General features: G+C 33.5%; 8 protein-coding genes and 1 long non-coding RNA gene across 10 annotated transcripts; 3 read left to right on the top strand and 6 right to left on the bottom strand.

Annotated features, from left to right (window-relative positions):
- Positions 1–39,713: 39,713 nt before the first annotated feature.
- LOC125423082 (uncharacterized) lies at positions 39,714–40,448 on the bottom strand. The gene is made up of 4 exons (XR_007241699.1): positions 40,378–40,448; positions 40,181–40,281; positions 40,019–40,079; positions 39,714–39,909 (listed from the first exon to the last, which is right to left on the bottom strand). It is a non-coding gene; the product is annotated as an uncharacterized LOC125423082 (long non-coding RNA).
- A 4,223-nt stretch (positions 40,449–44,671) lies between these two features.
- On the bottom strand, positions 44,672–45,870 carry LOC107408122 (NDR1/HIN1-like protein 13). Its single transcript, XM_016015488.4, has one exon. It carries the CDS (start codon positions 45,673–45,675, stop codon positions 44,914–44,916), a length of 762 nt encoding a protein of 253 aa, XP_015870974.3. The 5' UTR covers positions 45,676–45,870; the 3' UTR covers positions 44,672–44,913.
- Positions 45,871–51,400: 5,530 nt separating this feature from the next.
- LOC107409180 (receptor-like serine/threonine-protein kinase ALE2) lies at positions 51,401–57,777 on the top strand. Its single transcript, XM_048464011.2, has 11 exons — positions 51,401–52,089; positions 53,286–53,375; positions 53,698–53,820; positions 53,923–54,111; positions 54,208–54,303; positions 54,404–54,511; positions 54,607–54,975; positions 55,328–55,612; positions 55,771–56,163; positions 56,260–56,503; positions 56,610–57,777. Exons 1-11 carry the CDS (start codon positions 52,014–52,016, stop codon positions 57,298–57,300), a joined length of 2,664 nt encoding a protein of 887 aa, XP_048319968.2. The 5' UTR covers positions 51,401–52,013; the 3' UTR covers positions 57,301–57,777.
- A 463-nt stretch (positions 57,778–58,240) lies between these two features.
- Positions 58,241–63,316, bottom strand: LOC125419040 (protein HOTHEAD). The gene is made up of 6 exons (XM_048464020.2): positions 62,962–63,316; positions 61,753–62,131; positions 59,828–60,138; positions 59,304–59,689; positions 58,584–59,152; positions 58,241–58,487 (listed from the first exon to the last, which is right to left on the bottom strand). Exons 1-6 carry the CDS (start codon positions 63,035–63,037, stop codon positions 58,433–58,435), a joined length of 1,776 nt encoding a protein of 591 aa, XP_048319977.1. The 5' UTR covers positions 63,038–63,316; the 3' UTR covers positions 58,241–58,432.
- A 4,203-nt stretch (positions 63,317–67,519) lies between these two features.
- On the bottom strand, positions 67,520–77,312 carry LOC107408282 (protein ROOT HAIR DEFECTIVE 3). Its single transcript, XM_048475787.2, has 23 exons — positions 77,073–77,312; positions 76,130–76,279; positions 75,785–75,851; positions 75,601–75,703; positions 74,718–74,788; positions 74,475–74,538; positions 74,320–74,385; positions 74,127–74,174; positions 73,985–74,047; positions 73,798–73,854; positions 73,392–73,550; positions 73,233–73,301; positions 73,027–73,118; positions 72,284–72,362; positions 71,737–71,902; positions 71,267–71,391; positions 70,749–71,011; positions 70,539–70,635; positions 70,272–70,436; positions 69,814–69,918; positions 69,135–69,229; positions 68,936–69,032; positions 67,520–68,331 (listed from the first exon to the last, which is right to left on the bottom strand). Exons 1-23 carry the CDS (start codon positions 77,074–77,076, stop codon positions 68,095–68,097), a joined length of 2,442 nt encoding a protein of 813 aa, XP_048331744.2. The 5' UTR covers positions 77,077–77,312; the 3' UTR covers positions 67,520–68,094.
- A 4,244-nt stretch (positions 77,313–81,556) lies between these two features.
- LOC107408962 (WD-40 repeat-containing protein MSI4) lies at positions 81,557–86,718 on the top strand. Of its 2 annotated transcripts, XM_048465707.2 has the most exons (15): positions 81,557–82,045; positions 82,515–82,578; positions 83,133–83,219; positions 83,360–83,422; positions 83,583–83,648; positions 83,796–83,870; positions 84,141–84,216; positions 84,322–84,547; positions 84,700–84,781; positions 84,993–85,066; positions 85,213–85,324; positions 85,449–85,523; positions 86,083–86,153; positions 86,249–86,348; positions 86,461–86,718. In XM_048465707.2, exons 1-15 carry the CDS (start codon positions 81,918–81,920, stop codon positions 86,551–86,553), a joined length of 1,392 nt encoding a protein of 463 aa, XP_048321664.1. In that variant the 5' UTR covers positions 81,557–81,917; the 3' UTR covers positions 86,554–86,718. The 2 variants fall into 2 exon arrangements, with proteins under 2 accessions (XP_048321664.1, XP_048321666.1); XM_048465709.2 differs by lacking the exons at positions 81,557–82,045; positions 82,515–82,578 and adding an exon at positions 82,637–82,988.
- Positions 86,719–87,333: 615 nt separating this feature from the next.
- LOC107403939 (transmembrane 9 superfamily member 7) lies at positions 87,334–92,123 on the top strand. The gene is made up of 7 exons (XM_048465700.2): positions 87,334–87,600; positions 88,880–89,044; positions 89,164–89,273; positions 89,466–89,574; positions 89,672–89,784; positions 90,373–90,523; positions 90,634–92,123. Exons 1-7 carry the CDS (start codon positions 87,466–87,468, stop codon positions 91,789–91,791), a joined length of 1,941 nt encoding a protein of 646 aa, XP_048321657.2. The 5' UTR covers positions 87,334–87,465; the 3' UTR covers positions 91,792–92,123.
- A 300-nt stretch (positions 92,124–92,423) lies between these two features.
- LOC107403948 (uncharacterized) lies at positions 92,424–96,412 on the bottom strand. Its single transcript, XM_016010877.4, has 6 exons — positions 95,416–96,412; positions 94,220–94,272; positions 93,722–93,809; positions 93,529–93,627; positions 92,973–93,106; positions 92,424–92,892 (listed from the first exon to the last, which is right to left on the bottom strand). Exons 1-6 carry the CDS (start codon positions 96,049–96,051, stop codon positions 92,856–92,858), a joined length of 1,047 nt encoding a protein of 348 aa, XP_015866363.3. The 5' UTR covers positions 96,052–96,412; the 3' UTR covers positions 92,424–92,855.
- A 1,562-nt stretch (positions 96,413–97,974) lies between these two features.
- Positions 97,975–104,229, bottom strand: LOC107403993 (beta-galactosidase 1). The gene is made up of 19 exons (XM_016010930.4): positions 103,729–104,229; positions 103,360–103,455; positions 103,144–103,256; positions 102,961–103,027; positions 102,756–102,848; positions 102,494–102,637; positions 101,975–102,063; positions 101,788–101,893; positions 101,612–101,699; positions 101,238–101,356; positions 100,976–101,140; positions 100,484–100,662; positions 100,262–100,371; positions 99,855–99,964; positions 99,618–99,728; positions 99,409–99,519; positions 99,102–99,307; positions 98,682–99,018; positions 97,975–98,553 (listed from the first exon to the last, which is right to left on the bottom strand). The coding sequence occupies exons 1-19, from the start codon at positions 103,903–103,905 to the stop codon at positions 98,443–98,445; spliced, it is 2,532 nt and encodes an 843-aa protein (XP_015866416.3). The 5' UTR covers positions 103,906–104,229; the 3' UTR covers positions 97,975–98,442.
- Positions 104,230–114,392: the final 10,163 nt, after the last annotated feature.

Genomic DNA, 114,392 nt, shown 5'->3' on the forward strand with positions numbered 1-114,392 from the left:
CGAAATAATATTACTATATTCTCTTCTATTTTTTTTTCCCCGTATTATATAATAATAAACATGGCACGCAATAAGATCCATATATAACTAACCATTTTTAAAAATTTTGCATTTACAAATTTTAATTGCATCATGTGTTTAAAATATAAACCACGAGTTAACATATAACTAACAATATTCTCTATGTTGAGATGAATATTGTTACATATATATAAACATTATATTGTATATACATTCTGGACTAATCAATGACGCGTTTGATTATGTAATTGTTTGTTTAATTCAAAGGTAAATTTTCAGTACTATGATTTGGAAACAACTTTCGCCAAGTAATTTGATAACTTGCTCATCAAGTAATCTCAGTTTATGTGTACATAAGAGGTTTCAGCACAATTACTAGGCAAAACACCAGCAAAGGATTATTCGTAATTGCATATTTACAATACAGACGTGGTGATCAATTGGACCTTTGATTAATTAACATCTCTTTTTTTTTTTATTGACCTCTTCAACACAGCCGCATCCCTTTTCGGAAGACGATTGAGTCTCCCCGTCTTTTGTTCCGTTCTTAAGTCCCTGAATTTATGAAGTCTCGTTTTTGTAGTATACCAATTCATTAACATACCACCAAGCCATTTTTTATTAACATAATGACACCGAGCCTTTATTGCAGCCCGTGCTACTGAATCCACTGCTTTATTTTTGGTACCAACAATTAAGAATTGTTTTCCCAAGGGGAGGGGGTTTTCTCCGGGGCTCGGGAGATGGAATAGCTAGGGCCCTGCAAGTTTTTAATTCAAAACCCCTTACCTCAGGTCTTTTTACGTAGTAGGGGGGGTGTCCAAACCCCTGTTCTTGTTATTTTAGTTCAGTGTAAAATATAAAATAAAAATCAAACAAAAAAAAAATTTAAACAACTTAAAAAAAAAAACTGAAACTAGATTACTTTTCGAGTCAAATCAATTCAGATTTTTCCCAATCTTGGATTATTTATTTGTTGCACAAAAAAAACTTTTTGAATTCCTCATAGAAAGAGATTTTGCTAACGAAAAAGCTTTCAATGTTGCCGAATATCCCTTCCTTTTCGAGATGAAATTCTCATATACGGTTCTTGGGGGGGGTCCGCTTTGTTTACCTATCCCAATAAAATCTATGATTGGTTTGAAGAACGTCTTGAGAAAGATTGTTATAATCCCCTCTTTTCTACAAGGATCATCTAGAAAGCGGGCCATTTGGAATGCATTCAGACCGACCACCATTAACTACTTCATTTATGAATTTCATAGTAATAGAAATACATGTCCTATCGAGCCAGAATTTGTAACTTCTTATCCTCTTGCCTAGTAGGCAAAGATTTCCCTCCGTGGAAAGGATGATTCATTTGGATCGAAATGAGAGTCCAACTACATTGCATTGCCAGAATCCATGTTGCATATTTGAAAGAGGTTGACCCCCTTGCTTCTCTCATGTTACAATCCTCTTCCCGTTGAACCCCCTTTCTCCTCAGTCCACAAAGACAAAATGTAGGACTGGTGCCAATAGTTCATCATGGAAGAAAGGACTCACTGAGCCGATGTTTTTATTCGGACATCTTGTTTGGGTTACTGGGTTTATGTTCTTAATTTTCTAGAGTGGATATTAACGAGAAGAATGGAAGTGATTGACACAGGAGCTCCTCTAAGTGTTCCAGTCGATGGAGCGACGCTAGGACGAATTTTCAACGTGCTTGGAGAGCCCGTTAATAATTTAGGTCCGGCAGATACTCGCACAACATCTCCTATTCATAGATCTGCGCCTGCCTTTATACAGTTAGATACAAGAATTGAAAACCCTTATGGAAACCTTAATATTCTTGCGGAATTTATAGCCGGACAATTAAAAAATAGAGTTTCATTTCCCAAAGCAATAAAAAAAGCTATTGAATTAACTGAGTAGGCGGGTACAAAAGGAATTCAAGTATAGTTTTTTTCCAGTGCAATAAAGTTACATAGTGTCTATTTTTCGTTGATAGAGGGGTATTTCCATGGGTTTGCCTTGGTATCGTGTTCATACCGTCGTATTGAATGATCCCCTATCGATTAGCATTACACAGAAGAAATCAATTATAGACACTAATATAATTAGATCTGCTCTTTATAGACAAACTTGGGATTTGCGATCCGTACAAAAAAAAGAACCTCCTGCCTAATTGTAACACCCCGTCCCAAAGTACAACGGAAGTTTTCCAACTTTGACCGAGGGTGATCGTTGACCGTTGACTTTGACTGTTGACCGTTAACCAAAAGTGGGTCAAAAGTTGACTTTTTGACTCGGATGGAATTCTAGGTTGACTGAGGTACCGTTACGAAGTACACATTGGCACGAGTTCGTAGACTAGTAGCACATTAAAAATGGAGCTACGGTTTGAAAGTTATGAGCAAAACAAGTTGGGGTCCAAATTGTCCAAGAGTGCCGAAGTTGACTTTTTATTCATGCAAAGTTGAGCTTTGACTCATGCATGGTTGTGAAGTACTAGTCGATACGAGTCCGTAGACTAGCGGCACGTCCAATTTGGACATATGGTTTGAAAGTTATGGACCTGTAGAGTTTTTCAAATATTATATTATTTTAATATTATTTTTTAAACGTGTAACGATGTGCCACGTGTGACTTAATAAATGTGACCATGTATCACCATGTTGAGATGCCACATGTCAACCATGTTTAATAGCATATTATTTTATTGTTATTTTATATAATAATATTATTTTTAATATTAATTAATTATTTAATTTAATTTTCTTTTTATTTTCTTTCTCTTTCTTTTTCTTTTCTTTTTTCTTTTTTTTCTTTTCCCCCACGTGGGAAAAAAGGGCCACAAGCCCGTTCTTCTTCTTCTTCTTTCTTCTTCTTCTTCCTCCTTCTTCTTCCTTTCCTTTCCTTCCTCCTCTCGGGCCATCGCCGTTTCTTCGTTTCCGGCCACCACCTTGCTACACGCGCCGGCCAGTGATGAGCGGAGGGAGGAGGCTAGCTAGGCCGTAAAATTTCACAGTCACCGGACGCCGGATGCGCCCAAATCGGGCCGGAGAAGCCGCCGGCCGGAAATTTTCTCTCTCCTTTTTTCTTGGGTTTTCCGACCAGCCCAGTCCAAATTACCACCCCTCTCCCCCTATTTTGGATCCTCTGAGTTCAAATATGGCCTCCAATTTTCAAAATTCGAAGCGGTTTGCGAGGTACGAGGAGATCAAAACCGGCCGAAGATTTCCGGCCACCACCGGCGGAATTGGGGTCAATGGAGACCGGTAATGCGATCCTCGTTCCACAAGCTTCGATTCGGTATATTATTCGACAATTTTGGTTAACGTTTGTGTTTAACCCCCCGGGTACCGGGTATTATTTATCCGAATAAAATATTAATTTATTTGACTGTGTGTGAATTGTGGAATCGATCCTATGGTGGATCGTGGTTTAATTGCGTGCTTAAGGTGAGTGACCCACCTTCAAATTAATTTCGAAAATTAAATTTGTGAATATTTTGTGTGAATTGAATATTTGAAAATTATATTCTATGTGTCAAATATTTAATTGATTTATTGTGGAAATTATTGGTGGATTTATTTTGATTAAAGAGAATATGCATTATATAAATTTATGCCATGTGAAAATTATTTTATGGTATTGGGAATTGTGGAATTCAATTATATATGAAATTCTTGTGGTTTTAACATTATTTTGGGCATGATTTGATTTTCAAATATTTCAAGGAAAATATTTGTTTATGTTGGTGACTTCAATTTTGATAAGTATGCCCATGGAATATTATGTGATTTAATTTATTATATTTCAAAAATATTTATGCTATTGGAAAAATTTGAATATTTAAATTGGTGGATTTGGGAGTTGGTGGATTTGAAAATCATGGAATTTATGATGTTGATTATAAAGAAATTATGGAGAATTTCCGGGTTTAATTGGATGGAAATTAACCCGATATATTTATGGAAAATTTGAAATTTTGAGATGTATTGATTTATGATTTTTAGATGCACCATACACGTACTGGTGTTCTGTTTATATGTGATATGGTTAATGTGCACATGGATGTGATTAGGGCGCAGGTGAGTGTGAGTAGCACGTAGGTGATTTTGTGGGGTTGTCCTGTATTTGCCATCGGATGAGGGTAGGCTGCCCCTCCATGGCCGGGACACCTGTTTGCAGCGGCGCGGTGGGACGCCACGCGATCGTATGCCGGTTTCTCTCTATAATCTCCTGTCTGGCGGTACCCTGGGACCCTGGGTACTGTTGGCGCCACTGGTATATAGTGGGTGCATCAAGTGATTTTCAGAACTGGAATTTTAAAATAAATATTTTGAAATTGTATTGGAATTAAGAATATAATTAATACTGTTTTTATTATTTATTTGGATGGGGATTCTAGATTGATTTATTTTTCCCTTTACATAATTATTCAATAAATTAAATTCCTTTAAATTATAAATTTTGGATGCTTGACTTATTATATTGTATTTGATATTTATTTGAATGAATTGATGTCTTGGTTTTCGGGGATTACGAATAAAGGGTTTTGTGAAAATGTTTTAAAAGGAGAACTTTTCCAACCGAGAGAATGGTAAGGGTTTTGAGAGAAATTATTATTTCTAATTAATTATTATTTATCTATTTAATTATCGTGGTATTATAATTGTACAGTAGATAGGGTCACTTACTGAGATGATTAACATTTCATATTTTTAAATTCCGTTCCCCTAGGTCCAGGTTGGGTGACGTCGATCATCCGGGGCGAGCCCGACATCTCAGTTCATTGCCGAAAGTCCAAGGAGCATCTCCTTTCCTTTTTCCTCTCCATCCTGTATTACTTCCTTGTCGGTCATTGTATTAATTTCATATTTATTTGTATAATGCTCTGTATACTGTACTGGACACTTGTGTATTAATTATGCATTAGACTACTGTTGTTTATTTGAAGTGCTGTAAATTTGTGGAATCAACTTGTAGTATTGTGGAAGGAATAAGGGGATGTTTATAGAAGTGTGTTTTCAGTGTAGGAAATTTTTGGTTAGTCCTACCCTTAGGGGAGGTGCTGCTGGATTTTCCGTTGGAAAGTTCGGTGGTATTTCCCTGGGATCAGGACTTGTCTAGGGTTCCAGGGAGGAATTCTGGACGGGTCCTGACACTAATTCACTAATTTTGGGAAGATATTGAACTTTTGTATTTGAAAAATGTTTTAGGGGGATCTCTGAAGTAGATGGTGGTTGATAGAGTAATCCTTGATTATAATTTCCCGTATGAGTACTGCGTCCAAGCATACGTTTCATGCTTGTTTGAGTAATAGCAATGAGATTCCCTAGTATCATGCTAAGAATAGCTAGGATTTCCAGAAAAAGATGCCAGTTCTTTTCTATTATATTCGCATTTTCTATTATATTAGTATTAGTTAGTGATCTTGGCTCAGTGAGTCCTTTCTTCCATGATGAACTGTTGGCACCAATCCTACATTTTGTCGTTCGAGCTTTTCCTGGGAGTATGGCATAGGTTACTTCAGCGCCGTAGCGCCTGGTACTCGAACATTGGCTCGGGGCATTTTCTCTACCTCTTCTTACCCTGAAAAAGCAGGGGCACCTTGCATCCTTGAACCGATAACCATCTTTCGGCTAACCTAGCCTCCTCCGTCCCTCGGGACCAACAAGGGGTAGTACAAGTTAGAGGAGGAGGGGGGGTCGGAAAATATCAACGCATTCGGAAAATATAGATGCATGATCCAGCATGCCCCTTTGTAAAGTAAAAAAACCACCCTCGAGAGGCTCATTACTTTCAATTGAGATAATGAAAAATCCATCAGACTTCTCAATAAGCTCATCAATAGTTAGGTAGCAGTGGATGAATCTTTGCTTTGATCAAGGAGCAAAGATGACTTCTAATGAAACAACAGTAGATCATCAAATGCCTTTAATTTTTCTAAAAGAGAAACAAACCAAAAGTCATAGGAAAGCATGTCCCACCTCCCCACGTAAATTAATGTGTAACATCTTTTAAGCATTATGTTTGGAGTTGGAGGCTTAATTGTCTATAATAAATATAAAAACAAAACTTCATCAATTTCATATTGGTTATCCCACATGAAAACAGTGATAAAATACCCAAAATATAACAGAGGAGATAGAATATATACACCAGCTTGGAGATTACAGAGTATCCAATGAAAAGATATATCCTTAAACTACCTGGCATAGATGTGTGTATTCACAAACACTTATGCATAACATTCAATTGCTTAATATAAGCAACAAATTCTGCGATGTTGTTATAGCATCCATCTTCATCTACAGTCTGTGAAGGAGGTATCTTTTTATTTATTTAAAGTAGACTAATCTTGCTTTCTATAGCGGCTTTATGTTCCTCACGCTGTCTCGATGAGAAACAAAGTCAAAAAAATCGTTACAAAGCAGGCTCAAAATTTTTTGTCCCAAAAAAAAAAAGAAAGGAAAATGAAAAAAAATGAAAAAATGAAAAAAAAAAAAAAAAAAAGGACTTAAAATTGGAATAAACAAATTGTTAAACTCACAAAGCAAAGCAGTTCAAAAGGCATGGCTTTTTCCACCACCAAGATCAATATTCTGAGTTGGCCACCGACTTTTAATTTTCTGTTACCATGCTCTATGTGATACACTAATAATCAATTTAAAGCCAACATAGTGAACATGTTATGTTAGAGAGTTAGAGAAAAATGAATACTGTACTCCGGCCAGGGGGAAGAACCCACTCAGTTTGCTTAGAAACATAACGTTCACGTAGAATTTGAAACCAAGTCAAGAAAATGAGACATAAATCACATCATGGACAAAATAAACTAAAACAGTTCTCAACAATAATACAAATTTAATAGGCATTGAATGTTGAAGGATGAAATCTATGCTAAGAAGAAAAGGAAAAATGCATTTACCTGACTGCCATATAGGATTTGCTTATATTTTCAATTCTAAATGGTAGCCTTAAAAATTTTGTCGCTTGTTCCTTCAAAAAACCAAAAAATAAAAAATAAAAAAATTATTTGGCCAAAAATTGAAAAGAATTAACGAAAATAATAATAATAAATAAATAAATAAAATAGAATTAACATACTTAAATAAACAAAGCATGGGACAATCGATCTGGAGACGTGGGGAATAAACCCGAGGTAGAGTCTCAACAGTTAAATCAACAGGACCATGATGTCTGCCAGACCAACGTGGTGTATCATCATGTTTATCGATCCCAGCTAGCACATCTTCTATATCATCATCATCATCACCATCATCAACAGTTGTCTCATCAACCGAAGGTGTGTCAGAAGCACAACAGACGAAAGACTTAATAAATCCTCCGAAATTGGCTCAATAGTCGCCATCTTAGATTGTCACCAACATCATTCAACCCATTCAGCCTCTCATATCTGTTCCCACAATTCACACTGTTTATTTAAGCAAAAAAAATAAAAAATAAAAAAGAATAATCACACTATTCAAAACAAATAAATTTGGTATGGCCCAGATTAACCGATCATATGGTTGCAATTACAGAATTGAAAACATTCCCTTAACACAAAGATCATTCCCCAAATAGCTCAAAATAAAATATAAAATATTTTAAAATTTTAAGTTTTGGCCACTGCACATATAACTACGATACAGGCATCCCAGATTTATCAATTATACATATCATTGTTACATTTACATGGAACAGGACAGAGAGAAAAAGACAAAAATAAAATATAAATAAATAAATAAAAACTTAATCTATTACGAATTTTAGGGGGTGACGAGCAGCGGAGGTAAGACAGTTTATATATTTTTAAACACTTCATGTATCAAGATAAAAATATCATATATATATATATATATAACATGAAAAAAAAAAAAAAAAAAAAAAAAAGAAGTTGCATTCAGAGTAAAAAGAGCACGCAAAGACAAAAGTTACACTTTGAATAGAATTGGAATTTGGAATAGAATTCTATTCATATTCTAATTCCCAATTCCACCTGCTTGTGTCAACTCTAATTAAATAATTATTTTAAACTTAATTTGAGTAGTTCTTTTTTCGCTATAAGACAGGCTATAAACACTCCACTAAAACCTAATTTACTAAAATACCCCTCCTTTGTCACCTTTTTCTTTGATTATTTTATTATTTGTTTTCGAATGAAAAGTTTTACTCCTATGATTTTGGAAACAATTTTCACCAAGTACATTTCACGTAAACGAATCTTCTGAATATTTTGTCTTTTCAATATCTATGCTAAACAAGATTATACTATATCCCAAATTTGGAAATATGTTTTGTAAAACATGTTTTTAATTGGATTTTAAAAACCGTAATAATACTATTTGGACTTTTGGACAGCAAGAAAATTTTTATAAATCAGTCTCTTATTTACAAACTGATATAAATCATGTCTCCTCATTATTTAGGCAGCAAGCAATTGAGAAAACAGAGGTCTTTTGAAGAACAGAAAATATATAATCATGCCCTACAAGCTTTTAATGTCCTTCGCAAGCAAATAACCCACACAATATTAGTATTGTGCAAGCACCAAGCAAGCAACAAAATGAAGCAAGTAATCACAATCGTTAACAAAGGGTCAGTAAACAAGACAACAACACAATTGAATGGAAATGCATTCGTTTTATTCGATCTCGATGAAGAGAACAGCAAAGAGGTTTACAAGCATGCTATTAAGAGTTCTCACCTATGCGAGTGGTCTCGCCCAACAACTCGCCGACTAGCCACCCCCCTCTAAAGAGCTTATTTAGCCATTTTAATCCTGGCAAGAATATACATGAAAATATGCAAGGAATCATAATGGTACTATTCCCTACAAAACAAACTATGATCCAAGCAAGTGACTATGGGCTTGACTAATGGCCCTGGATAAACTTGGCTTGGCGATTACAACCGAAATACCAAGGAACGAGTGACTCTCACATCCTCCCCCACCTATTCTGTCAACGTCCTTGATAACTCAGCTGCTTTGAACTCTTCAATCATCTGCTTGAAAGGTGCCAGGTTGATCTCTTTCTCCCAGCTAGTCTCTTCGTCTCCTAGTCCCTTCCACTTGATGAGATACTCCTGTACTAGTTGTCGGTGGACATGTCTGATTCTCTCGGCTAGGATCTCCTCCGCTTCCTTCGCGATCTTTGGCTGCTTGATGTTGACGTCAGCTCTGGCTGGCTTGTTGCGTGTTGGATCTTCTTCATCTGGATGGTACGGCTTGAGGTTGCTCACGTGAAACACAGGGTGCACCTTCATCCACTCTGGGGTTACTACTTTATATGAGGCTTTCCCAACCTTGGCAATGATTGGCATCGGCCCTTCATACTTCCTCATCAATCTTGGGTCTCTGTCTCGAAGCCAATGGAATTGTTCTCGTGTAAGTTTCACCATCACCATGCCTCCCACGTTGAATTCTAAAGGTCTTCGCTCTTTGTATGCCTATTTCTTCATTCGGTTGGCCGCCTTCTCCAAGTAAGCTTTAGCTATCTCCATGTTGCTCTTCCATTATTTGGTGAAGTTGAAGGCCTTCGGGTTTTTGCCGTCATATTCATCGACAGTATGTGCTAGCAAGGGTTTCTGGCCATTGACTATCTCGAACGGACATTTGTTCGTGGGAGAACCCTTTTGCGCATTGAAGCAGAAGTAGGCTACGTCGAGGAGCTGCGTCCAATTTTTCTGGTTGCCACTGACGAAGGATAGGTATTCTTCTAGCATGCCATTGAATCTCTCAATTTGTCCATATGTTTGTGGATGATAGCTAGAAGAGATGTTAAGCTGCGACCCGAGAAGCTTAAATAATTCTGTCCAGAAGGACCCTGTGAACTTCGTATCTCGATCACTGACAATATATTGGGGCACTCCCCAGTATTTTACCACAAATTTGAAGAATAGGCAGGCAGTCTCCTCGGCCGTGCAGTATTTAGAGGTCGGAATGAAAATCACATATTTTGAGAATCTATCCACCACCACCAAAATATTTGTTAGGTTCCCGATCTTAGGAAGGTTGGTGATGAAGTCAAGTGATACGCTCTCCCAAGGGCGAGTAGGTACGAGGAGTGGTTCTAATAACCCCGGTGGTTTCTGTCTCTGCACCTTGTCCTATTAGCATACGAGACAAGTTCGGGTGTAGTCCATTATGTCATCGCGCATTTGCGGCCAGTAGTAACCTTGTTTGATTAGTGCATACACCCTTTACCATCCTGGGTGTCCCGACCATAAGGTGTCATGACACTCACATAGCATCATCTTCCTCAGGTCTCCAGCTTCGAAACGAACAATCTATTCCCTTTCGTTCACAACAGGCCATCTTCCTCCTAAAATTGGCGGGTTTTCCCTTCCTTGTAGAGTTTTAAAATGTTTTGTGCACATGAATCCCCCCTAGGTGTCGCTTTATGAGATCTCACATTAATGTATTTATCATGCTAGCAGCCATAGTTGCTAACATCTTTAATGCTGTAACTCCATCTTACGACTCAGGGCATCTGCCACCTGATTTTTGGTTCCCGCCTTGTGCTCAATATGAAGGTCGAATTCAGCAATGAGCTCGTGCCAACGTGCTTGCTTTGGGGTTAGCTTTGGTTGCTTGAGAAAGTGACTGACTGTCAGGACCCGTCCAGAATTCCTTCCCCGGAACCCTAGACAGCCCTGATCCCAGGGAAACCCTACCGAACTCTCCAACGGAAAATCCGACAGAGCCTCCCCTAAGGGATTTACTTACCACAACTACCTGCACTGAAAACACACTTCTAAAAATATCCCCTTATTCCTCCCATAATACTACAAATTGATTCCACAAATTGCAGCACTTCAAAATAAATACAGTAATCCAGTGCATAATAAATACAACAAGAATGAAAGAAATATTACAACTGCAATAAAAGAAAAACAGGGTACAGTACGAACTAAAACAGCGAGGAAGATCAAGTCCGCTCCGAGTGAACGCCGACAACCTGGTACCTAGAGGAACGGAATTTAAGAGTGTGAGATGCTAATCATCTCAGTGAGCGACCCTACTACTATACAATATAATACCACGGTAATAGGTATATCAATAATAATTATTTGGAAAATAATAATTTCTCTCAAAACCCTTACAATTCTCTCAGTTGGAAAGGTTCCCCTTTTTAAAACATTGTCACAAAACCCTTATTCATATTCCCCGAAAACCAAGACATCAAATAATTAAATATCGGAAGCAGTAATAATTAATTTTATTTTTCCAATACAATTTCCAAACATTTTATTTTTAAAACACAGTTCTGAAAATCATTTGATGCACCCACTATATACCAGTGGCGCCAACAGTACCCAGCGTCCCAAGGTACCGCCAGACAGGAGGTTATAGAAAGAAACCAGCATACGGTCGCGTGGCGTCCCACTGCGCCGCTGCTAACCTGGTGTCCCGGCCAAAGGGGGGTGGCCGCCCTCTCCAATGGCATCCACAGGACACCCTCATAATATCAACCGCGCGCTACTCACACCCACCTGCGCGCTAATCACATCACCTGCGCGCTAATCACACCCACCTGCGCGCTAATCACAACCGTGTGCACACTAACCATATCACATGTACCATATCACATAATCAGAACACCAGTACGTGCACGGTGCATCTAAAAATCATAAAATCCATAAATTTAAATCATAAAACAAATTTCACATTTTTCATAAGCATAGCGGGCATAATCCATCCGCTTGAACCGGGAAATTCTCCACAATTTCTTTATAATCAATGCCATAAATTCCATGATTTTCAAATCCACCAACTTCCAAATCCATCAATTTAAATATCCAAATTTTTCCAAGCATAAATAATTCTTGAAATATCATAGTCAAATCTCATAATATTCCATGGGCATATTTTATAAAAATTGAAATCAGCAACATAACCAAATATTTTCTTTGAAATATTTGAAAATCAAATCGTGCCCAATTTACCATTAAAACCACACCAATTTCAAAATCCTCAAAACCATAAAATAATTCCACACGGCATAAATTTGTAGAATTCGCATTTTCTTAAATCCAATAAATTCATAAATAATTCTACAATAAATCCAATAAATATTTGGCACATAGAAATTAAATTCCAAATATTTAATTCACACATAATATATTCATCAATTAAATTCCCCAAAATTAATTTGAAGGTGGGTCACTCACCTGGAGCACGCAATTAACCCATGATCCACTACGGGATCAATTCTACGACTCACCGGTGCTCCTAGAACAAAATTCACAGACAGTCAAATAAATTAATATTTTATTCGGGTAAATAATATCCGGTACCCGGGGGGTCAAAACACAAACGATATCTAGAATTTACGAGTTATATACCGAATCGAAGCTCGAGTGATGCTAATCACAGATCCGGTCTTAATTTTCGATAATCGTACCCGACGGGGTCGGAATTTTATCGGGAAGCTTTTTGGGTTTCGGCTCCGCAATTCTCCCAAACCGTCGCGAATTGGTGGAAACGGAAGTCGGATTTGGGTTCAGGAGGTCGAACACTGCGGACTGGAGCTGGCTGAAATTTTCGGGTACTCGCCGGAACAGTAATTTCCGGCGGGCCGCCACGCCACCGGCAACCGTCGCCGGAACAGTATTTTCCGGCGGTGGCCGTTTGCTGTGAAACTTTGCAGATTTGTAGATCGTGAGGAGAGCAATCCAACGGGACCGACGGTGAGCAAAACGGAGGTCGGACGGCGGAGAAATCACCGTTTGAAGATTTTCGACCCCTCGCCGGAAAACGCTCCGATCCCGGCGCGTCGGTGGTCCGATGGCCGTGATTTTTGGTGGGTAGGCCGGACTTGAGGAGAGGATGCTGGGTGTATGGCGCGTGTACTGTATATCGGCCGGAATAGTGCCGATTCGCGGTGGAGGGGGAAAAATCGCCGCCAAACTTCGGACGTCCGATCCGGGCGCGTCCGGCGGCCGTTCGCCGTGAAATTTGGAGGTTTTGCCGGAAATGAGGTGGGCAATCTGGCTGGCCGGCGCGTGTACAGTAACTAGGCCGGAAAAACGTGAAAATGACCGGCGGCCGGCGGGTCCTCTCTCTCTCTTTCTCTCTCCTCTCTCTCTTTCTCTCTCTTCTCTCTCTTTCTCTCTCTTCCCCGAGAGTTTTTCAAAATTAAAACCCTGCGTGACACTGTTCATGCCACGTGGACCACTCAGAAGCTGACACGTGGCATTTCACTCTTCACGACCCAAAAACATTAAAATAATACGGTATCCGGTAAACTTCAAACGTCCATAACTTTTTAACCACAAGTCCGATTTAAGCGTGCCGCTAGTCTATGAACTCGTATCGACGAGTACTTTACAACCATACAAGAGTAAACTCACAATTACATTACAAGAAAAAGTCAACTCCCGGCACCTTTTAGACAGTTTACACTTCAACTTGTTTTGCCCATAACTTTCAAACCGTAGCTCCGTTTTCGACGTGCTACTAGTCTACGAACTCAGGGCGTCATGAACTTCGCCACGGTACCCTAGTCAACTCAAAATTCTCACCGAGTCAAAAAGTCAACTTTTGACCCCCTTCGGTCAACGGTCAACGGTCAACCTCGGTCAACGTGCACGGATTCCGGTGCGATTTGGGACGGGGTGTTACACTGACTGTCGAGTTATCAGTCTTTCACCACGAATCTCAACCCTAATAGATAGTGTCTCCACGTCTTTAAGTAGTGAATTACCGCAAGCATATCCTTTTCTTAAGCAGTGTAGTTCCTCTCTGCCCTCGACAGCTTTCTGCTTTTATAAGCAATAGGGTGGTCATCCTGGAGTAAGACTCCACCTAGCACAAAGTCAGATGCATCAGTTTGCACTTTAAAGGGTTTTGAGACATCCGAAAGTGCTAAAACTGGGTCACTCATCATAGCTTCCTTTAGTTCCTCAAATGCAACTTGGCACTCTTCACCCCATTCCCATGGCACATCCTTCTTTAGCAATTCCGTTAAGCGTGTTGTCTTTTTGGAGTAACCTTTCACGAATCGACGATAGTAGTTTGCCAACCCTAGGAAAGATCTGAGCTCTTTAACGTTTGCCAGAGTTTTCCATTCCTGGATTGCCTTCACCTTTTCCACATCCATGCGGATTCTTCCTTCCTCAACTATATGGCCCAAAAATTTGATCCGTCTTCAGGCGAAAGCACACTTCTCCCTTTTCACAAACAATTGGTTTTCCCGGAGACTATGGAACACCAACCGAATATGTTTGATGTGTTCTTCAAGAGAGAAACTACAGATTACAATGTCATCCAGGTAAACTACCACAAATTTGTCAAAAAAATCTCGGAATACTTGGTTCATAGGCATGCAAAATGTCGCTGGCGCATTGGTCATACCAAATGGCATGACTAAGAATTCAAAAGACCCGTATCGCGTGACACAGGTAGTCTTTTCTTCATCACCTTCGGCAATCCTCACCTAGTAGTACCCCGATCTTAAGTCCAATTTGGTGAAGAATTTGGCGCCGCTAAGTTGGTCGAACAAATCTTCTATCAGTGGAATTGAATATTTGTTGCGCACAGTGACTTTGTTCAATGCTTGATAGTCCACACATAGGCGTAGACTTCCATCTTGCTTCTTCTGAAATTACACCGGGGCATCATATGGCACTTTTGATGGTCTAATGAACCCTGCTTCCAAGAGCTCTGTCAATTGCTTCCTTAGTTCAGTCAGCTCCGGGGGAGCCATTCGGTATGGCGCCTTTGCAGGGAGTTTTACTCCAGAGGTCAGCTCAATGTTGTGGTCGACATCACGTCGAGGTCGTAAGTTCCTTGGTAAGCTATCCGGCATCACATCCTCAAAGGATTTCAAAGCTTCTATCACGACGGGATGGGTTGGTTCATCATCCCCTCCTTTTTTGGTTACTATCAAAGCCACATAAGATGGCTCTCTACGCCTTAGCCCCTTCTTGAACTGGAGGGCTGATAAGAGCTTGGAATCACTTAGTTGCTTCCTTCGTGCTGAGATTACTCCACTTTGCTCTCCCATCATCAATAAGTTGTTAGTAGCAGAAATGGGGATTGCCTTCTTCTCCACCAGGAAGTCCATACCCAGAATAACGTCAAAATAATCCATTTGGACCACAATCAAGTCCACATAATCCTCCCAAGTTCCCAATTTGAGAGGTACCTACTTTGCCAAACCCATTGTGGGCAAGGCTTTGGAATTCACAGCCTTCATCTATCCTGCATCCTTGTGCAGGTGTAAGCCTAATCTTCGGGCTTCGTCTTCCAAGCAAAAGTTATGGGTGGCCCCTGTATCCACCATCACACTCTTCGCGGTTTTCCCATTGATTATTGCATCTACAAACATGAGACTTTTCTCATTGGTTTTCTTTGCCGGAGCCGCTTGTCTATTGAGGGCGTTTAGGAATCTTAGTGCCCACACCTGAGCACTATCTTCCCTTTCTTTGGTCTCTTCTTCTTGCTTTTCCCCCAGTTCTTGTGAACGAATAAAAGCTTGTAGGGCATTGAGGGTTGTTCTATGAGGACATTCCGCCACTCTGTGTGGGCCATTACATAGGAAACATGTCATCGGCCTGGGTTTGGTCTCGAATGCATTGAATGTCCGAGGAGGAGGGTCTTTTGTGCTCAGAACGTTTCTATTGTCACCTCCTCCAGTCTTTGGGACATAGATAGGTTTAAGGAACCTATTATTGTTGGCACCCGGAGGTAACGGTTGCGGTCTTCGATTGCTGGGGCTTTCTATGGAGTAATCCATTAGGCGCTCTGCGGCCCCCAGCACTGAAGCTAGATCTTGCACTCTTTGTCTTTGTAGTTCCGTCCTGGCCCAAGGTTTCAACCCTTCCAGGAAGTAGAAGAGCTTATCCTTCTCGGACATATCGCAAATATCAAGCATGAGTGCTGAGAATGCTTTCATGTAATCTCTCACATTGCCGATTTGCCTCAGTTCTCCCAAATGCCTCCAGGCTATGTAGTCCATATTCTCGAGAAGGAATTGGTTCTTGAGTTCCTTCTGTAGTTGATCCCACGTGTCGATAACACATCTATTGTTCTTAATGTCCTCATATTTTGATCGCCACCACAATTTTGCATCATTCATTAGGTACATGGTGGCCATGGTCACCTTTATCTCCTCCGAGTCTGGTCTTATCGCTCGAAAGTATTGTTCCATATCAAATAGAAAATTTTCGAGCTCCTTGGCATCGCCCATAGTCCACTCCCATCGGGGTAGCCCATTGATTTTCGACTGCTCACATGGTGAGGGCCAACTTAGTATTTATTCGCCCCATTTCTATCTTTAATGCTTCCACGGTGACTCGAAAGTCCTCTATCAATTCATTCACCGTAGACATTAGGCTGTCTATGGCCTCTTCCACTACTCCATCTAGCTCGTCTGCAATGGAGCTGGAAGGGCCAGTATTCTCGAGTGCACTCACTTGACTGGCTATGTCATCGATTGTCTCCATCTTTTCAAAGACCTCCTACCAGTTGTGGCCTTTGATATGTGCATCTACAACTCCAGCAAGCTCCCCGAGCTGCTGGTCGATGATATCGAACCGCATTTTGTTTGTCAGCTTTGGCATCTTGTGCGAATGACTCTGAACCTTGCTCTAATACCAACTGTCATGGTCCCACCATTCTAGGTACGCAACGGGGCCGTGCGGTGCTTACTTGCCCCTCGCGGGTAGTAAGCCAACCGTTAATGTCCCTCGCAAGCAAATAACCCACACGATATTAGTATTGTGCAAGCACCAAGCAAGCAACAAAATAAAGCATGTAATCACAATCGTTAGCAAAGGATCAGCAAACAAGACAACAACACAATTGAATGAAAATGCGTTCGTTTTATTCGATCTCGATGGAAAGAACAGCAGAGAAGTTTACAAGCATACTATTAAGAGTTCTCACCTAATACCAACTGTCACAGTCCCACCATTCTAGGTGCGCAACGGGGCCGTGCGGTGCTTACTCGCCCCTCACGGGTAGTAAGCCAACCGTTAATGTCCCTCGCAAGCAAATAACTCACACGATATTAGTATTGTGCAAGCACCAAGCAAGCAACAAAATAAAGCATGTAATTACAATCGTTAGCAAAGGATCAGCAAACAAGACAACAACACAATCGAATGAAAATGCATTCGTTTTATTCAATCTCGATGGAAAGAACAGCAGAGAAGTTTACAAGCATATTGTTAAGAGTTCTCACCTATGCCAGTGGTCTAGCCCAACAACTCGCCGACTAGCCACTCCCCTCTAAAGATCTTATTTAGCCATTTTAATCCTAGCAGGAATATACATGAAAATGTGCGAGGAATCATAATGGTACTATTCCCTACAAAACAAACTATGATCCAAGCAAGTGACCATGGGCTTGACTAATGGTCCTGGATAAACTTGACTTGGTGATTACAACCAAAATACCAAGGGACGAGTGACTCTCACACATTACCATATCATAGGCCCATCTTCTTTTAATTGATAATGTAAAGCACTCCCCCAAAAGGAATTGTGCTTTTGACACTTCCAACCCTACTTCGGTATATCAAAATCAACATCACACTTGACACTATAATTGTGAATTTTGATGATTTTGACCATTTTCTTAAAGTTAACATTCATTTTCTAATATACTATAAATTCATGAGTCGCCACATGTTCTTCTTTTTCAAAAACTTAGAAAATAATATTATTATATTATTTTTTATTTTTTCATATTAAAAAATAATAGACATGGCATGCAATACGATTCAACTAACCATGTTAAAAAATTTTGCATTTACAAACTTTAATTTACATCATGTGTTTGAAATATAAACCACGAGTTGACATATAATAACATATATCGTCTATCTGGAGATGAATATTGTTACATATATATATATACACACATTAAATTATACTTTTTAGACTACTCAATAACTCGTTTGATTTTCACTAATTATATATATACAATGCTAACCATATTGTTGGGAGGTTCTTCAAATTATATAATCAAGGTTAATTTAACAAATTAACAACTGAAAAATGATCACCAACTTGAAGGGGGAAAAACGATTAAAGAATCTTATAGAAAAATGTTTATCGTTTCCCAATTATACAATAAATTAAACAAAAGTTGGATATATATATATATATATATATATAGGACAATTTTTAAGTACAAACATCCAATTTTAATAAAATATAAATGTTACTTTAGATGATAGATTTTAAATAAATTTTTAAAAAGTTATTATCTAAAATGTTATTATTAATGATAATTTTTTTAAAAATTATTGGCTAAAATCATATATACAGTTTAATAAAATACGGACAAACGAACTGCATACACACATATATATATATATATATATATATTATGCCTTTTCAACAAAAAAGGAAGTCAATTGCACTGCAAAAGTGATGTCCACATGTTTTCATATATAGCTCATAGACTGCTCCATGATATGCCTCTATTCTCTGCCAAAGCAGAGAAGAAAAAAAGTGCTTTCCATGTTTTATAAAGCACGCCAAAACAATATTTTTGCACTACTAAACGCCTTTTTGGGTCTACTTCAAAGTTCAAACACTACCACAATAATTGAAGTCGTCCACAAAGTACGCACCCACAAAAATGTTGTACAAAAATTACACGCAACCATATCATAATTTTGTAAAAGCTTCCCAGAATATTTGTATCACAGTTTGATTGGGAATGAAATTTGGTGACCACACACTAAAAACCACTACTTGCAAATTAAAAAATTCTAACTTAAAAGGAAATAAAATATATAATTGACATATTTAATTAATTAATGATATATATTTATTAATTTATCAAATTTTATTAAATATTTTAGTTTTTAAATAGTATTAGTTTTGTGATTATATTTTAAAAATTTATTATAGTCTTACTTAGTTAAATAAACAAAAATGGCCTTGTTAAAAAAATGTAAAATAAAAGTTTTTTTATTATATTAAAATATTTATTTTACCTTAGTTAAATATATAAAATAAATATAAATTTAATAATTAAATTGAATATATTATATACCATTTAAAAAATACATGTGAAATAAAAAATTGAAAAAAGTCTTTTGTATTAAAATTGATCAAATTGCAATATAGTAATAAGATGTAAAATTAACGAGTAACATTTGATGTAAATTGTATCCAAAACCAGGTTTGGTTTTGGAAGGGTTGAAAGACACTGTTAAATAATAATATATTTATATATTATTTTATTTCTCATTTCTTGTCACACGGGGTTTCACCTGCTTCGTCACCGATCAGTTTTATCTTCTACATCTTGTGGATATTTCACAAAACCGTCTTCATTTTTTCATATATATATATATATATATATATATATATCTACACATTATTATATAGTTTGGCATTAGTTTGAAAAAATAAAAATAAAAATTCAACCTGTAAACAGAATTTGTCATTGTTTGATTGTTGATAAATGCGCTTGCATTGTTTTCATTCTTATTTTTCTTGGGTTGCAAAAATTGAATTAGCAGTTTTATTTTTCTTGTTTCACTGTTCCCAAACCAGTTAATTTCTCAGTTTTAAATAATTTAAACTTAAATCGACGTATACAGAATGCAGAATAATTTTAAGAAGAAAATTTTGCCAATTTCATTTGAAGGTCTTCACTGACTTCCACCGCTGCTAGCAACTGCAAGTTGGAAATATTTGTGTATATAATTTAATCGCTAATAATGCATATGCGTTGCGTATGTGCACTACCATATCATAGGCCGATCTTTTTAATTGACAATGCAAAGCAGTACTCCCTGCCAAAAAAAAAAAATTAAATAATAATAATAATAATAAATAAATAATAAAAATAAAAAATTATGCTTTTGGCTCTTCGTATATCAAAACCAACATCAAACTCTAACACTGTAATTACTACACAAGATCTGTCACCAAAATTAATTTTAATAATTTGGACCATTTCTTAAGGTTTACCATTCATTTTTAATACACTATAAATTGTGTTTTTTTTCCCCTTTTCAAAAACTTACGAAATGATATTATTATATTCTCTTCTAATTTTTTTTTTCGTATTATAAAATAATAGACATGGCATGCATTAAGATCCATAACTAACCATATTTAAAAATTTTGCATTTACAAATTTTAATTGCATCATGTGTTTAAAATATCAACACGAGTTAATATATAACTAAAAATATTCTCTATGTTGAGATGAATATTGTTACATATATATATAAGCATTATATTATATATACTTTCTGGACTAATTAATGATGCGTTTGATTATTTCATTTTTTGTTTAATTCAAAAGTAAATTTTCAGTACCATGATTTGGAACAATTTTCATCAAGTAGTTGGATACCTTGCTCATCAAGTAATCTCAATTTACGTGTATATAGAGGTTCAGGACAATTACTAGGGAAAACTCCGGAAAAGCCATCAGCCTTCTCAAATAGCTCATCAACAGGTAAGGTAGCAGTGGATGAATCTTTGCTTTGATCAAGGAGCAAGGATGAATTCTAATAAAACTACACTAGATCATCAAATGCCTTTAATTTTTCTAAAAGTAAAACATACCAAAAGTTCATAGGAAAGCATGTCCAATCTTGCTAGGTAAATTAAAGTTTAAAATCTTTTAAACATTCACTACTAGAATAGAGCTGATACACGATACAAGTACTGTATCGCACTAAATAAACAGGGATGCATTCGACGGAGTCGTCAAATATCCTGTCACTAAATATGTAAGACAACGGGCGACGTATCATAACAGTCGCCTATTAATATTTTTAGCGACGCACATTTAATTTTTAGCGACGCATACAACAATGAACTTATAGCGGCGCATAAAATAGCGACTCTTTGAAATATTGTCACTAAAAATTTTTTAGTGACTTGTTCATAAACTGTCGCAAAATATTTGTGTCGCTAAAAATAGATTTTGAATAGCGACGCATGATGTTTTAGCAACGAATTATGTGAGTTTCCTTTTTAGCGACCCATATATTTTTAACAACTCTTTTTTAGTATCTCCAAATTTACGACGCACCCGTGTTTTAGCGACAAATTATAATAGTCGCATATTTATGTGTTTTTAGTGACTCATTTTCTCATTTAGTGACATATTCAGCAATTAACTTAAAACGACTCATTGATTTAGCGACACTTTACGAAAAAGTCGTTAAAAATTTATTAGCGATGTTTTCGTTTAGGGTCGCTATATATTTATGTCGCTAAAATGGAAAAAATTCTTTTAGCGACATTTTGTGTAGAGTCTATACGTACCAATTTATTTAGAAGATATTGTTTATCCATATCTCCTCACAGTCATTACGAACATAGCCACTCTCACATTCATCCTCATGATCATTTTCATCAACACTTGGCAATTGTATGGCAAATGAATTGGGAGCCATTGTAGTATCGCCAAGAACATCTTCTTCAACAAAAGTACAATGTCGTGGTGGAGTTAAAACAACAAACCATCTCGAATCAAGTTGATCTTCAATATAAAATATTTGTTGAACTTGTGAAGCCATGATGAATGGATCAGATTTATATCCAATTTTACTAAAGTTAACACATGTAAACCCCATCTCATCAACTTTCACACCACTGCTGTCAACCCCATCACACTTGAACATTGGAATTCGAAACATAGTATAATCGACGTCCCAAATCTCTCTTATGATCCCATAGTATGCTATCTCAGCTAAAATTGAGTTATTATCCTTAACATTAACAAAATGCTCACTTTTGGCAATAACTTTGACACCACTATTCAGGGTGACCCTCTTATTATTCATATTTATAGTGTTGAATTTAACCCCTCTAATGACATATCTTTCATGTTTCGTTACCACCCATTGCGAACCATATGCTAACCATTTTAATGTTTCAGAAACTATGTGATTAGGTTGACTTTGCTCCTGTGCAATCTAGTCAATTGAAAAAAATATGAAAAATTAAAGCTAAAACAATGATATTATATATTGAATATTTAACTTTCCCATACCTTATCATGTAACCAGTACATAAATGTACGTTTGTGTTCGTCTTGAAACTATTTTGCTTTTTTTCCTCGATTTTTTTTACTTGACTTCAAGACTTCAAAATGAATACTAAAACAAATAAAAGTTGTTGTAATTAATAAAAATATCCAACATATCAACTTATTGATGCATATTAATATATTCAAAATATCAACTAAATTATACATGTTGATATATATATATATATATATATATATTAAAAATATCAACTAATTTATACATTAACATGTATATACGCACCTGACATACGGTTCCACTTCTGGTGTATTCGAAAGTACGCATCTATGGACTTGCTCCCAAAGTTGTTGATCAATTGATTGATTTTTTCCACCTTTAATGGGGACACCAACATCGTCCTTATCATTTAACTTTTGATATCTACCAATTGGGTTTCCAACTGCATCAAACCCTCTCTGAAATTCACTACAAAACTCAATCACTTCTTCACATATGTAACCCTCGGCAATACAACCTTCTGGCCGATTTTTATTTCTAACATAACTTTTCAATACTTTCATGTACCTCTCAAACGGGTACATCCACCTGAAATGTATTGGTCCACACAATCTTACCTCTCGAACCAAATGTACAGTTAGATGAACCATTACATCAAAAAACGATGGTGAAAAGAATTTCTCTAGAACGCACAAAGTTGTAACAAGATCATTTTGAATATTTTCCAGTTCAACAACAATGATAGACTTCTTGCAAATTGCATTGAAGAAAAAAACAAAGTCTTGCAATTGCATGTCTCGCATGTTTAGGAAGGATTGCACGAATTGCAAAAGGCAAGAGTTGTTGCATCAATGTATGACAATCATGAGATTTCAATCCTACCATCTTTAAGTCCTCCATTGAAACAAGATTCCTAAAGTTTGAAGAATAATCATCTGGAACCTTTAAGTTTGCTAAACACTTACAAAACAATTTCTTCTCATGCTTTGATAATGTATAGCAAGCCGGTGGTAGGAGAGTTCAATTTCCTTGAGGCTTAGAGGCCAAGTCTTTCTACAAACCCATTTCTTGTAAATCTAACCAAGCATTAATTCCGTCCTTCGTCTTACCAGGAATATTGAACAATGTACCATATATGCTCTCACAAATATTTTTCTCAATATGCATGACATCTAAATTATGTCGCACATGGAGAAATTTCCAATATTACAATTCAAAAAAAATGGACTTCCTCTTCCAACATTCTTCAGAATCAACAGTCATTTTCCTCTTGTTTGAGTTATCAAATCTCATTGCATTAAGCTTATCTAAGATTTCTTCTCCAGTCAACGGTTTTGGACGCACTCCAAATTCTTGAAATCCATTGAAAGCCTTTTTTTTCCTTCTATAGTGATGATTTGGAGGAAGAAATCTTCTATGCCTGGTAAAACTTATTTTTTTTCCATGCCTTAGCCTTGTAGAAAAAGTATTTTCACTGCAAATTGGACAAGCATAATATCCTTTCACCGCATGACCGGACAAGTTACCATAAGCTGGGAAATCATTTATTGACCATAGCAACACTGCCTTCAAAGTGAATTTCTCTTGACGGTAAGCATCGAAGACCGTAACACCCTCATTCCACAACCACTGCAGGTCTTCAACTAACGGCTCCATGTATACATTAATTTGATTTCCCGGTTGCTTCGGTCCAAAAATTAGAAGACTTAACATCATAAATTTTCGCTTCATACACAACCAAGGAGGAAGATTATACACAACCGTCATCATAGGCCAACAACTATACCTACTACTCAACATATTATGTGGATTAACTCCATCGGCCGCGGTCCCAAGTCTCAAATTCCTATCTTCGGATGCAAAGTTTGGCTATAAACGATCAACCAACTTCCAAGATGGAGAATCCGCAGGGTGTTGCATTTCCCCTGTCTTAACCTTTCTCCCATTGGCACGCCATGTCAAATTCTTAGCCATTTCAACATTACAAAACATTCGTTTAAAACGCGGAATAATAGGAAAGTACCATAAAACTTTATTTGGAATATTGCTAGCAACTCCATTCTTATCAATTTTCCATCTAGCATATCAACATTTAGAACATTCATTAAGGTCCACATATTCCTTCCTAAACAGAATACAACTTTTAGGACATGCATGAATCTTGATGTACTCCATTCCCAAAGCACTCAAAGTCTTCTTAACATTGTACATGGATGTTAGCAACACATTGTCATTTGGCAACATCTCGGATAACAATTTCAACAGTACATCAAAGCTCTTATCAGAATATCCATATCTTACCTTTAAGTTGTACAATTTAACCAAGGCCGACAACTTAGTAAATTTGGTACAACCTAGGTACAAAGGTATCTCTGCATCCTCCAATAAGGTAGCAAATTCATTAGGATCATTATCAAAAGTTTCTAATGCAGCACGGGTCATGTCTAAGCTATTGAAAGCCACGTCTTCCTTACTACTACTATCATTTTCATTATATTCTACATTAATATTCCCAAAATGAGACGATGGTCCAATACCATTAGCACATGACTCACCATGCTTAAATCCATCGCCGATAGTTGACATCAAACCCATTCCAATGTATATGGCCTTTAATAACCCTAATAGTATGGATTTTCATATTCCCACATTGCATGCAAGGACATCATATGGCATTACAATCATTGGCATTCTCCATGCTAAATTTCAAAAATTCACTCACCCCCTTAGCAAAATCGCTTGAGGTTCTATCATTTGTTATCCATGATCTATCCATTTCCTACCAATCTAAGCAGAACAATATCAAACAATATCACAAAAAAAATTATCGACAAAAGCAAATTAAAAAAACCCATCGCAAACAAATTATCGACAAAAGCAAGATTAAGAAAACTCATCACAAACAAATTATCGATGAAAGCAAGATTAAGAAAACCCAGCGAACCTAATCTTCGGCTATAATGAATAAATAAATAAATAAAAAATAACCCAATCCACCACATGAACCTAACCTTCGGTTATATTGAATAAATAAATAAATAAAAAATAACCCAATCTACCACATGTCACCGCCAATCATAAAGCGAAAAGAAACTCACCGAAACCATGGAGACAAAGAAAGAAGAAGCCAACCTAACCACGAGGGCGACACAGAGAAATCCAACTTCCAGATAGCAACGCAAGCAAATGGAAACTTAAACACGAAATATCCTACTCTTCAAGTCTCTTTTAGATTGCTTCCAATTCTAACACCTATTATGAAGTGTACTAACACATATTTTGTGAAAAGAAATGGTATTCAAAATCCCGTGTAAAATTTGAAAATGCGCCAAAAATTTTAAGAAAATAGATAAACAAGCAACGTATTGAGATAAACTGTGTCACTAAAGGATAAACAGTTTCATAGATGCCTTTTTTTTAAATTCTTTTAAAACAAAAGAGTTTCTCCAAGTACTGTTTATTTTCTTCTTAAACTTTTGGCAATAACTCTAAAATTGTAATTTTTCGTTTAAAAAACTAGATGAACTAGCGACTCATAGAAATAAACAGGCGACGCATTTTCATATAAAAGGGTCGCCTTATCCAATAGTAATTAAATTTTATTTTTTAATTTTAGTTACTTTTTTTTAAAATTACATCTAAAAATATTTCCACATAGCATTCCAGTGAACATCAAGTCAATTAATCTAAAAATAGAAAACAGTTTTATCAATACTCTTTGCAATTATTCACATATATGTATATACACAAACACAAAAACACATCTCACGACATAATTTGAGATAGGATATAACAATTGTAAATTGATCTAAAGCAAGGACCCATAGTCCAATTGCTCGACGTAAGTATGTTCAACGAGTTGAACATTCATGTTTTTGGCTATTAGTGATAATTTATTTGAACTCAAATAAAATAATAGATTACATTTGTTTTTTCATTTCAAATAACAAGCGACGCATTAAATGATACACGGGTCGCCATATCATATAAGGCGACCCTTTTGAAGACAATGGGCGACGTATAATAATATTTACGTGTCGCCTGTTAGCAAATAATTTTTATTTTTTTTTTGTTTTTTTTATTTTCAATCAATCTGATTTTCTTTTAACATCAAATATCCAGTGAAAATATTTAAGCAACTTATTAACTAAACATAAATTTTTTTTTTTTTAAATCATGGTACCAGGCGACAGATAACAATAGTTGTGCGTCGCTTCTCAGCAAATCTTTTTTTTTGTTTTGGTGGATGCTCTTTTTGTTTAATCAATCTGATTTTTTTTCAGCATCAAATCACCAGTGAAAATATTAAAAAAACATAAATGGGTGTTTTTTTTTTTTAAATCATGGTAATAGGCGACGCATAAAAATATTTATGCGTCGCTTGTTAGCAAATAATTTTTTTTTTTTTTAGATGTGTGATCTTTCTGTTTAATCAATCTGATTTTCTTTCAGCATCAAATCACCAGTGAAAATATTTAAACAATATAAACTAGTGTTTTTTTTTTTTAATTAAAAGTAATAGGCGATGCATAAAAATGTTTCCGTGTCGCCTCTTAGTAAATATTTTTTTTTTTTAACTCAATCTGATTTTTTTTACAACATCAAATATTCTGTGAAAATATTTAAGCAACTTATTAAATTAACATTTTTTTTTTAAATCATGGTAATAGGCGACACATAAAAGTATTTATGCATCACTTGTTAGCAAATAATTTTTTTTTTTTTGTGATCTTTCTGTTTAATCAACCTATTTTTTGTTCAGCATCAAATCACCAGTGAAAATATTTAAGCAATATAAACTAGTGTTTTTTTTTTTTTAATTATCAGTAATAGGCGACGCACAAAAATGTTTCCACGTCGCCTGTTAGCAAATATAATTTCTTTCTTTTCTTTTTTTTTTAACTAAATTTGATTTTCTTTACAACATCAAATATCCTATGGAAATATTTAAGCAACTTATTAAATTAACATTTTTTTTTAAATCACGGTAACAGGCGACGCAAAAAAGTATTTATGCGTCGCTTGTTAGCAAATAATTTTTTTTTTTTTGTGTGTGATCTTTCTGTTTAATCAATCTGATTTTCGTTCAATATCAAATCACCAGTGAAAATATTTAAACAACATAAATGTAACACCCCATCCCAAATCACACCGGAATCCGTGCACGTTGACCGAGGGGGTCAAAAGTTGACTTTTTGTTCCAGTTGGAATTTCTAGTTGACCAAGGTACCATGGCGAAGTGCATGATGCCTCGAATTCGTAGACTAGTAGCACGTCGAAAACGGAGCTACGGTTTGAACGTTATGGGCAAAACAAGTCGAGGTGCAAACTGTCCAAAAGGTGCCGAGAGTTGACTTTTCTTGTGGTGTAATTTTGTTTTGACTCTTATATGGTTGTAAAGTACTCGTCGATACGAGTTCATAGACTAGTGGCACACTTAAATCGGACATTTGGTTAAAAAGTTATGGACGTTTGAAGTTCGCCGGATACTGTAATATTTTATTATATCTGGCTTAAGTGCACAGTAACGCCATGTGTCATCACCTGATTGGTCCATGTGGATGAACAGTGTCACCACAGTGGCTTTTATTTGGCAAAAACACCGGGGAAGAGAGAGAAACCGACCGGCCGCCGGAATCATACAATTTTCCTGCCGATTTTTGCTACACGCGCCAGCCAGACGGGAGCAGCTTCCCATTTCCAGCCAAACTCCAAAATCTCACGGCCGTTGGTCGCCGGACGCGCCTGGATCGAGGCGGCGAAGCTCGACGGCGATTTTCCCTCCACCGCCGGCCACCGCCGTTTGCCCTGTTTTCGACCATTTTCAGGCCACACGCGCCAGCCACCCCTCACCACCTCCTCAAGTCCGGCCTACCCACCAAATTTCACGGCCACCGGACCTCCGACGGGCGGGGATCGGAGCGTTTTTCGGCAAGGGGCCGAAAATCTTCAAACCCCGATTTCTCTGCCGTCCGGCCTCCGTTTGCCTCACAGCCGGTTCCATTGGAATCCTCTCCCCTCGATCTATAGAACTGCCAAAAATCTCAGCCAACGGCCACCGCACGCCCCTCCGCCGGCGACGGTTGCCAGTGACTGCGGCGGCTCGCCGGAAGTTACTGTTCTGGTGAGTACCCAGTTGCTCCACCGGTCCCTGTCCACTGATTCCGACCTTCTGAATCCAAATCCGGCATCATTTTCCGCCAATTCGTGAAGGTTTGGGAGAATTGAGGAGTCGAATCCCGAAAGCTTTCCGATGAGATTCCGGCCGCCTCGGATCCGATCACCGGAAAGTAAGACCGAATCCGTGATCCTCATCACTCAAGCTTCGATTCGGTATATAACTCGTAACTTTTAGATGTCGTTTGTGTTCGCTTCCCCGGGTACCCATTTGGGAGTTACCCGATTAAGATATTAATATATTTGGTTGGTATACTGTGGATGTTTTAGGTGCGCGTACGAGTAGTGGAGTTGATCCTGCGGAAGATCTTAACTGATTTACGTGCTTAAGGTGAGTGACCCACCTTTAAAAATATTTTGGGCAATTAATTATGTTTAATTGGTGTTTAATTGGTATTTAAATTATGCTCATGTGGTACAATTTAATTATGATTTTATTATGATTTAATTTATTTATTATGCATGAGCAAAGTATATTTCGGTAATAATCGTACATGGTTTTAAGTATTATTTTTGGGCATAATTGGTTTAAATATTTTATGAAAATATTTGTTTAAAATGGTGGTTTAATTTTATAATTATGCCCACGGTATTTTAGTTGTTGAACCTCGTATTACGAGAAAAATTATTGTTTTACTTGTTATCGATATTTCGTACCGGTTTGTTAAATGAAAATATGTGGAATGGTAAGTGTGAAAATTTAATATATTTCCCACAGTAATTTTCGAAAGAACGGTACGGTTGATTAAATAATTATTTTAGACGCATTCATACAGTATTGGTGTTCTGGTATATGTATATGTGGTTTAGCGCGCAAGTATTATTATGTCTCCCATGAGTTGCCATTGGACCGTGGGCAGGCAAGTTTGTTATTGGCCACAGCCGCCCCCCTCCTTGTCCGGGATGACGGTTTCAGCAGCGGTACTATCGGGACGCCGAAGTGCCGTTTGCAAGTTTCTCTCTTTAATCTCTCTTTAATCTCCCCGCCAGTCGGTGCTCAAGATGCTAGGTATCGGAGGGCATCACCGGTATATGGTGTGGTGCATCAAGTGTAAATTTTCAGATAAAGTTCCAAACCCCAAAAGTGTTCAAAGTTATTTATTATGATTTATTACATTTTAATTATATATTGGGGTATTTATTTATTTATTGTTTATCAAATGGTTTGATCTCTTGGTTTTCGGGAAGTACGAATATCGGGTTTTGTGAAATTGTTTTAAAAAGGGAACATTTCCAACGGAGTGATTAGTGAGAGTTTTGAGGGAAAATTATTTCCGACTGTTATTATTATTTATTTATTAATTGTTGGTATTAATTCAATTCCCTTATTTTGTTATAATATTATTATTATTATTAAAAATGTTCAGTAGCTAGGGTCACTCATTGAGATGATTAGCATCTCACGTTTTTAAGTTCCGTTCCCTTAGGTGCAAGGGGTGATAGACGTTCTTCCGAGGCGAACCAGTTCTCCGCCGCTATCGTGTTTCGAGAAGTACTTTTGTACTCATTCCTTTCAGTTGTATTATTTCTTTCATCTTTGTTGTATTTCTATTGAATAGCACTTCATAAAGCTCTGTATATTATTTGGACGCTTATGTTTTATTTATGCACTGGTTTACTGTTATTGCTGTGAAGTGTTGTAAGTTTGTAGAATCAATTTGTAGTTTTGCGGGAGGAATAAGGGGATGAGTATAGAAGTGTGTTTTCAGTGCAGGTAATTTTTGGTAAGTCCTACCCTTAGGGGAGGTGCTACAGGATTTTCCGTTGGAAGGTTCGGTGGTATTTTTCTGGGATCAAGGCTTGTCTAGGGTTCCGGAGAAGAATTATGGACGGGTCCTGACAATAAACTAGTGTTTTTTTGCTTTTTTAATTATCAATAATAGGCGACGCATAAAAATGTTTCCACGTCGCCTGTTTGCAAATATAATTTGTTTTTTTAAATTTTTTTTTTAACTAAATCTGATTTTCTTTGCAACATCAAATATCCTATGGAAATATTTAAGCAACTTATTAAATTAATATTTTTTTTTAAATCATGATAACAAGCGACGCGTAAAAGTATTTATACGTCGCTTGTTAGCAAAAAAAATTTTTTTTGTGTGATCTTTTTATTTAATCAATCTGATTTTTGTTCAGCATTAAATCACCAGTAAAAATATTTAAACAACATAAACTAGTGTTTTTTTGTTTTTTTAATTATCAGTAATTGGCGACGCATAAAAATGTTTCAACGTCCCCTGTTTGCAAATATAATTTCTTGTTTTAATTTTTTTTTAAACTCAATTTGATTTTCTTTACAACATCAAGTATCCTATGAAAATATTTAAGCAACTTATTAAATTCATATTTTTTTTTTTAAATCATGGTAATAGGCGAAAAAGTATTTATGCATCTCTTGTTAGCAAATAATTTTTTTTTTTTGTGATCTTTCTGTTTAATCAATCTGATTTTCGTTCAGCATCAAATCACCAGTGAAAATATTTAAACAACATAAACTAGTTTTTTTTTTTAATTATCAGTAATAGGCGACGCATAAGAATGTTTTCACATCACCTGTTAGCAAATATAATTTCTTTTTTATTTTTATTTTTTTAAACTCAATTTGATTTTTTTATAACATCAAATATCCTGTGAAAATATTGAAACAACTTATTAAATTCACATTTTTTTTTTAAATCATGGTAACAGGCTATGCATAAAACTACTTATGTGTCGCTTGTTAGCAAATTTTTTTTTTTTTTTGTGATCTTTCTGTTTAATCAATCTGATTTTCTTTTAGCATCAAATGATTAGTGAAAATATTTAAACAACATAAACTAGTATTTTTTTTTTTTTTTAATTATCAGTAATAGGCGAAGCATAAAAATGTTTCCACGTCACCTGTTAGCAAATATAATTTCTTTTTTTTTTTAACTAAATCTGATTTTCTTCATAATATCAAATATCCTGTGGAAATATTTAAGTAACTTATTAAATTAACATTTTTTTTTTAAATCATGGTAACAGGCGATGCATAAAACTACTTATGCGTCACCTGTTAGCCAATAAATTTTTTTTTTTTGTGTGTGTGTGATATTTCTGTTTAATCAATCTAATTTTTTTCAGCATCAAATCACCAGTGAAAATATTTAAACAACATAAACTAGTTTTTTTTTTTTAATTATTAGTAATAGGCAACGCATAAAAATGTTTCTGTGTCTCTTGTTAGCAATTATAATTTCTTTTTTTTTTCTTTTAACATAATCTGATTTTTTGTACAACATCAAATATCCTTTAAAAATATTTAAGCAACTTGTTAAATTAACATTTTTTTTAAATCATGGTTACAAGCGACGCATAAAATATTTATGCGTCGTTTGTTAGCAAATAATTTTTTTTTTTTGTGTGATCTTTCTATTTAATCAATCTCATTTTCTTTCAGCATCAAATCACCAGTGAAAATATTTAAACAACATAAATGAGTTTTTTTTTTTATTTTTTTAATCAATCTTATTTTCTTTCAAGTATATTTATTTTTTATTTAAACTTTCAAAACACTTAAAATTTATATGCTTTTTAATTTTGATAGGCGACGTAGTTTCTTCTTTATAAGTCGCCCGTTCTAATTTCTTTTTTTTTTTCTTTTGTATTTCGATTTTTTCTTTTGTTTGTGTCTTTAAATATTTTTATTTGCCCTTAAAATGATTTTAATAATCATTTTTTATTCCCCAATATTCAGGAAATATTAAAAATAAAATATCACGTTATTCGATGAACTTTCTTTTCAACAATTAACCCCAAGTACGGATATTTGAGAGTTGGAAGCAATCTAGGAAGTATGAGAAGATTTTGAAGGATCACGCTTCATTACATGAATTTAGTAAATAAATTACATGAATTTATCATTTATTATTGTTATTAATGGTTTATTCATTATACTACACCCTATGTTCATATTGTTAGTAATATTAATTTGTGTTTATGTTTTTTGTATGTAGAATTATGGATCCTTTTAATGAACATGTCCTCTCGGATGGGGAGGGCACTGGATCACCATCCAGTTATATGGAAAGACCGAATACGTCATCCCCAAGGCATCGAAAATGAGGGGCTACAACAATGAAAGGCCTTAGGAAGTATTTGGCGGGAAACAAAAGCTTGGAACCTCAATATAATGAGGTTGGAGTTGCTATTAATTCTGAGGCCGTTCGACTAAACAATTTGGAGGGCTCGTTGGCTAGGAGCACAATACCAATTAATATACCTAATTGGAGAGATGTGTCAGATAGGTTAAAAGATAACCTATGGGCATCAATAAAGGTACGGAGTGCATTATTGTTAAATATTGTTTATTATGAATCATATTTAATTGATGAAGATTTTATAATTCCTTTTTTGCATTTGTAGCTTGTATGCATTTTACTTGCATTTCTAACTTACCGCATTTACTTGTCAATCAATGTTACTAAATATATATATATTTTAATTTTGCAGCAATATAAGGGTAAAGATGATAGTTTTAGGAAGGTAACTTTAAAAGATTGTTGTGACAAATGGAGAAAATTCTAAAATTACTTATATGGATATTTTGTTCAACCATATATTGACACACCCGAAAAGTTGAAGCATCAACCCTCAATGTATGAATTCATAAGCCAAGAAGTGTGGGATGATTTTGTACAACAAAGGTTGTCGGATAAATTCCAGGTATAGTTTTATTTAATGCACGTTAATGTTGTATTAAATTGCGCTGTCATTATTTATATAAAAATTAAAATTTGTTATGGTGACTTAAATTATTTGGGTTTTCTAATATGTATGTTTATAACTTTTGTAGGCATTAAGTCAAAAATATTCAGAAAAACGGCAATTAAACAAGTATCCGCATAGGATGGGCGCAATGGGCTACGCAAGATTAGAAAGAGCCATTGTATGCAATTTATTTTTATTTACATTTAACCATATTAATTTTGTCATTGTTACTTGATCACTTGCATTATTAAAATTAATTTATTTGTAACTTTTGAAGCAACTTGAAAGAGGCACCGAAGATTCTGTAGACAGAGATGACCTATGGATACGGGCACGTATGGGGAAGGATGTAAAATATGCAAATGAAGAAACTGAACATGTAGCTGAAAAAATTGTGAGTATTGTATTTTTTATGAATATTTGTTGCATATATTATTATTTAGTTCATTATTATATAAACTAATATATTTAATCATTTAAACAATATATTGTAGAATGACTTAAAGAAGAAGGCAACAGAAGAAGAAAATTCAGCCTTTACCTCCGGTGGATACCCTCACACAAGCTTTGGGAAAAGAGGAGTATGGAGGTAGGCTTAGGGGTCGAGGCAAAGGATACATGGTGACTAACTTTTTCCATACTCCTAAGCCGAGTTCACAAAAAAAGACCAAATCAGAGGGAAGTGGAAACAATGCAATCTATGAGATGCTGCTCAAAGGTCTGGTGGCGATCATCAGAATTCAAGCGGCAGCAATGCTACCCAAGTTGATGCGCTCATATTGGCATGTGGTATTGACATTCCGTCACTCACTCATCCAGCCGATGCTGTTGCTCCTCCTGGGACCCAAGTCGATGATGTTGCTGGTCAAGGGACCCCCCCAGCTGATGATGTTGATGCTCCTAAGACCCAAGTCGATAATGTTGCTACTCATGGGACCCCCCCAGCCGATGATGTTGATGCTCTTGGGACCCAAGTCGATGATGTTGTTGCTCATAGCACCCAATCTACATCTTGGGTTGATGCTCCTCGGATCTATCCTGAGGTAATTATTTCATTATATATATATATATATATATATGTCATGGGATCGAGTCTTTAAGTTGAAGGAATATTGTCATGTGAACATATATTAATTTTTTTTTTTTTTTTAACTTTGCAGGGTGTAAAATGCAATCTTGCACAAGGCAATGTTGGCCATATAGTAGCACGTGGTACTTTGGTACCTTCGCTGCCAACGGATATATGCCATGGTGTGAAGCTAGGTGCAGCAAATTATAAGGTCACTGTTGATGATGTTATTGACGGATTTGCACCTTTGCCTATTCCGTCATTTGACATCATACATGTCGGTGATGCTGAAGGTGCATTTGTTGCATGGCCAAGAGATCTTGTTATCTTGCCATCTGAGGAGGTATTGTTCGATGCAGCTATATATATTAATGAAGTTTAAAATAATTTCGTTTTTGTATATAATAATGAAGTTTAAAATAATTTCGTTTTTGTTCTACTTTAAATGTTGTTTGTTGATATTTGTAAGGAAGCTCGAACAGGTCAAATGTTGGGAATGATCAAGATGATAATGTTGATCCCTTAGTCGTTACCCCAATAGGGATGTCAACGGGGTGGGGCGGGACGGGACCGGTTTTTAAAATCCCGTCCCCATCCCCGCGGGGACTTTTACATCCCATCCCCACAATTTTCTCCGTTTCTTTAGGTGCAGGGCGGGATCGGGGATTTTGTGGGGCGGCGATGTGGCGAGACGGGTTTCCCCATTTTGTTTTTTAATTGATATTTTTTTTAGAAATTTAGATAAAAAAAAATATTTTATGATTAAAATATAAAGAAAATGACTACAATGCAATAAAAATATAATAAAATACATCAAGGAACAAATTTACAATTATAATAAAATATATATTTAAAAAAATAAATGAAAAGAAAAGAAGAAAATGATTTTACATAAATAAAATTTTGTAAAAAAAAATAATAAATAAATAAATAAATATATATATATATATATATATCGGGGCGGCTTCGGGGCGGGGTTATTATTCCCCGTCCCCGGCCCATCCCCGACTCGGTTTTTAGGCATTTTCCCCGAGCTCGCCCCGCATCCTCGAATTTTCGGGGAAAAACTGCCCCGTTAGGGGCGATGCACCGCGGGTATCAGGCCGTGCGGGGCAAATTGCCATCCCTATACCCCAACGATCCAAGAGTTGCTACGTCGGATCAAGGACGTCGATAGTGATCATTTATGGTTTTTTAATATGAAAAAAGAGATCTTTGGGGAAGAACAACAGTTGGGCATAGCGAGGAGCGATATAAACGATTTATGTTACATGCAAGAATTATCTTCCGAATGCATCTTGTTCTATATAAGGTAAACTAAATTTGGATGTCTTTATAACTAATTCTTCAATTTAATTAATTATATACTATAATTACTTATAATCGGATTATGTAGGCATTTATGTGAGGGATTGACGGGCTCCTTCGAAAGGAATTATTGCTTTGTTCATCCGGATATTATTGCTTCAGTTGGTCATCCAAACCCTCATAAACGGATGATAAATATATTGAGTAGATGGCAAGATGCAAGAAATAATCAACTATGGTTCTTTCCCTACTGTGCAAGGTAATATTGTGTTAGTTTTAATTGAATTATGTTGTGAAAATATTAATTTCAAAAAACATCATATTAACTAAAATATTTATTAGTGTTTTTAGGAATCATTGGATGCTATGTGTTGTTGATTTATACAAAACAGTAGCATGGTTTTTTTATTCTTTGAAGACTCATAAGAATATAATTGATAAGGATCTAAAAACTTTGATCGACGAGTAAGTTAATAACTCTAATTTTTTTAATTAATTGTTCTTATATTGGATTTGTACTTTTGAAGCTACAATATAATCTTATACAATATTTATATTTCTATATAGTTCCTTCGTTGCATGGAACCAAGGAAAGATATCTGAAAAGAAACTTCGGTGGCAAAATACTGAGGTAATTATTATATATAAACTTAGCATTATTAGTTGTTAGTTAATTTAAATACTTGTATATATTTGTATCTAATATTACACATAATTTACTATTTGCAAATTTAGACACCGATGCAGCCCGGGAGTATGGAATGCGGTTACTATATTATGATGATAATGCGAGATATCATTAGGTGCAAAGTTCCTCCTCGGGACTTAAGAGGAATGGTAAATAATTATTAATTTAATGATTTCATCATATTTCTATTATGTAATAATTAATATTTATGATTATTTGTATATGTATTAACATAAGTTTCTCATGTTCAGTACGAAGGTGTCACTTGGTTACAAGTTGAAAATGTCAACGAATTTAGAGATGAATGGATAATAGCGATGATCACAAATATCTCAAACCAATGAATATCTATGCATGGTAGTGAAATAGCTAGCTTTTGTTAATAGCTTTTGTTTGTACATATAAAATATCGTAGACCAATTTGTGAAAATCGCTCATAACGTAATATTTGTTTTGCATGAACTTTGGTTTTAAACATACCAATTTTACAAAAATTCAAACAATATTAAAAATAATTAAAATAAACGGTGAACAGGCGACGCATAATATGCTTGAGAGTCGCCTGATAAAAATAATGCAAAAAAAACAAAAACCATCACAGTTATGTGCTTAAATATTTTAACTGGTTATTTGAAGTTAAAAGTAAAACATATTGATTTATATTTTTACAAAACCCAAAAATAAATAAAATAAATAAAAGGTGAACAGGCGATGCACAATAAGCTTTAGCGTCGCTTGATACAAATAATGCAAAAAAAAAACAAAAACCATCATAGTTATGTGCTTCAATATTTTAAGAGATTATTTGATGCCGAAAGTAAAACAAATTGATTAATATTTTTACAAAATCAAAAAAAAAAATACAATAAAAGGTGAACAGGCGATGCACAAAATGCTTAAGGGTCGCTCGATACAAATAATAAAAAAAAAACAAAAAAAAACAAAAACCATCACAGTTATGAGCTTAAATATTTTAACTGGTTATTTGAAGTTGAAAGTAAAATAGATTGACTAATATTTTGAGGAAAAAAAATAAAAGGGTAACAGGCGACGCATAATACGATTATTCGTCGCCTAATACAAATAATGCAAAGAAAACAAAAACAAGAACAATTATGCTTCTTAAATATTTTAACTGTTTATGTGAAGTTGAAAGTAAAACAGATTAATTAATATTTCTAAAAACCAAACAAATTAAATTAAATTGTAACAGGCGACGCACAACCATATTGTGCGTTGCCTTATACAACAAAAAAAAAAAAAAAAAAAAACAACGCAGTTATACTTCTTAAATATTTTTACTGGTTATTTGAAGTTGAAAGTAAAACAAATTGATTAATATTTTAAGAAAACAAAAAAAAAATTCCAATAATAATATAAAAGTGTAATAGGCGACGCAAAACATGATTTTGGGTCGCCTGATACAAATATTTTGTTAAAAAAAAATAAATCAAGCTCTCTGATTCTGCTTAAATATTTTCACTTGTTATTTAAAGTTGAAAGGAAATCACATTGATTAATATTTTATGAAAAAATAAATAAATAAATTTTTAGTGAACAGGCGACACAAATGCATCATATTGTGCGTCGCCTGATAAACATATTTTTGAAAAAAAAAACAAAAACAAGCTTTGTGAAGCTTCTTAAATATTTTCTCTTTTTATTTAAAGTTGAAAGAAAATTAATTGATTGATATTTACAAATATATATATATATATATATGTTAATAGGCGACTCATAGAGATGTTTATGCGTCGCCTTATATCAATAATATGCTGACCAAAAAAATAACAATTCAGCTCTGTTATTTTTTTAAAAATATTTTCATTGGTTTTTAAAGTTGAAAGCAAAATCAAATTGATTAATATTTTATGAAAAAGAAAAATAAATAAATATAAGGGCATCAGGCGACGCAAAATATACCTATGTGTTGCCTGATACAAATATTTTTTGTAAAAGAACAAAAAAAAAAAAAAAAAAAAAAAGAGTTCTGTGTTGCTGCTTAAACATTTTCACTTGTTATTTAAAGTTGAAAGAAAATCAACTGCTTAATATTTACAAAAAACCAAAAAAAAATAATAATAATAAATTAACAGGTGGCGCATAATGTTGATTATGCGTCGCCTGATATCAATAATGTGTGTTGCAAAAAAATAAAAATCCAGCACTGTTATTTTTCTTAAATATTTTCATTGGTTTTTAAAGTTGAAAAAAAATCAGATTGATTAATATTTTATGAGAAAGGAAAATAAATAAATATAAGGGAATAAGGCGATGCAAAATATACCTATGCATCGCCTAATACAAATATTTTTTGGAAAAAAACAAAAAAAAAAAGTTCTGTGATGTTGCTTAAATATTTTCACTTGTTATTTAAAGTTGAGAGAAAATCAATTGTTTAATATTTACAAAAAACTAAAAAAAAAACAAATTAACAGGCGATGCATAATATTGATTATGAGTCGCCTGATATCTATAATGTGTGTTGCAAAAAAATAAAAATCCAGCACTGTTATTTTTCTTAAATATTATCACTGGTTTTTAAAGTTAAAAGAAAATCAGATTCATTAATATTTTATGAAAAAAAATAAATAAATATAAGGGAATAAGGTGACGCAAAATATACCTATGCGTTGCCTGATACAAATATTTTTTGGAAAAAACAAAAAAAAAATCTCTGTGATGCTGCTTAAATATTTTCACTTGTTATTTAAAGTTGAAAGAAAATCAATTATTTAATATTTTCAAAAAACCAAAAAAATAATAATAATAGGCGACGCATAATGCCTGATATCAATAATGTGTGTTCCAAAAAAATAAAAATCCAACACTGTTATTTTTCTTAACTATTTTCACTGGTTTTTAAAGTTGAAAGAAAATCAAATTGATTAATATTTTATGAAAAAGGAAAATAAATAAATATAAAGGCATCAGGCGACGCACAATATGCCTATGCGTCGCCGGATGTATATATTTTTGTGAAAAAAAATAATAATAATCTCTGTGATACTGTTTAAATATTTTCACTTATTATTTAAAATTAAAAGAAAATCAACTGATTAATATTTACAAAAATCCAAAAAAAAAAATGTAATAAGTAGTAGGCGACGCATAGAGTTTGTTATGCATCTCCAGATATCAATAATGTGGAACGAAAAATAAAATAAAATCCAGCTCTGTTATTTTTCTTAAATATTTTCACCTATTTTTAAAGTTGAAAGAAAATCAGATTGATTTACATTTTTCTTTAGTGTAGCATTTAAACAATACAATTCATATAAAATATACACACTCTATTAAAGGCGACTCTGTTGGGCTGAATATTCAGCGACTCTTAACGGATGCGTCTTGTGTTGTTGTTTCTAACAACTTCTTAACATCGACATTTTTCGTATGTGTCGTCTATTTATTAAATTTTTACTGATGCATTAACCTTAGAATCGCAGTTTGGTCTTTTTAGACGCATTTATTTCGTAGCGTCGCTAAGAGTATGTCGCTAAATCTTAATTTTCGTGTAGTGATTATATTTGTTAGTTGGAGGCTTAATTGTCTATAATGAATATATGGATATATATTTTTTTTTAAAAAAAAAATCTCCATCAATTTCATATTGGTTATCCTACATAAAAACAGTGACAAAATACCCAAAATATATCAGAGGAGATAGAATATATTCACCAGCTTGAGAAAGTATCCAATGAAAAGAAATATCTTTAAACTACCTGGCATGGATGTGTATTCACAAACACTTATGCATAACATTCGATTGCTTAATATAAGTTCATTACCCAAACAACAACCCCAAAAAAAAAAAAATGCTTGGTACCAGTTGTAAAAAAATAAAAAATAAAAAAAATAAGTGCAACAAATTCTGCAATATTGTCATAGCATCCATCTTCATCTACTGTTTCTTTTATCTCAAACCTGCTTTATCTGCATTCTGTTAGGGATCCACAAGTTATCAATGATTCATAAAACAAAAGAAGTGTAGATGCAAGGAAGAGGAAAAAAAAAAAAAAATTTACGTACATTTACTGTAAAGGAGGTACCTTTTCATTTATTTAAAGTTAGACTAATCTTGCTTTCTATAGCGGCTTTATGTTTCTCACGCTGTCTCGATTCAAAAAACAAAAAAAAATGGTTACAAAGCAGGCTCAAAATTTTTGTCCACAAAAAAAAAAAAGGATTTGAAATAAATTTTTTAAACTCACCAGAGCAGCTTCAAAAGGCATGGCTTTTTCCACCTCCCAGGTCAATATTCTGAGTTGACCACCGACTTTTAATTTTCTGTCACCATACTCTATGTGATACACTAATACATCAATTTAAAGCCAACAAAATAAACATGTTGTGTTAGAGAATTAGTTACAGAAAAATAAACGAATAAATAAATAAACTGTAACCATACCCTTGAATACTGCACTCCCGCCAGGAGGAAGAACCCACTCATCTTGAGTAGAAACATAACGACTATCATATTCACGTAGAATTTGAAACTAAGTCAAGAAAATGAGATATAAATCACATCATGGACAAAATAAACTAAAATAGTTCTCCGCAATAATACAAATTGAATAGTAAAGGATGGAAGCTATGCAATATGCAATAGGAAGAAAGGAAAAACGCATGTTACCATGACTGCCAGATAGGATTTGGTTATATTTTCAATTCTAAGGCTAGCCTTGACAATTTTGTCGCTTGTTCCTTTAAAAAAATAATAATAATAATTTAGTCAAAAAGTACATAATTAAAGAAAAAATAATAATAATAATAAAATAAAATAACATACGAATAAAACGAAGCATGGGAGAATCAATCTTGAGACGTGGGGAATAAACACAAGGTAGAGTATCAGCAAATAATTCAACAGGACCATGATGTCTGCCAAAGCAAGGTGGTATATCATCTGGTTTATCGATCCCAGCTAGGATAGCTTCTATATCATCCTCAACAACAGTTGTCTCACCAGCCGAAGGTGTGTCAGAAGCACAACAGAAGAAAGACTTAAAAATCCTTCGAAATTGGCTCAATAGTCGCCATCCTTGATTGCCACCAACATCGTTCAACCCATTCAACCTCTCATATCTATTCCCACAATTCACCCAATTCAAATCAGTTAATCAATAAATTTGATATGGCCCCGCCAAACCGATCATATGGTTTCAATTACAGATTTCAAACCTTTGGCTCAGTACAGAAATCATAGCTCAAATTAAGATACTAAAATATTTCAAAATTCTAAGTTTTGGCCACTGCACATATAACTACAATGCGCGCATTGATTTATCAATTATACATGTAATGTCTTGTAACAAAATTCCACACACATTCTAAATTCACATGGAACAGAACATAGAGAAAAGACAAAAATAAATAAATAAAAACTTAACCTATTACGAATTTTCTGCAATTTATCCATGGTTCAGGGGTGATGAGCAGCGGCGGTAAGACGGTTTATATATTTCTGAACAGTAAATATATCAAGGTGAAAATACAATATATATATATATAACATTAGGAAAAAAAAAAAAAAAAAAAAGGGTTCCAAACAGAGTAAAAAGAGCACGCAAAGACAAAAGTTTCGCTCTGCTAATAGAATTGAATTTGGAATAGAATTCTATTCAAATATTCTAATTCCCGATTCAATCTGCTTGTTTCAATTCTAATCAAATAATTATTTTAAATTCAATCTGAGTCATTCTTTTTTCAATTTCAGACAGGCTATATGAGCTCCCCTAAAACCAAATGTACTAAAATACCCCTCCCCTGTCACCTCCTCCTTTTGATTATTAATTTATTATCTGTTTTCGAATGTGAACTTTTACTACTATGATTTTTGGAAACAATTTTCACCGAGTACATTTCAAGTATACGAATCTTGTAAATATTTTGTCTTTTCAATATTTATGCTAAACAAGATTCTACTATATCCTAAATTTGGAAATGTGTTTTGTAAAATATGTTTTTAATTGGATTTTAAAGACCATAATAATACTATTTCGACTTTTGGACAGCAAGAAAATTTTTATAAATTAGTCTCTTATTCAAAAAATGATATAAATCATGTCTCCTCATTATGTAGGCGACAAGCATTTGAGAAAATAGAGATTGTTTGAAGAATTGAAAATATATAATGATAATATTAATAAATAGAAAGAATAAGACCTGTTCATCTTTTTTGTTGTTTGGAATGAACCAATTTTACTCTTTATCCATTTTATTTCATCTCATTACTACCCAACATGTCATAAATTATCATTCACCAAAAACAAAAAGGGAAAAAAAATCATAAATTATATTTTACCGTAAGTTTAAAACTTTAATTATACATAACAAGTTGATAATTGGAGAGTCCTGAAAGGGATATTATAGGACTTTTCTTCGATACCGCTAATTAAATAATACAACCTTTTGCCAAAAGTATGATATGCTGCCTGTCAAATTAATTTTCATTTTAGCAAGCAAGCTGTCTATGTGAGTACAAAGACCACCATAGCAAACCTTCAAGAATCCTGGCAACAAATATTAAAGTAGAGAAAACATGATTTCAGGTTCAGTTCTCGTAGCTGCAGAGTTTGCAATACCTTTTCCAGACAAAAAAATTAAAAAAGATTGAAAAACAAGAAAGGAGATATAAATGGTCTATCATGCCATGTAGGTACTTGCATTAGTTTCATTTTTATTTTTCTTGGCTTGAACAAATTCAATTGTTTCACTATTCACAATCCAGTTAAATTCTCAAATATTTAATTTTTTTTTATAAAAAAAATTAAACTTAAATTGACATATAAAAATGCAGAATAAGTTTAAGAAGAAAAATTTGCCAGTTTCATTTGAAGGTGTTCATTAACTTCCAATACTGCTGGCAAGTGCATGTGGGAAATATATGTGTATATAATTCAATCGCCAATAATGCATATGTATTGTGTAACTACCATATCATAGGCCCATCTTCTTTGAATTGATAATGTAAAGCACTCCCCAAAAGGAATTATGCTTTTGACACTTCCAACCCTACTTCGGTATATCAAAATCAACATCACACTCGAACACTATAATTACTTCACAATACCTGTCACCAAAATTAATTTCCAATAATTTGGATCATTTCTTAAGGTTACCATTCATTTTCTAATATACTATAAATTCACGAGTTGTCACATGTTCTTCTTTTTCAAAAACTTAGAAAATAATATTATTATATTCTCTTTTATTTTTTTCATATTAAAAAATAATAGACATGGCATCCAAAATGATTCAACTAACCATATTTAAAAATTTTGCATTTATAAACTTTAATTACATCATGTGTTTAAAATATAAACCACGAGTTGACATATAATAACAATATCTTCTATGTGGAGATGAATTACATATATATATATATACACATTAAATTATACTTTTTAGACTAATCAATAACTGGTATGATTTACACTAATTATATATATACAATGCTAACCATATTGCTGGGAGCTTCTTCAAATTATATAATCAAGGTTAATTTTACAATTAACAACCCAAAAATAATCACCGACTTGAAGGGGGAAAAATGATTAAAGAATCTTATAGAAAAATATTTATAGTTGGATATATATGTATGTATACATATGAAATTTTTTCAGTACAAACCTCCACATTTCAATAAAACATAAACGTTGCTTTAGATGATATAAATGTTACTTTACATGATAGATTTTAAATACATTTAAAAAAAAATTATTGTCTAAAATGTTATTATTAAATATAATTGTTTTAAAAATCATTGTCTAAAATCATATATACATTTTAATAAAATACGGACAAACCAACTATATGTGCATGCATACACATATATATATATATATATATATATATATATATATATTATGCCTTTTCCACAAAAGAGGAAGTCAATTGCATTGCAAAAGTGATGTCCACATGTTTTCATGTATAGCTCATAGACTGCTCCTAGTCCTGACTCTGATATAATCATAGAAATCAGTCAAATAAGTGCTCACATGCTCTCCACATGCTTATATGATATGCCTCTATTCTCTGCCAAAGCAGAGGAGAAAAAAGTGCTTTCCATGTTTTCTAAAACACGCCAAAACAATATTTTTGCACTACTAAACGTCTCTTCTGGTGGGGCCTACTTCAAAGTTCAAACACAACAACAATAATTAAAGTCGTCCACAAAGTTCACACCGACAAAAAGTTGTACAAAAATTACACGCAACCATATCATAATTTTGTAAAACCTTGCCAGAATATTTGTATCACAGTTTGATTGGGAATGAAATTCGCAGACCACACACTAAACGGAGTGAAGGCGACTAAATCAGAACCATCGAATTATTTGCTTATATTTCATCTACGTTGTTCTACAAATGATTTGTTCGAAATACCCATTTCAGAACCCAACAAGAGACAAAGGTTCCTAAACACAAAGGAGAAGAAAAAAAAATAAAAAAAATAAAAAAAAATAATTAAGCTATTGAATTGTACCTTTATTTATTTATTTATTTTTAACCTTCACATATAATTAAGACTTGACTGGTATCATGTAGAAAATTGGAAAAAAAAAAAAAATCAGTTAAATAGTAAGAGAGGGCATTTTACATTTATATAATAACAGTAATATTATAGGTGTAAAATTATTTTAAATGTACATGTGAAAAAGAATCACATATCTAAGTAACAAAATAAAAATAACACGGAAATTCCTCAGCAAAAAAAAATATATATATATATATATAAAATATAAATTTCCTTCTATTCTAAATACAAACAATTCACCAATATTTTTTTTTTCTTCCAAATTTACAAAATCAAACAAAGAAAACACGGCAAAATTATGAAAAGTGAATAACAGAAAAATAAAAATAAAAATAAAAATAAAAATAAAAATTCACACCTTTTTTGTTTTTTAAAATTTTTCTTTGACCTCGAAAAGAATTACTGATCAGAAGGTCAATTTCCAGATCTTGACTCTTACATCAACCTTACACTTAGCTTTCGAAGTCGAAGCCGTCGCCGGAGTCTTCCCCGTCGGTGGAGTCACTCTGATTCCGTCACAAGAAACCCTAACCCCAACTTTCGGAGTCTTCAACCACCCTCCAGCCTTGACCTTCACTTTTGTATCCAACTTAATCTTCAATGGCAAACCGTTCTTGCTCTTCAACCCCTTCTTCAACTCACTCGCCGACGAGTCATCCACCACTTTCCCATTGCTCGCGATCTTCGTCTTCAAAACCGTGGTGTTCTTCTTCCCATGGACGAAAGAAGGAATAACCCCATCGCCGACATCGACATCGTCGGAGTAAACAGCTATGGCCATGGGGTTATACACGTAGACGAGCTTCTTATTAGGGTTCCGAGCGTCGACTGTGATGTCGAATTTGGAATTCAGCCGATTGGAAGAGGTGAGATTGAGGTAGGAGAGTTTGAGCGAAGTGACGGAGAACGTAGGGCGCTGAGGGCGGTAAAGGACGTAGAAAACGGCGGCGGCGATTGCGATCAAGACGATGAGGACGACGATTACGAGGGTTAGCCAGAGACAGCAAGAGCATAAGCGGCTTCGGCGGCGGTGGCTGGCTTGGGGACGGTAAGCCGGACGAGCGTTGCTGTAGAGCTGGGCTTTGGTTGCGGGAAAAGTTGGGTTGGTGGTGGCGGCACCGGTGCCGTTTCCGGCGGGTTTTGCTGAGGGATAAACCCTGTCTGTCATAGTGGTGCGAGAGAGAAAGGAAAAGGTTGTGTTTGATTAATTTTATGGCAAGGAAAGAGTTAAGGGGGATGGGTTTTTGTTAATGAAAGGAAGAGAAACGAAAAGAAAGGAGAAAAATAAGAGAAGAGAAGGGAAAAGAAAGAGTCAGACAGAAGGTGTTAGGGTGTTTTCGGGTAATAATAATTATAATAAAAAAGAAAAGAAAAAGGTGATGGGAAAGGGTGAGGTGGAATTGCAACGAGAGGGACAGCAAATACTATAACCTAAGCCTACTGCTATATATATATATATATATGGCCCAAACTTGTATGAGCGCGTGATGTGTATTTTCTTGTTTTTATTTTTATTTTTGGGTCTTCAAAATAATTTTGTTATTTTTTGGTTAAGCATTAAAAATGAAGTGGGATTGGGGGGGGCGGTGAAATTTTGTCTAGTTTGCTAGTTGTACTCGGTGTTTTTTCTATAAATCTACCATATAACTTAGCCTATACCTAATGCATCCAAATTCCAATCCATCATTACCCAGTCAACCCTATATTACCCGGTCAACTCTATATAAAGTCTTTTACTGTCTTCACTTTTTTGGATTTTTTTTTTTCAAATGTATTTTATCCATTTGTCACTTGTAGTTTGAGCCAGCCAGCCATGCATAATTTTGGTATTCTTTTTCACTTTTTAAATTTTATTATTTATGATATATATATAACTAATAAAAATATGTTATTATATTTGTCTCAATTATGCATTTTTTAACCTAATGATAAAAAAATATATATTATTTGTCATCTTAATGGAATATCAATAGTATTTACATGCAAAAAAAAGTTTGATTAACTACCATTAAAAAGTTACCTTTTCATACTAAACTTCTAATATTAAATAATAATAAAAATTATATACAACAATTAATATTTGTCACATAAATTTTTGTTGAAGAAAAAGGAAACATGTGAGAACTAGGTTTCATTTTAACACTTATAGTATCAAGTATTATATTCAATTTCTAAATTTGTGTATTTATTATTTTCTTTATAAAGTAAACTTAAAAGTGAGATTTCAAGAATTTTTCATAAATCACAACAAATATGCTTTTCCAATCCTATTTATATGATGTTTAACATTAAAAACAATATAGAAAACTGATAGCTTATTATTTCAAAATCAATGATTATTATTTAGCCTTATTCCAAGCATTTTTCACACAATGCTGACTGCATGTTGGATTATAATACAATTAACGTACCACTTGCTTAAAAGCAGATGAAACATCATATTTTCAAAGCAATTAATCAAAAATATAATAAGAGACTTTTATGTAGGTAAAATATAAAATTGAGATAAAATACGATATGATGGAACCTTTTCGTTAATATCAAACCCTTTTTAATGATTTTCACGTTAAGATATCCTAATCACTAATCTCCTTGGGATTTCATGTATCTCAAATAATAACCATTTTGGAAACAATTAAAGAAAGTTTTTATTTATTTATTTATTTATTTTTTTTTTCCCCCTTAGCAAACCATAGGGTGGACCCCACGCGCCCTAAAATGAAGTTGGACCTAACATTTCTTAACCAAACACAGATGTCTCCACCTCACCTGTTTTGGGCTGACTCTCTCTCTGTCTCTCGTATATTTGCATTACACGTTTGAAGTTATCGCGGCACACTTTTTGTTGGCAATAAGGTTATCTCAGCACTTGGGTTTCCACAGTAGTCAACGATCATGATATTAAGCTTTGAAAGTAAGTGAATCAAAAGCATCTGATACGACTTTATAACATAGTTGCTGTTCCACCGAATCATAGTGTTAACAAAGAAATTAAAAAGATATTAATTACACAGAAATCACAGAAACCCAGTTGCACCTTCTAAAGCAATGACTTACGTCTTTTGGCTTTTCCATTTTTTCAATCATTGACAGAATGAAAGTCAAGAAGCACCTAATTGATTCCCTTACTACCCACTTAACTTTATTTAATTTCTTGTTTAATATTATCAATCTGTCCTTGGTTTTTTCAGTATTTTTTTTTTTAATTTACAAATCAATGGGTCTTTATATATATTTATATATAATACAACTTCTAGATTTCGAAGTTGTTTTGTCAACAAAGCTATTACTCTACATTGATATGAAATTGCTGGTTTAATTTCATTTTCTCTGCTTTTTTCTCCCTTCTTATTAATTATATATATATATATATATATATATATATGTTTCTTTGGGAATCAGGGCCTAATTTCTGAATTCCTGAATTGATTAGAGTTAATTAAATTTAACTAGTTTTACATTATAACCTCTTTTGTTATGTTCTACTTACGTAATAATGCATTTATAATTCAAATTCTCACCTTAATATAGTATGAATCTTTTATTTTAGTCTTTAGGAATTTGATTTTGATATACAATGATTATTATTATTATTATTATCTTCTAACCACAGGCGGATGAAACCTGGACAGTGGACTTTAGCAAGAATGGCTATTGACGTCTTAATTGAGATGTTGTACCCTCCACCGACAGTAACAGTATCAAAGTAATTTACTCTATTTGCTAGTCTTTGGAAACTTTAAATTTGATTGACATTGTTTGGCCAAAAATTTAATGCCACAGTATTTAGTTTTGGTAGTGTTCGACTTTAGAAATCTCTAGTCAGCAAACAAATAAAAGCTTCAAAAACCTTCAACTTAAATAATCTTCTTCCCTGTAAATTGGTAACCTTATAAACTTATTATAAACATAAGCTATCATTTAATGCCCCGAAACTATCTTCATCTATTTCAGACATTTTAGTAATTAAACAAATTAGCTAGGTACTTAGTTAGTACCTACTATATTTTCTTACTAATATGGGGCAATTATTTTGATAAATCTTTTTTCAATCTTCATTTGCTTGGATAAAAGCAGAAAACTTTAGAGTAAATAGGCCAAGTGAATATTTGGCAATTAATTGACATCATACCTAATGAAAACTTCTTATATATCATAAATATTTTAGTATAAAGTTCATATATATTTTCTTTTGAGAAATGTTCTTAGTTAAAGATTATTTAACTCTTTGACATATGCACCCCACCTATTTATGTCTTTACTTAGGGATTAATTAAAACCTATGATTTTTTCAATACATATTATATTGTAGATTATTGACTTTCTTTTTTTAAAAAATAAAAATAAAAAAAGAGTGGCTGATATATATCTTTCACCTACCCTTAATTACATGTTAACACTTGACTGTAACAACAAATTTAAGCGAATCAAATCTGTAGCAGGCAGCTTCAGTGAATGGGTGAAAAGAATAAAAGAAAATAGGTTAATTAATTCCATGTCAGGTATTTAATTAATAACAAGTCAGTAATCTGACAAGATATGAAAATGCCTATCTCAGTTTTATAAGTTTCAATCTATATTATAGAGCTTGAGTTTGTAAATATATATATATACTAAATGGATTTGAGCAAAAAGGACAAACAAGTAGAATTAAAAAAACCACTACTTGGAATTTTCTCTGTGTATTAATTTGAGTAACCCCAATTGACAATGTCATAAGTCGGTGGTTAGCAAAATTGATGACAACTCAGTGCCAGACGCTCAGATGGCTTTTATAATACAAACTGGATTTTAATAAAAGGACCTTTATTGATTCACTTTAATAATCATTTTTATGGTCTTAATAAATTTATTTTAAGAACTTAATGCTTTAAATACAAAAGGACAAATTTTGCTAACCTTGGTATTATAGCATAGGCCAATTGGCTTACAGCCACAAACACTTTTTTTTTTTTTTTTTTGCTCCTCATTCAGCCATAATCCTTTTGGCATTTCAACATCAATTTGGGAGGGAATTCAGTTTTAGCTCAAATAATAAACTAAAGAATAAATTAATGAATTAATCACCCAAAGAACAAACCCAAAAAGCCCATTTGAAGAAAGTCCAGAGAGAGAATATGTACAAATCCAGCCCATTAATTCAAAGAAGCAAAAGCCCAGTAGACTATGTAGTACTGGTAGGCTAGCAGCATGTATAGATATTTTAGCTTTATCATTGTAATAGTCAGAAAAATTGTCAGACACACAGAGAACTAAAAAGAAAAGCAAGTAACATTAAAAGAAGTTTGAAGAAAACCTTTATCTTTGGTTGATTTTGACAGCCACTAGCAAATAATGATTCATGAGTGCAAAGATTTACTTCTCTTTCAAAATGTGAACAATTTTCCAATATAAACATAGTCACTGATACAAATGATAAGTGCAGAAATTTTTCTTTTTCAAATTAACCATTGTCTCAATAAGTGAGGTTGGCCCAATCATATTGCCCTTATATATATCCATAGTTTTGAAGTAGACCAAAATAATAATAATAATAATGATAATAACCATTATTTTATGCTGATCTTTCTAAGAAAAAAATGAAAAGTATAAATGGTTTTATCAGAAACAACACATTTTTTTTTCTACAATCTGAACAACGCTTTTAGATCATCTTGCAACGTTAATTGTACAAAATGCCATTTTATGTTCATAAGAAAATACTAAAAATATGAACCAAAATTCACCGACACCAAATAAGCGTGGCTGATTTGTAGGTTTGTTGCCCATGCGTGAGATGACCGTTTATATAAGAGAAAAGTCAGAGACCAGAAATATTAAATTCCAAAATATAGTGACAGATAGTCATTAAAAAATAAATAATAATAATAAGGTATGGTGAGAGATACCTACCAAATCTTCTGGTCTCATACTTCTTCCACGTGCTCTATGCAGGGACAAATATCTTTCAAATCTTGACTGGGTTCATCATCCATCAACCAAATCAATCAAATTATGCATATTGTCTCATCCGCAAGGCTCTTAGCCGTTTAGAACCTAGAAATAAACCATCTCTACCTCATTAAAATAGATCTTTAATTAACTATCAAAGCCTTAGTTACTTAATTTATACCTTAGTTAATTTATACATAGGAAAAAAAAAAAGAAGAAATAGAGAAAATGATTTCTCTCAAATTGTAGTCCAACATGTGCATTAAATTGTCAAATACTTACACCATGCCTTGTACCATTTAATGTGGCGTAGGTTGCACTCTAAACTAGGACAGTCTAATTTGTGTGGGCTGGGAGACGCATGACATGTGATCATGTCCAAATTTTTGTCCAAGATATATATATATATATTTATATAAATCATCCATGGCCAACCTAGGCAGCTTATATTGAGTGTGCATATGATATATTATCAGTAATAGAAAGATGTTAAGAGATCAACATAAATGGTCTAGTATAGACCAATAGATGATTTCTGTATATGTATAATATACTTGGAAGGTGCTTCTTAAATGCTGAGCTGAAAAAAAAAAAAAAAAAAAAAAAAACCCAGGTTTGAAGCCTGCCAAATCTAAACAGGATTATACCTAACATCATTAAATTAAGAACCATTAAGTTTTATTAATGGACTTCAACTAAACTTTATTTTTCCAAGTGAATGACTTCAACTAAACTTTGATTGTACAATCAGATTCCAAAACAGTGGAGCACTTAGAGGAAAACTACTGGACCACCATTCTGAAAGCCATTGGGACAACTCAAGAGTCATTAGTTGGGTAAGTTAGATATAAAACGGAAAAGAAAGTCAAGATATCTTATAATAACATATTTTTTTATTGTATAAAATGCTTTCAAACCAATAGTAGCATTTGAAAAATGATGGTGCAATATGACAATCATTCCTACAGTTAGCTGAAAAGAAGTCAAGCATTTCCAACTTAAAAAACAATTTGAAAGTGTTTCCTACTTTAAAACCATATATTACAGAATCTCTCTCTTTAATCTTTATCACACAGACACACACATTCTCTCGCTGTATCTCTCTTCTTCAAACCCCACCAAAAGTTTCTTACTTAGCTCTTTTTTTTTTTTTTTTTTTTTTTTTTAAGTGTGTACTGTACTTGCTTTTGGGATTGATCAATTTCCAGCTACCTTTAATCATTCATGAAGAAACAAACTATTCCATTAGCATTGTCTAAGCTCTTTAACTTATTCCAGAGCTTAGTCTAAAAAAAAAAGTACACAGTTTGGTTCTTCTTACCTAATCTATCCTTTTGGATTCATTAATCTATCCTCTCTCATTATTTTTGTGGTACTATATGTGGGTCTGCTTCTGTAAACTAAACTTATTCTTTGGTTGTTCTTTAGCTGGTATACTATTACCCATGTGAAGATTAAGGGTATCTTTCTTATTCCCAGTTTACTTTCTCTTCACTTTATCCTATTCATTGAGATGGTTGGGTTCGAGCTTTGGAGATCTTGAGAATTGAACTTCCTGCTTCGTTTGGGAGAGAAATGGGGGCGCTGCTGATTCTTCTTCTTGTGGAAATATGTTTAACTGCCAATGCTTTGTCATTACATGGATCTGCAGGTAATGGGGTTTGATCCATTTACAGTTTTGATTTTGATTACATTGTTATCTGCATAGGTTTTGAATTTTGAATGAATTTGAGGATCTGGGTTCTCTAAAGCAAGTGTTTTTCTAGCATCAAGGATATATAGGAAGAAGAATGTTGTTTTGTCTAAAAATATTGTTGAATTTTCTTCTCCTTTATATGGGAAATTGGTCATTTCCAATTGTCTGGTTCGAAATTGAAATAATTGAGAATTTGCATTTTCATGATCAATCACTGTGTTTCCTTCAATCATGTTTGCCTAAATTAAGGATTAAAGCTGGCAAGTTCATGAGTTCCAATCAGTCTTATGGTATTTCGATGCTAAAGGCAACCTAAATTATGGGCGCTTGATTGATCCTCTGAGGTACAGATTCAGCATTATGGATGTTCCACCTGTCTACAAGTAATAGCGATGGTTTTATGATAAAAAAGAATTCAGAGTTTCTGAGTGAGCCGTACCTGTACCTGCTTTTAATAATTCTGAGCGGAAACACTTACCTAGCATAAATGAATTTAAAATCCACTGTTTGGTTTTTTGATGCTCCTTTTTCAATTTTAACCATGCATTGTCGATGCAATAGATGATATATATTTATTTTATTAACATAATTTTTTAAAACATAATTAAATTCAAATAAAACATATATAATTAAATATTTTCTGTGTTAAAAAACAAGCAAAAGACCCAGGTCCAGCAAAAGTAACAACGATTTTTTCCATCACAATTTTTGAATCACATAAATATATTCTTTATATAAGGAGAATATTTGAAAATTCAATATTTTGATTCACAATTTTCCTACTAAATTCCACATCCACTCTTTTTTTCCCCCATTGAAACAATGTGTCTGAAAATTTTGAAATGTCGTTAACTGCATTTTAGGAATTATCTGAGAAGGTGTAACTTCTTTTTCTGGTCACTTTCTGTTCGCTTCTAACAGCCAATCAACGTTTATTTCTAGTTTGTTTTTTTTTTTTTTTTTTTTTTTTTTTTTTTTTTTTTCTTTTTTTTGGGGGTGAGGGGGTTTCCAAATAAAAATCTATGTTGTTATGCATGATCTTCATTATCAGATGCTTTTTTCAAAATTTTTTAATTATGAACTAGCATTCAATTGCAGAGTTGCCACTTGTTTTTCTGTTTCATAATGGTGTTAGTACTCTAATGATGCAGATACAGATGAATCATTTCCATGGAGATGGCTGCTAAAACCATCAATAGTTCACCCTTCCAGGCTAGGCAAACAGCCAGTAGCAGTGCCAGGTGAATCTTACAAATAAAATTTTCAATAACGAGCGACTGAAATTGTACACTTCATCCTCAAAGAATATATATTGAAAATTATAAACAATGCTATAATAATCCTTAAGATATTGGCACCTCTTTTCCCACGCTTCCAACTAAACTATAGTAACGCCATACATAATTCATAAAAAAGAATGAAAAAAGTTATCAGATTAACGGAAATTAGCAAAACAGAAAGTTGTACAAGAGATGTTCCTATGATATCAATGTGCATATATAAACCTGCATACTTCTTAAGTTGATCTTTGGATCGATGGATGTCTTCAATTTGATGCCACAGACCAAACTGCCTCTCATATGCATCCTCTCAGCTTTAGCCAGAAAAGACATGGCAAACTGGTAGCACCACCTCTCAACAGGGCACTGCACCATAAATGGCCTTTGCACCACACTCCAGCTAAAGGTAATGGTGAATCTAATTTCCTATCTATTTGTTAAAATCTGAACTAGCAAATAAATTCCATGCTGATGCCTGTTAATAACTAAGAATCTTTTCATTTTGTAGTAATACCTTCAAGTATAGCACTTCCACCTTCTATGTCATTTTCTGGAGGTCCTGCAAGGAAATGGGTGCAGGGTCCTGTATCTTCCCCCTCAATCTCATACTATAAGCATCATCATAGAAGGAGCAAGTTCAACAGCTCAGCACCACAACCAGTTTATAAGGTTCAACCACCTACTTACAGCCAACAAGGTTCAAATCTTGACTAAAACTGCCTCGAACGTAATATTGTATTTCTATTATTGAATTCATTTTTATATCTTCCGACTTATATTAAGAAATAAATAGGACCTTCTGTGTTCCCATTCCCTCCATCAAGAAGCTGGAATTCACCAGCTCCTGCACCTGCATTATCAGCGACATCTCCCACAAGCCACTATAATAGTATGGGAAGCCTCACTTTGGCTTTTGCTTTAATTTTGTATATACTCTGAATATTGTTACTGAAATGTTTTTCATTTTGAATATGTTTCGTCTCTACAAGTGCCCACTTTTCAACCTTCAGTTTCTCCAGTGGGTTCTTCCTTCCAGACAACAAAGACTCCACCACCATCACCGGTTTTGGCATTACCACCTCCACCTCCTAATGAAGGTAAGCATGTGCTTTTCATTTCTTCTTCGTTTGGAAATAATTCAAATTTTTGTTGTGGACAAAGAGTTTATTAGTTGTTTTCATTCTGCTTGTAGATTGTTCGTCAGTGACATGCACAGAACCCTTAACATATACACCTCCTGGGTCACCCTGTGGTTGTGTTCAGCCAATTCAAGTTAAACTTCGCCTAGGTGTTGCAATATACACATTCTTTCCTTTAGTTTCAGAGCTGGCAGAGGAAATTGCTGCCAGTGTTTCACTAAACCATAGCCAGGTTCGCGTAATGGGAGCAGATGCAGATAGCCAGCAGCTAGACAAAACTGCTGTCCTCATTAACTTGGTACCTAAAGTAAAATTTAAGGAAGAAACTGCATTTGGTATCTATAGGAAATTCTGGCGCGGACAGGTTTCAATAAAGGCTCCTCTCTTTGGTGATTATGAAGTACTGAATATTCAGTTTCCAGGTTGAAAATCCTAATCACCTTGGGATGCTTTTAATTCAACATAAATTTACTTCTCATAAGTTTGATAAAGTTTAATACTATGAGTTTTTAGCTCTTGTCAAGTTCAATAGGAACTTCCAATTGTCATGGTAGTACTTAGATGGGGCTTTCAGTTTCCATTTCATGCTGTGGATGAAGAGATAACCTTCTTTTGATTGTAATTATAACGACCTAGCACTAACGTTAACTAATCAACCTACAGAAATATCTTGTTTTTAATTTGCTTAAATTTTTTTTTTTTCCCTTTTATGTTACATCTAAACCTTAACAGCCTTTATTATTTTTATTTGTGAAAATTCTTTCTTCTGTACAGGTCTTCCACCTTCTCCTCCTTCAGCACCTTTTAGCATTTCGACCATAGACAATGGGCCACACGCTGGCAAAGAAAACCCATTAAAACCTTTAGGAGTTGATGTGACAAGGAGAAGAAATGATGGGCTAGGCAGAAGCATGTTGGCTGTAATTGTTCTATCATCTGTCACGGCCTTTATTGTATGTTTGGGAGTTGTTTGGCTTTTGCTGTTGAAATATGGACCACATGTCCATCAACCTGAACATACTCCACAAGCTTTAACATCTACCCCTGCAAAAGAAACAGGTACTAGCCTTTCATCAAATTCTCCAAATTGGGCATTTTAATTTTATGCACCACAAGATTATAATTATTTTGTTGTCAAAAATGCAATTTCATGCTATCAGTGACTTCTGTCGGTGATATAATTTTTAAGCTTTTATTTTCAAAAATTCCTGCAACAGGAGTATCCAGGCTTGCATATTTGGGGAGCACGCAAGGTTCTAGATCAATGTCCTTTAGTTCCGGCACAATGACTTATACCGGCTCTGCTAAGACATTTACTTTAAATGACATAGAGAGGGCTACTAATAACTTTGATGCTTCAAGAATACTTGGGGAAGGAGGTTTTGGCCTTGTTTACAGTGGCATTTTAGATGATGGAAGAGAAGTGGCTGTGAAGATTCTAAAAAGAGATGATCATCATGGTGGGAGAGAATTTTTGGCAGAAGTTGAGATGCTTAGCCGTTTGCACCATAGAAATTTGGTTAAGCTAATTGGTACATGCACAGAGGAGCAAACTCACTGCCTAGTCTATGAACTTGTACCAAATGGGAGTGTCGAATCTCATTTGCATGGTACATACAATCTCAACATATACTTTTTTCTGATTGAAGTGTTGAATATGTAGGGGTTCGTATACTTTTAAGGTTTGATCCTTTTATGCTCTACAGGTGTTGACAAAGAAACTGATCCCCTTGATTGGGATGCTAGAATGAAAATTGCTCTTGGTGCCGCTCGAGGCTTAGCCTATCTGCATGAAGACTCAAATCCACGTGTTATACATAGAGACTTCAAGTCCAGCAACATCTTGTTGGAACATGACTTTACACCAAAGGTTTCAGATTTTGGATTGGCTAGAACAGCATTAGAGGAGGGAAACAGACATATCTCTACACATGTTATGGGAACTTTTGGGTATATGAACTTTTGCATATTTCGGATTGTGTTTGTTCCTTTATGTTCTTTGTGTTTCTTCTCTCATTTTGAAGATCTATCTCATGCTGTGAACTTCCTGTTCCAGTTACTTGGCACCAGAATATGCAATGACTGGTCATCTCCTAGTGAAAAGTGATGTGTACAGCTACGGCGTTGTCCTTCTTGAGCTTATAACAGGCAGAAAACCAGTAGACCTGTCTCAGCCTCCAGGTCAAGAAAATCTTGTTGCCTGGGCTAGGCCACTGCTCACAAGCAAGGTTGGTTTAGAAACAATAATAGATCCGGCCATAAGGTCTCAAATCTCATCTGATAGCTTGACTAAGGTAGCAGCAATTGCTTCAATGTGTGTACAACCAGAAGTATCTCACCGTCCTTTCATGGGTGAAGTTGTTCAGGCCTTGAAGCTGGTGTGTAACGAGATTGATGAAACAAAAGGTCTAGATTCAAGATGTTGCAGCCAAGAGGCTTTTTTGGTTGATGCAGACAGTGATATTAGAGTAGTCTCAGGTGAGATTATGGAAGCCTCACAGTCACATGACACACTTCCTGAGCATGGTTCTAGGCGTGAAACAAGAATACCATTATCAACATCGGATTTGCTGAGTGCTTCTGTGGGAGTTGAAGGCCAGGAATTTGGATCTTTTAGGAGATATTCTAGTTCAGGACCTTTGAAAACAGGTAGAAGAAAACAGTTTTGGCAGAGGTTGAAAGGTTTGTCTAGAGGCAGCACAAGTGAACATGGATTTTCTTTGAAATTGTGGCCAGAATCTCGTTAGGTATTTGCTAAAGCCTCACATACAAAATTCTCTTTCAATTCGTATTTTCTCTCATGTAAGTTTGGTGCATGGAGAAAGTAGAAAGAACCTTTGTATGATGCAGTAAATATGTCTTGAGAGAAGCTTTAGGAGATCTTTGCCTTTCAAGTCTAGGATTTTCTGTTTTTTAGCAAATAATCTGCTATGTTGCTTCTTGCCTTTTTTTATTGGTGCCATTTTTGTAATAATTGCTGTTGGGTTCATTTGAAATTAGTCTCTTGATTAAGTGCAATGCCTTTTCCCTGTTTAAAAAAAAAAAAAAAGGTAGATATATTAGTTTCTCTTCTGTAGTAAAATATGAAACATTTCAAAATTGTGAGTTGTTGTGAGTAAAATTAAACTTTGAATCTCGTTTTATGATATTATTAATGTAATACTATATAACTAGCTAGCTTATGCGGCCAATCTCTAAGATGAGTTGGTGACCAAATTCAACCTCCTTGGCCTCTAATCTTTTCTTGTTCTTTTCTTTTTTACTTTAATTTTCTTCTTATTCTTGTTGTTTGTTGCAGTATCTTTTATTTTCCATTTGTAGCTAGTGGAACTAAATATTTATGGCGTTGGAAAACCAGAAATCCTATAAAATCACCAGGATACCATCATTTGTTTGAATGTACAAGTTATATTTCCTATAATGCCATCCATGTTTTTTAGATTTTCATAACCAAGAATGATCCATTGAAGGAACATCAGAAGTCCTCGATAAATGTTTTCTCCATTTGGTTGCTCAGAAAACCAGAAAAGGAAAACCGAATCTTATAATTGAGAATGTGTCTTCCTTCTCTCTTTTTTTTCTTTTTTTTTAAATTCACACTAAATATTTAAGGAAATTCAAAGCATTGTATTTCCTTTTACTGAAGTAATCGTGGCAACCAAACGGGTCAAGGTTGACTAAAGTAGGTCAAGGAAACTATAGTAACATTAATTAAAAACAAAACGGAAAACATATTTTTCCACAGTGGCAAGCCTATAATTTTACATATATAGTTGCTTGCTAAGAATTATAATAATTAAACTAAATTACGTTTCCACAAAATCAACTACCAATCCTTAATTATATATATCCTGCATGCCTATCATACCACCTTCTTCCTTATATACCAGCTTCTCTTCCCAATCTGTCTCTCAAGATCTTCACTCCCATATACCTGCATAGCACCCAAAAAAAAAATATATATATATATATATATATATTAACATAATCTGCAACTTAGCTTTGTTTAATTATGAGATAATATGTATACCTTCCCATCATCATGACAGTGGCTTGAGGATTAGTCCCCGGGGATTCATTGAAAGTCGAGCCATCAACAACTCTGAGCCTTTTCACACCAAGAACCTTGTAGTCATGGTCAACCACCTTCCCTACATGACAACCTCCATGGTAGTGCCAGATTGTGATCACAGTGTCTTTGCAAAATTGTTCTAGTGATTTGGTGTCATTGGTATGTTTGGGTATAAGGTTAACATTTGCCTCCACACTCATGTTGAGCAACTTCTCTACTGTTTGTTTGTCACACTGTGTGTAGTTGGTGAAGTGTTGGGACTGCACTACTTTGGTGGCCATGCGAATCCCATCAACGCAGCGTTGAAGATCATACGGATGAGCAAAGTAGTTGAATGTGACCTCGGGGTTGTCATCCACGTTGGTGTTGATCAAGCTGAGATGGCCTGTTGAAATTGGGTTAGCAATTTTTTCGAGAATGAAGCCTCCTTTGAATGCTTCATGAGGCAAATATCGTTTGCGTCTGATGTAAGCTTGAACGGCTTCTGGTGTTCTTTGTTTTGGAGGAATTGTAGAGAGCTGCCCAATCTGACATCATATAAGATATCACAGAAATCGGTTAAACTTCAAACGAAAGCACAAAAAAGAATAACTTGTAATTGAAACTTTTGAATTAATGGAACTTTCTACTATTGGTAATAATTAATGAAAATCATTTTTGAAAGAAAAATGTTGTGACCTCAGCTGACATGATTCCATGGTGGCATTGAATACTATCCTTGGACTGTCCAAATCCACTGCTACCTTCAATGTAGACACCCATCTTGGTTATTCCAACAGTTTGTATCAATGTCTGCTCCACTGGTCTATTGCTAGGAACAAAGATTGTATTCATGGGATTATCGGCCATGCCTTTCCCAACAAATTCATTCTCCAGAACCACTGAAATGTTCATCTTCCGGAGATGAGCTTTTGGTCCAATGCCACTAAGCATTAGCATTTGAGGAGTCCCAATAGCTCCACAAGACAATATTACTTCACTTCGTGGTTTATCTGCAAGAATTGCCTGATGCAGATTCCCATTCTCGTCTTTGAATATGACTCCCACTGCCTTTGGTCTCTTCCCTGTTGGAAGATAAACATCAAGCACTCAATCAGTTCTAGGCAACCGAATTTTCTTCACAGTTTTTTTTGTTTCCAAATGCACCAACGATTAATTATATTATGTTGAAATGATAATGTCTAGGATATTTGGTAGCATACTTGATGTGTCAAAAACCACTTTTTGGACGGTGGCATGGAGAAGCACAGTGAGCTTCTGAGGGTTTCCAGAAGCTAGAAGTTCAGCAGCAGTATGGCGCCGGCCAAACCTATCGAAAATGGTTCCACCAACCTTGGTTCCATAGATGTGATCATAGGTGAATCCATTGAAAGGTGACACCCCAACATCCAAAAGGCTGTCTCTAAAAGCAGTTTGCCATGGTGCAGGATTTGGCCTGTGAACAATTTGCTTTTCAACCCATGGATATGACTCATTTACTATCTTGGCGTCCCAACCCACACTCTTTATGAACCTGAAAACCAATTAGCTTCAACATTAATAATTACAGAATTCTATTATTGAGATCCTTAGCAATCAAATATATCTCAATTCTCAAGAAAAATCTGTTAATCTACATCAACAGTTTGAGCCAATTCAGCTGTACTACAATTGATATCAATGTTATCTCCTGACCTTTTCACTTAGAGAGAGATATGTCACATATTTCATATGAAAATTTTATTTCCAAGTATAATCACCTGGCACTTATTTCTTCACGGGTATCATATGTGATTGTTTCAAGTCTTAAAAGAAGAATGCAACCTTAAAAAGAAGAGTATAAGTCGAGGAAATAGAAAACTTAAATAAGAAAAAAACTCCCTTTTTTCTCAGCCAGAAAAATTTAAAATTTTTGTTGCTAGGTAGGTATGTTAGGAGTCACATAAATGAGGTTGTAATTCGCTTGTAATACAATATGGACCACCTGGCTCAGAGTTCATGACTAGCTTATAAATGTTACATCTTTCTTTTACAACCTCTACTACTACTAAATAATTATTTCTCTGCAAGCAAAATTGTGCTGGAAAAGGGACCACCAACTAACATTTAATGAAAAATCTTTTTTAGGAAAGGAAAAATAAAAATAAAATAAAATAAATGAATGGAAATCATAAATGTTTTGATATATAGTACAAAAACATGGTCATGAATATCATATGGTCACCATCAATATTCTTAAAACCTTTTATAAATTGTTCCCAACCAGTAGGATCATCTCTAATAAGCAAATCAACATCTAAATAAATTGTACGCTTTAGTCTAGATAATCATGAGTAGTAGTACTCTAGGATAATGACTTTTCTAGTGTATAGAAATTTCTAAGACAAATCTAATTGTGACTAGCTTCGATGACAATATATACAAGTCATTGACTGGCCCATCAAAAAACAAAACCAATCTTTTAAATACTCATGGTTGTCTGTGGATGGGAGTTTTATATACGCTTTTCTTATCACTTTGTATCTTAAAATAATATCTGTGTTTTTCAATACACTAAATGAAACTTACAACATATAATGAATTAGAAGACAATTTTTTAGTTAGTATTTGTCATTTTGATTGATAGCTAAGGCGATCTATATCATTTTGAAAACATGAATTTCCACCAAGGAAACTAAATGGAAAGGAGGTTGTCAAGTCATTTTTGGTGCGAGAATTATGAGGGACTTTAACTTGAAAAAAGTAGAAATACTTTTAACATAAATTTCGGCAACCACAAACTCAGCCTCGAAAGTCTTGAAATCAATGCCTGCCTATATTGTTCAGAAAGTCATTTACTTATTTGGTGGTGAAGGACTATATGTATAAATATAAGCACAAAATGATCACAAGCACTTTTGAATGATTTTTGCAAGCTCAAATTAATCTTGCCCCTCTATTTTCATTTTTATTTTGTTTTTCCTCAAACTCACATAGTAAAACACACATTGAATTCCTTCAATTTTTCTCTGTCAATTTAGTTGTAGCAAAAGAGGAATCTAATTAAGGGCCAATCCAGTTTCCACATGCTAAAAATTGAACTTGGTAAAATTAAGCAATAAAACTTCCTTTTTTTTTTTTTTCCCAAAAAAGTAAAATGTATATATACCTTGTGCTTGCTCTAGTATAGAAACCAGCATTGATGCAAGTACCACCACCCAAAACCCTAGCCCTAGCATTAAGTACTCCATCGGTGGAAATGAAAGCTTGGGAAGCAGAAGTAGGTGAGGTATCAGCCAATGTAATGTGGAAGTTCTTCAAGAACGAAACATTTGCATTGGAGAAAGGAACACCTCCTCTTTCAAGCACAAGAACACTGTAATTCTTTGAGAGTGTGGCAGCCAAGGGACATCCAGCTGTGCCACCTCCCACTATTATGTAATCAAAGCCATTGTTACTTCCTTTTGATGAAAATGATGATGAAGATGATGAGAAAGAGCTTGCACGTTTGATAAATGGGTATCTAAATTCATAGATATTCTCCTTCCCTGCAAATCCAATTGATCTTCTTGTCAAACTCAGGATCTTCTAATTTCTCTACCAAAAAGTTTCCATTTTTTTCACCACATAAATGTTTTTTCTTTATACTCCAAGCAAGTGAAATAAAAGAATCAAAATGATCAATGAAAAACTTTGACAAATAATTGAAGGTTTTCGTTTTCATGTACAAAAATAAATATTAATGGGTATCTGGCTATCTTTTTTAGTAAGATTAAGACCTGAAAAAAAAAATTATACTTAATTGATTACCCACAATTAAGGAGAATATATAAGGAAATTAAAAAGAATGAGGGTACTTTACTTTAATGGCAATCCTAATCTTATAAATGAGAAATTTAAAAGAGAAACAAAATAAAAAGGAGAAGAAAAATGGAGAGAACATGCTTTGACAAGGCCTTAGGAAAAAGCCACATATAATTTTTTTGCTTCTTTTACACTACAGTTGGCACCCTGCATTAAAAAATGCAAAATACTTGTATATGTACCTAATTGATCAACAAATCTCAAGGCCATTTAAAGGTGAAGAGAAAGAAAATAAAACCATCCAACTCAGTTTGCTTGGTAAGAAAAGGAAATCATTTTAAGATTTTAATCTTGGTCACCCTCTTTGATTTCAAATAAAAAACGCCAAAACCCATGAAACCAAAAGAACAAACAATGCATACAAAGAGATTGAGACAGAGACAGAGACAGAGAAAGAAGAATGTACATTAAGAGAGAGACAGAGACAGAGAGCATGAAGATGGAAAACAAAGAGAAATATGTAGGTAGAGAAGGTGAAGATGACATAAAAGAAGTAGGCTATAGGCAAAAGAACCTTGTGAAGAAGAGAGAAAGTTGAAGAGCCACAGAACCAAAAAGCCAAACAGCTTCAGTGCTCCAACTAAATCCATTGAGTAAAGCAGACAAGGACCTCAGAAAAACACTCTCAGAAGAAGTTGGCTGATGCTCTCTTCTACTTCTATGTGGCTTTCTCTGGTTGGCCTTGTTTTGTGTGTTGTGTGTGTGTGTATATATATATACTTGAATATTACAAACATATATAATTCTAGAAAATTAAAATAAATATTCCAAGTACACACTGTTACTATATTATGATCTTGCTCTAAAAGAGAAAAAACAAAAAATAAAAAAAAACTTCAAAGCATCCAGCAGCTCTAAACTGTATTTAATTTCCACTGGAACTACAACTGGAAAACTCATTTAATAGTGAAATGAATGCCACAGTTGGAGTTAGGAAGCTATGACCGTTGGATTTAACTCTCCTTCAATCTGAATCATCTGATCAAATCCATCTCTCTTTGGTACAAAGACAGCTCACTTACCTGCCTAGCTATACTATGAACGAATCTCTCTCTCTCTCTCTCTCTCTCTCTCTCTCTATATATATATATATATATATATGTGTGTGTGTGTGTGTGTGTGTGTGTGTGTGTGAATATATATTTGTTAACTACTACTGATATGAAATAACTATCCATAAAAATTACTATAGTTAGATACTTTGAAAAAAGAACTTGGTCATTGTATATAAGAAAAATGAATAATTCCCCGTTAAAGTTACTTGTTAGGGTAATCTGAGAGCTACTTTATCCCAACTGTTCTTTAGCATTACCATTCACCACTCTTATTAATTTCATGACCTTTTCTCATCTGACTCCAGCACATGATTTTATCAAACTATATATATTGTATAGTGGGTTGTCTCTGCTTTTTGGTGGATGTGATTGCAGATCAAAGTAACAATGTTATTTTGATGCAGTGTTCCTGTCCATTGGATAGGAAATCACAACATTAACCAGAACAAAACAGCAATTTCAATTTGTTTGGTAGGGGAGAAAATTTTGTTTTGGCTTTAAACACAGTAGATGGAATTGGTTCAGATGCAGTATTCGCTGCAAAAGTGTTAATTGCTAGCCTGCATATATGATCTGTACAGAAATTAAAGGTTCTGGTATATATGTATATAGATAAAGATGTGTCAGCAAAAAAAAAAAATGTGTTCAGTTATTAGTAATTTTATATAAATAAATTACATTTTTTTTGTTTTTGCACGTTTATGTCATAGCATGAAATTTATTGACTTTCCAATATTTGTAAAAGGATCACCAAAACTTTCTCTTTTTTTTTTTTTTTTTTTTTCTCTCTTATTTGCAGAGATCCAAACCAGACTGAGTATCCCAATAATCCCATTTAATATTGTATAGCTACCATCTGATATACAACAAAAGGACAAAGTCAATATGCAGGAAAAGAGCATATTAAGACCACTATTACTAACCCAGCAAGTTTCTTTTTTCATACTTATCAGTGAATGATCCAAACGTATTGTATACATTTATAAAAAGTTCATTAAGAAAATTTAATACCACAAGACATAAGGAAGAAAAATGAGTCTCTTCTGTGTTTGTTCTTGCCAATAAGCAATTAAATGCAAACCAACCAAGTCAATATATAATTAAAGAGTTACATTTATGTCAATATGATGCTTTCTCATTACTTGGAAAATACATAGGAAGTTATACGTACTATTGTAGCTAGCTAAAAGAAGCTTTCCTTTTTTTTTTTATTTATATGAGGGAACAAAATGAAGCATTAATTAACCATTTTGTTCTTCGAAAGCAAAAGAATTTATTCCTTTTTTTTTTTTTTTTCCCCATCTCGAAAGATAAATCATAATTTCTAGTAAAGCAGTTCCAATGTAATATAACATAAAATAAAAAATAAAAAACCAGTTACTGCTCAAGCAATGATGTCTACTGCACAGACTGAGATAGCGCGGTTGAGTCTTTATCTATTTCTCTTTTTGCTTCTCTGGTTTTTCATAGTTTTTGTTGATATTGAATTTAGTCCAAACATTTACCAATATTCTATAGTTGGGGTCCAATGATAGAGAAACATATAATCAATTATGGCTTTGTCAACCCACCATACCCACTACCTACTGCTACTCCAATTCCATATATAAAAACATTACATATTATTCATGTTATATACACAATATATATACTAATTTCATTATCTACTTTTTTGCTTTTACTACCCATGAAAATTCAAAAACACTCTTTTTTTCTTTTTGTTTTTATACAAATATTATTCTCATCTGACATCCATGATCATCTCCATTTATTTCTTGTCCACCCTCCACACTCTTCAGTCCTTACCCTGGAAACATCTGCACATGAAAATACAACCACCTATCCAGCTGTAAATACCACTCTTAATTAATTACTTTCTAACTAATCTCAATATATAAACCCCATATAGAGTTTTATTATTATTCTTATTATTATTATTATTATTATGATTATTATATATATATTGCAAAAATATATACATATATGGTTAAGCTAATGAAAACCCACAACAATTTCCTTCATTTTACACCTTGATATTGGTAATTCAATTGTAATTTCTGAGACAAGATTCTTCTTCTTCTTCTTCTTCTTCTTCTTCTTCTTCTTCTTCTTCTTTTTCTCTTGGAGAACTATTCAACGCAAACACATATTTTATTTTCTTTAACAAGAAAGTTAAGGAACATAAATAAATTACTTGGTAAATGTTTTTTTTTTTTTTTTCTTACTTGTTTTTCTTACCTACCCATTTTGATGATCGTGGGAGACGATATACCGCAACTCACAGTTGATGTTGCAGAGCCGGACCATGAATAATATTGAAAAAGATATACATAACATTATATATATATATATATACATACATACATACATACATACATACATACAAATTGATGATTATCACATTCATGGATGGACCTGCTGTGCATAATATGTCACTATTGAAATCAATGCCCGTGAGTTCTCTGTCTCCATCTAATTAATGTCAAGTATATATTTGGTATAAATGCAACTTAATAATGAAACTTACAATTATACTTTAAATGTATTCAATTTAACGTGATATTTTTGAGCTCTTATGGTCTTTTTTTTTTTTTTTTATGATGTACATTAGGGAGAGAAAACTATTTTTTATTCAGTCTTTGACTGTTAGCTACTCCTTTCAATTAAAAGCTTCAAGATAAACATGGAATAAGAAGGGACAGAACCAACTTCATAGTCAACTTGGATGTGATATTGGAATTTGAGAATCTCAAATGCACTCACTAAATATTGAAAAAAGAAAAAATCCTAATAGTTTCTGAAATTTGGGGCCTAGCATTGAATTTGGGATAGAAATTACACCAAAGTTCATCTCCATTTAATTACATTGTCTCTGTGTTTATCTAGTCAAAATCCTTGCTTTCAGAACTACCCTATGATCGAATAGATGAATGCTTAAAAATTCTTGGTTGGAACTTTGAAGAGACAAGAGTAATTAAACTGCTTTAAGGGCCAATTGAGATGGCAGTATGCATGGAGGCCAACTAGCTCCATAGTACATTTAAGCATTTTAAAACAACAATTTGATTCCCATTTTTAAAAAATTATTGGTATTATTTATGCAATTAATGAAGTAGATTTGATGAAGTTTGTGTAAAAGTCCTTAAAAGAATGTTACTAGCTCGAATATGTGCATATGCATCTAAGTAGGGTACATTTCATTTTAAGGATTATCTTCTCAAAAAAATAAAAAGCCCATGGCATAACTTAACATGAAGAAAAACTCTCTCTCTCTCTCTCTCTCTCTCTCTCTCTCTCGTATTTTTCATTTTTGTGGGTATTAAAGATATCAGAGAAAGCCACATGCCCATCCCCAAGAACCCTAACTTAACCGCAAGACCTAAAGGTTTTCTTAAAGCCCTATAGTAACCTGCCTTTTAAGCTGTCGCTGAAAAGTCAAATATTTGTTAGGGATACGAAAATGCATTGCTAATAGCAAGTCACCAGCTGAGCATCTTCAAGGAAACAGGGAAAAAAAATAAATAAATAAATAAATAAATTTGATGCCAAAAGAAGCATCCAACGCCTTTTAATGTCATTGTTCTCTAAAGAAGGAAACAGCCCCCTCAAACCTTTTACATCCCTATTAAATTCTCATTAAATGGCTAAAAGAACTCCATCAGCATCTGTATATATGCATCAATGGGGCCAAAAACAAATTTAATATGAAGACCCAAAATTTTCCCCGATGGTTCGTCTCCGTCACCATAACCGCGGTGGCCACGGACAGAAACCCTGGCCCCTATGTAGGCATGCCCTGTTAAGTAATGTGGCTTGGAGTTTCTACACCGTGAAATTAATAGAAAACACAGAAGATGTACAATGGAGAAGTAGATCCCACATAGTTATTACCTTGGAGAATGGGACCTAAGCCTGCCCTACTACTGAACAAAATTTGAAATGGATCCAAGCAAAATTTGAACAGTCAACTTTGATATTTGTGGAAATGGTGCTTTGAAGATCCAGTATAGATTTGGCTGCAGCAAACACAAAAATCCAATCTCTTTTTATTGCTGAGTATCTCAGTAGGTAATTTTTTCTTGTATTTTTCACCAAACAATGTTCGTACAAACAATAGTCTATGAAGAATTCCTTACTATATAATGTTTGCCTTCCAATGAAAATACAATTAAACACAGCCTTACAACTGTCACGGTTGACAAAATTGAATGCACAAACCAGCATAATCAACAAACATCAATATAGAGGATTTGAACAAAACTCTGTTGCTCATCCAACAAACAGCCCCCAAAAAAAATAATAATAATAATAAAATATAATAAAGAAAGAAAATAAACCTAACTGATAAACAAAAAACTACTACTTAATGGGGCTTTGCTTCCTCACAATAAATGACGGCCCCCCTGTATATGGCACTTACCCAAAAATCAATGCCTTTAAGAACCATTAAACCTTACACGCCTGCAAGAATAAGCATACAAGCTGACAGACTTGGTATATGCGGACCAAATACGGTCAACACCCCCATCATCGAGTGCGAAGCATCTTCAAACACAAGAAAAATTACCCTCCAGTTAGGAGATTATTTTCATCTAATCTTGTTTAGAGGAGCTAGAGTTATCGGTTTCTGTCAGGTCTGACGAAGCACTAGAAGACATTTCACTACTGGTAGTATTTACTCCATTATGGAAACTTCTCGATGGTAGTGCAGGGTTCCTTTGAGGACCATTAGCTGTAGCTGTTTGTCCTGACCCTTCCTCTGCTAGTCTCTTGATAATGTTCATGACAGTGGGAAGGAACTTGGTAGATAGTGAGAGAATTCCAGGAAGCTGTAACCAAGTAGCACAGTTAAAAGCCAATCTTCTAAGAAGCTTAGGAAAAAGTAAAAATGTAAATCATATATATTAGCAGGTCATTCTTCAGATAAGTTTCAAGGATATGGACTAGTACTTAATTGGTCTTGTTGAGAAATCAAATCTGTTAAATGGTGCAAAATGACAGAATACATATTTTTCATTAAATGTGAAAGCTTTTCCAAGAAATTAGCTAGGTACAACTTACAAAAAATTAAGTTTCTGAACCGCTAATGTGCATATACGCGCATATATCAAATTGATTTGCTTCACATAAGACTGCTCCTTCGTCAATAGGTTAACAGTTTTGATTTGGAAATTTGGCCATGTGGAATCCAAAAATACTACCGCTTAAAAATAATCAGAATGCAAGATATTGACTTCCTATCCATCTGATAAAATAAAGGGCTTCCAGTTTGTTTCAAAGCTACTGTGGATTTATAGAAACCATGAAGTTAAATTGGTACCATTCTCAAATTTCAGTTTTGAGACCCTAGTATTCCAAGTAAATGAAATTCCCATAGACTGGTTGAAAAGAGGACAAAGTGCTTAAAAAATACCAAAAAGAATGGACACTTACGATGCCATTGCTGAATTCACCCGAAATATCAAGCTGCACCCACATGGCTTTCACAAGTAAAAAGGCAACAAAGATGAACCCCAGATACAAAGGATTTCTGGCAAGAATTATAGAAATAAGTAAGCACCAATGGACGTGACAAATCTAAAGAATACAACATAACAAAATCCAAATATCCTCAAAAACTAAAACTCTATACCTCAAAAGTGTCATAAATTCATTAAATCCCAAGACAACCAACGCAACAATTGCCCATGGAGGTGGCAACCAGTTGTTATTTCGCTTGTTGGCTTCCTGGAAAGTAGAATAGACTTTTTCAGAGAAATCATCATTAAGGACAAGCAGATGAATTAAAAAAAAAAAAAATTGTTCAACAAAAACATTGAATAAATACCACATATTGATATGTTTGAATCCAGCAAATAATAAATAGACATACATATGCAAGGCAAACAGCAAAACTGCATGAGATTTTCCATAGATTTGAGAACAAAAACTTTTCTAGGGCTATACTACTAATACCATAAATTAAGCAGTAAAACAGAATATGACAGATAAAACTAGAATGCAATGCTCCTCCACCAATGTTTCCTTCATGACCCCAGGGGAAGAGCATGGTATCATTTTATCCAACCATACACGCATTTAGAAACTCATCAATATTCTAGATTTTTGATTCACCTCAACAACCAATATTATCTTTCCCTATTATACATCCTCGTTCACATCTTCCAATCAGGGAATCTAATAAGGAATCAGAGAACAACATGATCAAGGTTTGAATAGAGAATGACATTGTCCATGCATTACAATTATAAGTGAATCATCACAAGCAGAGAAAAGAAACCTTTGCATTATTAGTAAGTGAAGTAGCATACCTGGGCAGAAATAGCCTGAGTTACAATGTATTCCGTCTCAGTCTTAAATTGCCTCCATAGAGACTTGCACTGGACAGGTGTGATCAATGTTTTTGACGATGGAACCTGCATTGAGAAACTGGTCAAAAAAGCACCAAGTGCTATATAAATTAATAAGAGGTGCAAAGCACATGCAAGAGAGAGAGCTAAATCCCCTGAAACAGTTTTGACAAAAGGATAACTTCCGAAAGCTAGTAAAGATCCGTGTTATGTATTCATCGGATCTATATGAAAATATGAAATTTAACAAAAAGGGACACATTAGCCTAGAACAGTTGATCTACAAGAGATGTTTGAGGCGGGATTAAACCAGCAATTCATAAGTAATTGAAAGGTTTATAGGAAGATAACTCGACATCATACAAACACATGCCATTTTAGGACTTTACATGCAAGAAATAGAAACAGCAAAATGTTACATTTTCCCATGTGCTTGAGGCCAGTGGGTCAAGTGTTGTTATGCTCCTATCTTTAACAGAAGCACTTGTAGAATCCACCAAAGCAAGGGTTAAAGTATTATCGACATTGTCAACATCATAATCATCCAAACGAAGTGCAGCCAAAACAGAGAGCAACTTTAGGGACTGGAATTAAAAAAAAAAAAAAAAAAAAAAGCACGATTAGCAGATATCAAGATGCAAGTCAAACTTAAGATTCATTGTAACATAATATAAATGGTTGCATACAGAAGAGCGAGCAGTCTTAGTAATTGCTCGAATATCTTCTTTCCCAGTCCAAACACGTGGCATCGAATCAGAATCATGGCTAAACAATGTAGTAAACCTGAGGACGATTTAATTGTCAATCATATGAAGACAGAATCTGAATAATAATAACAATAATGCTGCTTATGTTGATGATGAAAATTTAAATTTAATCATCAGAAGAGCCACTACCTTTCCTTCATACCACTCAAGACTCTTCCAGCCCCCTCCTTTGCTTTTGCTTCAACAACACCTCTTGCATAATCCCTTAGTCTTGCAAGAATTTCATTCTTGGTCTCTTCATGCATGTCAAAACCAGAAAGTGCATCAGAGAGCCCAGAGACAGCAGATTCAGTCTCACGTTGAAGAAGTTTTCTTATTGATGGCCAGGTCTCATTATTTGCTCCATCTAAAAGGGCTTCCACTGGTCCTGCTAATGCTTCCTTCAGTTTTGCCTGCAATGTACCTAAATCAACTAGGATCCAAGGAATAGTTTATCCAAAAATATGAATAGCAAAAAGCTTCTACAACCAAATTTTCCAAGTTTAGTTATTTGCTTTGTACAGAGAGAAATTCTTGTATTGGTTTATAATTTCCATAAACATCGCAATAAATAATAAAGCCATCCAACACCATAAGCCATCAATTATCTTGAGAACAGCCAGTAAAGAAAATAGGAATAAGAGGCAATAAACAAAATGTGCTATTACCTCATACAGTGCAGTAAGCTCAGACAGCTTTGCAGCACGGACTGAAGCAATATGGGCATCTATATCACGTCGAAGTTTCTCCCGTACTTTAGATGTGTCCCAGTTTGCTTGTTGTATAACAGCATCTGCAATAATGTTGAGTTAATATCATGTTATACTTCAAAAAGCAAGTACACCTCACATACAAAGCTCTTGTTCTCAATCCTAAATAAATCACCTCTAATATTTTCAGGTTTTGCTACCACAATAAATTATGAGATAAGAATGAATAAAGAATTGATCCCTTTTATCCTTAAAAGTTAACTTATGTCCCAAGAACTCCACATGGATGCATCTGAACATCTCTTGTGACCTGTATTTTTGAATTTATAACTTCAAAGGCTTTTTTGTCTATTAATTTTTTCAGTTTGTTCTTTCAACTCATTTTCCAATTCAGTTTTGGTCAATGGAATCCTTTTATTTGAACTTACCTTCACATCCCTCATCAAATAGAACCATGGAAGAATGAGCACGATCACGAGCAGCAACAGAAAACCCTTCCCCACCATCCAATGCTTTATCAAATGCTTCTTTGAACTTGTCAAGAGATCCTGATCTTATATGTCCCAACACAGATTGAAATGCAGGTTGGACAAGCTACAAAACAGGGGGGAAACAACAGGAAATACAATTCAATACAACAGTTTAAGAATTTAAATACTTTCATAAAACACTTCAAGTGAAATAACTTTACAAACTTGAATAAAATGGGCAGGTGTAATAAAGCCTACATCTTTTGACCCTAAAAATCATATGCTTACCAAGTTCAAGATACGTTATGCTAGGAATCTTATTAACCTGAATCAAATGTATTCCTAACAAATTTTTGCTCACTTTTGTCATTACTAAAGAACAGAAGTTGCAACATCCCAATGTCCAAAAGACCTTGGTTTTATGAAAGTAATTGAGTAATTTATATAAAAGCTTGGAGGGTTACCTCCACCATAAGTAGGAGGGTGGAGGGGTAAAGATGATTACCTGCAGCAATTTTTCTTCAAGCTGCTTACGCTTTGCAGTTCTGACACCTTCATCAAAATATGTAGCTTCTGCATCATACCTAGAATTTCAAAAGTCAATAGAGAAATAAGTCACAAATATAAGTGAATAAACAAATTCAAAAATAATTCATCATGCATCTAAGGGATTTCCTTATAGATTAAGTCACTAATCTGATCAACCATAGTGCAATTTACTCTTGCATGCGTCTAAGGTAACTATCCGACTAAAATATAACTGACATATAATTTATATGTACACTACAATGAGAGACCCATGTTTCCTTAGAACCAGTTGCTAGAATTAAATTACCCATATTCAGCACTGTCAAGTCACTGGAAAACTCACCTTACCATTCTCTATTGAAATAGTCTCAATCATATTTCTAAAATTTGACACCTAAAGGCTACAGGAGGTCACCTAATTATACATCACATAAACAGCAATCAGCTGAAAAAATGCATTGCTGGTTGAAGGTGCAGGAGTTTGTTTTTTTAACACAGAAGTTTGCTGTTTGCCTACCACTTCCATCTGTTTTGAGCACAACATAGAAAAATTAGACATGCGACCTGTACACACACCTAATTGACCATTATTCTCTATCTTTACCTAGATTATTAACATTCACAATTACTGATCATAGGGCTTACCTATCACTTGATTAAACCACATCCTGTAGCTCATCTCCTAAAAATTATAATATACATCATCCAACAAAAACTTACTCTGATAGAACAGTGAAAAGAATTGAACTAAGCTTCTTTCCAAAACCAGGAACAGCAGCAGATTGTACAGCCTCTTCCAATTCCTGCCAGTCCTGTGGAAATATTGAAGAAAGCAGTGGTCCAAGTTTAGCTATAAAAAGAAGGATTTTCAACAAAAGGAAATAAAGATATTGCAAAGTCACATTTATTATATGAAAAGAAAATACCTCATTTCCTGCAAAACTGGAGTATTTCTCATTGGCAATTTCTTCACATCGTACAGTAGCCACCATCACCTGCAAATGAAAGAAGAATGGATGGCATGATCAACAAAAAAATGAATCCATCATGAGTGTTTTCTGCAGAATATATGCCTATAATATTACCTTATGGGCTGGAAGGTCAAGATCTTTATTCTCCTTGATAACTTTCCAGATTTCCTGTGCACTAAAAGAAAATCCAGAAGCAGGAACCACTCCCCGTCGATCTCCCGCAAGTCCACCAGGTGCAATGGAATGGAAAAATTTCATTCTCAAGTTAGCCACCTATATTTATAAACAGGTCAAACAATAAGGAAACTATTATAGATCTTCATCTAGTTAAAAGCTTTATGTCTCATGTTAAAACAGAGAACAAGGACAAGTATACTGAGACATTCCAGAAATCCTCCAACTCCTCCTCAGTTCTTTTGCTTTTAACAAATTTGTTCATCCAAACTTTGTGATAAGTAAACAAAACAATCTCACTTTCAAACAATGATCATTTACAGGCAATTGATCCAGATGAGTATACCTGCTCCTTAAATTGTTCTTCCTTTTCCTCATAACTTGAAAGAGCAACAACTTCAACCTAGCCATTTAATCATCAAAATACATCATCACTGCAAATTCTTTATGATTTTACCCAATAATAACATGATCAATATTACTCATTATAATTTCCCCACACTAGTGGTCTCACAAACACAATGACATCTCACATTGAAAAATTCACTCAACGGAGTTTCCTTGTGCGCTTGAGGCTTAGGAACAGAGTCCCATATCTGCAGAAAAAGCAAAAGAAGAGGTTAAAAACAGCAGTAATAAAAATAATAAACTAAGAAATAGAACCAAATTATTTACCTTTTGAATGTCTTCCCTAAGAACAGGTTCTAGATTTTCCAATGGCGTCTGAAAAAACAGAACGATAAACTCATTGTCAAAAACAGGAAAGATAAGGATATATATGTATACATATACAAGTGCAAACACAAACACATGTACACATATATGCGAAGAAAAATTGTATAAAGAGCAGTGGAAGAAAGGAGCGCACCCTTGTCTTGTCACGTATGACAAACATCAGTGTCGTTTTTCGTGGACTAAACAACCGCATCATCACCTATAGGCAAATTCAACCGTTAAGTCGAACAATTGATGATTCTGAAATTTAGACTGGTTGCTCAAACATGGCATGTACATTAAGGGTACCTGGAATACAGTCTTAAGGAGAGGCTTGTTTGCAGCTTGCTCACGACCAATATCATGACACCACCTAGATTAAAATAGAAAAAGATTTTATTTTTTCTTTTGGGGGGGGGGGAAGATCATTATTCAAAAAAACTTATAAAAAAAATAAAAATAACCTATATAATAACCTATATATAAATATAGAGAACCATTGGATAAAGCGTCGCTAGACAAGTAATGCACCCAAAATAGAAAACATCTTACATGTTTATGAGCACAATATCTGATACAGCAAGAGCAAAAAGAGCACTCTGCTTCTCGAATGCTGTATCGTCCTGAAGACAAAAACCAAATAAGAGGATAAAGTTACCCTTTCATCAACGCAACAAGTAAATCCTATGATCAAATTTCACATTATTTCTTCAATAGATTGAATTGAAAGAAAATATAGTTTACAACAAAATTCTACTCTAACAAATTGCAATTCAGAAAAAGAATCCCTACAAGTCATGAAGTCTGGTTAAGAATAAAGAGAAAATGAGCTAATTTTGTTCTTTCTCATTGCTGCTGCTGTCTTACTCAATAATAATCTCACATTGCTTATTTTAAGGATTTTTTAAAAAGGGGATAATCTAACAAGAGTCAACAAACGAATAAATATACCTATGTACTCACAATTATATGGACAAAACTTAAAAAGGAGATCCACAATACCCAAATTTTGCATCATAGAAATAAAAATCATTTTGATCTTTTCTCTCAGGGTGAGAATGGAAAATTTGGATATTCTAGCCTCAATAGCCCATCCATTACTCAGAGTTAGCATTACAACTTTCAGAATACAAGGTTCAAGTGAACAATTGCATCTAGTTAACAGAATAAGATTAAATATGTTTAAACAACATCAAGGTAAAGACCAACAGAAGGGACCCTTCTAGAAAAAGTGATTCCATTTGCTCATTCTCCTAAATTTCAAAATGCAATCTCTAAGTCACCAATGTTCTGAACTCATGCGTATATAATATCTTATTTGCATTGTAAACAATGTTGGTCAATAAATAACAGGGACCTTATAGTGAGAACTAAGTTTATGTCATGATTGCAGTAATTGGAAAAGATGATTAAAAATAAGAGCTTTCAAAGGCACCTCTCCTCTTTCTCTTCCATCTGTACCCTCTAAATCCATAACAAGAGTGCAAGGCTCAATACCAGCACAATTTGCTAACCAAATACCTTTCGTAGTTTGAGACCTGGAAAAGCAGATACCACCATTTTAGTGATCTCTATTAAAAGACAGAACTATTTCATAGAAGAGCATTACGAGAACATGCCTTCCCTTAAAAGCATCCATCTCCCTAAAGCTGGTGCCAAATAAATGATTCAACAGAGTGCTCTTTCCTGTCAACATCAATATAACAATGTGAAACAATTAACATATAAAACACTGTACTGAAGAAAGCAACAATTTACTGATCCAGTATCACAATAGGAAGAGTGCAAGAAAAGTAAAATTCTAACAAAAATATCACTAAAGGCGTCCAAAGCCAAAATAAATCCAAAACAGTTCAGTGTGAAAAATGTTCAGTGAAATATGCAATTTCAAAACATAAATAATCATGCATAGACAATTAACTAGAGGCATCAACAGTCAAAAACCAGGAAATGAGAATGCATACCACTACTTTGTGGGCCCATGATGGAGACAACGGCATATGAAAGTCCACATTCACCCAGCTTTATCTCCTTGATAAAATTTTCAATTCCAGAAATATTGAATGCACCATCTCCATCTATTAGCTGAGTAGAACAGCAGACTTCACCGTTTGCTGCGTGGCAATATATTCATATATCTTAGACAGGCTACAAAAAATATCATAGCTACTGACCAGAAAACATTCACATATCAACTGCTCAAGAGCTCGCTTAGAGAATAACATCATGAAGGTGAGTTTGTTGCTTCTTGTTACCCCAAATCCTATTCCTAGCTATTAAATAACATCGTGAAAATTACTTTACAAAGACTAACCGTGAGCATAACATTTACGTTCCTGTAACCCTTTATATCGTTTTGTGGTTGCTCGAAACAAGGATAGCAAGATTCTCAAAAGTTGTTTTGGTTTCTGATGTTAACATGGCAACCTCCACTAAACCAAATAATACTATTAAACCCAAAAATCTTAGATTTGTATTCCCAATATCCTACATCCAAAAATCCAGTTCCATTCTTTTCCAAAACTTTTTTAGTAACCAAACAAAAAGATGGAAGGAAACAATCCACTTATTTCCCACCAACAAAATAAAACAAAATTCCCGAATCAGATACAAAGAGTTTTATCCAACATTTCAAAACCCAAAATCCATGTATGAAACACAGGCAAATCAATCACATCAGAGTTCAATTAGTCAGACCCAATAAATAATTTATTTAAAACAAAAAAACAGTTAAACAAAAACCCAAAAACGCACAAAGATATTAAGAACAATTGAATAAACGGCAAACAGGTGCATAAATAACGGAAAAATAATAATAATAATAAAAGCAGAAAATTGAACAAGAAAGAAAGCTATAAATGCCAGCAACAGTAAAAATCATATAGATCAGAGAAAATGAGAAGGTACCCATTGTCGGTTGGAGAGAAAAAAGAGATATAAATTAAGATTGCGTTTGATCAATCAAGGATTCAGAGAAAAGCTTAAGATGAAGACTTGGATAGTGTGAGAGACGGAGATCGAATTGCAAAGCCCAAAGAGAAATATAGAGAGAGAAAGTAGAGAGAGAGAGAGAGAGAGAGATCAGAGAAATCGATATTTGTTCTTTAAAAGTGGGCTTGACTCTCTCTGTTCCTGTGATTAAAGCACGATCAAACACACCACTTTTAAAACAAAATTTTGTTTAATTCGCTTTTCCTTATTATTCTTTTTGGTTTTTCGGGTTAAAAAGTATTTTCCACTTTTATTTTTTCTCTTTTTTTTTCAATTTATCTTACTGTTTAAGCCTTCGCTGTTTTTTTTTTTTTTTATCTGGGGGTAAATTTACATCCTATTTTATTCTTTTTGTTGATAATTAAAAAAAAAAAATTGATTATTTTATGATTTTTATTTTTATGGATATGAAAATTAATTGGTGTTGATAATTTTTTCCGCGTTATGCACACAGTTACTGTATTACTGCAACTTCTCATAGAAAATGAAATTACTATACAGCCACTTGTACAAATTATTTGGATTTTTTTTTCAATTAATAAATTTGTCAAAACCTAATCATTTATAATTTTTGGTGCTTAATCCTTTTAACCATTTTTATTTTTTTATATATTGAATATGGAAAATTTAAATTTAGATCATTGCCATATAAATAATGGAGTATATCATTGGGTTACCTCCATACGTAATTTTAAAATATTCAAATTTTGATTGAAAATAATAATTCTTGTTATTGAGCTATTTTCCGCAAATACTTTTTAATCATTTTATAAAATTAACAAAACTAGGAATGATATATTAATGATAAAAGAAAAATAAGTAAGATGATAACATAAAAATTATAAAGAGAACACTAAATTCGATAATTACAAAACTGATCTGGTGTAATTAATTAAAAAAATCTAGAAAATTATATTCTTTTTAAGTTGTAAACCAATCTCCATAACTGCAGCGTGATATAGCTTTTTTGTTTTTGAGATTGCTATTGACTTAATTTTAGAAATGCAAATAGGAAAAACAAAAAAAAAAAAAGAAAAAGAAAAAGAAAGGTGCCAAAGTCACAGTAATTTTTCATATTTTTAGAATGAAGCGTGGAAACAAAAGTGTTAGGCGTTTCTCATTTACCGAAAGAAAAAGTGTTAGGTGTTGTTTTTTGGTATTTTCAAACCTGAAAGAGAAAGGAGTACAATTAGGAAATGACAAGTGTGGCCAAAGTTCATTGGAAATTTAAATTGATCTTATGCACGCATCTCTATGACATGGGGATGGAAAACACTACCGGATCCACACCCTCTACATGTTGTAAGTTTTTATTAAAACAGTCTTGTTAGTTTTTAATAAAAGTACAATTTTTTGGGGGGAAAAATAAAAAAAGTTGGTCTATCAAAAAATTTGCATTTTTTCTATAATGGAAAAAAATTAGTGTATTATTTAGTGTTGGTTAGCATAATGAATAAGTTTATAATGTTGATTGTAATAATAAACAAAGTACAAGATCATGAAAATTATTTATAAATGTGTATTTCTCAATAAAAATAAGCCAAAAAAAAAAAAAACAACAACAATTCTTTGTATTTGTGGTTTTTTTTACAAGTGGGCAGACATATCTGCAAGATATTGGTACCAATTTTAAATAAATAAAGTGAAAAGGAGGAACAATTTCACATGACAAAAACACAAAATCAAATAATGAGAGAAAGAGAAAGAAAAAGGGGACCATTTTGCCAAATAAAACCAAACCAGATAAAGTTAACTAATAAAACTCAATGCAACAAAATATAATTATTCAGTGCATCACGCTCTCGGAGATCTTATGATGGTGCAGATCATTTACCTGGCTGGTTGGCTTAAAATCAATCAACAATGGGCAATGAAATGATCAAAACCATATTAAACCCTGTGATAGATATCGGGCCCCACATTCTTTCACCCACCCTAGTGGGATCCACTGGCCGACCATGTACTTTTTTTTTTTTGGGGTAACAAAAAGGCCAAAAAGATGAACGGCCAGATCGCAAAGAAATTTTGGAGAGCATGAGAATTTTTTTGTTGGGGGGGGGGGGGGGGTCACACGCAGCACACCTTCGCCGTCCATAGTGTTGCTTTCGGTCCACAACTCACATCTAGACCATCCCAACAATATTATTATTATTATTATTTTTTTTTCCTTTTTGGATGAATGTATGTGGAATTTTGTTTTCAATTATTTTTTATTGTTTATTCAACTTCAAACCGACCCATCGTATGTCAAGAGAAGTTGGATTGACTGAATTTTTGTAAAATGCTGCGTACGACCTTTCCTCAGCTAAATTAAATTAATGTAATAATGATTAAAAAAATCAATTAATGTAGTTATTATACTCTTTTTTTTTTTTTTAGGGGGGGTGGGAGAGAGAGCAGTTTTTTTTGTTTTTTAGTCTATATATTTGGCATCCAATTGAACAAAGTGTTATTTGGCCTCTTCCAAGCCACTGCAAATACATCTTTCCAGGATGGAAACAAGTTAATAAGTATTTTTGGTAATGCATTGCTGCTAGATTATTATTATTATTATTATTCTTGTTGGTGGTGGTGGCAAATCATTGCTATTAGATTAACACTTTTATCTTAGTTGAATACCATAAAAAAATAAAAAATAAAATAAAGTTTTTTTGACTAATGTATGGACAGAGGATTTTTTACTATTATTATTCATTTGTAAAATATCAAAGTTGAAAGTGGAATTAATTTCTATAATTTAGTTTTGTGTAAATTAATTTTATGAGTAATAGTAAAGTTAGGATTTATAAGTAATTAAATCTAATATTTTATAATAAATTAACGATAAATATATATTTTTAAAAAAATTAAAATTATTTTTTTAGAATTTTCAAAATTATATATTAATATGTAGGAACAATTTCCTCATATATTTTCCTAAGTTTATGAGAATCTAATTTTCTGGATTTATATTTTTCTATCTCGTAATAAATATCAAAATAAAATAAAATTATTACGTTTCCAAAAAAATTAGATTTCTATTAATTTTACCATTATATAAACATGCTATTAGAGATTTTAAAAGATTAGTTTCATTTAGACCCTTTGAATTTTATACTAATTATAATTTAATCTATTAAGATATCAAAGTTACAAATAACTTTCATAAAAAGATGTTTAATTGATATATATTGAAGGATATAAATAAAAGAATAAGAAAAGAAGATTATGGTTTTTAAAATACCAAAGGAGATTAATAATATTTTTAAAATTAAAGAGATCAAATAGTATTTAAATTAAATTTTGTATAATTTATATGATATATTCCTTGTTATAAACGAAAACGAGGGGATTTCACTTAGACTGAACTAAAAATTCAATAGTATTATAGAAACAAAAGGTTCACAAAATAATTTATTAAATCCTGTGGCAAACATAACGTATCATCTTTCACTGCTTGACAAATATATTATAAGTGTATTCTTAAAAAATAAATATAATTAAATATATAAATTAATAAAATAATACCATATAATCTCACCACTTGCCACGCTGTTTAATAAATTATTTAGTAAACTATTTTATGCCTCTAATAATATTGTTAAAATTTTGAAAGCGTGTTTTAAGTTTTTTTACCATTAAACCAAAGCCTGCCAATGCTTAAATAAGTTTGCTTGAAATAGCACCTTTTGCTTTTGGCTTTCTTGCAAACCATTTTGTTTTATTTATCAATCCAAAATATATCAAAACCAAGCTCCTATAATCAAGAATGACATATTAAACTTAATATTTCGTTGAAAAAAATAATAAATTGAATTGTTAAAACCAATATCCTTATAGCATCTCCAATAAAAATGAAATTTGAGAATGCATTGTTAAAATGTGGTGTAGGAGTGTTTTTAAACCACTTCAACGGCAAATGACACGTTAAAAAAATAAAAAAAGGTAAATGAAAAATTTTGCCAATCCATTTTTTTTTTTTTTTTGGGGCCAAATCTGCTATTGGAATTCTAAAATATTGTGCTCCATTTATTAGAATGTTATAAAAGTATGTGAAATTTTGACAATCTATTCCATTATATAGTAGGGGGCTCCGCCAGAAAAGAAAAACAACATAATTAAATATAATTATTTTTTATTATTATTTTATCATTTAGAAACCAAAACCAACAGGCATTTATTGCTAAAACTAAAATGATATGTATCATTAAAGATGCCATTATATCTCATGATAGTTTTTTGTTTGAAGATTAAATATCTCATGATTTGAGACGGTAATTTTTTTGTTGTTATTATTATTAGTTTTCTTTAACCGTGTTCATCCAACAATAATGGAAACGGCAATGTAGAGGTGCCGTTTTTGTCACAGAAGTCGGTTTGGTCAAGATACTTGCTTCGAGGCATCCCCATTCCTATTTTCCACTTAGGTGGCAAAATCAACATCCCGCTTCCCAAATCAAAAACAGAAAACCGAGTTGACTCGGTTCTCCCCCACCCACCCCAAACCCGCCTCGACACAGTCCAAACTCGTTCTGCAAAGCTGGCTGTCACTCACTGTCAGCACGATCACGAATCACTGAACTGAAAAGACCCCCCAAAATCAGAATCCCAATTTTCAGTCTCTCTCACACACGCACTCGGCGTTTCTGACAGACTGACACTAATAACAGGCGGGAAAATTACAAGGAAAACCCAACTCAACCCCTCCAGGAAGTAGAACGAAGAAAGAACGAAGAAAAAGAAGAAAAAGAAGAAGGGGTTGGTTCAGAGAGAGAGAGAGAGATGAGGGAGAGAGGGAAAGGGAAAGAGACGTCGGTGGACGAGAGGTACACCCAATGGAAGTCGCTGGTTCCAATCCTATACGACTGGCTCGCCAACCACAACCTAGTTTGGCCTTCTCTCTCTTGCCGGTCCGTACTCTTTTTCTTTTTCTTTCTTTGTTTCTCTAGTTTTTTTTTTTTTTTTTTTGGTTTCTTTCTAGATTTTCTGTTTCGGCATGGCTTTTCTTTGTTTCCTGCTTGGATACTGGGAAAATGTGGGTTTCTAAATGGGAAAAAATGTTTAGTAATAAAGGAAAGGGTGGACTAAGTAGAAGAAATTAACCGAGTTGACGGGGGATTTGCCTTGCATTTCTATACCCTGCGTGATTTTGGGGGTGAAAAAGAAAAATAAAGAGAAGCGGGAAGTAAAATGGGGTTAGTCTTAAATATATTTCCAGGGTTTTATTTCGGTCTTTATCATGTATATATATATATATATATATATATGGATTTCCATGGCGGAATGAGTTATTGAATAGTGACTAGTTTCAAGTAAATACAAAGAGTGATCCTTCATATATATATATATATATTTATTTTTTGTACATGAATATGATAGATGGGGCCCAAAACTCGACGAAGCCACTTACAAGAGCCGTCAACGTCTTTACCTTTCTGAACAGGTGATAAGGCTTTTTCTTTTCTTGCATTTCAATCTGCCTTCCTTTTTATTTCTTTCTTTCTTTTTTTTGGGTTCTAAAAGAGAATGATAAAATGCTCTATTTACTCAGTTCAAAACGTCAAGTAAAGAGACAACAACCAGTATTTTGAATTTTTGAAGTTGAGAATGTTTAAGTCAATTTGTTTGTTTCCGTGAGGGATTGGTCATGGGAATTAAGATCTCTAATTAGTACACTTGTGTGTTTGGAAAGCCGAGTAGGTGGTATGGCAATGTCAATCTTTAAGCCATTGTTATGAGAGTGGTAGCTTGTCTATTTTTTGTGATCCAGCGGTCAGCTTTGAAGGCTCAAGTCTGTGCAATTATTTGTAAAAGACGCATCATTTGACTAAATGATCTTTTTTTTTTCGTATGGTGGGCATTTGAGTTTTATTTGACATATCCAGTTTTGATGTTGTTTAAAGTCTAGAGTAAATTCGAATGTTCTGTTAGTCCTCATAATCTGTGTTGGGTTTGTGGATTAATTTCTTGGTCTCATGTACTATTTTTCTTGCTCAGACTGATGGCAGTGTTCCAAATACACTTGTTATAGCAAATTGTGAAATCGTCAAACCTAGGGTTGCAGCTGCAGAGCACATATCACAGGTGATGTCAAAATTAACAACAAATGTGTCTCTTTCTTCTTTTCCCCCCTATTAAATGCCATTTACTGTTAAATCATGAGTTGCAAATGCATTTGTTTAATGGGTGCAATTTTTTTTAATTTTTTGGATGGCATGCTGTAGTTCAATGAAGAAGCACGCTCTCCATTTGTAAAGAAGTACAAAACTATCATCCATCCTGGTGAGGTATGCATTCCTTGGTCCAAAGTATAATTTCAAACAGGATCCTTAGACGGATTTTTGGTCGGTTAGTTTTTGTTTCTTGATAATGTGAAACTTTTCTACTGTGTATACTGCATAAAAAGGTTTCAATTATTTTCTTCAATCTGTGATTATTGATTTGCAGGTAAACCGAATCAGGGAACTCCCACAGAATAGTAAGATAATAGCCACGCATACTGATAGTCCTGATGTAAGCATTCATTTTCAAGATTCATGCTTTTAAGTGGAGAATATCTCGTGTATTAGGTTTTGCAACTGCATAGTCTATATGTTTTAAAATTTGACGTTTAAAGTTAGGCAAAGTTCAATGTAGTTTAAGTTTTGAATTCTGAAACAGGTTCTCATTTGGGATGTTGATGCTCAACCTAATCGCCATGCTGTCTTAGGAGCTATGAGTTCTCATCCAGATCTGGTACACCCTATTTAATAAAACTTATATTTTGCTATTTTTCTTTGGATTAATTTTTATAGCTCATAACTCTACATGTCTAGTTGATTTTTTTTTTTTTTTTTTTTGGATTTTTGTGTTTTGCTTTTTGTTATTACATCATTATCTATATAGCTTGTTGGATTTTGCTCCGTTTTTACCATCACCATTGTCATTGTTATACTTGGTAGAGTGGTTATTCTTTTCATTAGCCTTTTAGCTTCACTTACTAAATTAATTTACATAATCCTGCAGCTATTGACTGGGCATCAAGATAATGCAGAATTTGCCCTTGCTATGTGCCCAACCGAACCCTTTGTGCTTTCTGGAGGTTGGAAGTTTTATTTTAATGAACTATATTACTAGTTCTATTTTAGTGAACTTTGTTCCTTTCTTTCACTCAAATGTGTCTCTGATTAGAAGGATGCTGTGGCAGGCAAGGACAAAACTGTGGTTCTGTGGAGTATTCATGATCATGTTTCAACTTTAGCATCAGAACCAGGATCTATGAAACCTCCAGGATCTAGTGGACCCAATATTAAACATGCCTCCAGGGTTGGCGGGAGTAATCAGAAGCCTGCAGATAGCCCTTCCATTCAGGCACGGGGTGTCTACCATGGCCACAGTGATACTGTAGAAGACGTGCAGTTCTGCCCATCAAGGTAGGTGTTTTCCCAGTTTGGTTGCACTGTACCACTTGTTTCTGTCATTATACTCTAGATAATAATAAGAAGCTCATACGGTAATTCTATGAGATACATTCATTAGGTTTCTAAATTTGTTATGTTGTTGTTTGTTATTTTATGTGTTGAAGTGCACAGGAGTTCTGTAGTGTAGGCGATGATTCCTGCCTCATGCTATGGGATTCAAGGACCGGCTCTGATCCAGTTGTCAAGGTTTAAATTGCTTTTCATTATCGTTATGTCCTTCATTTGTTTATTATGATATTAATGATATATCCAGTCCGCATGAGGTAGCTTTATGCATATATTTAAAAAACATTTCAAAAGGAAAACAATTTGGATGCAATAGTATGTTAGGCAATGTGTGTAATGCCATTTCCAATTTTGCATGGATTTCTTATTTGTTATTTAAAAATTTGAGCAGGTTGAGAAAGCTCATGATGCTGATCTTCACTGTGTTGATTGGAACCATCATGATGTCAATTTCATTCTAACAGGGTATGCCAAATTATTGTTTCCTTGATGTATCTTTTATGCACTTACCACTGCTGATCCTAATAATTATTGGTGTTGGTTTGATATTTACTGTTTCTCCATTTATTTCGATGATTTATTTTCTTCATTTCACTTTCCCTTTAAATCAGATCTGCTGATAATACTGTTCGCATGTTTGACCGCCGAAATCTCACTTCCGGGGGAATTGGAGCACCCATTCATAAATTTGAGGGTCACAATGCAGCTGTCCTCTGCGTACAGGTGTGATAAAGATTATTGCCTATGCCTTTTTTGTTACCTACTTTTGTAATTATTTTCTAGACTAGAAACAGGACTCTTTGTTTTGTTGTTAAACCATAACAAATTTTACATAATTTGGTTTCAGTGGTCTCCAGACAAGTCTTCTGTCTTTGGAAGCTCTGCTGAGGATGGCATTATAAACATCTGGGATCATGAGAAGGTTTGATGCTACTAATTTCTCTCCATAATGGTTTTGTTGTCCCTCTGTCTCTGTCTCTGTCTCTGTCTCTCTCCAATCATGAAAGTTGAAACGATGAGAAATTTATGTTTATCTGAAGTAAAAGTGTCAATAATTCTATAGGGAAACTGTTGGAGATCATGTAAATGACCGTAAATAAGGGGGGTTCTTATCCCTAATATATTGTTGAAGTCATTGTAGTACTAGAATACCATTTTTCCTTATTTAACTAAGGAGGTAACTATTTGTATGGTTAAGTCATTGTAGTAATAGAATACCATTTTTCCTTATTTAATTAAGGAGGTAAACTATATGTATGGTTTAGCGACTATCTGACAATGTCCAACTTTCTACATGGGTCGGACACTGTTTTTGTCTAAAGACTGACATAATGTTCTGGAATTTGGTCTGTCTCATTTGTCACCAGGAGGTCAGAAGTTATTTGTAAGTAATAATCTGGGACATAAAAGATGTTAAACAAACAAGTTTTTTAGATTGAATGAGGCAAAATAAAAGACAACTTATTATCATTCTCTTTCAGGTTGGTAAACAGCGAGACTCAAGGTTGCCAAATGCCCCGCCAGGTTTATTCTTCAAGCATGGTGGTCATAGGTTTGTATATCTGTTACATGAGTGCGAAACTATATATGTGTGCATGTTTTATCTGCAGTGTTGTGGTTAAATTTGATTTATGGAGTGGTTTACAGGGACAAGGTTGTTGATTTCCATTGGAACACATATGATCCATGGACCATTGTCAGTGTGTCCGATGATTGTGAGAGCACTGGAGGAGGCGGTACACTGCAGGTAGTATAATTGTTTTACTTTTATATTGGCAGAAAACCTTATATATTACGACATAGATCAGGTTTTTGGTTTATGTTATAGAAGCTTAGTAAAGGATTGTTATGGTACGCAGATATGGCGGATTATTGATTTGATTCACAGGCCAGAGGAAGAGGTCCTGGAGGAGCTGGACAAGTTCAAATCTCACATTTTGAAATGCCCCTAGTCACTTTCGCAGTCACTTTCTCTCTCACTTTCTTCAAATGGATGTTCATTTTTCTCTTTGTAATGAAAAGATGCTGATAATCAATTCCGTTTTTTTTTTTAAATGAAAATACTAATTATCATGAAACCAAATGAAAAAGAATGCAATATTTGCACTATTGGATCACTTTGAAGTTGAAAAACGTATTTTCGAAGACTAAAAATCTTTTAGTTTGTAGGATAAAAAGAGGCTCGTGAAAGACACCAAGGAGATAACAACAATAGAAAGAAATTATAATATAATAATACATAAGAGTAAATAGATTTGGATATTGAAAAATTTGTTAAGTTATTAATGTAAAAGTAATTTTATTTATATTTTAAACACAGCTTTAGATCCTATTGTCCAAAAATAAAAAAATGAAATAAAACATACAGATTTAGATCCTTACTATTTTTTTGTGTAAATATAAAAATCTAATTTGTTCAATTACCTACAACATTTTAACTCACCTGCCATAAAGCGTAAAGTATATTTGCAAGGCTAATTTCAATTTCATGTTCACTTTTTTTATTTTTTTAAAGGAAAATTTAAAAAATGTTTTTTAGAGAATAAAAGAAAAAAAGACAAATAATTTTACGGAGTTCGATATGGATACGACAACATGATTCAATTTGGTTATCCCCTTCCTTTTTTTTAAATAAATAAAAAAAAAGAAAAAGAAAAAACAATAGAGAAAGTAAAACAGTAGAAACTACGGAAATTATTAATTATTATTTTTAAAAAAACAAGAAAAAGAAAAATAAAAAATCTGAAACGCGAAGGAAACCGATATACATAATTGCTTAAATCTGTAGAAAAGCTTTATGTTCCATCTCTATCTCTCCTACTCACTCTGAAAATCTTCGAAGAAGAAGAAGAAGAAGGAAGAAGATGGGTAGGATCTCGGGCCTCACAACCATCACCACCACCACCACCACCACCCTCTTCTTAACTACTCTCCTCCTCATCATCTCCTCCGTTCACTCCTTCTACCTCCCTGGTGTTGCTCCTCGCGATTTCCACACTGTACGTAACTCCATTTCCCACTCTTTTTCTCACTTTATTTTCTTTTCCTTTTTCTTTTTCTTTTTCTTTTTTTAACCATGATTTTCGATGGAGATGCTGGTTCTTGCTTTCTAGCTCTTTTTTTCTGTGTGTTTTTGTGGTCTTGGTTCTTCGGTTCTCCTTGTCGTTGTTTTCATACGAACTGTGTTGGATCTGGGTTCTTCAGTTTGATCTATTTTCTTTTATTTCAGATCTTTAATGGGCTTGGTTTGGATGTGGGTTTCCATTTTCATTTTGTAATTTTTGGGTTTTAGAGAGTCTTGGATTCTGATAGTTCAAAATTTTGTGGTACTAAGGATAAGAATCTGTTCTGGTGCTTGTCTTTAATTGGGTCTGGATTGATGTGGGTGGTTTACTTTCTTGGCTATTTGTGGATCTTTAAGATTAATTATTCTTCTAATTTGAGGACTTGGTATGAAGCAGCTTCGGGACAAAGTTTTCTGTCTTTTATGATTGAAAGAGACTGTAAATGGGATAAATTCGAGTTTTAAAATATAAAAAAATATGAAATAGTAGTTGACCAAAAGTATAAGCACGACATAGTATGACAATTAGTTGATATTTAAATTTTCTGAAGATGAAGGCTATGCATGGGCCATCTGATTATCTTTTATGGCTCATTTTGCATTATTTTCTCTTTAATTGAAGATATTGTATTTTTGCTTTTCTTTCATGTTTTCGTTTTTCAGTTTTCAAGTACTATGAATGATAATCGTTTCTGAGTGTAATGAAAAGAGAACAAAGTATTTCACAGCAGATCTTGATATCTGCTGTTTTTTAGATACTTTGAACTATAGGAGGTTTGAATAAGGCTGTTTTATGTTGGAACATCGATTAAAATGGGACGTGGCACTGGTGTTAAAATGTTGTATAAGGTCTCATTTGTTTCAAGTTTTTATTATCATTTATTGTTATGGGTTTCACATTCTTTTTCCATCCTTTCATTATGATTGATGGTCAGTCAATTAGAAATTATAAAATTAGATTTAAGTTTTGTAGATAAGAAGCTAGATGACTAGACATAATATTTGAAATGAAGTAATGGTACCCCAACTATCTGCTTTCACATTCTTTGTTGGGTGCCAATTGTTATATTTCATAATTTGCTACATGCATTGCAAATGGAATCAGTATTAATTAGTTCCGTATTTACCTGGAATGTTTTGCTTAGTTTCCATTTTATTACATAGCTTGTATAAGTCATCATTGTTTGTTTCACTGATGTCATTTTTCTGTATAGGGTGATTCACTGTTCGTCAAAGTGAACAAACTGTCATCTACAAAGACACAACTCCCATATGATTACTACTACTTAAAATATTGTAAGCCCAAAAAGATTGAGAACAATGCAGAAAATCTGGGGGAGGTTCTTCGAGGCGACCGCATTGAGAATTCTGTTTTCACTGTGAGTGTTATAATTCTTGTCCAATTGTAGCTGTGCTTGTCAAAAAGAAAATACTTATTTTAGTCAATTTGGCTAGTCCACCTTGTTTTGTTAATTAAGTTGATCAAATTTATTCATAGTTCAAAATGAGGGAGGAGCAATCATGCACAGTCGCTTGTCGACAAACTCTTAATGCTGAAGCTGCAAAAAATTTTAAGGAGAAAATTGATGATGAATATCGAGTAAACATGTAAGTGATGTTATCTTTTCATCTTTCTCACATGAATTTTTATTAAGGAAAAAATTGATGATGAATTCTTTCTTTTTTTCTGACCATGCCTAAGGCTTTTGCAGGTAATGATGTAATGCATAGTACTTCCTTTATGATGATAACTTTGCAATATTTGTCGTTTAGACTGACAGCTCTAGATTGGACTTGCAGGATTTTGGATAATCTGCCTGTTGCAGTTCTTAGACAAAGGAGAGATGGAAGTCCGTCAACAACTTATGAACATGGTTTCCGTGTTGGATTCAAAGGAAATTATCTTGGGGTATGCTGAAAAAGCAGTTTATACTGTAAAAGTGTTAGGTATTTGTGACAGCTCATGAGTTTATTTGCTTTACATTTTGTGTTTATTTGTTTAACAGAAGAAAGAAGAGAAATATTTTATCAACAATCACTTAAGCTTCCGAGTCATGTATCACAAAGATCCTGAGACAGATTCTGCTCGAATCGTGGGATTTGAGGTTACTCCAAACAGGTCTTCTACCTTTTTCTTCTGCTCTGTCTTTGCTGGATTAATGAAATATCTTAACCGCCCCTGTGAATTAAAATTGGAAACTCTTGTAAAAAGCATAAAACTAGAAGGCTTGTTATTGGTATTTAATAGTATATTTTATTCCTGGAGGATCCTTTCTCAACATAGGTAGAGTAAGCCTGGTCAGACCTTTCCCGATATTTTGTGGTAAGAATCCAGATTTTTTTAAGTAATGGAAGAAGCATGAACATGTTCTTTAAGAGTCCTCATTCCTAAGGAATCTTTTCAGCATTTTTTCTTTCTAGCTGCCTTTTACATTGCTTAGGTTTATGCTAAATGGTTATTCGCCCTGTTCTCTGAAATTTCCTGGACCCGACTGAATTTTATTGTGCAAAATATATAAGAAATCTTTGTAATATAATCATTTTGAGTAAAACTAAAAATAATTCCATTTTGTTCGTCTTATGTATTTGCTAAGTTTAAGTACTTGGGAATTTGTAGAAACCGTTGTGCTATCTGTTTGTTGTCAAATGATTAGCTTGATCAACTATATTCTTTCTTGCTATGTTCTCATTCAATTATTGGAAACAGCATCAATCATGAATATAAGGAGTGGGATGAGAAGAATCCTCAAGTGGTAACATGCAATAAAGACACCAAAAATTTACCGCCACGCAGTACTACTCCACAAGAAGTTGACACAGATAAGGAGATTATATTTACATATGATGTTTCCTTTAAGGTACCCTACAATCCATAGCTACTTCATTTATTTTATTTTATTTTATTTTTTTATTTTTTCTTTTTCCCCTTGTTTATGTTCTTATAGCACCTTTCTTCCTTTCTCCCTAGGAAAGTCAAATCAAATGGGCATCTCGTTGGGACACATACCTCCTCATGAATGATGATCAGATCCACTGGTTTTCCATTATAAACTCTTTGATGATTGTTCTCTTCCTTTCCGGCATGGTGGCTATGATCATGATGAGAACTCTGTACAAAGATATTTCCAATTACAACCAGTTAGAAACCCAAGATGAGGCTCAGGAAGAAACTGGATGGAAACTTGTTCATGGAGATGTTTTTAGACCACCAATCAATTCCGGTTTACTTTGTGTCTATGTTGGCACAGGTGTTCAGATCTTTGGAATGACACTTGTGACAATGATATTTGCTTTGCTGGGATTCTTGTCTCCTTCCAATCGAGGTGGCCTAATGACTGCAATGGTTCTCTTATGGGTTTTCATGGGCATATTTGCCGGTTACTCTTCTGCAAGATTGCACAAAATGTTCAAGGGCACAGAGTGGAAGATGACTACATTAAAAACTGCATTTATGTTTCCGGGTATTCTTTTTGCAGTCTTCTTTGTACTGAATGCTCTAATTTGGGGGGAGCAATCATCTGGGGCAGTGCCCTTTGGCACAATGTTTGCTCTTGTCTGCTTATGGTTTGGAATATCAGTGCCCCTCGTCTTTGTGGGTAGTTATCTCGGTTTTAAAAAGCCTGCCATTGATGACCCTGTAAAGACCAACAAAATCCCCCGTCAAATTCCAGAGCAGGCATGGTACATGAAACCGGTCTTCTCAATACTCATTGGAGGCATTCTACCATTTGGGGCTGTGTTTATTGAGCTCTTCTTCATATTGACATCAATATGGCTGAACCAGTTCTACTACATCTTTGGCTTCCTTTTCATCGTGTTTGTTATCCTTTTAATCACTTGTGCAGAGATAACTATTGTACTCTGCTACTTCCAGTTGTGCAGTGAAGACTACTATTGGTGGTGGAGATCATACCTTACTGCTGGCTCTTCTGCTCTGTACCTCTTCCTCTACTCAGTCTTCTACTTCTTTACCAAGTTGGAAATAACGAAGTTTGTTTCAGGCATCCTTTACTTTGGCTACATGATCATTGTTTCCTATGCATTCTTCGTCCTAACTGGTACCATTGGTTTCTATGCTTGCTTCTGGTTTGCCCGGAAGATATACTCCTCTGTGAAGATTGATTGACTGGAAAAAGATGCACAGAACGAGGACTACATTTCAGACCAACAGAGGAAGGCAGAAAAGGTGGAAGTTTTTTCGGTTGCTAGCTTTCTCTGGAAAAAGATCAAAAGAGAATTTTCCCAATCTCTAGAAGACCTTTTATTTTGTTGATTGTAGCATAGGATGTGGCCTGTTATTTCGTCTGCAATATTGTTAAAGTTAAGAATTTGTACTCGTAGTATATCAGTACCAGACGCTTACCGAATCTAGATGTCTACTTATAGTATATGAGCCTCTGAAGTTTGTGTAGCGATTTGATTGGAAGCAATTAAAAAAGAAAACATGTTGATCTTGTATACGATCTTCCCTTTACTTGACTAGATGGAAATAAATGTAGCAACATAACTATTGGAGATTGAAGACTAATTTTTAGATTGACTAGAAAACTTAAAAGGCATTAGGAAGAGCCAGAAATGCACACCACATAATGCTGACAAAATGTGTTGGAGCAAAATTCAAATTGAAAATTGTATAGCTTTTGATGACGTGACCCTTTTGGAGGTTCCATCTTTAGTGATATGGGTTCTATAACAGTGTCTCATTGTCCTACTTCATAGGTAGATACTAGTTATGTAACGTCTAACCAAAGCATAACATCCACAACATTAACATATTCCACACTCATGATTACTAGGAAAATCATCTTACACTTTCCATCTTGGTTTCTTCCCCAATCATTTAGAGCTTGAAGGAAAAACAAAAGGGAAAAAGAAAACTTGGTTTTCGTCTAAGCTAGAGCTGGACATTTCTTAAATTATGTCGACAGTAATGTATAGCTACAAATATTGTATGTAAGCAACGCTCAAAGGTTCAAAAATGTAACATCTCTCAAGTAGCTTTTCTGCACAGTCAAGTTAATCACTTAAACACCCATGGCTCAGTCCTACACGCAAAAAATCTCCGATCCCAACACATAGCACCACGCTGTGACACTTTTTAACGCATAATTTGATACTGCAAGCATGTAGAGGTCTTGGGAGCACATTAAAGTTCCAACCAAGAGCACAGTTAGAAATAAGTCACTGTTATTAGCTTGAGCACGATTTGAAATTTTTATTCCTCTGCCTGCATGTTGTTGTGAAAAAATGTGTCAATCAATGTCTCATAACAAATGGATCAGCCATTAACAAACAAGCAATACCAACCAAAATGAATCCTTCTTCTCCTGTGCCAGTAACTCTTCAAAAGAAATATCTGAAAAGTCTGAATCTGTACTTTCACTTTCTGTCAACTCTCCAGATTTGGCTTTCATCTCCATGTGGGCACCAATTTCGAGCATCTTTGATAAGAAACAAGATTAAGACTCATCGGTACATCTAATTAAAGATTGGGTGCATTAAGGGAAAGTGCAAATATCCATCTTGTTCGATAAAACAGGGTAGAGAGGGAATATTCAAATCATTACTAAAATACTTACCAATTAAAAGAGAAATTGGATGTGTCAGATAAAATTAATTGCAAAGGAAAAATTAATCTCACACACATATATATATATATGTAGCTTTATGCAATTAAGTTTAGAGAAAGGGGTAATGAAGGAGCCAAAATTTATCAACAACAACTAGTCTAGATAATTTTCTACATATATAGCTTACTAAGAACTGGGTAGAGAATCCAGATTGGGAAAATATTATTAGTAAATACACCAAAATCAGAGTTTCAGCAGCCAATTATGATTTTAGGATGGTAAAAAGTTAATACCTTCTTATATGCTGGTGAAAGTTTAAGCTGCTGTTGTAGCCAATTATAAACAAATGCATCCTCTTCCAGTCTCTTTTGTTCCAATTCTAGTTTGTATATCTGGTAGATCAAAGCATAATACAATTATAAGGAAACCAAGGTACTTGATACTGTCCACTAACAAGCAAAGTCCAAAAACTAGTCCTATTATAACCTGTTGACGAAGGCGGTCAAAAGAGGATCTGTCAGCCTTAAATAGTAAAGCCTTCGTTATTGTGAATTTCCGTTGGATGACATCAGCCCTTTCAAAGAAAATGAGATCAAGTTAAAGCCTTAAAATCACATTAACAACTTTTAGAAAAAGGAAATTAAATTGTACTAATGTGACATTATGATAGGTCAAAAGGAAGATAGATATTTTTTTTTTTTTTTTTTTTTCCTCCACCCCCTACCCGCGCCGCCCCCCCCCCCCCCCAAAAAACACCAAAAAAACCCTAATCAGAGTTATCAGAGACTCAAAAGGGTATCGGGTAGCTCTTGTGAAATGTGGATACTTTGACAGATTAACAAAGAAGGAATGGAACACTGCATTCTGTATCATGATTACATATGAGCCAAGTAATAATTACAGTTCAGGTTCGCATAAGAAGGAAACAATATAGAAAACATTATACCACATAATTAAGTTCTCAGAAATTATATTAGAACATACTTATGCTGCAACTCATTTCTTGCCTCCACCAAGCAATTAGCAAACTGTCCAACCTGCATCATATGTAAACACGGAATCACATAGGTGCCATGTTCAAACCAGCTGTCATTTTATCATTCCATAGAATAGGTAGGCTGTAGGCTATGATTGAAATCATATCATGTGGAATTAAGTAAATTATATACACTTCACTTTTTAAGTTATCTATTATAGATGAATTACATTAAAAAGACATGAATGGGATACCTATCGCATGTAAAGTATCTTATAGTCTAAAATAGATGCAAAGTTTCCCTTCACTTTTTGATCTTACAATTTCATAATGCACGTTCTGCATACAACTTTAACAGCTACAATATTGTTCCTTACCATTTCCATGGATTCAAACATTCAGTTTCAACCATTACCAACTCTTTTAATGCATACAGGTTTCTGTATTTTGATCCCAATCCAAGATTCAGTAGTCAAGTTGACTGACAAACAACATTCAGATAGCCAGTGGCCTGAGGGCATGCATTACAATAATTAAACGTTTAAGAGTAAAAAACAAACTAAGATCCAGAAAGTGAAAGTGTCTTTTCAAATTGCAACAAGTAGCCACTGCTCCATATTCTTGTGATTTATACAAATCCTGCAAAGACACTAATCTTATGATTAGTCCCAAAAGTAGGTAAGCTAGCTTCTGCAACATTAGGAATATTTTCCTAGTACCATGAAGATTAATGTCACCTGGTTATGGTGACAGAGTTTTTGCCTTGTCAACACTAATAAATTGGACACTCAATTAGAGGCCAACCAATAAGGCTGATGTTTCTAGTCTAGACAGATAAGGCTTGAACATGTTTATTAATCATATATTATAGAAGCATCAAGGCAAAATAGTCCAGTCCCAAAATAGGACTACCTCCAAGGACACCTTGCAAATTGAAATGAATAAGAAAATGGCACAAAGATGAATAATCATCAATCACATTTCTTCGTAGGTGTGCTTCACATTATTACCAGTATGATTGGATTTAACATTGGCAGAGGACACAAATCAACCGACAAAGCACCTATGATTGATTTCACTACATTTAAACTTACAAAATGTTTCAAAAACTACAAAAAACTATCCTAAAACCAAAAAAACTACACATAGTTAACATTTTTAATATTGGCCAGAGCAAATTCCAAAATTAGAAATCAAAACATACCTGAGCCAGTGTCAATCCCTTGGACTCGTGGCACTTCATCAACTGATCATATTGCTGCTTGATCTTCCTCTGAGTAGCACTGCTCGATGATGTAAACGGGTACAAACATACCAAATCCTGTTCTTTATCCCCAGAATCCGGACCCTTATTACCCCTACCCGCCGCAGCAAACTTCTGTTCACCATTTTCATCATCTTTAGAAATCGAACTCTTCTTCTTGGTCCTTTTCTTCTTCTTCTTCTTCACTCTCTGATCCCCGCCCGACTCGCTTGATTCTCCATCCAGCAGCGCCGACCCATCAGAGCTTGGGTCCCCACCACCTCCATCGTTCTCAAACAAGCTCTCCCATTTAGGAGAATCAGAAGGTAAGATCTCAAGGAGGAGAGAACGTGCCGAACGGGTCAAATGGGTCGGGTCATTTTCGAAAGCTTGGTGATTCCTATCCTCCAAAGTTTCAGATACAGAATTTTCCAATCCCAAAGGGTCACTCTCACTCTGTTCCGGCTTCTGGGTCAGCTGGGTATCCTGGGTTTGCTGTTGTATTGTCTTCAGCCTTTTGAAGACAGAGAAAGAGAAAACGAATAGAGAGAAGGTGAAGAAGAAGAAGAAGAAGAGCGAGAAGCAAAAATAGAACATGGGGTCTGTATATTTGTGATCGATAGAGTAATGAGGAAGCGGAAATCAGAAGAAAGATAGGATAAATATTATGTAGCCGCCATTGAAACGCGTCATTTACAGAGTAACACACAGAAAGGAAAAGGAAGAAACTTTAACAAGTGGTTTTGGATTTGTATTGGCGGTGTGACTTTTGAAAGTGAGAGAAAATTCCTTTCCTCTTCCTTGTTACTAGTCACAACCCAGTACGCTCCTTTGAAGCTTCTATTGGCTTACTATTTATATATCTCTTTTGCCCGTCCTCTACTTTCTATGGATATGGAGGACTGGCGGTGTGGAAGAACAAAAATTAGATTGTTTTGGGTGCTTATTAGTAAAATATTACTCTCTGCTGTCACATTGCCGTGTCACCTACATATGCATATATATATTTTTTTATATATAAATGTGTTATTTTTATATGCTAAAAAAAAAAATGGATAAAAAGACTCGCGTGCGAGCTCAGTGGTTAGCACGCTACAGCCCCCGACCAGTAGACGCTGGGTTTGAGTTTTGGGGTAAGGGATGCAAAAAAAAAAAGAAAAAATTGATAAAAATTTGGGCAATAAATTATACAGAAGAATTGGTTTAGTCAACTTTGTAGTTTTCATGTGAATTCAAGGGTCTTTTCTATTCATTTCATAAATTACAGAGCCGAAGGAAATAAATATTATATAATATATATATATATGTATTTCTTTTTCCATATTGATTAAATTAATGTTTTCTCTGGTCTGAAGAACATGCATTTTCAACTTATTTAAGGAAAATTTTCTAAAAGAGGTGTATTTATTGTACAAAGTAGAGTCATTAATCAACTAAAGACAAAAGAGAAGAGTGAGCCAAAGTTCGCAGGGCTTTAAGAACCTTCTTTTTATATTATGGTACTCATCGAAGACAGACGGGACCATCAAGTCAAATTTTGATATTTGTGATTTTCAGTAACATATTATTTGTTGAATGATTATATTAGAAACATCAAATTGGTTTACTAAATTTTGAATCAAGTAAACCACCAAATTGTTTGTTATCTAAAATGCAGTTAATAAACTAATTTTAATGCCAGTAACATATAACATTATGTTGAAATCTTATATTTGTTCATATAGAAATTATCAAGTTACTTTTGTGAATTAATTTCTTTGAATAATGCTTTCATTTTGGCCACAAACAAAAATTTAAAAAGAAAATGATGGGACACTTTCTTAGTACAAAACAGTTCCAGGGCTCGATTCTTGAATCATTTCTTGAGTATTATTTATTTTATGACTGATAATCTTGACATACGTATAATTGTTTTCCTATGACCATGATCGAACAAAATTAGTTTTTTTTTGGTAAGTAAATAAAATTAGGTACAGATTCTAGAAAAGAAAGAATAAATATCAATGCATTCAAGATAATGTTTTAAGGTTCAAATGTTGACCCCTGAATGTATAATGGAATTATTACACTTTTGAAATCTGGTTTTGATTTTACAGGTAGGACCCAATTTTTTTACAGCTTCTAGAGAGCAACATATCATCAAGATTGCAATGATTTAGTCCTGTGATGTAATGGTTCAAGTTGTAGAGGAGCGAAAAGCTATATCCCATTCTAAGAGATATTTAGTATGGAAAATGGGATTTTTAATGTTTCCAATGCCTGGAAATAGGGAATTGTTAGGTAAAAAAGCAAGAACTAAAGCAATAACGAACTCATATATAAACTAGGAAAATTTCTTCTTTTTTCTTCTACCAGAAGGAAAAGGAGAGAATCTTTGTAGATTCATCATTCCCAAATCCAAAAGCCCACAAGAATGTAAACAATCAACCTCCAGCTAAATTCCCATCTGCCCAACAGAAAAATGATGCTCTACATAAATTGGTGTCAACTTAAACATGCATGGTGCAGAAGAAAACAATCTGATTAAGCTGAATATTATTACTTCTGAAAACTTTCTTACACAAAAAAGCAATTAAACTCACAAGTCACATAAAAATGAAACATTAATATTACTGGAAACCATATGTTTCCATGCTCTAAAGCTATAAAATTTGCACATGGACTCGATTAGCATCGTCTCAATGTGCTAGACTACAGACACTCAATTCTAGATACCATCTTCGACTTTTAATGCTGGAGACCAATCGAAACAGATTTGAGTATATATACATATAGCTTATCCACAATCATCTTTCACAAACTCTTGAGGCTTTCGACCATGCAGTGTGCTGTATATTTGTACAACTTCACCATGGAAAAGCCAACGAATGGTCGTAATCTTCTTGGATGTGTAGATTAATTTACCCAAAAATTAATCAACTGAAATTGCAGTATAGGAGCATGAAAAAAAAATATATGGGACCATTACTTCAGATCTTGGAGAAAACATCAGCTGCAAATGGCCTCAACAGAGAGTTTCTTCATAACATTAGGACATGGATCACCTCCAAAAATTTCAGGTGCTACAGTCACCGTGCACGAATTTTGTCCAATGCAACTCTGCAAGAAAAAGACAATAACTAAAATTATGCCAGAAAAATGGACATGGCAGTATTGCAAACTGGTTGCTGATTAGTTTGCCAATAAGATAACTGAGATGGCATTAGTTATGTAAGATAGTAGCATACCCTTTGAAAAGCATCATATGATTTATGGGCATGACAGTTTCCCTCACGGTAACTTCCACAAGACCCTTCTGGTGTCCCGAAGCTAGCAAATTTTATTGATGAAATTTTCTGCCCAAGGCCACACGACAAGTGAACTTTAGGCCTCAGGGGTTTATTGACTTTACCAGAGGCTTGCATTTGCCAATTCATTAGGGTTGGCTGCCACTCATTGATATCAGCACATACACTATCTATGTCTCTTCTAACCAAAAAAATGCCATTTGGGTCTCCACCCCATTCTTCAAACGCAACCAACAAATTGCCCGTTGGGCTCAGCCATGAATGAGGAACATGATACCTGAATCGTTAACAACAGTCAGTTTGCGAATAATTCTACATAAACATAACAAGAGCCCCAAATCAAGTTCGCTTATCACTTACCATCTTTGTGAAGCCTCCCCACAATTACTTGAGCATTTCTTCTCATGATATGTTCCAGCATAGTTACAGCCATCACATCTACCAGATGCCTTGTAAGCTGGCCAGTAGCGACCAAGACTTCGTCCATTGATCCATATTTGACCTTTTCCCATGGTGCCCATATCTAACGCTAATGGTGCATGTCCCGCTGGAGCATTGAAAGTGGTCTGTAACCATTAAAGAAAGGGTGCAACATCAAAATCTATTTTCATGCAAATAGCCAGAAATTAACTAATAAATTGTTTACTTAGAAGTTTGAAATACTCACTTTATACCATGTCAAAGGCTGTCTTCGGGAGACAGAATTACCCTGAATCCACTCAACTGAAGAACTCCCACTGAGTGAATGAAGACCTAAATTTTCTCCTTTCAGACCAACCTGATGAGGAAGACGCAATTAAATGAATCTAAAGCCTGTCAAGGGGTTGAGGAAAAAAAAAAAAAAAAAAAGGAAAACTAGAACAGGTAGAAACAAACCTTGTAGGACCATTTCTGCCATGACAAATCTCTCCTACCCTCGTTGAGACCATTTAATGTAACTGGCCCAAGAACACCAGCATTCCACGTCTCAAAATGAGGACCGACATTCTGTACTCAAATCACAAGCAAAATAAAGTCAAACTCAAAGTCCTTGTGAACATTTTTTTTTTTTTTTGGTAAAATACAAGCATTGTCTGTGTGTGCATGCATGCATCAGAGAGAGAAGAAACAAACCGGAAGCCCAACAGCAATACTTAGAAGTGCAATTTTGTTGACACCAGCTCTCAAGTTCACACCACTACTAAATGTTAATTTAGGAAATTCTAAACTTCCATAAGCAGTACCTGCCCAAAAGTTAAGAAACAGCATGTTATGAATGTAAAGCATATAGCACGTACACATGATATAAACAAGTACTACTGGCTTAAGTATTTTTGTCTACTCTAGGTTGCATCTGAAAGCAAGACCAAGGAAGCAAAGTTTTCATATGTCTGCTTCCAACAAGGAGTTGTATATAATTACAATTCACTTTATTGACCCATGCTCTTGACATTCACTTGAACATACAGCCAATAGACCTATTCTGTTGAAGCTGCAAGACTAACATCACAAACGCCCTTAAGACACTATATATTGCTTACCTGATAGTTGACCGTTGATAAATATATGCAAAGCATGTCCAGCTGATAAGACCGTTAATACGGGATACTTTCCAGTCTTCAAAAATCCTTCATTGGGATCAATCTTTACACTGGCAACAAAAAATGGCATGAGAATCAAATGTCAATAATTTTCAGAAACAAATTCTCAAGAAAAAGATAAATGGGAAATAAAAAAAGAAGACGTAGCATCGTATTACTTACTCTGTCATGTACCACAAATAATCTGAGGCATCTCTTGTGGTATTTATCTGTTCCAACAATCCAACCACTGTGAATGAAGTATCATCATAAGAGGATGTCTCTTCATTGTACGCCTGCCAAGAGAATCCTCCATGCATGGGAACACGGGTCATCTTCATCTGTGCACTTTGAGCACCAATCTATACAGCCATATTAGTAAAATCAACAATTTCCATTCGTTAGAAAATATAAGAAACTTTGAAATCACAAATCACAAGGATTTAAAACATCAAAAGGTGAATGACATTGGAAATAACTCCTTGTTGGTGTATCTTCCCCTATATATTTCCAAAAATGCAACTATTTCATATAATGAATCAGAGTTGATAAATTGTTGGTAATTATGCTTGCCAAAAGTTATGTGTTTAATGATATGCTAATACATATAAATCCTGAAAACTGTGCCTGGTTAAGTAAAGGCATCATTTTCATTTAAACAAAACTGTTTCTCACCCTTGCTGTGTTATAGACTGTGTTCTTGCAGTCAGGGAGAATGCTGATAGACCAAGGAGGCAGATTGTAGTGCATATTCCCAAAGGCAATTTTTGCATAAGAATTTGGGTTGTAATTTGCAAGGAATGCAGCACAAGCTCCAGACTTTGATTTGAATACGTGAGCCTGTAGGGGTTTTACACTTTCAGAAGTTAGGTTTACTTCCAGATCAATTTTCTATAGGATAATCTTTTTTTTCTTAAAAATCTGTAGTAAATTCAACCTGCTGATAATTTCCAAGTGGTGTTACAACAGGATCTGCAGATACCAAAGCTGGTTCACACAGTTTTATTGCTCTGTGCAAATCTTTTAAATGGCCCCATTTGGGTTGCCTCAATAATCCTGCATGGAGTATAAATAGATTCCTTCATATTCAAGCAAAAACCATGAATTCTAAGTATTTTACAATCCTACAACATAGGATAAAAGGGAGGAAAGTTGATATTTGGTTTTTTGTCTAGATTGCAGAAAAAGTGGGATAATGAATGCTACCAAAATATTTTTATTCAAGAAACAAAACAATACAAACAGCACTAGAAAAGTTGTAAAGAAACTATATAGTGTATATATTCAAATCCAAAATCCTTTTGCACATACCAAATTCATCAAGAGGAGCGTCATAATCATAGCTAGTAGCAATAAACGGGCCACCAGCAGTTCGACCAAAATTTGTTCCACCATGGTACTGGGATCATGAAAACAAGCAAAAAGAAATCAATTAACCTATCAAGAAAATGGTTTTTCAGGGTAATTTTGACAAACAATTAAATTACCATATAATAATTAATGAATGCTCCCCCCTTCTGTATGAACCTTGCAACTGAGAAGGCCAAGTCTTCAGCTGGTCGGTGTGGAACTGGACCGCCAAACTCAGTATACCTGCAGAAAATCAAAGAAGATAAAGAACAATAGCAAACTCAGAATATTGCACCTAGAGCAGGTACAAGCATGCAAATTTACCAGCCAGTCCAGGCTTCAGTCCACATCTTTGGCTTATAAGCCTTGTTTGGAGAGAAGTAGTCACAGTAGAATCCATTGCAGGCATTAATCTGTTGAGACACAAATCATATTTATGAAAATATTTATTTTTTTTGTTTAAACAAAAAAAAAAAAAAAAAAAAAAAAAAAGCTAAGAAATTATCGTAATTACTCTTCATCTACAATAGTATTAATTGAAGTTGAAAAGGATTATATAAAAACAAGACATGATCAACAATTTTCATTGCAAAAAACCTTCAAAAGCGTGAAGGAATTAAATAATAGCAGAGTGCAAGAGACAGGAGAGAGAAAGAGAAAGACACAAAGCCATGTGCAATGAGGATTAATTATTTGTTTCATCCTTGACCAACATGGAAACTCCATATTGCTAAGGAGCAAGCCCACTAAGCATGAGGAAACATCACATGAGGGGCATCAACATGGAATTGCAGAAAATGACAAGAAAAAGGTAGAAAAGTTGAAAGGTTTGAAGATACTCACAACAGGGTCAGGGGCATCATCTTGCTTGCACATGACCCATGGGACACCCGTGCCGAGTCCAACAGCCATATGAGCTGCCCAATGAGTGTATGCTCTACCAGGAGCCCCATATTCATACTCCAAGGGTCCATACTCATTTTCAATCTGTCATATATATACAACATACTTCTCTCAGTGTATTAAGATATATGGAAAAACTACCAGTCAAGTTCTAATAGGAAAAACCAAGCAGTCCATGAGATCTAGGGAAAAGCTTGAAAACCTGGGATAAAATTATTGGGCCACCTTGAGTTTCAAACAATCGTTCTGCTTTCATCATATTCACAATTTTTGTCGTAAATCGTTGCATATGGTCCTTAAGTATGGCAATTCAGAAATCAAAATTAATCAGTCTAACTAAATCTCATGTATGAAATAGATAAAATTATCAGCAGAAACTTCAGGAGCAAGAATAACATTCACCGTACCTTAAAAGGTCCGTTATCTGTTCTAAATTGGATGCCAGGAATGTACTTCAACCAAACAGGGAAGCCCCTACAAAGTGAAATTCAAGGGAAAAATAAAAATGTCTTAAAAATCCCAGAACTTTGAAGTTAATTAAGATGATTTTTTCTATTTTTTGAATGATGGAATTGTTGTAGTAGTATTACCCAAAGTTCCACTCAGCACAAACATAGGGACCAATCCGGAGATGTACATATAAGCCTGCTTGCTGAACCAGCTTAACGAACTTAACCAGATCATAATTTCCCCCAAAATAGTACTACAAAAAAATAAATAAATAAAGAAAAATTATTAGTAAACTCCATACCATAGCAAAAACACATAAGCACTTCAAAAAGGAAGAAGAGGCCATTATTCATTACTTTGCCCTGTTGAGGCTCATGCCCATTCCAGAAAACATAAGTCTGAATCACATCCAGACCTCCTTCCTTAGCCTTTTGAATAAGATCTGGCCACATCTGCAACCAAAAAGATCCACCAGTTAAACCCAAAATAATAATAATAATAATTTAGACCCATCCAAAAATATCTATTTATCTATATAGTTACCAATTTACACACATACATAAATATATATAATAAACAAAAAACTGCATGTTATGAGCAGAGCTTAAAAGAGCCGGAGCTGAAGCAGTACAAGGAAATGGGTAAATTATATAAGTTAAAAAAAAAAAGTAAATAAATAAAAAGAAGAATAAGAAAGAGAGAGAGAAGCACATTTAGAATTGTACCTCAGGGGAGCTTCTTGGGTAGTGAATGGATCCAGAAATGAGGATCCTTCTGTGGCCATTGATGATGATAGCCTTAGAGTCATAAGACACAGAGGCTTCAACAAAAGAAACCCAACAAGAACACAAAAACCAGACCACTAATGCATGCCACATTACAAGCTTCAAACCCATTACCATCAACAACCCAGAAAAAAAAAAAAAAATATTTCCCTTCAGCTGCTCCCCCCCAAAGCAATGGCCTTTTTATTTGTGGTGTATATATAAAAATATTCCTTCTTTCTTTCTTTCTCCACACGACTTTATTCTATACTTGGTTCAGAGAAAGACAAAGACAGAGAAAACACCCAGCTGGTAATGTCTTCCGTCCTTTATCTATGAACCACTCTTTTGCTTTTCTTTTGGTAGAAAAAAATAATAATGGCGAGAGAAAATGAAGGTCTTCCAACAGCCTTTTCAGACGCGTAAGTGTAAGATGGATGATTTAATGGCCATTTTGCCAAAATGTAGTTGCTCTGCAGCTGCTTTTAAACACTTCAGGATTGGGGTGGTGTTGGAAAGTTGAAAAATGGGACCCACTTTTTTGTGGGGCCCATCTCCTTTTTGGGTCCCACTCTTTTGGCTTCGCTCTCTCCCTCACTCACAGTGAGCTTCATTTTATTACAATATGGGACTAATTTTAATTTCATATCTTTTTAATTTTTTTTATAATTTATCGTCATAAAAAAAAAAAAAAAAAAAGGTAGTAAATAATCTTTGGCTCTTTTTTAAAAAATCAAATACATTTTTTTTCTTTTATTAAAAAAGTACAGAGATTCTCGACTCAATCCCAATATGGTGGATTCCCACTATATCGGCCGAAACATTTTCTGTTTGTTTTTATAGATTTCCACCCCCACGCTCCTATATATAGCTCTTAATTGTTAAAAAATTTAAAATAATAATAAATAATATAACAACAAAAGTATTTCTCCGCGACTTTTGAAAGCACTTTTCAAGGCAATTTGTTTTTTTTGTTTTTTTGGGCACTTTTTTGCTTCTCGTGCTTCGTAATGTAATTTTTGTTGCATGAATTATGGGCAGTAATGATCACGTGCAATTGACAGCGCGTGGAAAAGCATCTTTTCTAGTAATTAGCTTGAAAAACAATTTGATTTTTCTTTTTTTCTTTTTTTCTTTTTTCCTTTTTTTATTTTTTGCTGAAAAAAAGGAAGTCTAATTTATTATTAGTTTAATGTGAGATCATGCTTTGAATAATTAGTATGTATGTCACGGGTAGAGGTGGTGGTGGGTAGTATAGTGTACGGAGGCGTCAACATCCCCCCCACCCCACACACACACACACACACACATCCACACAATCTTGACTGCCTCCTTTTGCAATTTTACCAAAATGGAAATAATTAACCCAAATTTCATTATTACAGGATTTGGAAAGATCCTATTTACAATTCTTGTGTCGTGTTTTTATTTTCAATTGGAATGGCTTCAAGATTTTTCTGTTTGTTGCCAAAAAAATCAACCCAAACACCAACCCCAAATGCGTATTTCCAACAAAGTACCTTGATTGTTGATCATGATAGTCTACCAAATATCTTAATAAAAAAATGGTTCGTTAAGTTTGGGAAATTTAAGTTCATCATAATTTTGCTATGAGTTCTTTTTATATATTTATTAATTTGATATTCTTTTACAACAATTATTCTAATTATTCATATTAATGAATGCCTTATTTTTTCCTTTTTGTTTGAATAGGATTTATAATTTTCATGTTTGTTTGTTTTAGTAGTTTTCTTGATTTGTTATGCTTCATATCAGTATTTGTCACTGGTAATGATCATTAAGCACATGATAATTGCTAATGGTTATATTTCATTATGCATTGATTCTTTATTTTAAAAATATAATTTGAAAAAGTGAATTTTTTAAAATTTATTTAAATTACCAATTAGTATATAGGTTTCACTAAAAATTGTCACAAATGATGATAAATTGTATTTTTTTAATAATTTGTGGTAATGATTAGATTATGTACAAGTTACCTAGTCATTTGAACCACATATTTTCTCAATTATTATTATTATTATTTTAAATAATGATAATAAATTTGGTGATTTGATAGAGTAATGGAGGTTTGAATAAGACTAAAGTTTTATTTTTTGGATAAATCAATTTCTTGAAGATTTTAAGACAATGAATAGTTATTTATGGCAAACATATCAATTCAAATTTGAAATGAGAGAATATTATGAAATTAGCATTAATGATGGCATAAATCTTTGATTTTTTTTTTTATTATGGAATTTCCATATTCAATAAAGCCATGATAAGTTCATAAAATGAAATTTAAAAAATGCTATTAATCATGTAAGAATTATTAAAATATTTATTAAATAATGTAGTGGATGGTATGGTCAAATTTAATTGGTAAATTTTTTTATTCACTTATCCATTTAAAAATTTATTTATCTATATATTTAGATTATAAAAATATATCAATTAAAAATATTTTAATATTTGCATTTAATAAATATTTTAGTTCTTTTAGTATTATTGTAATAATGTTATTTGTCACATGCGGTGATCAATCCCCAATAGGGCTCATGTACTGTTTGACAATTTAATTGGATATCCAAAAAATTTGACTTTTCGTATTTAGGTTTATAATAAAAAAAAAAACTAATATGTAATTAAATAAATCTAATCAATATTTATCATTTGAGGATGAATTCCACTTGTTTCCATTACACTTGTGAAAAAGAGTAAAACTTAACGATGCCGCTACAACGTGAAGAAGAATAGTTCTCTACGAATCAAAATTCTACCATGGAAACTTTCCTTAAATCTCTTTATACGATATTTCTAGATGTTCATTTTGTTTCAATAATTTTATATTTTCAGAACATTTTTATTTTATTATTGATTTAAGTTTTACAATTTTTTTCTAGAAATTTCATTTTATTAAATCATATTTGTCTAAATATTAAAAGAGTTATATTGTTTTGTTCTCTATGATTTTAATACAATAATTCGATTTTAGTAAGATATTCTGCATTATTAATTTTATTTATTTATTTTTCATTTCAATTTTTTTCAGAATACTCTAATTTTGAAAATGGTACGCTCGCAGCATTCAGAAACATAACGCTGGGAAAAAAAAAAAAATCTACTATATCCGTCATAACTAGGGTTGTCTATTCAGGTTCATTAATCAACAATAAACAGTGACAGCTGACAAATACTGTTAAGAGGTTGATTTTATTAAAGAGTTTTACTAACTAATACCAAACTATATATATACATTTATTTATTTTATAAAATATATTTATATATATATATATAATGAAAAAAAATAAAAAACATGAAGATGATTTCGTGAAATTCACATGTTGTGGAAAATAAATGTGATCATTGATAAGTAGGTGAAAACCCGTGTGACAAGAAATGAGAAATATAATAATATATAAACATATAGTTAAATGATTTCGATTAAATTTCCATTGTAAACCACAGTCAATAACTTCCATCACATTTCTTAATAATGCAGCTGCCAACTAGTTATGGACCACTTCAAAGAGGCAACACAATTTAATGCCATTTCGTTTAGTTCTATTGCATGGTTTTTAGTTTAATAAATATGCATTAAAATAAACAAAAAAGAAGAAAAAAAAAAGGAAATGTGGAAAAATATTTTAATAGGAAAAATGGAAGACAAATCAAGCTACACAGCTTATAACACCAAGGTCTAAACCTTACTCGCATATGAGAATTATTTTGCCTTCACTATCCTTAATTTTGCTTTTCAAATCAAGTTCTAGAAGACAAAAGGCAGAAAAATTATACAATTAAATAAAGAAATAAGTAAAGTAGATAATAAATTACCAAACAAAGAAATTGTTCATTTTTATATAGCTTTTTCTTTTCCAATAATTTCATGTTGATTAATTACTTTATATTTTAGATGAATTATTAAAATAATTATAAAATTGACTTTCAAGTATAATGTGAAATCATGAAATTTTTTTCATGTAATAATAAATTAAGCCGAGTTCATTAATTAATCTTATTCTAGATGTTTACAAATGATGAGATTATCTCAGCGTTGGTTCTTCCATAAAAATAAAATAAAATAAATCCATCGTTTGGTAAGAGAAAATAAAAAATATTAATTAATTGTAACATAAAAAATATGTATGTATGCATATATTGGAAACCTTTCACTTTCAGAAATGAAAAAGGGAATAGTGATGGTTTACTTGCCGGGAGGAGAAAGAAAATAGAGGAAATGAAGCATAAAAAAGAGAAAGTGTTTATCTTTAAAACCTTAGTATCTCCTCCAAGCAATATTTTTCTGTTACACATAGAGTCTAATAAACAAAGCAAAGCAAAGCAAAGCAAACCAAATAAAAAAAGAAAAAAGAAAAAAAGAATAATAATAAAACACAACAAAAAAGCAAAGCAAGCATGACCTCCTCCTCCACTCCACCACACACCCATGCATTATTACGAACACCTACCATTCACTCCCACATTGCCTAGATTATAAATTATCCAAACCTAAATAATCATTTCATCATTTTTATTTAATGCCAAAAAATTATATATATTTATATATATATATATATATATATATATATATATTTAATAATCAAAATGGCAATTTTGGCATTGTTAATTGTATTTAATGCTTCATCTGATGAGAGGTATTTTTTAACTATTGATTTTATTAATTGGATGTACGTGCTATATTTTTGTGAATTAAATATTGGTATTAAATATTTTTGGTATCTTTTTTGCTGATGCAAAACTATAGACTATAGTGTCAAACATGTTAGCTGTTGAGGAGAATCCGTGTATTAAAATAAAAACAATCCAGCAAAAATTAAACATATCACGCGGTTTTGCTAATGCTTTTTATTATGGAATTATTAAAAAATTAGGATTTAAGTCCAAGATTTGGATATGTATAGCAACAAACATACAAACACTATGGAAATTTCCACAGTATGGGACACTTGGATATTGTAGAGAGGGTGGTATATTTAGTCCCATTAAAAGGGAAATTAAAAAATAAAAAAGTTGAAAAAAGGCAAATGGGATAAGAAATCTATAAAGTTTAAGCATGAAAGTAATGAATTTAAGTAGTTAAAATAATATAAATAAATAGATTGGATTGGAAAGCGGAAAATAATGATATAATACCTGGCAGGGAAAGCTTTTATCTACTTCCTAACTTTGTAATGTATACCCATGATAGCCTTTAATTTATCCCAACCAACCATTACGTTTATAAATACGTTAGGAAGTACACGAAATGGTGCACATTTTATGATTGTTATTGTTTATGTATAATATGGTTTTTTCTTAAATCCTACAAAGACATAGCTAGCAGGACGGTCTCAAGAATTTTTGAGGCCCTAGGCAAAAAAGACAATATTTGAGGCATTAATTAAATATTATTTTTAATAAAATAGATTTTTTATTTAAAATTTAAAATTTTTTTACTTATTTAATGTAAAATTATTAATTAAATTTTTATATTCAAAATTTGAAATAAATATTTTTTAATTAACAAAATTGTTAAATTGTTTAATTTTGTTGAAACATAATTGAACATAAATAAGATTTTATTAATTTTAATTTTAAAAAACTTCTTTCTACTAAAGCTACATTAACACAAAATAATAAATCCATCCATTGCAAAAAAAAATTTAATTTTTTCATGAAATTTATTGTCTCAAATGCTATTTTTATTTATGAATTTATTTATTTTTTAAGATTTTTAGTTCTCAAAATAAATCTAATCAATTTATTCAAATTAAGATAAGATAAAAAGGAAAAAATGAAAGTAGAAACTATAAAAAGATAAAATCTAGTTTTTATAAACAACAAGAACAATTAGTAAATAATTAAAATAATGAATTCATAAAAAATAAAAAAAATTAAAAATATTATGAGAATAAACAATATAAATTCATTTAAATAAATAATAACTTACAAACTTATATATTATTTTAAAGCCATTTAGATCAAAATTGTAAATTATATAGGTTGGATATCAAAACTAGACATTTCTAAAAGATAAATGAATGAGAAAAAGATAAAAATAAATGAGCTAGATAAAAAAAAAATGCATAAACAAATGAGAAAACTATATAAACAAGGGAAGTATTTAACATTTTGTTTTCTTTTTTTTTTTATCAATAGAATCTAATCAATTATAGAATATAAAATATTTGATTGAATTTAATTTGTATTATTTTTCATAAACAAAAAAAATTAAAAATAATTATTACAATAAATGGTCAATTAAAATTCATCCAAAAAAATAAATAATAAAATAATTTAAATTTTTTTAAAATCAAAATTCTTATACGTTCAAAACAAACTAATAATTATATTCTGTTTAATATATTATATATATATATATATATAATTTTTTTTGTTTCGGCCCCTATAAAATGGGACCCTAAGTGTTGGCCATAGTGGCCTATGCCTTAAGCCGGCCCTGATAGCTAGGGAGGTATCTTTATGTTCTTTACCTTCACTCTTTCATTATTATTATTATTATTTCTTCTTTTACAATGTTCTTGTCTGGATTCATTTGAGGTTTTCAAACTTTAACTAATAAGAAAATGAGAAACATATACTCTTCCTGACCTCATGTAAATGTGATTATAAGGTATATGTAAGTAATATACAACATTAATAGTCTTTTATTCACCAAAAAAATATTAATAGTCTTTTGTTGGTCTTACTAATTAGCATGAAATTAATTTGAAGTGAAACAAAAAATTCTGAAGTTAAATGATAGTTGTAGCAAGCAAAATCTGAATATCCAACACCACGAGTCCACGACTAATTAGAATTTCGTGGCATGATTACGCTAATAAAATGCAAAAAATAAAAACAAATAGACACAAAAATATTTAAAAAAAAAAAAAAAAAAAGGACCTGTTTGGATATGTTGGTGTTTGAAAATTAAGAAGTTTATTTATTTATTTATTTATTCAGGATGGAAACAGAAAACAAAACTAGTTAGACGACTTTTTCAGTCGCATTCCCAAATGCCCATAAATGCATGGTTTCGGTGGGAGAAGGAAAACGAAACCATATTTTTATTAGCGTCCCGCCACCATTTGTATTTGTGTATTTAATTTACTAAAAGTTTGTTTTGCAGTGTGCATCGAATTGCGTGAAACTTGCAAAACCCTAACACTGTCTGCTCTCTGCATCACCATCATAGTCTGATACTGCACCATCTACCACATGTAATTGGAATTGGAAAATTAAATATTTTTGTTCATTTTCCTATAATTTTTTTACACTGTTTTTTATTTATTTTCTATTATTGTTTAGAGTAATATATAGATTTGAATTGTAGATTGTTTTAAAAAGAAAAAAAAAAAAAAAAAACTGTTCATCATAGTTTCTATATGTATAAGTCTTGTTATAAAAAATGTCTCCAAATGAAAAATTTTAGTAAACCATGTATAGAATTCAACCAAAGCAGTTGAAAAATATATATATATATTTTTAATATCCCATTTCATTGTCAGTTTGGGAGACCTTAAGAATTACCATGATTAATAGGTAGGCCACCAATTTTGAAATCTGAAGGAGATAAAAAAGAAAAATTATAAAGAAAGACTATGTTAGTTACTTAAGGACTGCTTGAGAAATTTCTGCTACAAAAAGGAAAAAAAAGAAGTATAATTAATCATAATTATTACTAGGTTTGGTATTTTCACATGCAAGTTGGTTGATTAATTGAAGTTTGAAGCAACCAAGAATTTCTGAATTTGTTTCAACCTGGAAAAATAGAAATATGTATGACATAGAGGCTGAAATTTTTAGAGAATATGTGTATCATATGCGTGTGGGTGCTTTTTGAATCCCTCTGTCAAAAACTTAAACCTCATTGAGATTTGAAACTTTGTTTCTGACCTCAGCGGTGGTATCTGCAGGGCTGTGAGTCCCACACGCCGCACTAGCATTGGGTTTCCTTCCCAAATTTTGAAAACCCCAAATATAATATATTAAATTAATAATATAAACAGTGGTTTATTTATTTTTATTTTTATTTTTTATGAGAATAGAATGAATAGTAAATATGAAAAGTTATAGAAGGACATGGTTGTAAAGGCAGTAAATTGAAGCCAAAATTTGAAAGGCCGGGGTTTAGTGATAAAATTTGTGGTGAATTAGAAGGGTAATTATGGTGTCAACTTTTAAAATGTTAATAAGCGTGTGGGCACAACCCCTTTTGGCGGTTTTTTGGTTCCTGTCATTGTCTTGTGTGACATTGATCTATTGCTTCACAGCCATGTCTCTCCATGTGTTTTTTTTTTACTTCCTTGTTTTTTCTTCTTTATTTTGGAGAGGAGAGGGAGGGGGACTCCTTTTTTCTTTTCTTTTTTTTTTAATATTTTGGACTCCCTAATTATTTGTAATTTCTTATAATTTACAATTTAATAGCATAGTATAAAATATGCCACTTAAATACAACTAGTCCAATAATATTTTGCCTTGAGGATTTTCACAAAAAGCTGTTTGGAAATTGAATTAGTGATCTACCACTCAACTTAATTTATAGAAATACTTGAGAGGATCTTATTTTCTGTCAATTTCTGATTTATTATAAAAAAAATATTATGATTTAGTGATTAGGTACTTAGTAGTCCCTAAACCTAACATCAAAACCGCACCTTTTTAATATTCTGTAATTTTGAATCATGATCTTCAATAATACATATACGATAATTTTTAATTCTAAGTCTCTCTAAATGAAAGTCCCTTCACATCCAATCTTTATTATTGATAAAAACCAATATTTACAATATATATATATATATATCGATGAAACCACTATATAATTGATTAGTTTTATGGTTTCCATCTCACTTGCACTACTGCATATGTACTTCAAATCAATAACATATTGGGAAAATGATATATGAGTCAAGTTTTTGGTGTTATTATGAATCCAAGGATATGACATTTTATTTTATATGACATAAACGAGTTGTTTCCATCCATATATTGGTTGTTATGTTTGTATGGAACATATTTAAAAAAAAGGATAGCTTTTATAACCATAAATCAAAATTACTTCTAAATCACTCTAATAAAGAAGGCTCTTTTTTTTTTTTGTTTTTTTCCTGTGCTTATGCACATGAAAAAAATGAGAGAGAGAACACATTGGAAACGAAGTTTTGATTGATTAATTATTAAATATAATTGCGAATATAATCAAGAATAGTAGCTACATACATATATATAATGGGTCCAAACGGGTGCAAAAAGTCAATACCATTGATATGGCAGCAGATCTAAAGCATCTGATCGATATTCTGTCTACCCACTAATTCCAGTTCTTTGCAGGGTATTTTTTATTATATATAATAAATTTTCACCTTTAATTTTTAAATTTTTGATAATTATATGTATATATATATATATATATATATATCTTTTTGGGTATTTTGACAGAGTGGTTTGAGAAAAGGAAATAGTTTTCTTACTATGAATGAATGAAAAATTTTCCCCAAATATAGTTGAAATGTAGATGGAGGGATAGACTAACATCTATTATATGCCGTAGTGCTGTCTACCCAATTGTCCAAGTGCAATTTAGGGACAATGTGAAAACTACAAATTGTGTTTGAGTTTGACCCCACTTTCTCATCACTTTTATCACCATGCCCCACCGCCCTCTTTGCCCATTTCCTCATCACAAATACAAATACAAATTTGAAAAAAAAATAAAGACACAGCTCAGCTCATGTCCTTCATTTCAACTATAATTGCTCCTTTGATTACCAAAAGTACTTCCCCATCTTACTAAATTTCTCAATCATTGGGGCAGTGTTTTCCAGGATGACATTTTTGACAATTTCCACTAAACCTACTCTTATTTCCCATTTTCCTTTCTATCAAATAATAATGTGAAAATTGGAATTAAAAAATGGGGTACAATCTTAATAGAAATGAGTTTTACATGGACAGTAATCATATACGGATTTGAGTACTAGCTGTACCCATTTGACTGTGACCTTTGTAATTTAAATATATATATATATATATATATTTGGTATTTTAATATAAAAGGCATATGAATATGATGGTAACAGACGGCTGCAGTTTTGTATCTTTGACTGACTATTTATTTATTTTTTTAAAATTTTCAAATTTCGACAGCAGTGAAAAAACAAAGAGTCCGAGGATTGTAAAAGACTTTGTCTCGTATAGTTTGTAGTAGATAGAGACCCATCTCACATTTACATCATATTTTATTATTTTGCTTACATTCCCTTTACTAGGTATTGATTGAGTGCTGCTGTTTCTAGTGGTTTGTGAATTGTCATTGGATGGTGAGATAGCAGTGTCAACTCCAATTTCAGCTGCCGAAAGTGGTCCCCACATCGTGTCACGGGTCATACTTATTTCCTTTTGGACTCACCTTGTGGACAGGCAGCCCACATTTTATTTTTTATTTTTATTTTTTGTTGATGTTGTTATTGTTGTTGGTAAATTATGGGGGAGTTGCAAATTTTCCAAAGAAAAATAATGAAATAGAAAAAACACATTTCCTTGTGTATATATATTATTACCAAAAGATAACATTTTTGTACATATAAAAAATAATTGGTCCATATGTGTTTAAT

This window comes from Ziziphus jujuba, chromosome 1, assembly GCF_031755915.1.
Source record: "Ziziphus jujuba cultivar Dongzao chromosome 1, ASM3175591v1".
Lineage (NCBI taxonomy): Eukaryota > Viridiplantae > Streptophyta > Magnoliopsida > Rosales > Rhamnaceae > Ziziphus > Ziziphus jujuba.

Coding starts and splice junctions, on each gene's coding strand:
- LOC107403939 (XM_048465700.2), top strand. CDS start 87,466: ATGGGTAGGATCTCGGGCCTCACAACCATCACCACCACCACCACCACC. Junction 89,274..89,465: donor GATGAATATCGAGTAAACAT/GTAAGTGATGTT, acceptor TTGGACTTGCAG/GATTTTGGATAATCTGCCTG. Junction 89,575..89,671: donor TCAAAGGAAATTATCTTGGG/GTATGCTGAAAA, acceptor TTTGTTTAACAG/AAGAAAGAAGAGAAATATTT.
- LOC107408122 (XM_016015488.4), bottom strand. CDS start 45,675: ATGACAGACAGGGTTTATCCCTCAGCAAAACCCGCCGGAAACGGCACC.
- LOC107409180 (XM_048464011.2), top strand. CDS start 52,014: ATGGGGGCGCTGCTGATTCTTCTTCTTGTGGAAATATGTTTAACTGCC. Junction 52,090..53,285: donor GTCATTACATGGATCTGCAG/GTAATGGGGTTT, acceptor CTAATGATGCAG/ATACAGATGAATCATTTCCA. Junction 54,304..54,403: donor TCCCACAAGCCACTATAATA/GTATGGGAAGCC, acceptor CGTCTCTACAAG/TGCCCACTTTTCAACCTTCA.
- LOC125419040 (XM_048464020.2), bottom strand. CDS start 63,037: ATGGATTTAGTTGGAGCACTGAAGCTGTTTGGCTTTTTGGTTCTGTGG. Junction 60,139..61,752: donor TATACTAGAGCAAGCACAAG/GTATATATACAT, acceptor ATTGGTTTTCAG/GTTCATAAAGAGTGTGGGTT. Junction 59,690..59,827: donor AGTGGTTTTTGACACATCAA/GTATGCTACCAA, acceptor ATCTTCCAACAG/GGAAGAGACCAAAGGCAGTG.
- LOC107403993 (XM_016010930.4), bottom strand. CDS start 103,905: ATGGTAATGGGTTTGAAGCTTGTAATGTGGCATGCATTAGTGGTCTGG. Junction 103,028..103,143: donor TGTGCTGAGTGGAACTTTGG/GTAATACTACTA, acceptor TTCACTTTGTAG/GGGCTTCCCTGTTTGGTTGA. Junction 99,019..99,101: donor GGGGAGGCTTCACAAAGATG/GTAAGTGATAAG, acceptor TTAACGATTCAG/GTATCATGTTCCTCATTCAT.
- LOC107408282 (XM_048475787.2), bottom strand. Junction 75,852..76,129: donor CATGGGCCCACAAAGTAGTG/GTATGCATTCTC, acceptor TGATGTTGACAG/GAAAGAGCACTCTGTTGAAT. Junction 74,539..74,717: donor GATATTGTGCTCATAAACAT/GTAAGATGTTTT, acceptor ATTTTAATCTAG/GTGGTGTCATGATATTGGTC.
- LOC107403948 (XM_016010877.4), bottom strand. CDS start 96,051: ATGTTCTATTTTTGCTTCTCGCTCTTCTTCTTCTTCTTCTTCACCTTC. Junction 94,273..95,415: donor AGGGATTGACACTGGCTCAG/GTATGTTTTGAT, acceptor CATATGATGCAG/GTTGGACAGTTTGCTAATTG. Junction 92,893..92,972: donor GAGAAGAAGGATTCATTTTG/GTTGGTATTGCT, acceptor AACAACATGCAG/GCAGAGGAATAAAAATTTCA.
- LOC107408962 (XM_048465707.2), top strand. CDS start 81,918: ATGAGGGAGAGAGGGAAAGGGAAAGAGACGTCGGTGGACGAGAGGTAC. Junction 83,649..83,795: donor CGCATACTGATAGTCCTGAT/GTAAGCATTCAT, acceptor ATTCTGAAACAG/GTTCTCATTTGGGATGTTGA. Junction 86,154..86,248: donor TTCAAGCATGGTGGTCATAG/GTTTGTATATCT, acceptor AGTGGTTTACAG/GGACAAGGTTGTTGATTTCC.